Below are 144179 nucleotides of genomic sequence, written 5' to 3' on the forward strand. Positions count from 1 at the left end.
GCTTTTTTTAATGAAATTATAGAAAGTATTTAAGATGTGTAGCAGTGTTATGTAGCAGTTCATCCACAGGTAGACAAAAAAAAGGTTTGAAAATAATGTGCCCCTTGTTGAAGTTTGTGTACATAACCTTTCTAAGATATCTGGCATTGCTGTTAGAATGGCATCATTTGGATTTGCCCCTGAGGAGATCTGGGTAGAAGGAAAGCTTTGTGTGTGCGTACATGTGTGCAACTACTGTGCTTATTGTCCATTCTCCCAAATTTTACATGCTAAGAAATAAACACTGGGATTAAGGAAATTCAAAACGTTTGGTTTTTGTTCCAGGTGCTGGTATAAAAGATGAGGCTGAATGAGAGCCAGACAAGATCCTTCCAGGCTCCTGTCACCATCCATAACTACCCGGGCAGGCAGGTGTATGTGTTTCCCAGTGGCCAGTCTGAGTCAGAAGAGTCAGAGGAGGAGGAACTCAATGTTATGGAATTGCGACCGAGGGGCAAGGAGCAGCAGCGATGCAGCGCTTCTCGGGACAGAGTTGGAGATGTGGTACTGCTGGAACGAGAGATTACAGAGGATGATAATCTTAACAAGCTAGCCCTGCAGTATGGTTGTAAAGTAAGAGCTATCTCTGTTTGTTTGAATTTAATTACTTTAGAGGTATTTTACGTGTACCTTAGTTTCCAGAATTACAGGAAGGCATCCTGTTGTCTAATAGTTTTCACACTGAAAAGTGTTTGCCCTCTGTATTTCATGAATAGTAAACATCTGGGTAAAACTGAGCTGGAGAAAGGCAAAAGCAAACAAGCAGTTCTTCAGCTAACAGCCTAGGAAGATGTTGTCAACTCCACACCCTGTGTGACCTGCTTTCCTGTTTAATTTGGGTGACTAAGTAAGTGCAGTGTAGCAGTCATATTTTGTACTTAGTTATTTAAGTGAGGGTGAAAAGTAGGAAGCTGAGTACAGAAATGAGGGTGAGAGCTCTGCTTTCAAGGAGCAAACTGACCAGTGCAAAGAAATGCTACTCCGATGGGCTCTGGTTTGTTTTGGGGTTTTTTTTCCATTTTATTTTTCGAAAGGTAAGAGCTTACCTATTGCAGGGGAGGTCTAACAGGGGTGGACTTGGAGAAGGAGAGATGCCAAAGTCCAGGTCACAGTCCAGGTGCTGTCTGTGCCTGTGGGTTTTGACTGTTTGCTGTCATACCCTAAAGCGTGTGCAGTTCAGCTGCCTGCAGGCAGAAGGGAGTGCATGTGCACAGTGAGTTCTCTCTGGAGTTGGAATATACTACAAAATAACATTTTCTTTGTTCCAAAGCAGAGAGCTTTATAGAAAGACTGTTGAAAAGTTTTAATTACCTGATCAGAACGTTAGAAGTACCCTGTTGTTTAGCCATTAAAGCTGTATTTTTAGAGCCCCCTTTATCTGCAAGCTAGACCGGGATTAAAAAGTTCCATGATGCAAACAATTGAACAGTGACCTGGATGGGGATAATGATACGGTACTGGCTCAGCTGCTGCAGTCCTATTGCAGTCTGTCTTGTTTAACAGCACAACAGCTGCGTGTTGCAGCTGAAGCAAGAGGCCTTAGAGGAATTGCGACAATTCCTCCCCTCCCATTCCCTTAGAAACAAAAACAAAACAAAAAAGAAACCCTTCTAGGTTCTGCTGACAAGCCTGATGCGTGTGAAGAAGTGAGTCTGGCAGGACTTGAATAGGCCTTGATTGGCACTGGTAAAGCGCGAGAACTCGGAGCTGCAGCAGTTGACTCTGTTGTTGTGACTATGTGCTGGTCTCTAAGGAGCAGCAATTGCGAAGTTACTGCCACTTATGCAGAATCACAGCGGTTCGGTGAACTCAAAGGAGGAAGATTCTGAACAGCTCTTGGTTTATGGCATGAAAAATCCTGCTGTGCCCCTGTGCCATAACTCACGAGGGCTCAGTCCTGTCCCTGCCATGACTGTCCACCCCGCTCCCGCAGCCTTTCAGCCCCCACAGGCGTGGGCAACCTGCCCTACCGAAGGCTGCTGGGCTCATCCGCTGGGGAAAGCAAGCTGGTGGGGAGGGACCAGTAGTCAGTGTTCTCCTCCCACAGGGAAAAACTGTCCTACTGCCTTCCTCCCTTACAGAAAGCGCACTTCTGACTTGTTCCAGTTAAATTGAAGAGGTACAGAAATCCTTATTATTGGAGATTTGTGTATTTGTCTGTTTACAGCCTGGCACTGACTGATTTTCAGGTATTTTGTTTTACTTGCAATATCAAGCAGTTCCTGAAAGGCTACCAGGACATGAGAGAGGAGGATTTATATGCGACTGTGTGTGAAAAAAATCCAGGATGAGGTTCTAGATTCTCCTTGAAATCAGTGAGAACTTGTCATTGGTTTCAGAATGACCAGGGCCTGTGTGGGGTGGCGGCATTAAGACAGCGCAACAAATAGCTTTGTGTGCTGCTACGGATAACTTGGCAGAGATGCGAAGCACTTTAAAATTCTCATTTTTACTCTTGACCATTTATAGTCCTGGCCTGCTTTTGGCATTGTTCTTAGCTGGGACAAGAGGAGCTTGCTGCAGCCAAAAAAATTAGTACAGAAAATAAGCCTAAATGGCTTGTGCAGCTGAGTGCTCTTGCATTCTTCCCTTCAGCTTTGTTATTTCTGCATGAGTGCTGCTCCACTTTCTGTTTCTAGAGCCTTAGCACAACATTGCAGTGTTTGATTGCAGGCACTGCAGGGGATATTTACTGTCCCAATAATTTGTTTTCATTGGAACAAAACCAAAAATTGAAGCACCACCTCAGTTAGGAGGCTTTGGGAGAGACTGTTATTTTACAAATAAATAATTTTACAGGGTTTAAGTCCTGATCTTCCTTGTTGGGCAAGCTGTGAGGAGTCTGAACCACCAGCTGAGAATTCCCTTTGCCTCAGGGGCACTAGATTAGGATCTAGATTAAAAGTCCCATTTTCAGATTTCTCAAGCTTTGCGGAGTAAACATGAGGTTCAGGCATTCATCTCATCTTTACCTTGCATCAGAGTCTTGCTTTCTGGCTGTGACATAGCAGACTTGCCACCTTTCAGGGACTGCACAGCAGGTGAGCTGGATGTGTGGTTCCCCGACAGCCTGCAGGGGAGATCAATGGAGGGAGGCAGCTCTGCAGGCAGAGCCGCTGCAGCTCCTCTCTCCTGTGGCCCAGGAGAGCTCCCAGCCTTCCCCTCGGCACCTCCTGTGCTGCTGGGGGTGGTCCCTGCCCGCTCCTGCCAGCAGTGCAGGTAGCCCTGAACATTTGTTGCAATGGCAAAGGAGATGTTCAAACTCCCTTCTGGTGCATTTGTGTATTGTCTTTTAGAAGGAGATCTTTGCCCTGAACTATCAATGATTTTGGCACTGATAGGTTTGCTGCAGAAGTAAAGTGCTTTCTTGTTTTTAGTTCCCCAGTTTCATTGGTAGCCTCAAGCTTGTGAGTGTGCAGTGAATGCAGTTCTCGGAAAGCGCGGTCCTCGTACTGTGTGCCTCCTGTATGATATATTGCAGGGGGTTAACCCGTTCATGTTGCCTTTCTCTTTGGTTTGGGGTCCCGCTGTTGTCTTTGTTTTGCATCCTCCAGCCTTTCCCTCGAGGTTCTTTCATGTCTCCTCAACTCCTTTGGGAAGCTCCTTGCACGTGTCGAGAGTCCTGTTTGTTTTCTTTGACAGAGGGTTCAGGGCTACTGAGAAGTTCATGTACTTATTAGGTGGTTGTCAATGCACACTGTATTAAGCTGTCTTCTCTTTATTGAACATTAAATAAAGAAACACTGCCTTGCCTTTGTCTTCTCTTTGATGCCGGCTGTCCCTGTGACTTAGGCTGTACGTATGGTTTGTTCTTTCTTGCTTTTCTTACTGCTGTTTGCATCACCGAGCTGGGTGGGAATACCGGTCACAGAGGGAGAGCCTACACAACGAACCGCTGAAGATGGTCACAGATGCACCGAGATTGTTGCTGTAAGCCTGTCTTCAGCAGGAGGATTTACCGGCTGGAGAAACGAGCTGTATGGAGCTGTGGTCGTGCAGAAGAGGGGCGGTGCTTGGGAACATGAGCAAAGGGTGCTTGTGTCTGCATGGGAGAGATGCTCGCCGACTCTCTTCCAGGTTGTGATCTTGCTTTCAAAACTGTAGTATGCTCCAGAGATGGAGCTCTGTTCACTCTGAAATGGCTTTCCGAGCGGGGGGGGGGGTTTTGCCTGCCTGCCTGTACTGACATTGTCCTCTCACCTTAAACACTTATGCATTGTTTAAGGTATGAAAACTATTTTTTAAAATGGTCTGTTATAAAAACTCTTCTTGCCTTAATTTGGATTAGAAAGTAAGTGAGAGAAGGATAAAGAAAGCAAAAGGAAGGAGAAACAGTATTAAGCAAAACACAACATGTGAGAGATAGAGGAGCACTAGAGGAGGCTACAGACTGGTTTGATGGGGACCATCTCTATCCTGCAGGACCTGGAGCATCCCTGAACAGCTGGGAAATCTCTGCAAAACACAAAGCTGCTTGCAGCCAGGGCTTGCTTTTATTTTCTGGCTGCTGCTTTCACACCAGTTTTGTAGCTACTTCCTCCTCAGTACTGGTAAGAGGCTGCATTGTCCTGCACTAACATCCATGTCCTTTTTGGATTCTGTAGGTTGCGGATATCAAGCGCGTCAACAACTTCATCCGGGAGCAGGACTTGTATGCGCTGAAGTCCATCAAGATCCCTGTGAAGACTCATGGGCTGTTAACGGAGAACGGCCGAGAACTAAGGCCGCTCCTGACGGCGCCCTCCCAGACTGGCCTGACGCTCGTGGACTTACCGGAGCCTGATGAGGCTGCGGGTAGCTCTGCTGACAGCAGACACTTGAGCAACTACTTCAAGGGGATTGACAAGAGCATTCAGGACGCGGTGCAGGCAGAGGTCCAGCTAAACGCAGAGTATTGCATGGACACACTGGAGAGGCCGCTGCCCGAGTCAGGGAAGCAGGAGACCAGCAATGGTGCGGACTGTGGAATCCAGTGGTGGAATGCAGTTTTTATTATGCTCCTGATAGGAATTGTCCTGCCAGTATTTTATATCATCTATTTTAAAACACAAGGCCTGGTGGCCCATACCTCCAACACAACACTAACCTCAAATATTTCAACAGATGGATTGGAAGGGAAATTACCACAAAGCTCAGTTATAGGAAAAAAATCCTGAAGAGAGGCAGCCAAATACAGCCTCTCCTCCCAGTGCTGCAGCCTGTACACCAGTGACTCTGACTCGAATGCCTTCAGGGGGATAACAATGCAGATTATTTTTATTTTTTTAAGCATCTGATGTTGTAGTGCTGAACTTGACTGAAAGTGTGGTGTTTATGGAAGAATAAGGAGGCTTTGTCGCTTGTAAGGATCATCAGGCAGCTGGCTTAACATTTGTGAACTCTGCTGAGGCAAAGTATGTTGTAGCAACTTGCGCATCGTGGTTGCTTAATTAAGGTATTTCTTAATGCCTTGCCTAAGCAGCAACTCCTTTGCTGCTGAAATAGAGTGCAGTATTAACGTCATGGGAAAGTTGGGGGTTGTCTACCTTTTAAGAAAACACTTTTTGCTTAGAGTAGAAGCGGGGACTCTTCTTTTTCTCTGAATTGTCATTTTTATCTCTTGCAGACCTTGGCACACTTAACCCTAAAATGATGATTTCTAGTGTGTTAAGCTAGGTGTGCCACAGCACGAGGATGCTGGCGGCACCTTGCTTTTCCATCCCTTTGAGCAAACGTTGCAGCTGTGTTTATTAGGATGCTTCAGGCACACGCCTGGAAAGGTGAGCCCAGACCTCTTCTCCTTGATGACATCCTTCAGGTATTTCTCTTGAAATCCAGTGTCTCTGCAGGCGGAGCTCATCACAGCCTCTGTGCTTCGGCCAGGGTACTGCTTGTCCAGAGCCAGCGCTTCAGTAAAGTCTTGGAGGAGGACTGAGGGTAGCATTAGGCCTGTGGTATGTAGTACGTGCTTCTCAAAGGCTCATTTGGTGGGAGGAGGTCCAGCCAGTGTTATTTTACTTTAAAAAAAAAAAAAAAAATCCATCATGGTGCATCTCAAACACCCATTTCAGTCATGGATGTGGGTTTCCTCATTTGTAGTCTTCATGTGAGAGTATCGTCACATTGCATTTAAGTTGCAAGGTCCAGGAATGTAGGCAGCCAAGGAGAGAAGGGTGAACCCTCTGCAGGGTGGGCACTGAGAGGCTGCTGCGTGTTAAACCTTTCTGTGAGCTGCTGAGGTTTGCATTGAAAACCTTCTGAGTACATAGGAAAGAGCAGTGAAGTGCTGGAGGCTGGTGGTGTCCTGAGATGCTGGAATGGCTGAGGATGAGTCAGTAAACACTATGTGCTAGGAAGTGAGCAGAAGATGAGGCTTTGGGGAGCTTTGCCGCAGAAAAGAATTTGCCTCAGACATTTAATTCAGCAGATTTGGGGGCTAGGGGCAGAGGTAAACTCTCCTACAACCAAACACTAAGGTGTTTTGCAGCACAGTTGCACAAAAGCCCAGGGGGATTGAGGGGAAGCAGTAAACATGTATGATGTAAGGTCACTGGCCATTCTGTCAGCTTTCAGGAAGGGTCTGGGCCCTTTCCTGGGCTGCTTGCAGGGGCCTCGGCTCATACGCCCTGAGCTCGCAGCTGCCATCATTCGCTGCCCTCCCCTCCTCACTCTGCACTGGCGCCTCCAGCCCCCATTGCCGAATTTCCAGACAGAAAAAGCGCAGGATCGTTCTGCCAGTGCTGCCTTGCAGTGGGCGATGCTGACCCTGCCCACTGCAGCAGTGCATCACTGGAGGGGCTGGTTTGGTTTTTGTGGGGTTTTTGTTGCGTTTTTTTTTTTTAAGCCTTAGCAGACACTGCTGCTTACAGCTCCAGTGAAGCTGGGCAGGAGCGGCAGTGCAGGCTCCTGTTGTAGGGATGCAGCCTTGGCCTGGCCTGGGGAGGAGCAGGCTGACAGCATCTAGGGGGGGCACAGATGCGGCTGAGGCTTCCCAGCAACATGGGGAACCCCACACCAAGTGAGTGGAACCATGTGATGTTATAATGATGTTATAACAATAACCTTTGTTTCCTGCACCTGTCAAAAAAAGTGCCAGGAAAGCCTGAGGGAATCCCATTTTGTAAACAAGGACTCTACAGTATCCTATACTGGAAAAAAATTTGTATTTTTCTTCTGTGAAGGAAATGTCTCTCTCTTTGTTCTGGGGGGATTATTACGTTTTTAAATAAAGCAGAATGAGAACAGCACAAGGGGTACCACCCACCTTGGAGGGCTTGCGCATCTGGTTTTTGGTCACCACAATTCAGCTACGCTGCATCGCGCAGCCGAGTGCCTTCCCCAGCCTGGAGGGCCATGCCCCATCTCCACCTGACCCTGGAGAGCGCAAGAACTCAGAAACGCCCTTCTCCAACAGGGCTTTTCTCAATGCAAAAAAAACATCGCAGAGCCTGGTCCTGCTGCGTGAGCTTGGCAGTGGTGCCATTTCCTTGCTGCTGGTTTCCAGATGCAGAACTGCAGCGATGGGAAACGGGCAGAGCTGCCTGGTGCAGCCACCCCGGCTCCCCAGCCCCATCTGCCTGCCTGGCGCAGAGCGGAGAGGGGCAGAGGGAAGCCAGTCGCCAGTCTGAGCCTACCCAGGGCTTTTGGCTGGTTGCAACAAGGGTCTTGTCTTGCAGAGCATCAGTTCTATAATCTGAATGCAGTAACAGGTACACATAGCCCCAAAACCCCATAATCAGCACTGCAGTTCAAAACCAATACTTCAAAACCAAAGCTGAAGCCTATTCCAGAGAGCTGGAGAGGGGGCAAAGATGCAGAAAGCCAAACCACGGTCCGCAAACACGAGAGAGGCTGGAGTACACAGTAAAAGCCAGTATCTTTACTTTAGTGAATGCAGGATACAAATATTTTACAACAACCTCTAGCATTTTCTTAACCATTTGATAAAAAGTTCACTAGAATATTTATTGTATATTGAAGAAAAAACAACACATTCAGGGAAAAAATTGAGATTAACTTATTTTTTTTCTTAAAAGATTCGTCTCAAGGATGGCAACAAAGTCCAGCTTGTGCCGCCAAACGGCTTATCATCATTAAACCGTGAACAGCTTCTTTGTGAACTGTTGACTACAAACATTTACCAAATACATAAATCTCTTTTAAAAAAGCCATTTTAAATATAGCAAAGCAGTGTTCTCTTGCACAGCAAAGTGAAGAAAGTTTCTACTTTAAAGATTTAAACGTTTACATTTGTTAAGTCTTTCTTTCACATTCTAATTTAACTTCGTCCCATGATCAATTGTTAGGAGTTATTATGTTCCTTATTTACTATGTATTTCTTGTGCGCACAGTAATTCACAAGTTTCTGATGCATTAGTGTCCTTTAAGTGAAAGGAAAGGCTAAAGCATTTTTCTCTGACGAATCCCTGATAACGTGTACTTTAAATACTGGAGTGAGAGCTGGAAGATGGAGAGGTGATTTGTCACAATAGAGCTAAAAATCACAAATCACTCAGACTTGAACAGGGTCCGACTAGGGTTGGATCCACTTGCAATTTCATTCAGTACAGTTAATTTAAAAAAAGTCATTTTTACCTGTTGAAATATCTGTGCTATGCCTTTTTTTTTATATAAAATTTTTACAAGTCCTAAAAAAAGTATGTTCCAAAGTTCATTAGTTGTTATTAAAAATCAGGATTCCTGTTTATGCAACAGCAGGCGAGTCTCCCCCTGGGGCAGGGAACGACTTGTTCTGCGGAGTCTGGGGGAGGCTTTGGGGCAACACGTGAACAGTCCCCTTCCAGTTCTTAATGAACCGATTATTTATTGATTGATTTTTAATTCATTGGTGCAATTTCAATACAAACTCTAACCCTTACATAGCTTTTTTCATTAAGAAAACAGTAATAGCACTGTTTAAAAACCTGCATAGAAATAAAGACTATTGAGATACAGTCAGCAAAGCCATCTTATAAGGCACACAAGAAAATAGACAGTAAATGTGAATGCAGAACTCCCACTCGGATGTACAGCAAAGTTCATATATGTGCATAAATAATGAAAAAATCACATAACTTCTCAGAGCGTTAAAAGATTCTCTGAAGCGGTAAGTGAATTCGGTCACTTTGGAAAGAGAGTTGCCATTAGAAGTCTCATCTTCCTCTATGCACCTGTAAACCAGTAACTAACTCCAGTAAACAGGGAGCAATTCCCAAAGTGGCTGAAACAAATTGAAACCTGTACAGCTTTTTAAAGTTACCATGACAGCAAGAGAAGGGGTTTGGAAGCTGCATGCACCGACTGTTCTGCAGCCACACATTACACAAGCAGCCGAGGTGACAGCTGTCCCCCGCGGCTTTCATTGCCCACGCTCTGTACTTACAGTGTCAAGGAAGTGATTTCTTAAATTTAAAAAAAAAAAAAAAAGCCCAAGCCAAAACTTAATAAATATCGAGGTAACTTTAAAGGAGTTTGGCTAATCAAAACAGTGCTGTAGTTTCTCCCCCAGATGTAGAACTACCAGCAGTAAGATTTAGTTGGGTCTGCTTAGCCCTGTTCCCAGTGCCGCTAGATGCGTCTCACCTGCAGGACTGGGAGACACAAGGACCTGGCAAGAGGCCAGGTTTCAGGGCACAAACACTCCCTCCTGCACCACCGGCTCCACTGAGCCCGGCTGCTGTAAGCCAGCAGACCGAGCCTCTGGCTCCCAAGACTTTTTGCTGCTCAAACACGGCTTTGGCAGGTCCAAGCGGGGCCTAGAGGTCACCAGGAGAGAGGACACTGCCCCCGCTGTCCCCGACCTTCCCGCTACGGCACAGTCAGACCACACAGGTGAAGTGAAGGCACCCCGCCGAATCCAAGTGGGAGACAAAACCTGCTCCTATCCCGGGCATAGGACACAAAGGGCCTCTGGATTCCTCACTCTGTTTCATAGAAGCAGCAGATTTATTTCTGAGGCTTTATCCCAAACCACTTACCAACTTAAAAAACCTTTTGTGCTCATCTGATATGTGTCATTTCCCTACCATGAGAAATTAGGTCAAGTTTTTCCACTTTTTTTTTTTCCTTCCCCCTCCTCAGAAGAGGCAGCTTTAAAATGATGCCTTAAAATGTGTTGTAACAGATTTTTTATATTTATGCAGGATGAACTTAACACCAGATTTTTTTTTTGCCACTTTGCTATTTATATACATATATATAAAATGTATAATGAAGCTTAACCATACAGCACAGAGATTACAATTTAACGGCACACATTCACCACCAGTGAGGGGGACAACCCCTTTATACACCCTCTGAAAAATCTGGATAATAATATTAATAATAATTAAAATCCAAAGAAAGTACAGTATATTTAACAAAATAGTAAATATTAAACAGTGAATACTCTACTTAATAAGGACCTCGCCTTTTTTCAAGTTGGCGTCAATCCACAAAAATATACTTTTTAATCTGGTGAACGTACAATACATAGGTACTTACACCAAAGGTGATAATATATTTAGGATGCTATATACACAAAGAGTTTGGCTCAAATTTAAATTTACATATAAGTGTTCATGGCTTATTTTTCCCCCAAGGTTCCGCCTGCAAGTTTTTCCTTTTCATCTTTGAAAGCAAAAACTAGAAAGTCAAAATAAGATAAAACTATACTCTACAAAAAAGCTACAACATACAGCTTTGGCTTATATAAATAATTCATAGCAGAATGTGTTCAAAAGTACTGTATATAACTTTATATATAGTCTTCAATTCATTAGGGTACTGTTTTCTTTAATATAAAATATACATGAGCTAAAATCCGTTTCTATATTTTTCAAAGGTATGAACGTAAAAACAAATTTGTCAAACATATTCCAATTATAACTTAATATATTAATTTTATTTTGTTAATGTTCTATTTTCTAGGCTAATATTTTCTGAATATTTCATGCGAGTTCTCTATGTCTCTCACTCATTAAAAAAAAAATCACTTCTTTGACCCAATACACTTTTTTTTTTTTTGCACGTGCAAAACAGGGTTTTTGTTGTTTTTTGTTTTTTATTTCTTACAGCATCAGCCCTTCTCCATGCACCCTCTGCAATAGAGACCCATGCCAGGTTGGGTAATATAAAGGTCATTTTATGTACAGTATTGCTTTCTTCTTCCTGCTTTTCTACTGCTCTGCTGCTACAAAGCATTTTTTCTTAACTACAAGTAACCATACAGCTTGAATAAAACACACAGGGACGTTAACTACAGGCGAGCCCTCTCGGTTTCTGCAATCTAGTGTGGTACGATTATACTGCGGGTACAATGTTTCTTTGCAAAACAGGTTATATTATTAAAACAACAAGTCCAGGTAAGTGCCAGACTAGATCAATACCTACAGGATTGTTCTGTTACATTTTACCATGGGACATCTGCAGCTATACAAGAAGTTTGTCGTAAGTGCCTGATGATTTTGTGTATGCTACACACACTAGCACATATATATGCATGTGAAGATATATATATGCATGTATGTATATACATATAAATATACTTATTTCATGTCCTTATTTATAAATTTAGATATGTCAGGACAGTTCATTTTGAGAACACAAAACTGAAGCGGCAACACTGCACGTTTATGTCACCCATGTGTCCATCCTCATTCGTTTTACCGATGGACTCTCTCTATCTTCTGAATTCGGTGGCCTTCCCAGCACGACAGGTGAATGGAAATCGCTCCTCGGGTCCTCCCGATCACTGCCATCGTAGGAGCTGCTGGAGCTGCTGAGGCTGTCAACCGGAGAGCGGCCCATTTCCTGCCGCGACTGCTGCTGCTGCTGCTGCTGCGGTTGTGGTGGCTGCTGCTGCTGCGGGAACCCAGAGGGAGTTACACGGTCCCGGGGAGGTGAAATTGGTTCAGATTTTATGTTGATGTTTTGGTTGGTATTAATGGATAAATTTGAACCCTGAGATAGCTGGCTGCCAGTACTGGGAAAAAGAAAACCAAAAGGCAGAAATAAGAAAACACGAAAAAGGAAACAAAAGTGACAATTCATGTGTCCGTGTGATGGCATGGTCTTGTGGTTCAACACCCTCAAAATGAATCCCAGAATAGTTTGAGTGGGAAGGGACTTTTCAAGGTCATCTAGTCCAACCGCCCTGCCATGAGCAGGGACATTTTCCACTAGAGCAGGTTACTTCAGAGCCCCATCCAGCCTGACCTCAAACACTTCCAGGGACGGGGCATCCACCACTGCTCAGCAACCCGTGCCAGTGCTTCACCACCCCCAGAGTGAAGAATTTCATCCTTCAATCTAGTCTAAATCTACCCTCTTTTAGTTTAAAACTGTTACCCCTTGTCCTCTTGCAACAGACCCTGCTAAAAAGTTTGTCTCCATCTTTCTTATCAGCCGCCTTTAAGTCCTGGCAGGCTGCAATAAGGGCTCCCTGGAGTCTTCTCTTCTCTAGGCTGAACCCCCCCCAGCTCTCTCAGCCTGTCCTCACAGGAGAGGTGCTCCAGCCCTCTGATTATCCTGAGTATGTAAATAAATGCAACTTACTGAAGTGAAGAAACCAAGTTGAAAAAAGCATTAATTAAAGGTCTGAATGCATTTATAGAAGTTAAAAACAAACAAAAATATTTCCTATTTCCAAACATTTAAGTTCATCACACAGGTGACTCCTTTGTAAGGAGCTGGGCCTGCAGGGACACAGCTTGTCAGCCTGAGGACTGAACTGACAAAAGGGACAAACAACAAGAAACATGAATGCTTTTGCAGCCAAGGAGCAAACTTGAAAGGCAATGCACCATCACCAGCAACAAGAAATTTTCAAAAGGTCTTGTGCTAAATATTCCTCCTGTGCAGATGACTCAGCCTGCAGTGGCAGAAGTTCCCGACTGGGGGAACTGGTACTGTAATGTTACCAGATGTACTTACACAAGAGAGCTGAGGGCTGCTGGACCGAGGTGATGCTGCTGCCAGGCAGATACCTGCCCTAAGGACAGCATTCCTGGGGAGTTAAATCCCTGCAAGGCAGACAGGTCTGCACTAGTCAAGGAGTAATCTAAGAGGGAAAAATAAATAAACAAGAAAGTAGTTTATATGCATGTATATATGGAAAAAAAAAAGAGATGAGAATATGTGACACAAACACAAATATAAAGATTTTCTGCACAAAACAAATAAAGGCAAGTCCTTAGTCCTCCTAACTTCACAAGGAGCTTAACAGGACATAAGCCTCCAAATGACTTTTTTATTTTTTTGTTCTGCTTTCAATTCTTACATGTTGCTGTCTGATATAGATTCTTTAAACCCACAGGTACAACATTTATGCATTTTGAAAAACATATATATGTGCATCTTACAGTAAGACAAGTGTTTGCATTTTTGAAGATTTTCATCTGCATGGAAATTTCAAGATGAAACAAAAAGGGAAGAATTCATGCCAGTCATTAGAAAGGAATGGTGCTTCTTGCACTGAACTTCAAGACTTACTCCCAACCCTGGTGCAGTTCCCAGGCAGGAGGCAGCAGCCAGGAGACGCACATGCCGTTTGGCTGGCTCGTTACAACCCAGTTGATGATCCTACAACCCATACCCAAACCAAGCAGCGGAACAGCGCTGGCTGCCGCTGTCCCGGCTGTCAGGGCAGGCAAGGGGACCCAAAAGGCAGGAGCTGGTGCAGCTGCAGCCTGGGTGGGGAGGCACAGGGAGGGCTGGGTGCCGAAGGGATGCCATGACCACAGTCACCGCAACCTCTCCCTCTCCCCACAATAGCTTCACTTGTTACTTCAGGTCTGTCATCTCTGTATCACATAAACAAAAGAAACCTCTTTATTTAGAGCAAAAAGTATAATTACTTAGAAATACAACTTAAATGGATAATAGAAAATACAGTATTTTCTTAATCAACAGTCAGTGACTGGCTGTTAGTGTTGGCTAGGCTGTAATGCTTCGTTCTCACTTCATTCACACGGGAAGTTATCTTCACTTTACCATTATCGCTCATGCTTTTCTTTCAGGTTTTAAAATAAAGCCACAAACACTTCTCTGCCTTTGATTATTTTGTAATACAGCTTCCTTAAAATAATTTCTAGTCTCTTGAGAGTAGGACAAAATGCTAGCAGCCAAACTTATTTTCTACTGCCAGCACATGAACCAAAAATTCTGCTTAAGTAGGATGTTTTGGTTTTGTTTTAGTTCTTTTGCTCTTTGGGGGTTTTTTTTGGTCTTTATTTAGTATTGTCCTAAAACGACAACCCCATTATGATTTATCTCTCAAGATAAGCTTTCTTGAAAAATTTCCCTGTTCCCATGCACCAACTTGCTTCCTGTGGACTTCTCAGTTTCCCTTTTAGCAGCCTACAAAGGAAGGAGCCCAGTGCCAGCAGAGTGCTGTGCTTTCCAGAGGATGCATCGGCATCACTGCAAGAATCCTCCCAAAGGCCTTGGGAACCCAGCTGCATCCCAGCAGCTGAAGGTACTTAAGCTGCGTTTTTCTTTTTGTTTCATTTCTCCCCACTTGACATTTTTGTTGGAACTCCGAAAAACCCTCCCAAGTATTTCTGCAAAGATTCAGAAAGCTTTTTTCCCAAGCTGATCGATCCAAAGCCTTTTTTCAAGGCTAAAATAATACTACTAAAAAAAATACAGCCCTCCAATGACTAGGACATGTACTCAACCTTCAATGCAGCCAGACCTATGACAACCTGCAAGTGTAGTACATGTGAGCACTCAGGACAGATGTGCTACTATGTGCCCATGGGATTTCTGTAAGAGCAAACCTGAAGAAAATGTTTATAGGAATTCAGTTTCCATGTATTCTTTTCTTTGCATTTATAGCTTTTATGATAATGGACAATTAACTTCTGGTACTTTAGACAGAACATGTCTGATGACAGGGGTTTGAGGAGATACTTTTCCGAAGAACACATACGCCATTACACAATTAGCTGCATTATCATTTACCTAAATTAGCATGTATCTGCTAGCAGTAAAAGCAGGACACCGATTTCTATACATGAGTAGCTTGATGCAAGATGGAAAAGTTGTACAGACAGAAGAGCACCTTCTACATGATGGAAACCATGACCCTAACAACAAGATACCTTTGAAGTTTGTGCCTTTGCAAAGTAACAGACCTAAAGCCAGTCATACCTTGCCAGTGGCTAGATAGGCTCTGCTCCAGTGTAAGTTACTATTTAACTGGTTTTTGAGTATTTTTTTAAAAATGCCTAGGCTGTGTTAGAACAAGTAACTCGGGTTGTTCTAGCCCTTCCTCCAGTAATCTGCAGAAAGAACACTTCTCCAGCAAAACAAATCATATAACATAAGTATTTATGCAAAACTGATGTCCCACGTTTTAATTAAGGATCTAAGAGCTGAATCTATCACTTCAAGCCCTGAAAAAAACAACCCTATCAATCCAGAAAAACAATTTAGGTATCTAAATTTTATCTTGGTCCTTGAACTGCAAAACTGAAATTGCTACATAAGTGGCAACTACCCTGTGAATACCCCAATGACAATTTGGTTTCAACATCACATTTCTTTTTGCAAATCCTCTGAAAGGCTCAATCTAATAGAAACAATTTTGAAGTCTGAAAAACACTAAAGGCTGAAAGGTTTTCACAAATTATTGCATTATCTAAGGAAATGGGCTGGTTTTTAAAACCACATCCCAGTGATAACAGCAGTTGTCCATCGCGTAGGACCTCAGTTTCAACTGTCTTTGCTGCTTCCTGAGATTCAGACTACAGCCCCTCTCATCTTTTTGATGGTTTAGCCATCAGTTTATAGGTTATTCTGGATGAGGGACGCACATAACACTGCTTCCCAAAACGACGTCAGACTGCATGAGAGCATGATGGAATTTGTTAGGTGTCAGGTAAAAATCTACGTGTGTCTTCTAAGCAGGGACTAGAACCCTTTGTTTACTTTAAACAGCCATTAAATGCAATATATAAACAATGTTTGTGGTAAGCGTCAAACCAAGATCTGTATGTCCAGCAAGTTCATACTTCAGCTTATAATCCAAAACAAGTCACCAAGCACAATTCTCACTCTGCTCATCATACTGTTATTGCAACTTCATTTTCTCCTTCATTCATTTCTTTGGACTTTAACCCCCCTAAGGGTAGCAATTATTTGCATAAATCTTCAACAATTCAGTTGGATGCTACTGCAGTATAAATATTTACTATTGCTGATGACTAAACAGTCCCCTTCAAAGAATCACTAGGTTGGAAAAACACCTTTAAGATCACCAAGTGCAACCATTAACCTGGCACTGCCAAGTCCACCACTAAACCATGTCCCGAAGTGCCACATCTACACATCTTAAATACCTCCAGGGACGGCGACTCCACCACTTCCCTGGGCAGCCTGTCCCAATGCTTGACAACCCTTTCGGTGAAGAAAATTTTCCTAATATCCAATCTAAACCTCCCCTGGCGCAACTTGAGGCCGTTTCCTCTTGTCCTATCACTAGTTACTTGGGAGAAGAGACCAACACCCTCGTCGCCACAACCCCCTTTCAGGTAGTTGTAGAGAGCGATAAGGTCTCCTCTCAGCCTCCTCTTCTCCAGACTAAACAACCCCAGTTCCCTCAGCCACTCCTCATCAGACTTGTGCTCCAGACCCCTCACTAGCTTCACTGCCCTTCTCTGGACACGCTCCAGCACCTCAATGTTCTTCTTGTAGTGAGGGGCCCAACACTGAACACAGGATTCGAGGTGCAGCCTCACCAGTGCTGAGTACAGGGGCACGATCCCTGCCCTGCTCCTGCTGGCCACACTATTGCTGATACAGGCCAGGATGCTGTTGGCCACCTTGGCCACCTGGTCACACTGCTGGCTCCTGTTCAGCTGGCTGCTGACCAGCTCCCCCAGGTCCTTTTCCACTGGGCAGCTCTCCAGCCACTCCTGCCCAAGCCTGTAGCATTGCATGGGGTTGTTGTGACTGAAGTGCAGGACCCGGCACTCACATGTGTTGAACCTCGTACAGTTGACCTCTGCCCATCGATCCAGCCTGTCCAGATCCCTCTGCAGAGCCCTCCTACCCTCCAGCTGATCAACACTCCCACCCAACTTGGTGTCATCTGCAAACTTACTGAGGGCGCACTCAATCCCCTCATCCAGATCAATGACAAAGATATTAAACAGAACTAGCCCCAATACTGAGCCCTGGGGAACATCACTTGTGACCGGATTTTAAATCCGCCAACTGAATTTAACTCCACTCACCACAACTCTTTGGGCCTGGCCTTCCAGACAGTTTTTTACCCAGTGAGGAGTATGCCCATCCAAGCCATGCGCAGCCTGTTTCTCCAGAATAATTAATAATTCTCTGGGAAATGGTGTCAAAGGCTTTACTAAAGCCTAGGTAGACAGCATCCACAGCTTTCTCCTCATCCACTAAGCAGGTCACTTGTCACAGAAGGAAATCAGGTTGGTGAAGCAGGACCTGCCTTTCATAAAGCCATGCTGACAGGGCCTGATCACCTGGGTGTCCTGTACATGCTGTGTGATGGCACTCAAGATGATCTGCTGCATAACCTTCCCCAGCCAGACGACAGACTGACAGGCCTGTAGTTCCTCGGATCCTCCTTCTGGCCCTTCTTGTAGATGGGCATCACATTTGTTAACCTCCAGTCAACTGGGACCTCCCCATTTAGCCATGACTGCTGATAAATGACTGAAAGTGGCTTGGTGAGCATTTCTACCAACTCCCCCAGTACCCTTGGGTGGACCCCATCCAGCCCCATAGACTTGTTTGTGTCTCAGTGGTATAGCAGGTCACTAACCGTTTCCCCTTGGATCATGGGGGCTTCATTCTGCTCCCTGTCCTTGTCTTCCAGCTCAGGGGGCTGGGTACCCAGACAACAACCGGTCTTACTATTAAAGACTGAGGCAAAGAAGGCGTTAAGTACAATAGCCTTTTCCTCATTCTTTGTCACTATGTTTCCCCTCGCATCCAATAAAGGATGGAGATTCTCCTTAGCCCTCTTTTTGTTGCTAATGTATTTATAGAAACATTTTCTATTGTCTTTTATGACAGTAGCCAGATTAAGTTCTAGTTGGGTTTTGGCCCTTCTAATTTTCTCCCTGCATAACCTCAAGACATCCCTGTAGTCCTCCTGAGTTGTCTACCCCTGCTTCCAAAGGTCATAAACTCTCCTTTTTTTCCCCCCCCGAGTTCCAGCCAAAGCTCTCTGTTCAGCCAGGCCGGTCTTCTTCCCCACCAGCTTGTCTTTCGGCACATTGGGACAGCCTGATCCTGCACCTCTAAGATTTCCTTCTTGAAGGAAGTCCAGCCTTCGTCATGCATGCCAATAACTGCCTGGGGACACACCCCTGAGGCAAACCAATGCAGAAAGTGGCTGAAGGGCAGTAAATGTCAGTTAATAAGCACATTAATACAAAAAGATACAAATACAAAAAGATGCAAGTTGTTTGGCCAGAAGGTGGCTACAAGTCTAAATTAAAAACTGTAGTGAAGACTTTCAAAGCTAAAAAAAAAAAAAAAAAGGGAGAAAAATGTATAAAATGCCATCTTTTTGGGGAGCAAATATTATGAATGGATGGCTGCTCTATCTATTCCATCTTCATAGACTCCTGATGGCACCCCTCCTTGCAGAAAATGAAGAAAATTACAAAACCCCTACATCACTCAGGTTTTGGCCATTTTCTACAAACCTTGAAGGTTTTTTTTGGATTTGTCCTGACCTTTGCACAAGAGTCAGAACATCAGGTCACTGACAAGAGAGCAGAGCAGTATTTTTTACCCTTTCTTAAATACATTATCACAGAGGTGCCACCAGCACTGCTGAGGGGCTCTGCGTCAGGGCAGCAGCAGGTACGTTTTCGAGCCGGCTGAAACACGATGACATTGGGGCAGCTCCTGATCTATCCTTAGAGAAGCCGCCCCTGCAGCACTTGTGTGTCCCCGTTCCCCTTCCCCCCCACCACTACCAAAACCTTGCCACATAAACCCAACACAGCAGCACCTTAAGGAAAAGCAGTTTATTCCTTCCTAGCATGGCCTCCACTGCCTCCCAGGTTCCTGAGCATCTCATGCCTGCCAGCCACTTGTGGATAGCCAAAGACGATACAGGCCGAGGTAAGAGATGCTACTGGGGAATCTCCTCTACTGGAGACATGGATCTTCCTAGCTTCATGGAAAGGCGAATACTCCCAGGCCCTTCTGCCTAGCCAAAGAGCCAGAGTTGATCAGCTATAAATGGAAGCTCTCTAGTGTAGCTCTGTTCCTAAGAGCTACCACTGCAGAAGAGAGAAGGAAGATTTTTTATATTTTTTTTTTAGAATTCGAAAGCCTACCACATAAGATTTAAACATTGCCAATTGTCCCCAGTTCAGAAGTTCCTGTTTTAACAAGTTATAGCAATTACATTTGACTGTCTTAACTAGAATTCATCTAAAAAGAACAGCAAACTGGGGAATTATTTCCTTTGTTTTCCTTTCTAGTTTTAACCAGTAGGTATTTTAACTCTGACTTACAACATTTATTGACACTTATCTGCAATGTAGTTTCTCTGCAGATGCATTTGAAAATTAAACTTCGCATCACAGATCAATGGTAATCAACCTGATGCCATCAAGGCTGCAGCCTTTCAAGGAAATTATTACAAAAATTCCTTCACTGATTACATACAGGGTCTGTAACAAATAGAGCGCCTTAGGATTGAAGTCAAAATTATCTCTCTTGGTATGGAGACAAACTAGGAGACACCACATCACGAACTACTTTCCAAACCAGCAAACCATTTATCACTTGTGTTACCAAATTCCTTGCATCACACCGATCTTGGATAAAAAGCAGTTTTAAAGTCCTTCAGATAATAACAGACTCACAAAGGTGAAATGCTGACAACGCCTTCCCCGTGAGTCCCCACCTGTGAGTGGTTTTATCAACCACGGAAGAGAAGGCCCTATCTGGGTGTTGTACAGCTGGGCTTCTTTGTAAATCAAAAGCCGCCATAGAATCCGATTCCCTGCTGCTGTTGGAACGGAGCACAGCAGAATGAACGGGACAGTACGCTCTGAAATACCAACTATTGCCTAAATGTGAGGCAATTCAGTCCTCAGATGGATAGCTTTAGTACTACTACTATGAGCAATGCATTTTATTGTGTGTCTCTATTCAGCTGTGTGCAGTCTGACTGAAAGCTTCTTCCTGATGTAAGTCGCAACATTTACACGTTTCACAAGCTAAAGGCTCATTTTTGATGAATAAGAGCCTTCATTTGAACTGAATAGGAAAATAAAGTGAAGTGCCAGAGAAATGCAGATTTTCTGGGCTTATGAATCACAAAAGCCTGGTACATCTGACAAATCAAGCCACTTATTAAAAACAATGCTTACCAGTGTTGTAGGCAGTAGGCATGGCCGAATACACCAATCCCTGCGGAGGCAAGCTTGGAGTTGTCACAGACACCACAGGGGTAGCAAGAGGCTGTGTAGACTGAGAACTACTTATCCTTTGGGTATTCTATAAATGATTAAAAATAACAACATGTCTTGTGATATCAGTTAGAACAATGGAAAGATCAAGTGCTAATATAAAAATAGCATACAATTAGAATCTGTTTCTTCACTTTATTTTTTAGTTACGAATACATCCTTTTTGTCAGGATAGATTTTTCTAAACAAGCCAAAACATTTCTAGACTCAAACAAAATGATCTTGGCCAACTGAAGTGAAAAATTAATTAAGACTCACTTGTCTGCTTCCCATGCATGCAGATTTCAATAGTGTTAGAGTTGTAGGACAAAAATAAATGCGATTTCTTTGGGATATACACAACAATTCTCAGAAGTTCTTAAGTGATTTGAGAGTTTCTAGTCTTATTTTATGAAGGGGTTTTAGCACAGATGGTGAGGTGCAGTTCCACCAGAAGAGAGTCTCCCACTTCCCAGTTGTTTACCCAATTTTCAAAATTGTAGCTGCCAGTTTTGACACTGTCCTGACTACACCTGTCCTGAAAGGAACACAGAGATCTTCTAAATTTGTGTTGATAAGACCTCAGTGATAAAATAATTTTGCTGTTCCCATGGTTCCTGAGAAACTGAGAGTGTACTTGTTATAATAGAGCTATGTTTCAAAGCGAATGACATTTGAGTTCATGCAGAGCAACTGTGCTTTTTGACAGGAAAAATAGCTAAACTAGATTGTCTCAGATTATCTGTTCTAACTGTAGGCGCTCGTATCACTCAAATTGAGCCCTTCAACCAAATTTGCTGTTTGGAAAACCTTGTATTAAACACTGCGGTGAATACCACCAGACAGCAAAGCTGCTCTGTCACCAAACGTACTCCTCTTCATTGAGGCAACTTAAAGTCTTTTTTCAAAATATGTAGTTCAACACCATTTAGCCATGCCAGATACTGTCAAGAACAGGAAATGCTACATTTTTTTTTAACAACAAATACATAGTTTTACCTACAGAATTCTTAGAAATACTAAAAAGTCTCTACACCCTATATTTTTACATTCTTACAGAACCACTCCTCATTAAGGGAGCTGGATTTCAAATTGCTGAAAATTTGTTATTAAAGCAAGACTCCCTCTATCTCTGAAAAAATATTTGCTACAAAAGCAGCAGTTTTTCATCCCTTTGGTACAGTTCCATTACCTAGCTTTAAAAGATTGAAGCTACTACTACGTTTTCCTCATTTCGGACAGGCATACAAGTATTTCAGTATCTGAAGAACTTCTTTTTTTTCCTTCACTCTGACCTTGACAAAGCAAGCAGTATCAGAAATTCCCTTTACAATAACAGAACGAGCAGGTACAGAAACATGGCTCTGTTCAATTTTAAGCTTAAACTTGTGAAGATGAATTGAGGACTACCAATCCTTGGCTTCTATCTTTTTGAAGAAAAAAGTATACCACAGCAACCATATTAAAATTAGCTACAATCTTACACTGGCTACCAGTTTCTGATCTCTGTTTTATCTGGCTGCTGTTAAAAGTCAACCTTTGAGCCTTGTAAGAATATGGAGGCTCTCTGGCATTTGTTCTGCAGATGTACCCACTCTGCTTCAGAGCTCCCAGATTTCAAAGCTTTAAGTCACAGAGGAAGTCCCACTGATTTTCCGTGTATTTTATCCCTTTAAATCACTTACGTACTTCTGAAAGTCTCCACTAGACCAAGTTTTTCTGGCATAAAGATACGTTATTAGAGCAGATTTTTGTGTCTGTCAGGAATTGACCTTTTTCCAAAGCTTTCTTGGATGGCAGCCTATAAAGTTGGGATTACTGTATAATGGAAAAGTTAGAGGAGTACACTGGGAAACAATCCAGACCAAAGGATTTCCCCATGGGAATTTTTTTTTTTTTTTAAGTGGCTAATAAAGGTGGTTTTCTGAGATAACTTATTTCTGAATAATTCCTGAACACTCAGCCATACAAAGACACTAAGAAATATTGAATATGTCTAATATTTGTTGTACTTGGAGATTCAGCCAAAGACTCATGACAACTTTCAGGATTTGTTTTTATTATTTTTTAAGCTGGTGCAAATTATAGCAGTAACAAGAAGAATTCGGCACCTTTATTTCATGCTACGCTACCGTTTGTATCTGTTTCTCATACCCAGTGCTCAGCTCCAACTGTACAGAATCAACATTCACAGACATGATCTGGAACTGCTTTCTAGCACTGGAATTAGAACCAGAAATTAGCATAGTAAGAGACATAATATTGCAGGTGTACTTCGTATTTCTTCACCACGTTTGAGGAAGACACTACTACATTTTTCTTTGTGTAAGCTTTCTTCCCCTAGCAGATCAGCCCAGGTTTTAAAACCACTAGAGGGCCCACGCTCCATACAGTATCCCTAAACCAAACCGCCTTCAGCAAGTTGCACTATTTTGTGCTGCAAAGACCATAGCAATTTTTAGCAGGTAGGAATACCTGAATTCAAGGGCTTTTGCATTAATTCCAATTGCAGTGGTATTTTGATTAAGTATTTTTACGTTGAATTAGAGCTTTATTTCTTGCACTAGAAACCAGACACTCCTCTATAAAGGTGAGAGGAACATGCGTAACAGCTGTTTATAACCACAAGTCATTCCAATAAACCTTAAAAACTTCAATACCGACTTACAAAGATCATTTCCCCTTCCTTACTTTTGTAAATCTGTTGCTCATGTTTAACGTAAAAATCAACCAACAGCATGCATTCATCAAGAAATTTATCTAAATCACTACAGTTTCCATGCTTTCATGCAGTCAGAGCCTCATATTAGCAACAGGTCCATGTTCAAAAAGAAATCAAAGTAAGTAATAGGCAGAATTCTTTGTGTATCTTTACAATTGCACTGTGATGCAGCATCTTCTGCATGATTTGTGCTACAGCAGCTAAACAATTTGCAAATCGGTCTAAAAATAAGTTACGAATGATTTTAGCCTTACGTTATTTTCCAGACAAAATGCCAAACGTTAAAACCTTTTGGAAAAAAATAGAAAAAACACAAATCCCAAGAGTCTCCTTTCAAAAGCAAAATATCTTTCCACTGGAAAAAGGTAGAATTATTCATTTGCAATTCTCTATTCCTTTTAGTAAACAGGGAACACCCCTGTGGTTTGATAATCTCACGCAGGATGAAATAATTCTGAGCTCTAAGAAGGTGACCTCACCAGCAATGATGTAATCTCCTTGAAAATAAGAGAAGTAAGAAGGGCTTTTGTTACAATCTGAAGAATTTGATGAGTGAAGCCACTTACTAAAAATATTCCAATAATTTAGGAGATGATAAGTGGTTATTTATATTTGACATTAAAGACTGTAAATATCCTATACACATGGACAGTTACTCTGTAAGGCTCTTTTCCAATGTTCCCTCCAAGAAAAACAGAAATATTTCCAGTAAAAAAAATACAAGTTTACAAATGGAAAGCACTAGACTTTGGATGTGTTTTCAACTTGAATTGGTTGGGGTTTGAGTTTGATAAAATAAATTTATTTTTGTCTGCTACCAAGGGAACACTGGAATTACTTTAAATATGTAATGAAACTACAGTTAAAAAGCTGTAGTAAAATACATTTTCAGCATCTTGCTCTCTGATCAAACAGCAGCCCAAACTCACCAACTCCAATTCATCCTCCTCCGACTGTACTCAGCAAACAAGAGGGATAAGACAGTTACTAAAAATAGCATTGCTTTCAAAAGTTAAAGAAAAAGTCACATTTGTGCTTCAGGATTTTTATTTAATTAATAATGTGAATTTGCCAGCTGATTCTGTAAATAATACTACTATGAAGTATAATACTTTATGTAATTCCGTTCAATTAAAAAATATTGTACTGAAAGAACACATGCTTTGGCAAAATCAGTGCAGGGAAAGCTTAGTAAAAACAAGGACACAGCGACACATTGACAACACATGTAGATATGGAGCACAGCAGTTTCTGGCTGGACTGATCCAATAAACGTCCAGCTCAGTAACAAAATATTTTTCACATACAACCATCACACCATCCCAGCATCTCTACTCCAAAATCTCCTTCCAATTTCCTCAAAAAAGACAGACGAAACCTAGATTGAATATTACGTTGTTCCTAACAACACAGCAGTAAATAGGTGCTGTACACTAACATTAGAACAACTGCATTAACAAGATTCTCCTCTTGTATCTATTTCTGATTAATTTAAAAGTGTAATTTTCACTTTAATGATCAGCCAGTGTATTTCCTATGTCTTCTATATACTTCAGTATTCCTAGAAAAACCTAGAACTTCAAGAATCATTACTTGGAGGATAATTATAGCTTTTGTTACCTGCATTAATTTTGTATTATTCATCATGAATACCAGTAACAAATGTAAGCACTTGTGGTATCTTAAAAACAAGTAAGAATTATGCAGAGAGTACTTGTATTGTTTATGTCCTGTTCCTCTTGGTTATGGTTCATTCTTCCATACAAAGAAAACAGAAAATGTACACATAGATGTTTAAAATTTCTACATGACAGTGAAAGACTAAGACCAAAGGATCTGGCCAACCAAGTTAAAGAAAAAAATAGAGTAACTCTTCCTGAAATACCTGTTCTGGTCTCAATGCTGTGGTTGCCTCATGCCTGACACGAAACTTGTGTGCTATTCCAAATCTAGGCTGAACAAACATTACTACCAACATGCCAAACTGCACAATAGTATTGAAAAGTACACAAATAGAGACTGAGCCTGATCCTCATTACTCTTTTATGCCTTAATTGAAGACATGACATCCACCATAGGACACACAAGGTTGCATTCCGGCACACCACATCAAACAAATGTTTCTCTCAGAACATCATTACCACTGAAGCTACATTTTACATCCCACAGCCATTATGACCCAGGAAAAACAGGTACAAAGTGTGCTTTACGGCATGTTAATACAGTTCACATCACCCATCAGATCAGCCATTCCTCCACGGAATAATGCATAACCCCTTTTAAAACCCACATCCTCCAAACCAACAAAGTTCTCAGTACCAATTCAGTGAGATGTCAAATCAAAACAACAAAATCCCAGTCTACATCTCTAGGATTGCACTCTTACTGCATTTAGGTCAGACTTGCTATTTTACACTTTAAAAAAAAAATCCATACAAATTTAACTTCTCCCAAGCTAACAACTTATAACTTAGATTTTCATTATTGAGATTTCAGAATACAAAATCCCTTCTATTACTGTAGCCTATGGTAAGCAGATGAGATTGTTTCTCCCTGTGCATGTGGACAGAACACTTCATTTTTACAATGCCAGTCATAAAACAAACGTTTTAACTTACCAGTGGTGGCATCATACCCTTGCTGGAGGGTGGGATGACAACACGGAGGTCGGGTTTGCGGTTGTTCATTCCAAGATTACCTCCTCCAGGTGGAGGTGGAGACTTTGTAGGCATGACTTTGCCTAAGCCATTCCCACCACCAGTAGTTCCGAGTAGACTTGGTGAAGCTCGAGAATTCACAAACCCATTTCCTGAAGGAGGAAAAACAAATGTACCTTAAGACTGAAGTAGCAATACAAAATTTTGGTGCACATGTACAAATTACAAAGTGTTTCTTTACTGTAGAAGTTCCAATAACAAACTTCTCACAAGAGGCACAGTATTGAACAATCAAACAAAAACCACTTTCACCAGAAGATCAATATGTAAAGGTAATATCACCTCAAGTGCACACTGTGGTAGCTTAAATGCTTGGAAGAGCATATTGCCAACCAACTATTTCTAGTAACATTTGTTGTGTCTTTTTTTTATTTTTGCCCTTTGAGGTTCCTCCAGGCTGAGCCTGCAAAAAAAGTGTGTGCTTTTTGCACAACCCCACTTCATCCCCAACCCCACAGAACGTGAGCTATACTGAATTGTTGCCTGTCAAAATAAAAAAACCCAGCTCTTAAAAGTCTCTATTTCTAAAATTTATTCTTCAAATATTTTCAAGATCTGCAGAACTCCAGTATCTAATAAAATTATTTTTAGTCTCAAAAATATATACTGTCTGATTATTATATTTAGCAATTAAGGGAATAAATCTTTTCCCTTCAAATTCATGCCAAGCTCTGGACACAGATATACATGTCATTTATGTCCATTGATTTATTTTTACACAGGTCTTTCTCTACCTTACTCCTGACACTCATTCTAAGGAGAATTAGACAAGTCAAGGCCTACAGGTCCTGGCTTCAGCACTGAAATCTCCAAAAGCTGAATATGCTCAGGATACAGGCCTTAGCTTACACTCAAAACACATCAGAAAAAAGTTTAGTGCCTCGTACTCCATTTTCCTGTACTGACAAAAGCACTAATCATGTTAACCAAAACATAATTCTCAGAAAAAAATTTAAAGCCACATTCCAATCATTTTATCATATTTATAGCAACAATTCCCAAAATACACACACCTTATTCAGCTGCAAATGAAAAAAAGTTAAGCAAGGGGAATTTCACAACAGGCAACCCTACAGTTCACACTACAGAACTTGTGTATACGTGTGTATAAATAAATACACTTCATAGTAAGATTATGTTTATACAAACATTGCAGTTCTGAAAGCAGCCTTTATAGGCACAATTCAGGGAAAAGTCTATTACACAAAGTTCACTGTGTGGGAAGTTCTCTTCTGATAGCCTGTAGCGCCATACTGGCATGAATTTTGTATTATTATTATAATTTGAATAGGCCCCTATGCCCAATCCAATTTTATTACATTAAGTACATATTAATCTAAAAGCAATTAAAATAAGAAAGTTGTCAGTGTCACGTTCTACCCCTACCAGAATTTTTAATGCCTTTAAAAACTTAGCAAGAATAAAGAACAATAACATGCATCAGTAATAGCGTAACACTTCACGAAGCCGACTGGTACTGCTAAGATACCTAGCTAGTGTATGTTGAGAACCTAGGTGTGAACTCCCCAGGATGCTAATGCGGGAGCCTCATCCATTACTACTGATCCTTGTTACATGGTGGAAGAACTGTCAAATGCAGCCCTCACCTTTTCCCTCCCCTTCCATTCCATAAATGGAACCCTAGCTATTGTTTTATCATCTTAGAAACAGAAAAAGCAGATATTAATATAAGAATTAGAACAAAACCCTTGTGCTGATCTGAAGATATTCATTTTATAAAGGTCTTTTGGAAACAAAGTTATTGCCACATATTTTTAAAGGGAAAAAAAAAATGTAAGTAGGTAGAACTTAATGGAATTTGAAGCCACAGTATTCTTGTTCACATATGGATGAGCAGTAAATTCACAACTTTAAAGCCAGGATTTCAAATTCTGGATTTACCATCTTTGTGAATTTCCTACTGTGCCAAAAGCATGACCATACATGGATGATCCAGTATGGCCCTTGAGTTTTCCAAGGTTAACAGAGCAAGCATGAGTTATTCTAATTTAGTGCTTTCCTGAATCATTTGTATAAGAGGTATGGGAATATGTTTCCTGAGAATTCTACCATTTAACTCAGAAGTTATGAGGGAAAGAAGGAACACAGACAGCAGAAAGAAGAAAAAGCTTTTTATGTCAGCATTCTTCCTTCCGTATAAAAAAAAAAACCCACAGCAAAAACTCATTTTGTGATTAAAGCATCTACAAACCTCAGCAGAAAAGAGCAGAATTTATTGGGATGCTTCTAGGTTAGTGATAAAATGTAGTTAGAGTGGCTGAAAAGTTGGGCTGGAGCTGAGAATACATACTAGAGCTAAATATACTCTTGAATGCCAGGAGAAAAGTAGCCACAGCTAGGTCACACAGAAAAAACAGCCAGCCAAAAAAGGGAAATTAAGTTCTGTGCTACCCCTAAGGTTTCTGAAACTGTAAGATGGTTTTCATAGAATCACAGTTTTGTTAAAAACAGTTATGCATCAATATCTATCCTTAGTGGATAAAGGAAAAATTAAATGAGTTTGGGAACAGATGCGAGAGAAGAAAAATTATTAGAAAACAGCATAATTTTCACCAAATTATATCTAAAAATTTGTTACAGTATCTTCCATTTTCAGCAAAAACACCAGAACATTTAAAGAACCTAACTATTATTAAAAAAAAAGTCTGGGCTTCAATCTAATAATAAATAGCATTTTATTACTCACTAGGCTGTCAGTGTTACCTTTCATATGCCAAAGCGTTCTGAGTTGAATTTGAACTTCAGAACAATAACACTTTGTATATACAATGGAGTTCTGTATAGCATTTTAGTCTATCCTATGATACCATTTCCTGTCCTCTGTTTTCAAGTATTTTGGTAGCTCGTGTGTTAAATCTGGACAGTGTCTTTCTTCCACACCCAATACAGTCATTTCCTGCAGCCCTTATTACAAGGCTCTGCCAATCCTTCAGAAACATTTCATGCTTTTAGTGGTGCTGTCAAAAACAACAAACTCTGTGCCGTTGCCTCCTCTGCGCAGTATCATTCAGCAGCAGGGCAGAGTCAAAGCGTTTGTTCTGACAAAAGGCTGAGCATTTCTTAAAATAATTGTTTAGAAAAAATACGTTAAGAACAGGAGAAAAAAAAAATGTCACCAGTGTGCAAAACTATGGGTATTAATCCAATAGCAGCCCTTTGTTACAAACAGCAAGCATTGGACACTTAGCATACGCTGGAGTATCTATATTGATTATTTGAAGAATCATAAGCTTAGGCTGCAATAAGACTCTAGAATATTCATTTTTAATATGAAACTTAAAGCCTTTTTTCCTGTTAATAATCTAATAAGAAAATCAAATTACAAGTCAAGAGTGAAAGGATAACTAAAAGCATGCTATTTCTTAGAGCAAGGTCAGGAGCCAGAAAAAGATAATGATTAGAGGATGATGCAACTATCCGGCAGTTTGCCAAACTGAGCCTTTAATAACCCCATAAATTCTGCTTACTATTTTGTATAATACAGAAATTGTATCTACCCCACCCTCTGTAAGTCTTCCCCAAAGACAATTACTTTATATTTAAAAACACTATCAAACTGAAAAATGAAAACAGAATATAAAAACCTACGTAAGCGTAAAATAATACTGGTTCTTCTTCCATTGAAAGAGTTTTATTTAACTTTAATTCTTTAAAACCAACTAAGAAAGCATGTTCAAAACACTTCTTTGGAAAACAGACACCAATGCAAAGATGATAAGCTCTCAATTACATGAATCATAATTAGATTTTATGATAACAAACATTGCCAATGTACATTAGCCTGCTTTTGTTTAGTCAGGAAATGTTTACTTTTGAAGTAACTTCTTTTCTGAAACTAAATGTTAAAACCCACCTATTTTAATAACTGTATATTCTGCCTTCAGAAATGTAATACAGCTTAATCTCATTTATTGTCCTGCAGCCCAAGACGTAGCGTTCAGTTACGTGAGCCAGACTCTTATTTCACTATATAAATCACATCAGCTGAAACAATGAACACACGTGGCTGGAAAGTACTCCGTGTACTTATTATTACTCAAGGAATAAACTACAGTCATTGATGCCATTAATCTTTTTGTGTGGTTCACCTTTGGAGAAACTGAACAGTTATACAGAGTTTTGGAAAATAATTGCGGGCAAGCAACTAAGCAATGTAAGATTAAGCAAAAAATAAGCACAGTAGTAAATAATTATTTATGCCTCAAATGACATCATACAGCTCAACAAATGTCTCATAATTAGAAGTAAACCGAGTATTTTCCATCAATTCACTATGCATGTAGAAGACCAAATAAAAATCTATTGAAGAAAAACATTTACATGTAGGACCTTGCCACATGGGGTTGGGGGTGGTGGACATATTGCAAGTAAATACTACACTAGCATTTCTATAGCAGCTTTAAGTGGAAATTAAAAAAAGACAACATATGCCATTCATACCATTTTCAGCTTTGCACAGAGATCACTGCTGATTCTACCATCATTTCAAAAAGCCTAAGTTCTCTGCTAGCTTTGGAAAGAATTTACTGTAACATCTCAAGGAAGCTGAAATATATGTATCTCCACTGATCTTTACAAATCAATACTTCAGATAATTCTAGGCTTAGAATTTGCCAGTAATATCAGGTTTTGAAACATGTCTAACATGTAAGATTTATAATTCTGTACTTTACATATTAAAATGCAGCAAAAAGAAATACACATGACTAAGTATCAAGGGAATACTTACTCATGTTACAAAAACAAAAAACCCCTCATTCCCCAGGATGCTGCAAAATGTTTTTTGCATAAAGCTAGATAAAAGGAAAGACCATTTTCAAGGATATTCAGAATTTAAATGGGCCTTCTTCAAGACCAGGGTTACTATTCAGAATGCAGCAGCAAACCTAAAACAAAGACATACTGCTTTTCTATCTAAATGTTATTCAACCTTGTGTGAAACATTAGCAGTGGCAATTGGATGCCTCTTCGGTCTTCTGCCAACTAAACAGTTTACAGTAATGAAATCAGAGTTCTACTTCATGAACTTACTGATTTCTATTTTCTACAAAGCCAGTGTAAAGAACGGTAAAGAATGGACAACAGAATTGATATGTTCAGAACATCTGAGGATGTGTGGTGTTGCATTCTGGGCAAGGTGACACATGTAAGTGCTGAGACTTCACACAGATACGCTGCAGTACTTTAATCCCACTGCGAGATTTATAATTTGTTATACACGTGGCAAATTCTAACCAGAATTGTCTTGTACCTCTTTGTAAATCAGAAATTATGGTACGAAAATGAACACACATAACAATGTATGAAATTTCAACGAAAATTTAAGGGTAGTTCAGGGACTGAACTGACCACACGTGGATGGATGGTTTCCAAGGAGAGATTGCTACAATTTAAAAAAAAAAAAAAGACAATACCAAACTAAAAAAAAACCATCTTGAATGACGACTTCTACCAGCATGTTTTCCATGCTGATTTTGGCCAGTCATTTCTTGTGAGCTGATCTAATCAGAGGATACTGGATGGATCAAACTTTGCAATGTGCTGACAACATCTAGCAAAGGAAAAGTGTTCAGCTAGCACCCTGTGAAACAGCTAGTCTGCAGTCCACTTTCCATACACCTTTTCCTTGAGGAGAGCTTGGAAGCCGTAACAGTAAATATGCTGCTCTCAGGCTTCCCTAGGGATTCTTCAACTTCTTCCTTGGAGAAGGGTGAAACACTGACTGTTGTACTTACCTGCGTGACCTTAAAGCAAAGCAAAACATGATGCCACCACCATTGACATTACAGAACAAGGACTTTTGTTCACTGCAGTTAGCATCAGTTAAACAAACATTAAGTCAAACCCCTTTCAAATCAAACTAGAAAGTTAGGATCTCTGCAAAGTCAAAGACTACCTGTGACAGATACTACCTGTTACACTGAATAGAAAGTATAGCAGATTAGAAATACCACCAGTAACACACAACCTTAAGTAGGAATATGCTCAAGGTTTGCAGCAGTTTTCTTGAGGTGGCTGTCTACAACAAGAGTGCCAAGCTTTTTAGCTGACACAGATGATACAGGCTGGCTAGTTTGAAAGTTGTGGTGGGAGAAGAAAGTCTGTTTTCTTTCCTTCTGGATTTTCTGCTGATAGCATCAATCCAGTTTCAAGCAAAACTCCTGCAAGAGATATGTTTTTCCAGAGCTAGCTGGATACTTCTCATTGGGGTGTCTCTCATTTAATAAACAAAGCAACATTAATAGAAACGTATGCACACAAAGCTGTTTTGTTATTGAAGCCTTCTGGTGTACTCGGCATATTAGCCACTTGACTCAAACTTGTGAAAGACCAAGCTGAAAGATTCTTTTACCCTCAGACATGCAGAAAAAGCTCTCCCCATGAGCCAAGCCCTCAAGACAAAGGGAACCATGTACAGTTGTGGCCTTTCACAGTTCTCTGTTTTGATCTCTTTCTGGCAACATACAAGCAGAGGTGCATACAAGCTGTCAGCTGCACCTCTGCATAATCTTTCCTGAGGCCAGGATAAAAGATCACACATGATCCACATTGGCTTCTAACAGAGATCCAATAGCTCCCAAGACATACTTTTTCAAGCAGGTATACCCTTCAGCTCTATTCTGAAGAAATTAAATATTCCTAAAGTTAGTTCACGTTCTCAGAATCTGAAGATTAGTGAGGACATTAGAGAAGATACAGCTCTGGAAGAAAGAGGAGAAATTCAGTACTCAGGAAGACTAGATCTTTTTTATCCATTCTCCTGATGATATAATTGTAAGAGGAAAGATAATTTCCCAGAAGATTAACTGGGGCCATAATCTGCATTACTGACCAGAAGGGCTACTTCACTGACAAAGAAATATACAGACAGGTAATATTGCGTCCCTGCGAGATCATAAAGAGTCTCCACTTCCAACAACTCCTTCAAAATCACCTAGGACAGGGAAGAACTTTGGGAGCTCATCTTAGTTCAAAGGTCTCAGGGTTTATGGTTTTCATGCAGCCTTGGCAATGAAAACCAGCTCAGGTCCTTTGCATGGTTCTAGCTCAATCCCATAGATGAAAGGTATGGAAGAAAAAGTGAGGCTGTATGACAGCGGTACTTCTTTTGAGCCTTTCTGATGCTCAGAGTCCTCAAGGATGGGACAACTTCACTGGATGTGCAGTTCATTAGCAACCTCTGGATGATTCAAGGTATAATACAAAATCTACTGGAACATAGTGAAGCAGACCTCATGACAAATTTGAAGGTGATCTATCCATCAAGTTGTTTCAGTTCAAAGTCAGAGAAACTCTCCCCTGTACTTGGGTACTCAGAGCAAGTGAGGCTATACTTTGCCTAATTAGAATCCACAGCCTTTTGAAAGGAGTAATATAGACACACGGCATGTGTTCAAGCCATGATGATGTTGACAACAAATCGCAAGCTGTACACATCCTGGTGAATGAGATTCTTGAAGCATATTAGATGCCCATCACAAACTGAACAGGGTTTAACACTGACCATGGGCAACAGTATCGTGAAAATTCTAGCTCAAAAACATTTGATCTAATTAACAGAAAAAACAAATTAGCTCAAAAGCAAGCAGTTATAATGCCAGACGTTTTTCCCCTCAGAATTGATACACTTGCCAAGTAGAAGTTTTCAGCAAATGTTTTTTATGTGGTGGGTAAAATTTTAAGAATATTACAAAATAAAAATGCTTCTTCAGGTTTGTGACAGCTGCATATGAAATAAGCTCTCAGTATTATAAAATGATCACATAATTTTCTGTTCTACACATAAAAAAACCCACCTACCAATCTTTGCTACAACACGCGGATATTTTTACTCAAAGTTATTTTCCATGGAAAAACTGTTAAGTTGGCAGATTGACTGCTAAAGCAAATCATATCTATTCCAATCAAGTTACACAGGACTTGAGAAAAAGACTCATGAACTAAATATGAGCCATTTTATGCAACATCTTTCTTTGAACTGGGTCCCAACTATGCAAGATAACCTTTACTTGCTTTGTACTCAGAGATTAAGGTGTATATTTCAATGAAATGAGAACAAGATCTCAAATCCTGAAAACTTCACGATGTCTCAGGTAAGACTTGGGTTTCTCCTTTGTCTATAAGAGAATATCTGGGAATATGGGTATGCCGTACTCCATGTTTACCTTTGACACCTCTCTTATAAATTGAGAGCTGCAAATTTGGCACGTGACTTTTCACAACTACATCCATAGGAGAATTCTCTACTCCTAAGTAGTTTAAAAGAAAAGATTGAAAGCTAAAAGAAGCACAATATATATTTTTAAAGTGAATTCTACAATAAATGTAGCAAGAAACTAAAACCGTTGCTCTCCGCAGACATAATTAACTTGATATACACACTTCAATGGCAGCTGTCAAGCTCAAATTGACAAACTAGCAGATTTACTCAATCTGGCTATGTATTGTTCCCTGATTTTGGTTGCAATTGAGAAGGTTACTGTGCCCTGACAGTATTTAAAAGCAGCCACACCATATCCTAGTAGAAAGTGGAACTCTGACAACTTAGGGTACTCTGTGGCTTCACATTCTGGTGTTAACTACATATTTGAGTTTTGCTAAAGGTACTTCTTATAGATGTTCCACTGTTCTTGTGCAGCCACAACTCTTACTTGTAAGAAAAACCTTTCTAGAAATGAGTGGGTATATGTATAACATTTTGGGTGCGATGTTCTGGAAAGTAAGAGATAAGCGATGCAGTTTGACTTTTCACATAAACTATTAATAAATGCAAGGAGGAAAACATTTTACTGCATTAAATATGTTCACCAAGCTGCTATAACTGGGTATTCCTACAGTTTAATATTCCATAGCAAGTGCTGTAAACAACTGCTTTATTTGCTTATTGAAAGCAGTAGTCTTAATTCTGAGGCTGCTGTTACTAAAGCCTCATTTTGGATAAGAGGCCTGAAACAGCTTGGTAATAAACTTATTTAGCCTGACTTGAGAAATACCATCGAAATCAACATCTGACCTCCACAGTTTCTAAAAATAGTCATCTTTTTTCAACTGAGGAAGTTTCCTCCATTTAAAATTTTGCTTACTTGATAGAAACCACACTTTAATATTTCATAGCTTTGCTGCACATAGCCAAAGAATGGATGAAGAATGGAAAGTCAATCCTGCGCTTTCAGCCTTGTAGTTGCAGCGTTTTCTATTCATAAATTCAATTGCCTGACTTTATCTTCAAAGAACTTTTTCCCAGTTGCCACACTAAGTAGCCAGTGGGCAAATACTGAAAGGTCAACAGTTGCTTCTCTAATTCCTTGCTATGAACACATACCAAGGGGAGTTATGTGTATTTCCAAAATTGACCTTCAGTTACCAAGACATCTCAAGGAATGGAAGGAACATGAAGGAAGTGGGTGAACTGTCATTTATTTTCTCTTTCTGTGGAGTGATAAATTTCAGCGTCTGCCTGCCCTCTAACAGAGTACTACGTTTTGTTTAGGGGAGACAAAATATTATTCAAATGAAAAAGTGCTATCATATCTTTTTACTGAAGACCAAAAAATACTATGAATTTAATTTTTGGCAAGATCTCTTAATTTGTTTTTGAAAGCAACTCTGATCATCTTCCAAAATTAAGACAGAACCTAGCTATCAGCATCCAAGGTTTATTGCTTTCTTCATATAACCACTAGAAAATAATTAGCAAGATACACATGGCAACACAAACAATACAGTCTGTATTTTCTTCATTTTGATTGGCACCACAACCAGTGTCAAACATCCAGGCCTTGTGAATGCTGAAGTTCAGCTGGAGTTGTCTTTAGTGTAACAGTTTAGTAAGTGCAATGAATTTCATACAAAGTAAGAAGTCTGGTGAACATAAGATCTCTTTAGAGTGCTGTAATTACACCTGTAGAGAAACACAAAACCAAGAGCAACATGCTACTCCCAAAAGCCACTAAAATAAAAAAATGCAAATATTACTGAAGTGGAAAGGGCATGGCAGTAAAAAGTTAAATGCCTGATAAGAACTGACAAGACTTGACAATTACACGGCAACTAAGAAAATTACAACCTTTGTTCTTGTAGAACCACTTTTTCAAGAGTGTCAAAATAAAAAATTGCTTTTGAGTAACTGTGAAACTGAAACCACAATACTGTTTTTTCAACAAAGACATGATACCGCACTTACCAACTGGACTGGTACCAGCTCCATTTGGCACTGTGAGGTCAGTTGTCCCCAGCATTCCACCTAATAAAAATAAGACAGAGCATTAAACTAACTTGCTCTCATTACAGTATCGTATCATTTTGTACTGTAAAACTTAAGCCGTTAAAAAAAAAAAAGAAAATGCACCGATACCATTAGGAACTTGTCACTTGTTTGTTTGCGGGTTGTTTTTTTTTTTTTAATTAACCAAAAAAATAAAAAGAGGGTATAAAAGGAAAGCACGACAGTACCAAAATCTTACCTGCATTGCCAGTACTCGGTGGTCTCTGGGGGGCCCCAGGTGATACGTTCCGATGCAGGGTGGCCTGAGGTGGGGAGAGCATGGTCGTGTCCGTTAACGATGAACTGGCTGCCAGTGACGGGGATACAAGGGAACTCCCTGGGTTACTGTAGGTTAAAGTGTTGGGATTGGACACTGGAACTGTAACCGACATCGAGAAGTTCTGAGCAGGCAAGCCAGGCTGAAGGAAAGACAACAAGAAATACACACAAGACAATAACATTAACTATGTTTGCAGAAATAGCACATTATAAAAATACACACTAAAGTTTGCCAAGTATTACTTGGGTTAAGAAAAAAGTTAATTAAGTTAGTTTTTAAACTCTATTAAGCATACAATTTTAAAACATCCATTTGTTGTAGAGCATGGTGTTAAAATCTTATACATCAAATAAATAACATTCCAAAAGAATTGCTCATAAACTTCTAAAATACTGAAAGTTCAAATACAAAAAACCTGAAGAAATTCATATGAATTCACAAGCTTGGAAATACAACAAATTTATCAGTTAATTTGGATTATTACAAAGCAATGACAAGCTAAACATGTCTACAAATCAAAGAACTGTTGCACCTTCAAAATGTAAGCATAAACATGCACATTATAACATAGTTATTACACAAAAAAGAAAAAGTTAGTAATAACATTTTCTATTAACAACCCTCCCAAATTATTGCTAATCTCTAAAACTTTTTCAAGAGACTAAATGAAGTAAACAGATCTTTAGGAATTCACTAAATTCAGTAATCTGAATTTAAACTTTTCAATTACTATTCTGAGCTGTGTTCCATAAAATCCTGCTTGAATAACCACTCCATCTTGCTTTTTTGCAAAATTCATTTTTTAAAGTTCTAATTTTTACAGCATTATTTAAAAGGCAATACTTTTTCTGAAGTATATATGTTTGTTATTCAACAACTATTTGAATCAAAAGCTTAGATGCCTGCCCATCTATGGTACTCATTTGGTTATGACTAACTTCTTTGGCCTTTGTCTCATTCCTATCCTTTGACAGTAATGAGTTTCAGAAACAAAAGGGACTATTTTCTTTCACAACTCCTATAATTATTGGAAACAAAACCATCACAGGTACAATTGAAGGGTAAAAAAAATGGTATTTATTGACAGAATAGAGAGATAATAGTTTTGATTTACAGGTCAAATGCAGGTGACATATTCATGACCTAGCAAGTATACTTAGAAAGATGCAGTTTTGTCATGTGCAGCTTAAAATTGACTTAGCATGATACTTCTGTACAACAATTTTGAAAATATTAGAAATACAACAACTATACTAATTAAACCAGCATAACACATTTTCTACAAGAAGCAAAATCTCTTAGTAGTGAGAGCCAGTGACAGCATCCTTACTGAAGCAGTCCTAAGAATAATTATCAATTTTTGGCACAGTTGGAAGGAAAAAGTAATGAAGCATAGCAACGTAATGTTAGCAAATCTTTCACACTATCTAACTAATGACAAGCTGTACTGGTATTTGTTTTCACGGGAAACTACTTCAAGAAACTATTCAATATCTATCAAAAAAAAAAGGTTGTTTTTAAACAGCATGCTGTCAAGTAATTCAAACTAAACTTGAAATACCTGAAGTATGCTTAAAACCATGGTAGGAGCTAACAGTTGGAACATTTATTCTGTAGGTTTCTCAATACAGAAGTAATAAATGACAGCTTCTCCCCACACCTTACAATAAAGGCTGCCTCTGCCCATCTACGGTACTCATTTGGTTATGACTGAATTCTTCACGCTTTGCCTCATTCCTGTCCTTTGACAGTAATGAGAGCACTAGAACAAAAGAAACTATGTTCTTATACAGATCCGTAAGTACTGGAAATAGAACCAGAACAGGTCCAACTTAAGCTATAAATACAGAGCTATAGAACTTAAAAAATAATGCTGCCTTTTTTGTTTACGCTGATGTTCACACAGACAATTTAGGCTGTTCATGAAGACCACAGAAAATCAAGGGAGAGCAATTCAGTTGTACCATACTGAGAGGAGGAGGCCTGAAGATGTCTCAACACAGAAGCGTTGGATATCAAAAGCTTCAAAACAAAGCAGGAAAAAAAGATACTGGCTTCATTCAAGTATAAAGAACTTGCTAAAAGAAGAGATGTTGGGTGTCATGACTGTCAGTTTGCTGTTAACTCCCCAGAGATGGCCTTATTGCTCTGAACAATGAAATAATTTCTATAATCAGCAAGTCATTTGGGGACACACTACTCAATTACCCCAGGGTCTGTGCCGATTAACCTACCGAGTCCATTTTCTTTAATTGCTACAAGATTTGCAATGTTAAAAAATTCAAAGGCTGTGGCAGAGCCCTGTATTACTTTTCTTAGAAAATACTTCCCCTGGAATATTCAACACTAATTGGTTTTTGTAGATGGAAATTAAATGTCATGAAAAGCATGCAAAATTTACACTACTGTTATCCCCAAACTTCTAGAGTCCAATAATTTCTTTCCAAGAGTCCTTCTCCACTAAATCTTCTTTTTTGCCTTAGACACCAAAATTGAAGCAAGATATATGAAACCGAGAACAGGAACAATCTGTAAATATAAGGGGTTCAGACAGTGCCAATTTAATTTTTTAATTAGATAACACTAAAATGAAAAACGATCCTCTGATCACACAATGGGATAGAAGATCGTATCTTTCTAAAGCAATTAAGTGACTTATTGCTGCAAATGGATTAGGCACTTGGGACAAAGTTTTGAAAGTTCTTTCTGTGTTCAAGGAAGCATCTGTTGGAATTTCAATAGCAGTTAAGACACCAATCTTTTGAGGCTCCCATAGGGCACCCATCTTTATCTTTAAAGATCTAAATATCTTTCTCTATCCAATCTTCAGCAAAATAAAACTCCACTGATTTGATGAGAAAATTAATCCAATTCTATTTGCCTGTTTGTAACATACTGTAAAATCTTGATTAACAGACAGATAAAGAGCTACAAGATGTAAATAAACTATCCGACATCCCACGCCAATATCTATATTTATAAAAATATTTTAGGTAGGATTAGGCAATGCAGCTAGGCTCCTGAAATTTAGAAATGTTACCTCATGTTCACAAGGTATGAAAAACTGGGAGTGCAAGAGAGGAGCTAGAGATAAATCATCTCATTCTTTAAGATAAAATGTATTTTAGCAAGATCAAGTACCAGCATCTCATTTTTCCTCAAAAATATATATTCCCCTTTCAAACCATTACATCCTCTTGTCTTTGCAGTGGTAGTGGTTTTCCGTGGTAAGCAAACACTGTGAAAATTCTCATGCACGTAATAGAAGCACAAACCATACTTTAGTACTCACTGCGATTTTATGATTCCGCATCATATTATCAAACTCTTCATTAATTTTTTTATATTTTTCTTCTGTATGTGGCGTGAGCACATATGAAGTGTCAGGGTCCGGGCTGTCGCACCCTCTGTGTTCCTTCTTGTTCAGAGCCTAAATAATGAAGTTAATAAAAAGGATCAACAAATAAAAAGTAGAGATAAAATAAAAGTACTTACAGGGCCTCGCTTGAAAATAAAATCACTATCTTCATTTAGTTTGCTGAATCTGTCCTCCGATAGTGGACTGTGCTCAAAGTAATCGTCAGCATCAGGGCTCTCACAACCATTAAGGCCTTTCTTTCTTAAGGTCTGAAATACAATTGGAAAATTCACATACAAATCATACTAACTTGCCAAGAAGTTTTGTATACTACTGAATCATTCAGAGCCACTGAAACTACATGAAACTTTCACAGACAAAAATCACTGTTCAGACAGGCTTAGTCTTTCAAAATAGTAGCATAATACACAAAGAGAAAAGGTTCATTCAGAGGCACAAACTCTCCCAGGTGCCATCTCATGGGTTACTTTAACCTACACCCACTTCATCTCTCCAGTGTTCCATGCAAAACAGTTTTTAGATACTGGCTGATGAAGTAAAGTTGCCTGACAGACAGAATGTTCAAGCATATGGCAAAGGAGTTCATGTCATCACTGGTAATTAACAGCCAGTTTACTGGATCTTTAATAAAATTTATTTTAGCATCCCAATTTTAATATTCACATTTTAACGAGCGTACAGTTAAGCTGAGAAACACACTAGCTAAAATTTTCGATCAAATTCAACAACTGCAGTACATTAAGATATGTAACACTTGGTATAAAAGCAGGATTTTCCTGCACGTCTGTCATCCTGCATAACAACTGCAAAAAAGTATAAGAAGAAATTACATAATCCCTGTCTAAAATGACTTAGTTTGCTAAATATAAGTTTTTTTCAGACTCCTTTAGACGAACTCGATGCAACTGCTTTATTGGGCTACTTCCTCTTTTCTGATGGAGAACTCATATCAACATCCCCTGGAAAAAAAACACAAACTTGTCTACAATCTAGGCATCACAAATAATCTATTGAAAGAAAGGATGTGAAACTACAGGTCTTGTGACCAAATTTAAAAAAGTATTTGTATTCCTTGCTGTTTTTCTTTTTCACCCTACTACACAATCAGAAATCTTTCTTTGCAAGTTCTCGTTTATAACAAAACAAGATTTAAAATATTACTTATGGAAAAATCTTTAATGCTTTTAAAATGTTTCAAAAGGAAAACAACATAAATTTTTGAACAGGTACACATTAGCAGTACATAAGGCAGCAGTAGGACTATACAGGCATGAGGGTGGTTGTGTTTTCTTTTTGTGAGATATTATCCATATTCTATGAATTTTACACTAAAAACCTTTAAAGATTTTAAATTTGCAAGCTGACATTCTCAGCATCATACAGAAATTGCGCTTCGTTTCCTACAGAAGCTGTGTTTCCATAACCCAACTAATTTTTAATTTTAAAAAAAACCCCTATGTTTTAGTTTAGACTATTCATCAGCATTTTTTCTTAAAGTGCTATCTACAAAATTTTAGCATAATAAAAAGTACATAACACCTTCTCACTATTCATATAGACGCAAAATACTGCCTGTTTCTACTGCAGTTTCAAAGCAGTACTTGAAAATTCAATTACGCTGCCTGAAATTCTTTAATATCACAGGTCACCATAAGCTATAATTCCTTCTCAGGTTTCTTGGCCTGCTCCGTGTATCCCACACAGTGTCTGGAACTCCCACAAAAATGTAATCACTAAATCAGCATATGGGGAAAACAGGTGTAGCGTCCTCCAACACCTGTCACGGCGCTGATCCTGCGCCTCTAACCACCAATCAGCTGGACACGTATATGGACTTGGCCATACAAGGGCCGGCAGTTCGGCCTTTCAAGGTCGGAGCCTGTTATCCCTCTCCCAGCCCCTCCTAACAAGTCAGCCTGCCAGTCTCCTACACTTTGATATCTGTACGGAAAATGTTAACACTGTATAATCTGGATTGCACTTAACCCCTGCGACTCACTGAATTCTGTATATAGAATCCAAATATGTCTTTACACGGTGCTCAGCATCTACATGCATACGCAGTGCCCGAGACATGATTAGAAGCTGTATTTACATACTATAAAGAAAGATCTTGCAAGAAATACACATACCATCTATCTCACCGCCTTTGATAAAAAGGTTAGAGCAATTTTAAGTATTGCAGCATGCAAGTTTCACTACTGCTCCTTTCAATATTCTAAAATAATCAAGAGAAAGCTTTTAAGTGTAATGCTGTCCATTCATCCTCCCAGATCTGTCTGAAAATTATACTCAAAGTTCTAATGCAAAGGAAGAGATTTAGTTAAGTATAAAAGTGCATCCTTCCTCTTGGTGACCAGTTATTTTTATTTTTGATAACAATGGGGTTAACTCTGCTTTGACTCATGAGGAAGGAAAATGCCTCAGTATCTCCCATTTAAGATTCTGGAAACCTTCACTCCAGATGGGGTTCCTGTCATTGTGGAAGGATTTAAGCCACGGTTCACTTTTACAGATAATAAGTCTGGGTCTGATATCCAAAGCTCTGTCTCCTTATCACTAAAAGCACGAACTGCCACTTTGAGGACCTAACCATAAAAAGACTGGCAACTTTATCATTGCCCAGCAACATAATAGTAAAACATTTCTGCTCCGTGGCTGGTACTAACAAGTGGAATGCTGTAATCTGTTCACACGGCCAGGCGAAGCCTACGCGAGACAGCCCAGCCTCAGCTTTCTCACAGGCTACAGAGTGAGACATGATAACGGGCCCATGCTCAAGGGACAACAGGGCAAGCCATGACTACTGAGAATCGCTCTGTGGGCACGCAGGAAAGCCAAACTCCATAAACAAGTGCTGACTCCACCCTCGAGATTCTCTATAGCTGAAGTGTGTTATTTCTCCAATAACATAATGTAAATAACTCACTCCTCCCCCCCCCCCCAACTACTTCAAAGATATTATCATGGAGACTGAAATTTTATTAGCTCTGGAGATGAGGGGAGGGAGAGGAGGTGGAGCGGTGTAGAGAAAAAAATGACAGTTAGTGACATCAAGTAATATAACATGAAGGGAGTTATATTTCTCTGTTGTGATACACAGGCTTGTCTAGAATAAAACCAGAGTTCTTGCAGTTGAGACTAATAAATATAGAACACAAATCTTCTTACTACATACAACAAGAGGGGAAAAGAACATTAAATTTCAAGTTTTTTCTATTGGATGCCCACTGCAATTACCTTCTGGTGTTAAGTCTTATTTTCCAGATCATCTGAGGGAATGTGTAGCCTTTTGAGTTAATCTGTATTACTTTCCACTTCCTCTAAGACTTAGCCAAAATTACTGGAAATTGTTCCAACACGTTTGCCAACACACAGTGTTGTGCCTTCAGTAAGTGAGATTGTGCAGCTTTGATATTAGACTGGATTAATTAACTGATGAGAGAAAAGTACTGATTTTTGTCAGAAAATAGTGCAAAGTATTTATAAGGAACCAAGGCAGGTATGAAATGTTTTTTTAGAATAATCAAGCAAACACAACAATATAGTTGTGTGACATACAAAGTGTTCTAGACAGCTGTAGTCAACTTGATATTGCAGAATGACCCAGAAGTTTTAAACTATTTTTGTTCCACTGTGTAAATCTGAAATATGCAAATATTATGACTATTAGTTTAATATTGATTTTTTTGCATGACAGGGGTTAGAAAACATTGTATGAGAACGGCTGGACTAGCTATGACAGATTTAAATATTACATACAAGCACAAGAGCCCCAATATTTTCCTGAACTTCCACACACACACGCAAAGTACTTTTTAATTGCACTGCATTTTGCTCATTTAAGAAAAAAATCATGCCTTGCCAAGAAGCATCTAAGAAACAGAAGAAGGGCTTCTGGCAGAACAACAACAACAAAAAAATAATTAGCTTCTCTTTATAGTTCAATATAAATTTTACTGAAACTGATAATAGATACACCAAAGAGTACAAAAATACAATAAAGTTATTTATTGTATGATCCATGAGGAAGCAAAGATGATATTCAACCATCACAGTGTCATTATCTTAGCATTAGTTTCCTTCCACAAAATCCAACTGAGAAACATGAAATGCAGGAGCTTTAAGCCTGCTCAGTCTCCACAGCATGATATCAAGTCACCACCTTCTCCAAGCTTGTTCTAACCCAGCTGCACACAGCTTCTATCACACAAACTTACACTGGCTCAATATACTGGTCATCAGCAGTTCTGGAAACCAGAAACTCTGAACTAATAAACACAGATTCCCGCTACCAGTAATGAAGTTAAGCAACAACCCCCAACTGTGCTCCTCACCATGAAAGATCCTGGTTTTTATATTCCAGGCTGAAAGGACACATTGTTAATAGTTAGAATTAGAAGAGCACAAACACCATGTTTTGTGCTCCGATTCACCAAATGTGGTTTAAAAGCCAAGGCTTCTGATATTGGTGATCTGGGCTCCTTACCAGCTCTGCCAAAACTGTACAGAACTTGATTATGTTCATTGTCACCTCAGGAAATAATATTTTTCTGCCTTAAAGGACAAGAGTAGTATGACCTCATATGTAAAAAGTGTTATGAAGTGCAAAAAAGTGTCAGTTCATTCAAAACATTTTCAGCACTGGGTTTCTTGTAATATTACAAAAAAAGGAAACGTACTATGTATCATGTTAACAACTCTATTTTTGCACTTACTATTGGAGCTGGCCAAACAGGGTTTTTGTTGGTGTTTCATCCCAAATCACGAGGAAAAACGTTTCCAAAATTTGACTAAGACTTCCCTTGGAAAAGGCAAACCTTTCACTTAGAACCAGTGGCTAATACTGTTTCTGCTGTTGCAGTCAGAGCATGGAAAAAACTGTGAAGCAGCACAAATTTCGAGTAAATACTTTTTCAAACACTGTGATTTAAAAAAGTGTAAGTATTCCTCAGGCCTGAAGTAATGGAAAGGCTCCACTAGTACTGCCAAATATTGTTGTTCCAGTAGGCATGTGCACCATGGTTTTCAAAAGGATAATCAATTAAACAGTTTCCTGATGCTCTAGAGAGCTGCCATATAGTGGAGAAGGAGAGGACACTGCTGCCACTTGCATCAAATTCCAAACGCTCCTCATCCACGAATGCAGTCGCCAGGAGCTCACACAGCTCTGTGCAGGAAGGATGGCACTGAGCATCACTCTGTCATATAACTATACGGTCACTAAGGCAAAAATACTGTGAAGTTGCAACCTCACACTGGGAGAATGCAAAAGAAAGTACTGTTATCCCAGGCTGTAATACTGCCTTTCCTATCAATGTTCAGGAACAAAGAAAAATAATTCCCAAAACAGTGATCGAGGATAGCCAAGAGCTGTTCAGCCATACCATAACCTTCAGGATCAGTTTCACATTTGATTGCTGCAGCCAATTGTAGAGATACATGCTTTAAGGTTATTCCCCTGTGCTTTAAGGGAACTGCTGACATCTGTGGGAGCAGTTTGACAAGCTGACTGACAGGTAACAGCTTACTGCCACAGAAAGTGCAGGATCCTAGAGACCACCCCTACGCCAACTCTGATGTTTGCTTGAACTTGCAATAAGTCATTTTTTTATTCACAAAAATGACAGAGAATTCTCCTTGGCCATCCTTAACTTATTTTTGCTGCGTTTGTTTTCAGTTGTAGCAGGAATAAGCTGGTTTATCGATGTATGGGCGGAGCACCACAGGTACAAAGTAGGCAGAAGGAACGGCCTGTCCTTTCTGGCAGCAGCAAACCATTGCCTCAGCCACCACCGATAATCACATCCTACTTAAAAAGCCGCACCTTTTTTCTGAGATACTCACAAAATGAAGGACAAATACAGTGGTTGCAGCACCAGACTCCCACCCAGTTTTCATTCTTATTACGTGAAACATCAGTGAGAGGAAACAGGGCATATTCCTTGACTGCAGTTCAGCTCACTTCCCACAGCAGAGAGGGACTTCAGCTGGCAGGAGCTGCATGTATCACTGCAGACTTCATCTATAGCAAAAAGTCATGCTGAAAGCGTAACAGTTCCTTTATTTATTGTTACATACTATTGACAAGAAGTTGAGCCTAAAACAAGGCTGGATTATTTCTTCTTTTACAACACAAAATATTTCGCCTTCATCACCCTGAACAATCCTACAGTCTACCATCCTTTACATATAATCATTTCCCCCCTCATACATAAAACATACGCAAGCATCCATGGAGTATTCTTGGTCACTGAAAGCTATTTATAGTTTTTAAACTTCCTGCACATCAGTTTGGCTTCAGAAGCATCACAATTTGTTTCTTTTCTCTGGAGTAAGAACATGGTTCTGCAAACTCCAAGCTTGACCCTGCAGGGTTAGGTATACTAGTTTTACAACTGTCTAAAACACAAGCAGGAGTGAATGCTAAGTGCAGTATACACATCAAAAATGAACAGCCGGGGGGCGGGGGGGAGGTGGGGGCATGGAATATAATTCATCTCAGTAACAGTGTTTTGTCTTTGAAGCTCATCAACGTTATTTCTGTAGGCTTTATTTTTTCATAGTTAGGCATACTGAACTCTTCTATGTAATGTTTACAAATTTTGTAAATTTTCTCCAGGCTCTGTTAATATTCTCAACTTCAACCACTGAAGCATCTGCAAATTTCGTTATGAAGCTGTTTTCCTTTCCTTTGAATTAGAAGGCTACTGAAGTTTAGCCCCAATACTATTCCTTTCAGTACCCCCAACACAATTTTCAATTACATTTTGATATGCTGTCAGTTAGAATTTCACATTCTCATTATAGTCACAAATACATACATCCCAAAACAGCACAGTAAAGCAGAGTGGTGTTCAGCTTTCAAAACTTCAGTGAAATGCATAAGAGGTCAAATTAGATTATGACAGACATTTCCATGAGCTAAGCAACTTGGAGAGCTTAACTTCTTAACGAACAAGGCCTCGCCAATCTTTCTGGCAGGCTCCCTGACCAAATCTACGTATACTAAGTAAAATCTGAAAATTGACATACTCTACTTTTACCTTATGTAAATAATATTTTCCATACTTGTGCTCAATTAGTAGTGGTATTATAACAGTAAAAAAAATTCAAAAGTAAATAATGGATATTATGCAAAAACATCTAGACAGCAAAAATTCTGAGTACAGTACTTTTTAAAAAAGTTTGCTATAATGATTATATTTCTTGGCTAAATATTATAGTATGTTAGGAAAAAAGGAGATTTAGGATTAATTACTTATTCCAGGGTTTTACAAACAAAAAAATTACAAGCCTGCCTAGCAATAGGCCATAAAATACAAGGAATAGCCCTTTCAGCAATGCCCTATGGGCAGTTTTAGACGAAGGTATTCATCATTTACAGCTGAAAAATGTTCATGATTTGAAATTTTATCAGCGTCTCTGTTATATACCATTCTAAGAAAAGAGACAGTCTTGTTTCAAGTGCTGGAGCACTTCCAGTATCTGGCAAATTTTACCATGTATCCCTAGCTTGCCAAATATGAAAGCTAGCTGTCAAATTCCTCTAAGATATGATAAAGATGGCACTCAGGATTCAAACTCTCATTTATACAAAATAACACATACAAAAGGTTTTTAGAGCTTCATACCATATCGTGTCAAACTCTAGCTTGAGACATCTTTGCTGTGAAGCATTATTTTAAATAGATAAACCACAAGCCATTACTGAAGAAAAGCACTTTTATGGGCTATAAAGATTCACTTTTTACCCCTAGAATATTATACAATGCACTGGACTAGAAGGCATAGGAAAGGAAGCTCCTTACCTGTATTTGTGATTTTATAGAAACATTATCTGTGAACTGTGGACTTTATGATGCAGTTGCTGACCTACAAACAAGCTGGATTGCTCATTCCTAAGTGAACTTCTTCAGCCTTAAAACGATTAGTAATACATTAGCAGTGATAATACTGTTTCCACAGTGAAAGCTAAGCCAAGCTCCCAAAGTCTGATATTTAATGTGTTTGTTTCACTTTCTAGACAAGTTACTAGATTAAGTTTTATGTTGTTGTGCAGGTTCTCATTCTACCTGTTTTTATAGAAAGTACCATTAACTATATTTTTCCATTAAAGACTACTAAATTGCCAGTCTAATTTGATCTTATTCAATCTTTTTATTAAAAACAAGAAACAATGCAGATCTATGTTCATCTTTAGAAAGCAGAAGCTATTCCTTAACTTACAAATTAAATGTATTTTATAGTCCTTTGAGGGAACGCAGTCTGCAACAAACAAAATCAATGGCAAAACTAAGCAAAACACAATTCTATGTTAGAATGTTCAAAGATACATGTCATGGTACATCAATTCTCCCCCCCCCCCCCATCCTTACTCAAATGACAATATATATATATGTACACACCCATCCTCCGATTTATAGCTCTTCACATACTTGAAATGGTTAAAGTATAAATCAGCAGTAGCTCACTGAATGCCTCCTTTCAGCAACAGTATATTGCAGATAAGCCATATGGAACATGAAAAGTTTCCAAGTGCAGCAACCCATCTGCATAATACCCTTCATAATCTTTTAGAAGTTCTTTAGTAAAAATATTATCTCCTACTCATGGTTTGCCAAGAAAAAATTTCTAAACTCTGATTACAATACAATGATATAAAAAGAATGAGTTTCTTTTGGTCTACCTGCCTATGCATTAACATCAAACAACTTTTCTTGTCCTGAATTTCTCCTTACCTTGAAAATTGGAAAGGGTAACAGAAACTATTTCAAAGTCTTGGTACTCAAGATAACTTAGTGTTATCAAAACAGTAATTACAACACAAATAGCAACTATTCCCAAAGTTTAGTGAATTCTAAGGATTTACAAAATTACTAAAATATGTAATGACATGTAAAGGTTACAGGATCTGGCTACACTAATGTTTATCAGGACAAGCTTCAATTACCTTTAATATCTGTATGGAAATGCCATTTTGTTTCACCTAAAATGGTGACCAACTGTATAGACAAATAGCTAAAAGTATGTGCAGGAACACATGTGCACTCTAAACAGGTGAGGTGTGTGTGCACTATCCCAGTTCATAACGTTACTGCAGAATATTTACCAAAGAAACCCCAAAAATATCCAAGTGGAATAAAACTACTGAAAGCAGGTACTTGAAAATGCCAACTGAGGTAAGTATGTACAACAGGAAGCAATGAGCCTGTCCAGAAATACAGAAGTAGGGTATAAGCAGATACATATCTATTTTTACTGAATTAAAATAATTAGAATGTAGGACTTCAAGACACAAAGCTGTAATAACTATGTAATAACATAATAACTATGTCGCAACTCATGTTCTGAATATTTAACTTCTCAGCTATGTGTCAAACGAATATACTTAATATGTTTTTCCTTGCATAACCTTCACTTAGCGTGTACCTCTTTGAAGACTGTCCTTACCTAACCTGAAAAGGGGGTGGGCAATTAAAGTTGGGACCTACAGAGGTAGGGAAAAAAGGCTGTGTAAGAATATGGAACAGTGAAATCCGGGTATACTTTACTCTATGCCATACTGACATGAATTACACATGATAAAGACTGGCTCTGGCATGCTTGTTTTGTGTTTTATTTTTGGGTTTTTTGTGTTTTTTTTTTTAAACAAGTCACTATAGTCAGCAGGTACTAAATTATAAGTTAATGCAAAAAACAGCTTTGCTACAGTTAGAAGAGCTTTCAATGGGACAATTTGTTAAGACATTTGATCTAAAAAAAACTTCACAATATTCACAATGAATCTGGAAGTTTTTAATTAAAAATATATTATTCACTTCCTATTGGAAGTAATTGACAAATAATTCCAGTAGAACATCACTTAAATGTTAAAATTCACAGTACTGCCAATTTAACTAACATTCCATAGTCTATACTGTAAATTAGACATGTAAGTTCCCACATGAAATATTACATGACTGATGCGACATTAGCAAGATGTTAATAACTACCACTGTAAGTTACAAAAAGACATTAATACTGTATGTGTATTGATTTATAGTATTATGAAGAACAAGAATGAGATATGATATGGGTTGTTGGCTGGATCAATGGGCTGAGGTCAACTGTATGAGGTTTAATAAGACCAAGTGCCAGGTCCTGCACTTTGGTCACAACAACCCCCTGTGACGCTACCAGGCTTGGGGAGGAGTGGCTGGAGAGCTGCCTGGCAGAAAAGGACTTGGGGGTGCTGGTCAACAGCCAGCTGAACAGGAGCCAGCAGTGTGCTCAGGTGGCCAAGGCAGCCAACAGCATCCTGGCCTGTATCAGCACTGGTGAGGTCAGCAGGAGTAGGGCAGTAATCACACCCCTGTACTCAGCACTGGTGAGGTCACACCTCAAATACCGTGTTCGGTTTTGGGCCCCTCACTACAAGAAGGATGTTGAGGTGCTGGAGCGTGTTCAGAGAAGGGCAACGAAGCTGGGGAGGGGTCTGGAGCACAAGTCTGATGAGGAGCGGCTGAGGGAACTGGGGTTGTTCAGTCTGGAGAAGAGGAGGCTGAGGGGAGACCTCATCGCTCTCTACACCTACCTGAAAGGGGGTTGTGGTGAAGTGGGTGTTGGTCTCTTCTCCCAAGTAACTAGCGACAGAACAAGAGGAAATGGCCTCAAGTTCCAGCAGGGGAGGTTTAGACTAGATATTAGGAAAAATTTCTTTATTGAGAGAGTGGTCAAACATTGGAACAGTCTGCCCAGGGAGGTGGTGGAATCACCATCACTGGAGGTGTTCAAAAAAACATGTAGATGTGGCACTTCGGGACATGGTTTAGTGGGCATGGTGGTGTTGGGTTGATGGTTGGACTTGATGATCTTAGAGGTCTTTTCCAACCTTAGTGATTCTGTGATTCTGAGATCACAGGTCTGTACCACAAGAACTACCACCATAAATACTTCTTTTATTCAGGTGATAAAACAGCTACCATGCAAAACATACAGGGTGAAAGGATCAATATGAAGTTCTTTGCTCAGATGAATTCTCAGAATGTTACAGCCTAGATAGGCCACACTACTTGCAGTAAAACACTTGCAACCTCCATCATATGATCACAAGTATCTCATCACACCTACATGTCAGTTACATGACTGGGAGGTTTTATGACAGTATGAAGATCTAGGTCTTTTTTTCTTGGAGGCTGGAGACTCCCCCAGGCCTCTTCTGCAGGAGCACCGTCAGTTTAAGGCCCAAACATTAAGATTATTCAACAGCAAAGTATTAGTAACTTCTCAACAGAAACACAGCATGTAAACATACTGTGGTCCACACGGTCACTAGGATTGAAGCATCCTATAGCTGATGCTCTCTCTCCTTTTTGACAGTTTTTTAGCATAAACTGTTTCATGAACAGCAATTATCAAGAAGCCAGCACTGCTGCTGTCCCTTCTGCAAGTGGTTAATCCCATGCAAATTGGCAGGGTTGACAAAACCTATGAGCTTGAAAGTCAAAAGCTGGGGTTACATTAACTCTCCACTGAAATCAAGAGTATCATCAGAAAGAGCGGTTATTTGCCTTACTATTGTTCCAGGAAATGCATTGTTCTAGGACCTATTCTTTCCGTGCACAGCTTGCGTAAAGTCACTCACTCTTGATTAACACATGCCATGGTCCTTGCTTTGAGATTGCCAAGTAAAAATACATTCTTCTAATTGTCAATACAGAATTTCAAAAGCACCAAGGGCTGCAGAATACATGAGACCAGAACAGCTTGAGAAATTTTTTAATGCAAGTAATTATGTCTTTGTGTGACTGCCTGCATGAACTCCAACATTAATAAGCAGTAAGCTGTTACAGATTTTATTGGAGTTGGTTTTCAATCCTACTTAACACAATGTCTCCAGAACAGCTAAATCCAGAACGAGATCTTTGATATGCATTTCCAGAGCAGTGGGTGCGAGAACCAGACTTTGTGTGTCTGCCCTATAAATTTCAAAAATAAAAACATTCTTCAAACACACTGCAGAATCAGTTGGAAAAACATCACTTGCTCAACCAGAAAATAAAATACAGGAGTTCATAACAGAGGAGAATCGCTCCATTTTAGAACAGAATACTTGGTGCTTTATTACTCCTCATCTCTGGTAAAGAGGCATTCTCACTTGCAAAAGTTCTCTGCAACACAAGCCCTTCACCAGTCGATTATAGTTATCTACGAACTATCTGCTGCCTTAGCATGCTAATGACCTCATGCATACAAGGCTAGAAGTGGTCAGCTGACCCAAATGAACTTAGATGATACGTTTACAGGACACTATTTCTTAGAAGACGCTTCTGAACATACCTCTGTTTTTATGTAGCTGACCAGCAGCACCTATTTAAACAAATACTAAAAACAGCCTCCAAAGAAAATGAGAGGTATGAGCTCATTCACCAAGAATAGAAGCTAAATCCAATCTTAAAAGAAAAAGCTGCTTTCATCAAGTTTTGATTCTTTGGAACATGTTATCCAAGTCTGTACTGCAAACTGCTTCTAGAGGGGAATGGCAAGATACAGGTATAGGTATGAAGGATGAAGGAATCACTCCAACAAGCTCTCATGGACCAGAGAATCCCAGATGCAAGATAGATCCTTAAAGAATCTCTCAAAACATTCTTAGTTGCTCCACCTTAAAGTGCATCTTTATTTTACAATTGTCTAGAATATTTGACACATTTTAGCTTCTACATTGCAAAGTTTGTATTTTAATAAAGACTTGCAAGCAAGAGTGGAGTAAATAAAGTACTACTATCTGCCAATTTGCGATATAAACCAAAGTCAGGGGTAGTTTTCAAAAGAAACACCTAAGAAATACTTACAATAGCCATTACCATAAGCCCCGCCCCCCCAGATTCCACCTAATGGCAATTTTTATATCATAAGGCCTCATTCAAAAGCACAACAGCCTAAGTTTTCAATAGTAAAATGAGAAAAAGCAGAAGTTTTCTTCACTCAAACCTCATCCTAGCAAGTTACACAGGTACAGTGAAAACAAGTTTTGCTCATATTGCTTTAGGCTGTTAAATATTTTGCTTTATTCCAATTACATCTAGATAGTGCACACTGCAAAAGAAAGCATAAAAATCACACCAACTAAAATTAATGTTACATAATTAGAATAAAAAATATTCTTATATTCATTAGCATTGTTAGCTATTTCTATCTTTAATGGTTAATATGTTTAGAGATCAAATGAGACACTTAGAAAATTCTTACATTATCCAAACCGAAATATTAACAACTCAGGTTACCATTAGAAACTGAGCAAAGAACATTTAAGTAGTACTACTTTCTGTTTAGATATAGTCTACACTTTCATATTACAATGACAGGCTTATACCACTGACTGGCAGGACAGGACACTGAACAGTCATGCCCATAGTCATGTCTGTCACATTCAGAACTAAGAACTAGAGCCCATCTCTGGGAACTTTACTGATCATGAGTAACTTGTAGCTACATAGCCAGGTAGTGATCGGAACTGAATCAAGCCATGCTTTATATCGTTTTAAAGAAAACTTATCTGTGCTCAGAAAATTGCTGCCTAAGTGCCCCAAAAAGCGCTGCTACAGCTCTGCTTAGAACTTCCAGACCGTGATGTTATTCATTTACTATATCTATTAAGCTATGTCTTTTAATTGTTATTTTGGGTTTCATGTCAAATTTAAGAAAAAATAGCATTTGATGAAGGCAGAAACGAGAAGGGAGAAAGTTTAGTGTATTGGTCACGTTTTCTCACCAGATAACTGTAAGAAGGTGGTAGGAGACGGGAATAAATGATCTCTGGTCCACAAACAGGATTTAAAACACCGGCCACAGGGCAATTAACTGTTTCATTAAGACAACCAGGTCAAAACACTGATAGCTTGTGATGAGGAAACGAAAGATTTAGGTATTTTCTTTCTGCTAATGATATTTGGACCTATGACATCATCCATTCTTCTTTAAAGAGAGAATAACATAAATGGGGAAAAGACATTCTCAAAGAGAAAAAACATGCTGTTATGATCAACTCAAACTCTTGGTGTGTCTTCTAGATGAGATACAAAGTTATCTTAGTTCTTAAAATAAATCCAGATCACCTATTAGCAGGGCTGCTTCTACAGAGTTTTCGGTAGACAGGTACCACACAAAGGTCCTCTACTAGTATTTGACATAGATTTAAAAATCTGGTCCTCACAGCAGCACAGCTTCCTGAAGAGCTATCTGATCCAATTTGAGATTCTACCGATGTACAGCCAAGTAAGCTGTCATTAATCAATTAAGTGATTAGCTTCTTCTGTTAATTTATTAAAAAAATGAGAACATTACAGCGAATTTCATTTCACAGCTTTAAGAATCTCACTAGCATGACTGTCATAGGTCTGCTGTAGGAGAGCAATATGAACCGGAACTACATAAAATTACTAGTAGTAATACAACAGCTAAGCACAACCACCGTTAGCAAGAAACTTCAAGAACTATATGTATTCTAGACAAGCTTCATATATACACACACACACACACATATATCTGCTTTAATTAGCGACTAAAGCTGGAATTGATCAACATTCATTATACCAACACGGCATGGTAAGTTTAAAACGCCAGCATTGTTTTAAGAGGTAGAGGAAATCTAGTGTTCCTAACCCTAAAACGCTAAATTTAATCACTGGTTTAGACGTGAGGAAAGTATGATTTTAGATTATTTGCAGGCAAGCCAAAGCTGTTAAAAAACCCCTGTCTATCCTACTTCTGGCAATTCTTTAGAAATGAAGGAATGCAAAGTGACATTAACTAGGAACAAAAACTTTTTTTCTAGCACTGTCAGCTTTCTTAAAGTCACCAACAATCTGTCATGGGGGAGAAAGGCACGTCAACATTAGTCACCAGTATGCCCAAGGCAATTTCAGCATAGCCAAAGAATTAAAAGAATATTTTAAAATAGAACAACATTACCAAATGCAAGATATGGACAAGTTAACGATAACATTCAAAAACTCAAATGAAAAAACTTTGGGGATTAAGTGTAGAACTTAATCTCCCAAATTAAAAATAAAGGAGAAAAGGAGACAGAAGAGACAGACACCATTATGAGTGGCAACTGTTCTGCTCAGCACAAAATACACAGGTGTCTTCTGTCACTATATTCAAAATATGCATTTGCTACCTTGACCACATTTTAAAGCTTAAGGAAGCTGTTTCTTCCTGAACCCTGAGTGGGAAATAAAACCCCAAAGCATATCCTGTTTACAAGCCAGGTTTATAGTAAACGCTTCTACTAAAAAAAAAAAAAGATTCAAGCTACTATACAGATATATACACACACATACATTTTTATATATCTGTGTTTTTGATGAATCATATTTGAGACCACTTCAGTTTTTATGCATTTTCTCTTTTTAAGGGAAGCTAAAACTGAGATTTTAGTCCTTAACCGCACATAAATCCTCCTCAATCATCTCCTTAAAATGTCTCAACGGCATTTGTGTGCCGTCTCAAATTATTTTAAATGTTATATGCAGTATAATTACATTTACATAATCATTTAGCAAATCAAGTCCAATAATGCCTACATTTTCTCAGCATCATGAGCAGATTACAAAGTCATTTCATCACTTCACTGAAACCATTTTTAAGCTTCTTCCTTCTTCTAAGTGTATACCACTTATTTCCAAAGTGTGGTCCATGCTGTTTGGAGACAAAAGCAAGTGTTCCACACAAAAAAAAAAACCCCACATAATACTATTCATAATACTCATATATATTCTTCTACCAATGCAAAGCTTTTTGGTTTTTTCTTTCTCTCCCCGCCTGCCCACCCCCCAAGTCTAGTCCACTTCTAGCAAGTCTCTATCTATCAATTATGAAGGAATGCAAAACAATTAACTAATCAGCACTGTCAACCTCTACTGTGTATCTAACCATCAACATTTGTGGTATCACCTCTTAGCACTTTCTCAGTTCTATAAAGCTGTGTTGATATTTCATGTAAATTTAGAGATTTTATTCACCTATATTAAGCCTCAGTTTTCATTTTCAACTGAAGCGTTCTCTTCCTTTATAAAGATATGTTTAGAAACTTCTCATGTAACTTCTCTTATGAAACATTTCAAATAAATACACTTTTGAAGGATGTGATCCAATTTCCACCATCTTACTTTTTAGCTTTTAATAGCAAAATATGGAAGCCCAAATTGCTTGCCAAATGCGTATCTAAATTGGATATACCCAGCATCCACCAAGGAACAAAACAGGATCAATTAACTGAATGTCTTTCTCAGCTTATTTTGTATGTGTGCATCCATGTATATTGAGATACAATTCCCAGATCTTCAATTTCATACGAAGTTCACTCAAATTTATAAAAAGAAGCTATGAACCAATTCAAGTGCTACCGAAACACCATAACATCCCCACAGTTAACACAGTACTATACTGTATGACACACCAATAACAGTTCAAAATACACATTGGTAATCCATAGCCTGGAAAAGAAGCAATGCTGGGGCGGTGGAGAAAACTGGATAAAAAAAACAAAACAAAAAAGCTTTTCGTTTATAAACACAGTGTTTCAACACCAACTTTTCTGTTTATGCTCCCCACACTGTTACAGTTGTCTCTTGGCATATGCTCCATCTGGCTGTGGAGATGCATCTGCTTCTTTATGCTGCGGGCTCCACGTGTGCAGATGAGCTCTACATACTTACTCAAAGCTATGATCTGACAATCGCATCTCTGATACTATATATGTCTATGACTAAAGAACACGTATTGCTCCTATAACAGCTCCTCATTAAAATTTTGTGAAAAGGCAGAGAAGTAGAGTGCCTGCTTGGTATTTTAAGGTAAGATGATGCACTGAATACAGATCGTGTAAGATTAAACTGGCTTGCTTACACTACTGCAAGTAGTAGCAGGTGCGTTTACCTGCTTTCTGTCTTGTTTCTGTCAAAACTATGACATGACCACTATCACACCAGGCCATCACAAATGTTACTTCCTATTAGAGCCAGCATTTGCCATGTGAAGAGATTTAATACAAACATCCAAACTACCTGCTGTAACTTAAACCAAGGAACAACTACGATTATTCCAATACAGCAGTGTCTCCACAAGAATGAGTATGTTTACAGTAACTGCATGGTATCATTTAGGATAAACTTTTTTTTATTTTTAGTTACGGTTTTTATTACAGATTATTGCATATTTCAAGGACAGCTGTCAATATCTGGCGTATAACCTAAACCTTATACAGCAAATTATACTATACAGAAAACAGCATTAAACTATTCAGCACAGAAGTGGTTCATTAACCAAAAGCTATCTGAAATTCTCATGGGCACAGATGCCAACCAGCAAAAGCAGGTCACATTTTAGACAGGCTCCTAAAAATCAAATCACCTCAGTTTGATGGTGATACGACGGCATGTGCACAACCTACCCACAGCCAAGCATAGGTTAAATAAACCCTGTTTTGCTGTATCACTCAAGGAACATCAAAGCGTGGAAAAGAGATAAAAAGTCAAGCTGAACAGGCAAGAAGAGCCTGGCTTCAGTCCTTGACTCCCACGAAAAGCGAGGCTGGAAGAGAGGAAACAACTGAATGACTGCTGCTTTCTGAGGCCCTCTTGAGGGGCAGATGGACCCAACATGGAAGTGTTACCTTGTAGAGATTCTGTAATAATCTTAACACCCCCTACACTAAAGATTGAGTACGTGTGCCTGTTCATTTCCCTCCTTACCTTGGATCAAAAAAAGAATGGTCTCAATTTGTCAACCATATGGATACAGAATCCTGATAAACCTGAAATTCTTCCCATTTTATTCTGCAGAAGTACTCTACTTCTTTTTTCAGGAAAAATAAATTACTTGCCAAGAATAATGTGCTACAGAAAAACGTCCATGAACATTAAAGCATCAAATGCTATAACACCTACGGCAAGTCCTTCAAATCATAGACAGTACTTCAGTGTTAACAATCTTCAACTGTGCCATTACAGCTTTGTAAAATGAAATACATTTTCCTAATACTTCAAGAATTCAAAGCACACAACTGAAAATCTCACTTTTTTCAATCTCTATATGGTCCATTTAACCTGTGCAAGCCCTAGCTTTCACTCAAATAACTATGAAAAAATAAGATCAATGAAACATTTTACAACAGAACAAAACCTCTCTCATCTGATGTGAAAAGGACCATATTCTCCAAGAGCAAGAATTTTTCTGAATGGTAACTTCTATTTCTGAAATCGTACAAAAATTTTATTTTGCAATTTCAACATAGGATTTTTTTTTCCTTTCATGAGACTTAAAGGAAACATACACACACGACCTCTTGAGTAAATGCCTTTTAGTAAAAGGCCAGGAGATCAGCAACCATAAGCAAAGTTTCACTGTCGTCAACATCAGCTGTGTTCACCTTCCATCTCTCAGAGGAATGCAGAAATTAATCTAAAAAAACTATTAGATGAATTGTTCCTGATGCTGATAAGCAAGGAAGTCTTTTCATAGACTTGTGCGTGTTCTGAAGATTTTGAGTGTTTCAAACAATCCTGTTTTCCCGAATCACCACTTTTTCCTAATTCTGCAAAACAGATTCAAACAGCAAAAAAGTTGAAGATAACAGAGGTTGAGTCCCAGCCGAAAAATGCCACGCCAATTGTCCTTTAAAACTGGTTACAGGCCATCTGTTACAAGATCTTCTCCCTTAGTTTTAAAAGTACTAAATGGTAGGGAATGGACCATCCATCCCCAAGTATATGACATAGTTAGAAAACTAAGCGTACATTAAAACGGAATTCTGTAACTTCCCACTCCAGCTATTCAAGTGTCTGATTCTGCCAAGATGGCTGAAAAAGCCATTTCCTTACACCCATATCAGTTACTAGTTACCAAGTAGCTACAAAATAAAAAAGAAAATTATGACAACAAAAACACATGGTAAGAAACAGGTAAAGAAGCCAACAATCTATAGATAGGCAGACTGTTCAGAAACTGAATGGAAAACAAAGGGAGGGGGGGAGTGAGAGGGGAGGTGACCAGGAAACACTAAAAGAAATTAGAAAAATGGGACCAACAAAAACACACAAAAGGAACAAAAAAAACTTAGAAAAGAATAGGTACAGGACAACAACAGAGCATTCACATCTACAATAACATGTAGAGTGAAAGACGTAAGGGCATGTATCAAAAGAATTTCTAACATTCATTTAAGATGCCAGAGCTCTCCCTCCTACTATGTTTTCACACAAACGTTCCAGCAGCAACAGAGGATACCAAGCTCTGGGCATATAAAAGCAATTCCTATGCCAAAACTGAACAGGAGGCAGCTATAAGGGGAAGATGTCTCATCCATTTCACTTAATCATTTACAACATTACCATCCATCCAGTACTGAAAATAAGTTACAGTAGATTTGTTTCTTCCCTTATACAGCTTCTGAGCTGTGTAGAATTAGCTTTCCTTCTAGCACAGCAAAAAAAAAAAAACCCCTCCTGTCTTGCATATCAGGAACACAGTGGGTCAAGAATAGTGTCACGGTGAGCGTACATCACAACAAATACCATCTGTCATATTCAAGGAAGCAAGTGAATTACTTGTTAATGTTAACTAAGATATATACATCAGCTGTAACTCCATAAAATGGAATTACTTATTCTAAATTGGTTTAGCATATGTTTGAGAAATTTTTAGGTGGCGTTTTCTGTAATTTCAGTTTGTTAAAATTGTACTTCTACATAGACACAATAACAAGAAGCCATTTTATGTCGTTCTTTCTGAATATTTCCAAATTGCTGCTGCTGTAACTTCACCTCTATCATGCCATAAGCATGGTGAAATTACATGAAGCAGTGAGCTTTTGGCAACTTGCTACTGCTTAAATACAAGAGTCCTACTCTTCCCCCATTTCATCTCTTATCCCATGTTCTTCCCCACCTATGCTGTACCTGTCATTGCATCTGCTCCAAATCACATCATATTCTCCATTGAACCAATTCAGCTCTGTTGTAAAGCAAAAAAGTAGGTATTTTTCCACTGAAAAGGAATATTTTTCAAAATTAAACATTATTTACTTACAGTGGGAAGCAAACCATCCGAACCCAACCATTAATGATATTTCTTAATTGCCAAAAGAACAACAGCTAATAGACTACAAATTTACAATACTGGCAGAGCAAATCTGAAATGCAATCAGTTGCAAAAAATGAAATTGCATTGTATCTCTCTAAAATACTGTGCACATTAATTTTTTTTTTCTGGAATCCAGAGAGAAAACATCACTCCACTTTACTTATATTGAGCTTGTAAATATTTCATCCTACTGACTTAACTTTCCCATCCAGAACACAGCCATAAACTTAAAGAACATATTTTCCCTGCAAAAAGATACACACTCGCCTCTCTGGCTAAGTAACATTTTACTAAGGAAAAAAAAACCAAAACAAACCACCAACCACACATTTCAAGCAGACTAAACAGCACACAGGGCTAACCTGACAAGACTGGGAGATGCACTCCTAAATTATACTACGTTTGAAAAAAAGAGAGTAAAGTCCCAAATCCCACACTAGTATAATACAGAAAACTTAGAGAAGAAAATTAGAATCTGCAGATGAGTCCTTGCATGTTCCCCCAGAATAGAAGCCATACGTGAACTTGTGTACTGAGCGCACTTTTATATGTAGTTGCCAGGGGTCAAACGCTTGACAACAGTAAAAAAAACACCACCAAAAAAAACCCCTAAAAAAACTACAGGCAGTCTTGCATAGAAATTATTTTGGAAGAGGTTATTATATCTGATGATGTGAAGAAACATGGTTACCACAAGCCATAGCACAAAGAGGCGTTAGATGCAGAACAAAAATCAGCCTGGTAACTGAAGTGCTTGCATCCCTCTCTCAAATTCACATCTGTCACAGTCAAAAGCTCATCTTGAAAGAATTAGGTTTTCCCTTTCTCTACAGCGTCTATTCCTTATTTATACTAATCCAGTGACTAAGTAATGCTCCTCCAACTCTTCAAAGCTTGTGTTATCCCTCTCATTCATACTCAACACTGCAGACAGAAGTTGGGGAGGTTTTCTTTCTGATCATAAAAGGCAGTTGACAAATTAGCAGTGAATCTTCTCAAAACAAAATATAAGGCATTTGCTTATTTCTCAGTTTTGTCAATATGATTTTTGTTGAAAACTTATTTACAAGATCAGCTCATGTCCTCCCTGTACTCTGCGATCCCCTTGGCAATAGACTCTTTGGCTATAGAAGGCATGCCTAAATCATTCCTAAAAAGAAAAGCATTTTTTCAGAAGACAACTTCAGGATTTAAATTGAACACTTAAATCAGACACCTCTTTTTGCTATTTACAGGACTACTGGAGACATGACTCTTATCTGAAATGCAGTTACAGTGCACAAAGGCTCCAACTGCCAAGAAAATCCTTGATTTCTACTGCACCTAATTTAGAAATTATGTATTGGAAAGAGTTTCTATTTAAAGCACAAGCATAATAAAAGTAGATGAAACAAATACCTTTGAGTAAATACGCTTTTCTATTACTGCAGAAAGTACAGTTGTTCTACTGCTGTTTTTTAACTAACATACAGTGTGACTGGACAACAAATTTAAGTTCATTTGCTCCACAAATTCAGGATTTTTTTTTTTATGTTTTGATGAACAAGAGGCAGCACAGGCTGTGGCTGATTTGATCCATGGGCAACATTTGAGTGGTAGAGCAGCTACTTTCTCAAAAGAGAAAAGGGGCCAAATGCAATTGTCTTTTAGGCTGAGAGTACTCTTCGGACCATATTCTCCATCCAATTGATTTTTTTCCATTTAAACCTTAAACACTTTCACCCTCCCTCCCCCAGAAAAACAACCATCTTTCACACCTCTAGTTCCATTGCCAAACATGGTTGAAATCAAACACGTTTCCCAGAAACTAGCAGGAGGTGGAGGGCAGATGGGAAAACAACATGGCTGTAAAGACAACTTACTGCCTTAGAGAAAGCAGACTACAAGCAGTAGTTTACATTTTATGACAAAGTTTTGAAGTTGTTAAATACATTTGGTTAAAATATCTTAAAATACTCTACATTGCTCTGTATTTGTAGTATTAAGGAGATAGGAAAACTGATGTGTCTTTTTAAATTGTTACCTCAACGATATCTGAGTTGGTTCTGCTTTCATGGGGCTCGTTGTATTCTGTGTATTTAAGAAGAACTTTGTCCATATCAGTGCTGGCATACTGAAAGAGTTTGTTAGAGCTGTTAAAAATGATGAGTGCTATTTCACAGTCACAGAGTACACTCAACTCGTATGCTTTCTTCATTAATCCAAACTTCCTCTTTGTAAAGGTGACCTAGAGAAGAAAAAAAACCAAAACCCGTTATTCTTTAACACATGACAAGGGTTTGAAGGACTATAATCAAGGATTCAAGGAATATAACAATTGAGCCTACACTACTTATTCCTACTAACAAGCAACATAACTGAACATATGAACAAGCTTAAAAGAACTGCCTGTCATGTTTGGGTGTTACTTTTAGGGCCAATGCTCTATATTAGACTAAACTAAACAATTACACCCCCCCAACTCCTCCACTCCTCTATAACTACCAAGAAGAGTTAAAGTTTGCAGGATACTCTGACTGTATTTCCTTCTGTTCAACCAACATTGACTTTCCAGGTATCAATATTTTCTTCTGTGATGATCATTTACTCTGTAACCAGTTTACAAGTTACTCACAATCTTATTCTAGTAAAATCAAAGAAAAGAGTAATATCAACAGAAGCAACACTGTTACTATGATTCTATGATTCCTTATTATGCAAAGCTAAGAAATACAGTTATTTTGTTGCTATTAAACCATCTAATCAGATTCACTTATATTTTTAAGCTGTTTTCTGCCACTTGGGAATATCATGAAACAATCATTCTGTCCAATTAGAACTGCTGTTGGGAAATAAATCCATTACAGACCATCACAAAAGAACATTTGCCCATCAGGGAAGGGGGAAAGACTAGTTATAAAAACCACCATCAATTATGGAAAAAAGGTTTTAAAAAATTATTCCTTTCACAAGATTTCAGTTAATTAAGAATATAAGAGTATCAATGTATTTGACATCAAGTTGAATCAAACACAGGTCTGATGCCAAGGCCAGCTTTTCTTGGAGGATAATATTTTTACAAAACATTCTCTTAAGTGTCTCAAAAAGGCACTTCATCTACTACTATGAAGTTAATGTTCCAAAACCTTTTAAACAAGGATGCTGTTTTCAGATCTAGCCGTTCAATCTGAGCTTCAGTGTTGAAGGGGACACCTCTGTCCATGGCCACATTCACACCTCCATATTACAATTCAAAGTATATGCCACTGACAGGTGAGTGACCTACACACCTTACAAGTTTAACAGACAATAGTGAGAATACTTTTGCAAGATAGGAATGAAGTAAAACACAAGAAACAATCAAACCTGTTTTATGGGTTTCTACAGTTTAACATGTTAATTACCCAGATGTACATCAAGTTTTTGACAGATAGATAGGAAAATTCTGCGTATACACACCTCAAGGCATTTCTTTCAGACTTATCTCATGCATATTACTTTTTGAATCCTATCCATAATAAAAAATGCCTCCCACCATATAACTAGTCTCAGAGGGATGCAGACAGATGTACTAACAACATTACGTATACAGCATGTTGACAATAACTGTATTATTAAAACAGTATAGGCATGCTTTGCTCCTCCACCACAATTGTTTGCAAAGGTAGCATGGACCTGAGATTCCTCTCCAGCTATAGAACAGTCTCTATGTCCATCAAAAAAAAGTCTGTTTTAACATGTGCCCTTTCCCTTTCCCCCCCCAAACGAAATGTACTCATGATGTCTTAAAACCTGGATTGTTAACACTTAGCGACAGCACGAAAGGAGGTAATAAACAGAAGACCTAGAAAGACGAGAATATGGAATGTCAGGCATATTATGATAACCATAGTTCCACCTAAGTTCCTGTGCAGTGTTTCTAACTTGGAAACTTCTTAGGGTTTAAAGACCCAAGATCACAGAACCTCTTGTGAGGCTTGAATAATGTGTGTCAGTACTTACCATAACTTCTTTATTCAACCCTTTTAAAGCACGTTTGGTGAGAAGCTCCATTAAGATACAGCACTGCCTCTGAAACAATTTTATGTCAGAGTGCTGTAACACATTCAAGGTTCAACTAGGGTAAGCAGATCTTTTTATCTGCTCGTTGTTTAACAATTACGATACATTAGTGAGACAAGATGCCAAAATATCTGACAGACTTTACCTTAATGCATCTTCTGTTAGTATTTTATTTTCAGTTATCAATTCAACAAGTTGACCAAGTACGAATGTAGGTTTCACTGCATTGTAGTTTTCCAAAATGCAGGTGGAAATTTTACTATCCACATAAAATACACACAGCCGCTTTTTAAAAACAGATCCTGTGTAAGTCTCTTAGTGGTTCCGTCACTTTACACATGCCTTTCAGAACGCTTGGGATTTATTAATGCTATCTTGGAGGGGACATTAAGAATTACTTTGTCTGGATTCGTCTGGGGATTTGGGGAAACTGGGTTTTTTAAATAGCTGTTCTCTTCTGATACTTCAATTACAAGACACTTAGGAGATTATTACCAGAGTATGAGCAGGTATAGACAGGTACTACTGTTTAGTTTTTGTCAGGAAAAAGGCATCATAAACAAGATGTATGTGTGCTATGTCACTTTGAGAAGTCATTAAATAAAGACTGAAGGCTTAGTCCCCTTGAAGACCCATACGATCCTAGGCAAGGGATCTTAACTTCTCTACTGAAATGTCTTTCTCACCTCTTGTAAGGCTATTTTACTCGCCTGACTTTTTACCTGTGAGATTCTCAGCTACTGTCGATTTCTTACTTTGTGTTTGGACAGTACTTTGCACAAACCCCACTACCACTGGAGTCCAAGCCTTACTTTAATGCACATACATTATTATAAACTCAGTTTTCATTTAAAAACTCAGAAAGCAGAATATTAGTTCTGCAATTCTTTTTTCTTGCCATTTAGCGTGCCATTCAGGACCACACTAAAAACAAAAATATGTATCTATTGCAGGCCAACAGCTTCCTCAGCACTATTCTAATATTGCTTAGCAAGAAAGGGTGAGGAGGAAAGCAAAGGCAGCAAGATTGAGCTCCTTTGATATCTAATTTACTGTACTTTACTCTCTTCAGCTTAATGAAGATAAATGTCCTACAGCTCATTCAAGCAGATAAGACTGCTTAATTAATAATACAATGACAGTCTCATGACAATTATAATCCCCTAGGAGTAATGGTCTATATATTCTGTTTGCAGCTCACATACAATCCCATCAGAACTAAGATGCTTCTGATAAAACAATAGCTTTAATTCCCACATAAGTTATACGTACTCGCTTGGCAGGCAAAGCTCTATCCCATTCTACGCATATTTTCAAACAAGAAAACGTGAACATTGTATTAAACATCTAGCAGGACATTATATGCATGTTCATAAGTGACCTATTAACCAGCTATGTATGCCACAGCAAAACTGACAGAACGCAACTAAGCTATACTTTCCGTTCGGCAAAACAAATCCTAAATGCCCTCGTTATTGGGGTCGATGAAAAAAATTCTCGGAAGTAAAATAATACCTAAAATGCTGTAATGTGTGGGATATTTTAGTGTGTTAAAACTCTATGTACTATCTATGAAAACCACAGGACACCACTGGGGTTAGAGAACACCACCAATATTTCTACACAAAAAATTTGGCTCTACTAACAAGAGCTATTTAATCTCTTTAAAAGGTTTTAAAAACAAGATGCAGCATACTATCATCTCTGGGTTTCCACAGAAAAAGGATAAGGCAAGCCTAATTCCATTTTTAAGTTAGAGCTTAAAGCTTCTTCCTAGTCACTAAAAAGTCCCAAAAAAGTGGTAGCCAAAAAACAACCAAAACTTAAAATTTAATCCCCATGTTCTGCTTCAGTCACAGACATGGTATAAGTGCACTAAAAATGGATACAAATTCTCCTCCTTCCCATTGTTGCAATCAGACCAATAAGATGGAGATGATAAAAAAACTGCAACTCTCCCTGAAAAAAAAAAAATCACCACACTAAAGTCAGCATATAGCATAACAGTATTTTTGTTTCAAGCAGAACAAAACCAAGGTTATCCAACTTACTCCAAGTAAGTTAAAAAACGCGTGAGGGGGATCAAGCTCCACCTCTTCAATGTGCCCAAAGTTCTAGAGCAAGATCTGAAAGAACTGAAGTTATTAATTCATCTACTTTTACTATGTGTACTTAAGACATTTATCTACATCAAACATACCGTCACTGTGTGATTAAAGCTGTCCAAACACAATACCTGGCTTTCTCCCAAACTCCAGTAATACTTTTCTTGCTATATATAGTTTTCTCAGAGTTTACATTGCTTTAAAGTGATAGAGGGAGAAAAACAATCCCTGTTTCACAAACAAAACAATGGACTCTGAGTTGATATGTCAGCAGCAATACAGCCTCATGGAATTCTGCCACTACCCCAACATCAAATTGGTGCTCAGAAGTTAAAAAAGCACATCAAATACTAGGAAGAGAACAGAGACCAAGCATCAGTATACCACTATAGAAGTCCACGTCTTGCATGTATCTTGAACACTGTGCAGTTCCGGGTCCCTTTGCCACCAAAAATAAGCTAGCGATACTCAAGGAGGTTTAGGGAAAAGTAGTGGAAACGGTCAAAGCTGTGGAATAAATTTTGTATTAAAACAATTAAGTAAGCTAGGGTGCTTCAGCCTGAAAAAGTTATTTTAAGAGAAAAGAAAACACAGCAGAGGTCCACAGAATAATAAGCAGGATGGACAGACTAGACAGGGAGCAACTGCTGCCTCTTCCATACAAGAGCAAAGTAACTGGCAGAACCATGACTAAGCATAAACAAAAAGGTGTTTCTTGAAACAACAGGTAATAGAGGTATAGAAAAACCTAGCCAAAAGATGTTTTAAGTGCTGCAACTTTGTAAGGGCTCAAAGGATAACTGAACAATTCCCTGCCCCCTGCCAGCAAACAACAAAACAAAAAAATCCATTAATGGTTACTAAATATACGGAAACCATGTCCAGCTCAGGGATTTCCTGAGCTAAGAATAGCTAGAAGCTGGAAAAGCATTACAAAGTAGTGTAACATGTGCATCTCTGTCCTACACTTATTTGCCTGTGACCATCACTGGACAAAAGATAATGGCCTAGCAGCATCTTTGGTCTGACCCACTACATCTATTCTTAAAGACCCCACGTCCTTCCTACAATACTTTTCCTTAAAAAGTGGGTTATCTGGAAGCCACCATAACACACTTCAATATACATTTAGAATCTTATTTTGTAACTCATGTAGCAATTTAGAAGTTAAGAGGAAACAGTACTTCTGCAGAGTCATCAACTTCTGGTACTTTTCAAGTTCACAGGACATCTCTTTATTAGGGCAAGAGCAACCAAGTAAGCAGCTTTCCCTGAAACAGTGCCCTTTTGAGTAATCTGCCCTTTCAACAAATAATTTCTAAAGACTGTTGTAGTAGCAAATACTTTTACTACATCCTTTCTGAATTCCTCATCCTTTCTCTATCTTCACAGAATCACTAAGGTTGGAAAGGACCTTCAAGATCATCAAGTCCAACCATTAATCCAGCACCACCATGTCCCCTAAACCATGTCCTGAAGCGCCACATCCACACTTTTTTGAACACTTCCAGAGATGGCAACTCCACCACCTCCCTGGGCAGCCTGTTCCAATGCCTGACCACCCTCTCAGTGAAGAAATTTTTCCTAACATCCAATCTAAACCTCCCCTGGCACAACTTGAAGCCATTTCCTCTCGTCCTATCACTGGTTACTTGGGAGAAGTACTAATGAGTACACTCATTACTAAGTGTTTGTACTAGCTATCAGATCAAGTAAGGTGTCCGTTTCAACGCAATCCTCCAGTCCACTGGAAGTACAGGCTAGGGTACTATTTAAATCGGAATAGTAGTTTTACTACTTTAAATCAAATTCACTGTAACTGATATTACTCTTAAATAACTATTTTCCCTAAAACAGTAGTAAAGTCATTATGAGACATATTTCCTATTTGTATTCTGGTAATGCCATCTGTAGATATATGAAGACAAAGCTCGGCTTTATAAGAGTGAATTAAGATTAACGTATCCCAAATTTCCCAGAAATTTTAGAATTACTGCTGAACATGTTCATGCAGACTCCTTGTTTCTCACCTGTCTGTTCCGTTCATCCATTATTCTTGTGATCTGTATTTTCTTTCTCCCCATTTTCAGCCTCTTCTTTCTTTTGCTTTGCAATCCAGAAATACACTAATCCAAGAAATTTCACTCTTCAGTGTTCTAACACATGATACAGTTTTCTTTTACTTTGTCTTCAGCGTGAGAAAAGGTTTCTATTTCTTCTTATATACCCCTAAAAAATAAAATTTTGAAAAAACATAATTTACAAATTAATAAAGAGGAAGCATCATTAAACACCTGTATAGCCATAAAAGATGTGCAAGCATAAAATAATTGCAGTTAGGAACCAAGTATTTTCATTAATACTACACTCATATGTTTGTTCCAATTGAATAAACTCCCAACTAGTTTGCTAGATTCTACCTACAAAGTACAGATTTAAAATGACCAATAATTTCATACACTTTCAACAGGATGTCTTAAAAATTTACCGTTGTCAAAGGGGGTGCTGCTCATCACTAAGCTTTAGGCCTTGAGTTATCTGAGGTTTCAAAAATTTACCCACAAAGTTCTGGTAAACGCCATTCATTATTTTAGGAAACCTTATAGAGAAATCGCTTTGTGTTTCCTGTTTGTCTTGTAAAATATCATCACAATAACAAAACCATAAGAATATCCAGCTTCTGTTCCTAAACTAAATTACATCTCATTTCGTAGGACAATATTCGGAGCTTTATTTGGAACCACAAGGAAGGAGGAAAGAGGGAATATCTTTATTTAAAAAGGATAAAGACCACAGAAAATATTTTTGCAACAGAACTACTTCACAGCTACCAAACACCAATGAATAATTAAGATATTCACATAGTTACTCTTCCTATGATAACCTGCAAGTTATACATTTTCCATTAACAAGTTACCTGTTCAGCACTTGTTTCATTTGGTAAATTGTTTCAAAAGATAAAGGTGCATGCAACTTGAAAAGCCAGTGTGCTATCATAATATTTTAATCTTGTACTAATGAACCAAACTGACTTCTAAAACAAAAGTTAAATGCGTTTTCAGTAAAAGATTTCTAAGCCATATTCCAAACATAGTGCATCAACTGTAGGATAACATTAATTCAACAAAACTGGAGAACAATCGACAATAAATAGCCTCTAGAATGTCAACTATATACTAGAATGTATAAATATGAAATAGGTACAGCTTATTCTATTACCACCTAATATTCATTAAAATATAAGGGGTAAAACCAGGCACAACATTAGCTTATAACCTCTCTACCTTTCCAACCCAAAACGTCTTTTGAAATCAAGCCTTGCATATTTTATAATATGAGTGTCACAATGCCGTATCCTTGAGGCCATGTGTAGAAAGTGGTGCAACCACATCACCGTCAGACAGTTAATGAGCAGAGACAGCAAGAGGCGATTAGTCACAGGCTGCACTTCACAATCCATTTAATTTACACTGAGGAAACAACCATGACATTCTAATGCAGCTTGGGAGAAGAAAAAAATAAATAGGTGGAGGAACATCACAAACTGAAGGGATGTCATTTTGTATTTACCTGATATCAACAAAGGCCTGCTTTGGTAAAACATCATAAAATGCCCAACAGTATTTAGAAATACTACTCCATGGAATTTCAGATCAAATCAACACTAAGATTACACGATGTCCATTGGTCAACAGGATATGCACTAGACATTCTTTATACATCAAAACACTTCAGCATTGCATTCCTTTTATTTTCCTCAAGAAAAAAATTTTTTGCAAGGTGCTGCTATAAAGGTATTAATAGCTAGCTAAGGCCAGATGAACAAGCCTCCACACAACCAATAGCACACAGCAAATATTTTACATGGAAAGCAACAGCTGCCATATAAATTTACATCTTTTTTGTTAAAAAAGCATTCACCATCATAACTAGCACATATGCACAGCCACCACATGCGAGACCAAAGGTCCATCTGGTCCAGCATTTTATCCATGGCTATTAGCAAGTATCACTGAGATGGTAAAGAAGGGACATGGGAATAGAATAAGCATATACCACTAAAAAGGAATATTTATTAAGCATTTCTCCAGATATTCAGTGATTTTTGAATTAGGAACTTCTGGAGTCATATATGGAATCTCAAATTTAAAGTTGTTGTTCAGCAAATCTTCTTCCAGGAATATTACTTTTGAATCTGTGTAAATTCTTAGCACTCAGAAGCAAGGAGGTCTACATCTTAGTTATGCACCAGAATAGAAGGTATATTTAAGACACATTTAAGCCTGATCCTGCTAATTGTATTTGGTACCTACAGATTTTTAGTTATACGAGGCAGTAAACAGTCACCTTCACCTTTCATGTTAGTCCTGATTTTTATGCCTATATTGTATCTTCCTTCAGTTACTTTTACTCAAAACTAAAGAATCCTACTCCAATCAGCCACTTCTTACACAAAAGCCATTCTCTGCCCAGCCATCCTGTCCTCCTCTCTACTCTTTCCAGTTAACACATTGTTCTTTCTGAAACAGGAGGACAGGCAGTATGCACAGTATATAAGATATGAGGTAAACATAATTTTATGACAACCTACTATAAATTTATAGAGGCATAGCAAGGTTTTATGTTCTACTGCATTAGACATACACCTAGGCAAATTCACTCGTTATCAATTTTTTCCTAAGGAAATAGACCTATGCTCCAGAGCACAATTTTAAAACCCCTATGTGGGACACTTTCTTCATACAGACCTACCTCATTCATTCATCTCTTCAACCTTCTGCAACAAATATTCAAAAGCAAGTCTATGCAATGAGGAAAATAAGGAGCTCATGGGAGAACCGGGTAGAGAGGCAGAGAAATATGACATGAGATTATGCAATATATATATTTAAGTATACAAAATACGAGATGCACAAACATTTTCCATCAGCTAATGGAAGAAGCAATAGCAGGGAAACACTATTATGTGCTTCACATACCATCACACAAAGGGAAATGGGAAAACTGACAGTAATTTTCATCAACATTTTGTTAGAGTTTTGGGGTGTTATTTCAGGTCTTTTAAAATTAGTATGCTCTATTAGGCATAAATGCATCAACACATTTCCAATTTGCGACCTCTGTTTTACCCTCTTTAATCAGTCCACTGTTGCCTCTCATCTCAGGTCTGCTACTTTCTTCAATCTCAAGCACTTTTCTCACTTAGCAAATTCCAAATTCCCATCTGCATGTCTCTGCCCATCTGGGTCCATGCAGCAACAGCCTCTCCTTCCTCTCCACAGGTTGCTATGGACACCAGAAACCTGCCTTTGAAACACATTTGCCAAAGGCAACCCAGCTCTGAAATACAGCATCCCTTCCATTTTGAGGTCACATACAAGATGATTTTCAAAGTGAAGAACTGGAACAGAAGTTTGGCATGAGCTTAGGGTAGAAAGAATCTTGACACTAACCACAAAATCACAGTAAATTGTGCAGTAAAAAGCCACTTTTCATACATGTTCAGAACATCCAAATGGGAAGTTACCACCAATGGCAAACACACATTACATTTCTCATGGGAGCAATGACTTTTCCTTTTTCTAATCCTTGATCACGTCAGAGTTGCAGTTTTATTTTCTTTCCTGACTAGCAACAAAACTATGTAAGATACAATATAAGACTGTGCTCACTATATAGTTATATCAAAAATGTAATTAGCAAAGTTTTAACTTTGCTAATTCATAGCTGCATTGCAAATATACTTCTGTAAAATTCTAAAGTTAAAGCTGTTTCATCCAGATCAAAAAAAATCTTTTGCCCAAATAAAAGAAAATTAGCAGACTTATGAAGATCAACACACATTTATTTCTGAAAATAAATATGAAACTAATGTTAAGTAACCTTGCCAAAAGGTAAAGTTCTAATTCTTTAAGTGACAGAATCAAATTACAGCCACCAAAACTGCTTTATATTACATTCATGAGCAAACAGAAGCAAAAACTTTTTTCCTTTTCTTTTTTTTTTTTTTAAAGAATTCAGGCATCTGTTAAACAAAACAGTAAGAACAAGCAGAGAAAAAGAAGTAAGAAAACCATGTGCTTCATGATACGCTTCAAACAGAAAATAATGCCAGCTTGCAGTAATAGCAAGAAAAAACGTATTTGTATCTCTCCGCATAAAAGTCTCTATTACCGAATAAAAGAAAACTTTATTCCAAATTTTCTGGATTTATTCCCTTTCCCAACACATGTGAAAAGGCCACACTAAATACTGAAAGATAACAGAACAATACGCGAAAGTATACCCTCATGACTGCCTATTTTCAGCAACTCGGATCAGTCCGTTTGTTGTCAAGGTTGCTTACGGTTTCGTTAATAGCAAGGAAACTTTAAAAGCAAGGAAACTGTATTCAATCTATTTAAAAAGATTCTTTCAAATTATATCTCTGCAGAACTCCACAAGGTTTTGAAGCCTTCTGGCAGAACAGGTTAGGAAAAACTGTGTCAGAATTGTACTCCTTCCATTTGTTTTCCTTTTACTTCCCTCTGCCTCTCTTTGTTTTCTTGGAACTTCTGTTTCACCATCACAGTTACAGGTTACATTTGACAGTAACTATCTCATCACAGTTCATTTACTGCAATGCACACAAAGAAATGAGTGTCATGACGTCAGATAATTTGCATGACAACTCTCAAAAGCCACAGCTGCATGAAAACATTGCATAGATGCATCTTACACTGATAAGCCTTAGGTAAGGCTTACTAAATAGCAGACAATAATTTTGACTATATCAAGGTTAATAGGTCTTTTTCTTGTCTTAAGAGCCTGTGCAGATATTTTTGTAGATTCGGCCCCTAAACATAACCTGATGCACAACCAAATCAAGGCTGAAGTGCACACTCACGGGTAATTCTAACACTTTGCATGCTTACCAAGGATGTGACCAGAATATAAATAATCCCATACATATCAAGATGGAGATAAGGCCAATCACCACGTGTTGACTGTTTTACATTAACAAGGCAGATAACAGAGCATCTCATTCTTCCATTGTACCTGTAACCATGTAAGTGTCAGAATCACAGAATAGTTTGGGTTGGAAGGGACCTTTAAAGGTCACCTAGTCCAGCCCCCTGCAATGAGCAGGGACATCTTCAACTCCCTCCCTGCCCCATAACTCTAAGTGGAAATAGCTAGAAAAAATTAACAGTCACATCATGTCTTCAGCAAATTAATTAGTGGAAGTTTCATTCAAAGGTTCTCAGGCTCCATTTCACTGTCCAGAAGTAAGAGATAGGAACATTTTCTTCTTCATAACCTCAAAGAAAATGCAAACCCATATAAAGTAAGTATACAACTCCAGACACCTTTTTTCTAGCTCCCAAACTAATTCTACAAAATATGTTCACTCAGATTTGGATCTGCACTGAAACATGTTGAAAGCCACGGGATGTTATTACTGTGCTCTAGACATTCTACCAGCCCTGCTCCAAAAACTCAACGCTCCCACTTTGAAGCTAATTTTAAAATTAAGATATCAAGCAAAGGGACTCCATCTATCTGTGTGTTTTCACTTAACAAAGATCACACTCAAGATTCTTGCTGGGGTTTTTGCAGAGGTGTGTGCAAAAACAGCAAAAAAAAAATGTTTCCTACAGCCACATTTCTATAGCCCTGTCATCATATATTTTACATTACTTAGAGCAATGTAAGTGTAAAACAATAGCATGGCCTACTCCTTCAAAACAAGACTACATGTTGTCATTTATCTCACACTTCCTGCTGTACCGCAATATTAGGAAACAAATCTTTTTTCCATCCTCAGTTAGAAGCCATTCTTCTACATCCAAGTAGAGCCTTACAGTAAATGAGAATGGCTTCAGAGCTCCAAGGTCCTCAGCTAACAAGTGATACACAAGCATTGTTATAAAACAATAACACAACCCTTAGCCAAAATAACTTTTTTTTTTAAGAGTGGGACAACATAAAAAACAGGAAGCCATAAACAATCCTTTATTGATATTCTTTTTTATGTATCATAAAACACTTGTTTCTTTCAGCTGGGAAGAACAATGCACATCTTTGGTACTAGACCATTTAAGTAAACTGTACTTCTAAGAGTGAATTTGTGGAGTTTTGCAACTAAAGGTGGTCCTCAGTTTCCACATTAAAATCAAATCTATTTTTGAGCTTCTAATTTGTAAGTTACACAGCCTTTCAAATTAAGTTTTGAAGGCGTATTAGAAAAGATCTCAAAGTACTTTCAAAAAAATGTGGTCTTACTGAAGAACTGCAACTTCCAAACATTACTTATATATTGTTGCTCAAAATGGCTTTTTCTGCCATTCTTTTCCATGCAGTAAGTCCCATCTAAAATGAAGCTGAATAGCCATATTTTCTTGCAAACAGAACTACATAAATCTAAGCTGTATGAAAAAATAAACTAAGATTCAGACGCTTGTTTTTAAAACAAGGTTTATTAAAAAATAGAAAGTGCATTCTAGGAGTAAAGAAAGATTTTTCCCAAGCTGACAGACCAAACAGTTTTCGAGAACTATCAGCATCACTTATGACAGTACATGCACTTCTACATAATATGGCAGATGTGGCCTTGTCCAGGATCAAGGACAGTCACGAATTCTGCTCTAGTTAGTTATTTAAATGTGCTCACATTTCAATTAAATTCAATACCAAAATTTTTTTCACACTGTTACACTGCTATGAACTTTTTTTCTTGACCTGCTGATTAAGTCCAAAAAATATCTATCATGCTATTCTGAGCATTTAAACTCTCTAGAAAAAACAGCCATTATCAAGCTATCTGTAGAAGCATACATCTTTACCACATATTTTCAAGTGACATTACATACTATTTTATTATTCCCACACATAAATTTGGGTTGGTATTTTCTAAAATAATTTATCTTTGCATTCTCAATAACATATTAGAATGCACTTGGAAAACAGGATCTGGAAAGCGATGAGCTAACAGTGGCAAAAGAAGACCACAGAAAGAGAACTAAACTTTCAATACTGGATTAAAATCCAATTTTAGATAGAAGCAGAACTTACTATTTTAAGTAATCACAAGAATTCTGTTGCCAGACTTCTACAAACAGATTAAGATGATAACTGCATGACTGAATAGCAGTCTGAAAACATGGTCTGGAGAGTTTCTCAAGAAACTTGTTCCTAATTTATCATATAATTTGTCAAAAGATGTGACTTTTCCATGGTATACAAACATAGCCACAAGGAGGGTTCTGAACACTATCAACAAAACAAAACCCAATATTTAGAAGCTATGGCCAGAAAGACTAATTTCCTAGTGAATGAACTATACATTTTCGAACAACCATGTTTGATCATTTTGGTTAGTTTGATCACCATTTAAAATCTTTTGACCAGATAATCCTTCTTTCTTTTTTTTCCATTTATAGCTCTTGGAAAACTAATTAGCTAGATACAGAAATCTAAACTTAAGTTTAGATACGATTGCTCTGTAACAAAACAGAAAGGCATTGGCAGGTATTTAATCAGTTTAAAACTCATTACATGTTTCATAACTTTCACAACAACAAAATGCAACTAAAAGCATTTAAACACAGGTTTTAAACCCATAGATCTCTGTGCAACATAAGCTACATAAGGAAGGTTTCTTTCCTGAAGTAAAATATACATATAAAATATACTCAATGTTTTTCAAGATCAAAACCATCTGCCTCAAGTATATTATCAACCTGTAATGGCTTTGGAACTTAACTACCATGTAGCAAAAAAAAAAAAAAAGGCTGAGCCACATGTCATCTTAACTCCTTTCTGCCTCAAAAGAAGGGAACCAGCTGCATGCACCTTCCAAAACACTGGTAAGAATGTGTCTACTAGAGATAGCTTTAGATTACATACCATTTCACTCACAATAAAAAACTGCTACAGAAGAGCCCTCCTCAGCTACAGAAGTCAAAACAGAATCCTGTGAAATGAACTTTTTACATTCATCGGGGGGTGGAGGGCGGGCAGAAATCACTGAAACCATGTTGTTATTCTCAGCTGGAAAATAATTTCTGTTCGTTAAAACTGTTCTAATGATTCCAGTAAGAATCGGCTGAAAAGACACCTTCAGAAACACTGGTATAACTAAATAACAAACACTTAATAGTGTGGACAACTTAAAGGTTCATGTTAATGTTTTTCTTCATCTTGCAATGAGAGAATACGATACATACACAGGACTGTTCAGGTTCCAATTAATCTATTTGCCAAACAGAATGGAGCTTTCTACTGGTTTTGCAACATCTTAACACTTCATCAATCTTCCTCAGGCTCACTGATGCATCTTTAGATAACACTCAAAACGTGTTACATAAAGCCATGACTTAACTTAGCAGTAAGAAAAAGTATTATCATTGGGAAATCTGTTTCCAGAAGTCTTCATATTTCATCAGTTACCACAGTGACGCTCAAGCTTTAATTACTGCTATCTTGGCTCATTACTTTTCCCATCTCAATTTAAGTTTATCAATAGATTAGAAGAATACAGATAATCTTATCTGGTCTAAGAACATGCATTTGGCAAAGGTACAGCTCATTATCAAAGTTCTCACAATACCTCTGCCTCACTTGTCACATCTATATATATCTCTACGGAAAGGAGAAGATCAAATGGGAGTATGTAAAGTGAATGAGACTGGGGACCACAAGGGGACAGAAGATGTTTTCACAGTTACAACAGCTTGAATACTGTTCTAAAGTACTGAACTGATTTGGTCAGATTTCTATGAAATTCTAGACAAGCTGCATCACCTGTTTTTTTCATATATGTGATCACTCACCGCTTTCATCATTTTACAGATAATCAAATTGAAAGCTTTGCTCTGACTTTTTAAACACGGCCATGCCAGGCTGAATACAGTGGAAGCAGCACTTTAAACATAAGAAACAGCACGTCAAAGTAACCTTAAAAATTCAGGTTGCTGGCATTTCTATTTGGACATCTTTATCCATAAGGAGTATTGTCCTTCTTTTTGCCCCTTAAGAACTACATGATTTAAGAAGATCACCTTTTCCGAGCACTGATTTTTTGTGAGTTTTTTGGTTTGTCTTTTTTTTTTTTTGCTAATTTTACAACCATTTAGAACCTCAACAAATAACCTATATATGTATAACTGAACATAAATCAAAAACTAGACAAAAAATATCCCTCTGTGTAAGTTCTGATGTATCATAACCACATCTTACAGATAGATTACATGGCAAAAAAAAACACACCTGAAAGGAACATCACAAAAATAAAAATGCAACTTACTACTTTTACACATAGTTTAAAAATAAACAAGGTGCCAACTGAGCTAACTCAAACAGGATCCTGACATAAGATTTAAAATTTATAGATATGAAGCCAGGAAGAAAAAAAATATTCAGAACACAGGACACACTGTAGGGCAATGTTAAGAGATTTATTACTCTCATCCTTCAAATACTCTTTAAAATTGTATTCAAATTTTGCAGGCTGCAATTCAGTTTCCTTGTAGCATATGCCAAATAAGCAATTCTCCAGTTAAGTAAAACAGTGTCTGTTCTCAGTATATTAAAACTGACTGTTTCCCAAGGCAAGAGTAGAAACCATAGCAGATTTTTCCTTAGGAAGCATGTAAATAAAAGGCACTTGATTGCCTCCGTTTTTTAGTTTCTTCTACTGGAAAAAACAAAGCACATAAATTATGAGGTAATGTTATTTAGCACTCGTTTTACCTGGTGAAGAAAAGCGTACTAGCTTGGTACTTCATCAAACTGATTCTGTGATTGCAGCAAGACTCAGTGAAGTTCTGAACACGTGTAAGTGACTAAACCTCTAGCAATTCATATTTACTTTTTACAAAGAGGAAAACTGTCCACTCTGCCTACAAAGTACAAACTGTTGAGGTAATGCAACAAACAGTCGCATGACAGCAACTTCAACACATGTTACTGAACAAATATTACAGCCATCAAAAACATTTACAGCTGACTTCAGGAATGTAATGGGATACAAAGGCAGCCATGGCTTTCACATGGCTCTGCTTATACCTTCTCCTACAGAGAGCTTCCTCAAACCAGAGTTCAAACTAAAAAATGCTAGATTTTATTAAAGTTATTAACACAGGACAAATGTGAGTAGATGACAGAATGGGGATATAGAAAGATTATAAACAAGAGTCCTACTTGCAAGACAGGTCTTTGCTTCTGAGTCTGGCTTCAGTCAACAGTGGCTTTGTGACACAGAGCACTGTATGCTCCCATTTTGTACTTGGGAAATTTCTTCCCAAGGTTTAGCTCATTCTTAATGACCTGCTTCTTCCTGATCCTATAGATTAGCTTTTCTTCATGCTCCCTCTGCACAAGGTGCAGGCTCCAAGCTTCTTGCCCAACTCCCTTTTTCTCTCCCTTTTTTTCTTTTTAAACCTGCTATGACAGGTAGTCTCCACAAGCATTTCCCTCCTGAAGCATACTCTCTGTCATACCAAATACACACTCCAGTCTTCCAGAGGATTCCACATGATCCAAGCATCCCCCCTTTTAAAGTCAACAGGACGGGAAAACAGAGAACAAATAGAAGATATCTCACACATCAAAGAATCTATCAGAAGCTTTAAATCACTGAGCAATTATCCAGGAAGCTTTTTTGATAATTTATTCGATGTCTGTTTAAATGACAGCATGCAGTCATATTGTTGAAGTGCAACAGTTATAAACCAGACAGACACGACAATATAATGCTGAAAACTGCCTGCATACCTCAGTAAGACATTCAGCAAACCATAAAGACGCCTACACATTTCTAACAAAGATTAGTGGTAAGACTCTTTTTCTGTGGCTGCCATAGCTTTTGTTCAAAACTCAGTCTCTTCTTTTAAAATTCAGACACACCACCAGCTCAAGCCTCTAAACAAAAAAGTAAGAAAAGTTACACTGTACTTCAGAGAGATTAAAAACATATTTTAGTGCATTATTCCCTTCCCTGCATCCTTTTAAGCAAATAGGTATTTTATATTTAAGTAAAATAAAACACCATTACTGTTGGTGGGGGTGCTACAGCAGATTGTACGGCAGGTCCTTTCCAAACACGTATGGAGGCTGTTTCTTTACAATGTAAAGGCATCAGAATCTGAGGCAGACAGGCGGCAAATAATAAAAGCACATATAAGTGAGATTTCTCAGCTACCTCCCAGAAGTGATATATTGGAAAAAGATTAACTGCAGGCAGAACATACGCAACATCAATGAACTCAGGAAGACGGTGCTAGGCACCCACAATCAAGCAGCAGTCCGATTCCCACGAATTCTCTAATTTCAGCAGCCACTTTTAAAAGCAGTCTAGAATGAAACTCCTTACAACCTAAAACATTTTATTTATCCAAGTACCTCATAACACTCTCCTTCCCCCTGCCATGGCTGGTGTTACTGCCCTCCATTTGAATGTCTATAGTCTTGAAAGCAATCACAAGCTAAGACTGTCCAAATTAAGTACAGGGCAGGTCATTAAAAACAAAAGTTAACTACATTAAGGTACATACCCCAACACCTAAACATACTGTAGTAAACTCAGTTTCTACTGAGAAAAGAAGTAAGAGTATTATTCAGAATATTTTCTGCTCCTGCATATAAAACTCTTCCTTTATTGGCAGGTAGTAGCTGGTAGTCTGGGCATTCCTATGTCATTAATAGAACATTAACCTAGCCACATTGATTCACTTGCACAAATGTTATCTAAGCTACACTCACAGTACACTGAATCTTCAGATAAGAACTGTTCTCTGAATAGAAACGTAATTCTAAAACTAACTTTGCAACTGTTTTTTTCCTTAGCAATGCCAACAAGCCAGCTTACATAGTCAGCTAATATGGCTTAGCTGATGAGTGGAAGTTCATGATGCTACAGTAACTCCATTACTTGCTATACCTGAAAGGCAGAGAAAATTATAACATTAATTATTTCACCTTTCTTGCAGATTGCTGCAAACAGAAAACTTAAGTCATTTGACCTTTACTAACATTACTGCTTCACAGCAATGTTACATGATTCAAGTGGTGGATAGCAAGATGCATTAAAATATCTGCTTCAATAGCTTCTGGAATGAAATATTCAATGACTAAAAGACAGCAGTCTGACCAATTTGTTCCCATGATTGTATTAAAAACAGAAATCCTCAAAAGCTAAAAAATATTTCAATCTCTCTTCCTGTCAACAAACCCTGACATATCTTACATGAGTAGAGCCACTAAAAAAGTCTGAATAAGAAGATACAGCCGACAGGCATTTAAGTGAAGGCCCAGTAAAATTTAATTGAGGTCCCAAGCAAGAATCAATTAAGTGATCCAAACATAAATATAAAAAGCCCTTCTGATAAACTACTACATCACTGAAGAGTTAAACAAGAGCAAGGAGTATTGAGAAAAGCAAGATATCACAAAAGCTGGACCTTAATGTATTTGAAAGGCAGCTGGCATATTTTCAATTGCATTAAGCAGCCAGGAATCTGAAGCAGAAGCCCAGGCAGGCTCAGAACATTGTAGACTTCCCTCACTGAGAACCTCTTCCATTTAAACAAGTATATTCACTTAACTTTGACAAGGAACATTAGATGTAAATGCAAGCTTTTTGAACCTGTAAGGGAGACATCTCTATCTTTACTACTTAGTCAGCCAAGTACTATCTGATGCAATGACAGAATAGACCTGACAATAACCAGGATTGGTCAGGAATCAGAAAGTATAAGTATAGCTGACCATCCAGACCTGCAATAATGCATTAAACTTTTTGAAAAAAATAGTTAAAAAATACAGTTACACACAGCATACTATCCTGATTTTGAAAAGGAAAAAATAATCCTCACTATCAAAGAAACTGCCAGAAATGCCAAGAAGCAGCCCTGAAACCACTTCGGAAAGGAAGACTGCATTATGAGCCTCAGTCTCTTGCACTATTAGATGGTCAAAGTGGTCATCTCAGCATATAATTACGGCATCAGTGATCTAAACCTGCTAGGAAAATTACACAAAATAGTGCCCATTTCACACACACCACTGGATCCCTTCCATCCATGCTGTCATCTTGTTCATCTCTGACAAAAGCCTAAGAGACCCAGGGAACATATTTGAGTTACAAAGCAAATACATAGCAGTCAGACGTGAGTGACTTCTCCTTGAAGGTATTAGTTCTAATTGCTGCATTTAATGTTAACAACAGTATGTTATTCTGGTAAGAGCAGTTCCATCCCACTATAAAACCAATACTGCCTGTAGCCCTGGTAGATGAAAGTGTGCAATGTGCAAGTTCAGACACCTCAGCCAATCTTTGAGCTTGGAGAAATGAGTGGTTAAAGCTAGCGTTAAATTCTCCACATGTGAAGTGATAGACTTATTTAGACATAGAAATGATTTTTTTATTCTAACAGTATCACTAAAGTACACGAGGAAGAATCTGTAATCTTTTCCATTCCTTTCTGGTACGGCAATAAAGCATTCTGTCTTCATGAAAAACCCTATATACTTCTTTCCCTAATCAAAAATAAACAAACCCACACACGTCACATATTAAATGTATTCATGAAAGTGGATTCTGTATACTAGAATCAGATGCTAGCTTAATTACTTTACAGCATCTCATTTTATTCATTCTAAATAAATAATCTGTGAATAGGATTATACAGAGTTACATGAACAAAAAAATGAACCACAGCTAACTGGCATGCAGTTTATACACAATTTTCAAGAACCTGTTAGAAGCATTCTTGTACCTGCAAGAAATCAAACTCCCCTTTAAAAAGTTATTGTTGAGTACTCTGGGCCTTCAGGACATTAAAACCATCTCTCTCTCACATGCTGACTGGAAGCTTTGCAGCAGCTGAAGCAATAAATATTGACAGCTAGCTGGCAAACAGCAGAGATACCAGTGCTCATAGTCTCCAATTTCACCTGCATCAGCAAAGACAGAGCCTAGAAGGGACAGCATAACTAAGGCCTAATATGTTCATCTGTGTTACTGCTGCTTTTGCCTGTATTAAAAGCATATTTTCCCCTCAGTAAGAGAGGAGTACCTTAAAACGCGCCTGCTTTCGTACATCACCCTGAAAAATCTTCAATTATCTATTAAATCTCATTGCAACATACAGAAATATAGTAACAAAACTCCAACTTTTGCTACAAATTGTACTGCAAGAAACTTCCAGCATCCAGTTCCATCCTTTCATGATCTTACATAGCTCAGCTCCCTCTCCCCTAACTGGTGCTTTCCAAGTTTTGCTTATGAGGCCACACATGGCTTAACAAAAACTAAACACTCAATTTACAGCAAACACAGGAAAAGGCATATGCCAAAATACCAGATACTCCTGACAGCAAAAAACAAATGGAAGAAAGAATTAGTGAAGTGCGTATTAATTAAAAAATTGTATTGATGATGAAGTTCTACTTTTCTCTCAGTTCTCATCTCATGTCCTCTACTTTGAGGCAGATTTACAAAACCTGGAAGGAAATGCATTCAAACTTGCTTAAAGGAAAGAAAATCAAAACCAAAACAAAAGCCAAAGACTACAAAATTGTATCTGTCTTCCCACTAGAAGAAAGGTATATCTCCAGCAATTCACTCTGCAGTTCAGACAAACTGCAGATTGATAGTTGCTTTTTAGTGGATTTCATCCTGCTGCCAAGCTAAACACATTTTTAAACGGAGATTTGAAACAAAGACCTCTTAGTATAAACCAAAATGTTGACCACTGAGTCAGACCTAGCTCTCAAAACTTCAGCTTATGATTTCATCTGAAGCGAACAGATTTCTACCCCTGCAGAGACACACCTATGATTATGGTCTATGTTTAGATTTGCAAGAATTCACCAACATACAGTGTCATAATTTTCTCCAGCATACAGCTTCACAGGGGGTAGGGGTGGAGACATCCTCTACACTATAAACATTTGCCTGCTTTCAAAAGGAAAATATGAATCAAAACAAGCTTACCCTGTACTTCTAGCAGACACTACTCTTAACATGTTACATCAACCGATACTTGTGGAGATTCTTCCTTCTAGCTTCTTGTAACTTTTCCTTCCTGTCTACTACTGAATAGATTTAATTTTGATGGTAATATCCAATCAACAACATTAGCCAGCCTTCATAGATAGCAGGCACTCCCCTTTGTATGCATCACTTAATCAAAACTCAAACCCTTTAGGGCTCTGCATCAGAGAAAGTACCACATGAAGTCTTAAGACTACCATAAATGCACAATTCGGTAACAGATAAGCATGCATGTGCTAGGTCTATTGCAGAGGTGTACTGCATCTAGAAAGCAGCAATGCACTGAGCTTTGGTTTAAACAGAGTAAACTAAGATTTCTGCTCTTACATTTTAATGCTGCCAAGTCAGTCCATTTGCATTATTTGCAAGACATCAGTTTGGGCACGGAAAGGAAGTAGTATGTAGTCTATCTAGGGAATCCTCAGGCTCAAAAATCTCATTTTATTCAAATGGGTGCCCTTGCCTAATTCTTTCAGTAGGTGGAACTGAAGCCAAGATATTCCTGAACAGGATGGTAATATTCCCTATAGTCTTCCTATGTGGAGGTGAGATAGAACAGTGAGGCTTGAAAGCTTTTTTTGGTATGAGTCCAAGTTTGCTTCAGTGAAGATGCTCACCCCATACAGTTGGAAGAAAGGTATTAGAGAGGCAGAAGTCCCCAAAAGCAGAGAAAAAAGCATGACTGAGGACAGCAGCAGAAAGAGTTAACAGTAAGTTTATCTGCTGAGAGTTTTATCTGTCGCATTTTATCCAATTTGCTGCCACAAAGTACAGAACAAAGACACAGACATGGCTTTTTACATTTAGTAGATTCAAACAGACATTAAAAAGATACTGGTTCTCATTCACTTTTAAGGATTTCACCTTAAGGGAAGGTCTTACAAGGATGCATATGGTATTCTTTGGCATTCCAAAAGCAAACTCAATTAAGCACAAGACTCAGTTCTTTTAAAAAAATTTATTTAGAAGAGCAATGAGAAAAAGCAAGCTAAATGATGAAACTGAAATGAATAAATATTTGTTAATAGCACTGACAAACCCACTACAAACAAGTGGCAGCTTTTGCTAGAGATCTGAGTTTTCACTGGTGGTTCTGCAGTGTTTCAGATCCAGGCTGCTAAGGAAAAACAAAATGGGAACTCTAAAGGGACTTTGTTGTTTTCCTATACTATTAGTTCAGGTGCTTGGCTTGAGAGGATTATTGATAGTTTGAAACACTTAAAAAGACCCACTGTAGCTTCCAACACAATTATATTCTGCAGGGCTAGGAAATAGTGTGTATGCTGTTCAGGTATGTAACTGAGCACACAATACTGTCATGCTTTATGGAATAATTTCATTTCTCTATTGTATTTAAGGCAATGTAATGCTGCTTTGCTATGTGCGTCCTTAAAGCACTCAAAAGAAAATCCACTGGGCTTCCTTGTAATTTTTTCTGCAAATGCAGTATCTACCAAAACTAGATTATTCAATGGAAAATAATAAGCTCCTTCAGTCTTTGAAGGAGCTTACTAGTCCATAATGACAGTACATCTAGAGAAATATTATCAAAAACCAAAATCCAACAACCCATTACTTGGAAAAAAGTGCCTACACAGTTGTTCTCAACAGGAGGAGGTAGAAAAAGTTACCAGCTGGAAGATGTCCAAGTTACATCACAGCTGGGGGAGGTAGAAGTGTTCATGCCTCCACTTTTAGCCAAGCCTCACCAACATGACATGCGACCACTGGACCTGAAGAATAAAGGAACTCCCAAAGCATTCAGAACACACTTGAATCCTCAAGCTTAAGGAATGCAATCATGCAAGTCTGAGACTAAATCCCGTAGAAATGGGTTGTTAGAATAAGTGGTCCCAGTATTAAAGCTGCACTCTGGCACTTAGATCCAACCTAGGACATTTTTATTCATCTGGGCCCGTAGCCGCAGTACAAGAAGAATGCTGCTACTGCACGCTAAATGGCATCATGCAACAAACAGACTGAGATGGCTTGCTCATTGTCTCCTTTCTGGTAGGCGCAAGACGTCAAAAATCCTTAAACACTAAACCAGTATCAACACCACACTTTCAGCAACAAACCAGCAGAGAAAATTGTATTAAACTTCATTAGGATTTTGCATAAAAGGGATTATATTCCATTAAAGAGATTATTCACTTTGTAATGTTGCCTTGATAGAGGATTTACTATGCCACCCTTCCCCGTATATCATGTCCCAAGTGGTGACCTGTTAAATCTGCAGAAGGCATGTGACTGACACATTAGCTTTCAAGCACAGATGAGACCAAGAAATTCTGACAATATTACAACATCGCCAAGATTTACTTTTGTAGCTTTTCTTAAAGATTAAGTACCTCACGATCAGATTGTTATTTTCAGGTTTCATTTAAAAATTGATCTTTAGTCATCATGGCAGCAGAAAACTGAATGATAACAGCCTAAAAAACAAAATACTCAAAAAATTATGGTGGATTAAAAAAACAACTGCTTTGGAATTCTCAGTCCTCGTGGACACAATGCTGCAGCATTCCATATTCTGCAGTTGGTTACATCTCAGTTACAAGCTGAGCCTGCAAATAGTTTGCTAACATTTTATTTAATTAACAGAACTCTGAAAAATTCAAAGAAGTTATCAACTTTTGAGAATTTAACTGTTTCATTCACTTGCATAAATTCACATGGTTACTAGACACATGCATGCTAAATATACTGCATGCTATCACGGCAGGTCAGTTCTGTACAAGCTCCTTGTATTAAATTTCTCCTATAAGTGACATTAGGGTTTAGCTCTGCTACAGCAAAGATAGGAAGAGGCCTCGCATTCTAAACAACCATCTGAAGGGAAGAACTACGCCAACAGAGTACTAAGTACACCAGTGCTACTTTAACCTATTTACTATTTTAAAACACACATGTAAGCAAGCTTTGCATTTATGTTATCTTTACTACTAATTTTTAAGATTCAAAACTCCAGAGCTAATTGGTTTGTCTTACTATCTCACTATGAAAATATAAGGAAAAGGTCACAAGATTATAATCTGTAATGTGTTACGTGTAAGACAGAGAATTCAAAACAGCACATGTTACTAACTGGATAGGATATTCAACTATATTTGAAACATTTTACTGGTTTATTAAACCAACTGGGTGCACAGTAAGTATTAGAACACATTTTAAATAACTATCATTGCATACTGTTCTAACAATTTCATAGCAGATGTTCTCTACAAGATACAGACATGAAAAACCCACACACTACCTCTACATATACTGACACATATAGAAATACACACTAGCATATAAAAAGTACAAACAAAGCTGAGTTGTCAAAATTAATAGAGCACACACTAGAAATATTTTATAAACCTCTGTCACAATGCTTTCCTATGTCATACTACAAAAGAGGATACCACTACAGAGAACACCAGCCTAATGAGGAAAGGAAAGCAATCTCTTCTAAAAAGCTGCCTATAGGCTAACACAGGGGGACGCTTCAGATAATGTGTTTCATGGCTTCAGACTGCTGCCTTGAAGAATGCTAAAATAAAAGGAGAATAGACTTGATCACGGAGGTCAAGAAAGATTAGAAAAGCATTAGTATTCTGCTGGGAGAATACACATTAATCTTTTTCTTTTCATAAGCATAGAGGAAAGCCTAACTCAAATACTTATCACTAACAGCGTAATCACAGTAAGCTTCAGCACTGAAGTTGGAGACAGGGGACATCCTACAGACCTTTGGTAAATAGGCAGCTAGCCCACATAAAGATCTCAGACTGTTGCTACTCTAGTGAAACCATATCCACAGCAGCTAATTTAAAGTTATCTCATATACCTATTTAAGCTGTAATTGCATGTTTGCTGCATACTGTAAGCACAGCCTGACACTGTTCCTCTCAAGTAGAAACTTTGTGAGACTGCTCATACATCACTAGTCCTCCTTTTCCACTGGATGGGGGACACCTGGAAATCAGAGCAAGCTATCAACAGGTAGCTGAGTTATCCACAAGGAAGATATGCTACCAGCATGTCAAGAGAACAAAAGAGACACAAAGGTACAGGCATGCTGTAATGAATGGTTGCATTTTGAGTAGATAACACTTTAAACTGGCTCATTATTCAGATTAATTCCTTCATTAGTCTGCAGAGAACACTAGCATTTATTTAATAATAACTGACAGAAAGATACAGAATACCACATTTTTTCCCCGAAGTATTATAACACTTGCAATTGTGGTCACTCAAAGGTTAAGCACTAAACTATCTGAAGTCTACAGTACAGTCCTACTATATTGATCAGGTTTCATTTTGAAATTAGAACTACTGCACTAAGGGACCACGTTGAAAGCACCAAATCATCTCTAATATAGAAGATTTTTTTGAGTCAGCAGAAACACATTAGACAGACACAAAGTATGTATTACTGTAGTGTCACACATAAGCACACAATTGAGATATTTTATCTGGTCAAATAGCATCGTATTGACTTAAGTGCTAATACACAGCAGTACTCTGATAGCTTTAACTTCAAATCTGGGCCATCTTTGCACTTACAGGTTTCTATGCAGCTGCTGCTAGGAATTCCCTACCCCCCAACCCATGGGAGCACAGAAGCTGTCACTGCAAAGGAAAAAAAAAAAAACCACACCTCCTCAAGAGCCGTGCTTCATCTCTGCATAACTGTCAAAAACATGAGCCTAGCTGAACTGTAAATGTTCCAATTGTTTACTTCTGCTAAACTTTGCATTTGTCTTCTTACTGCTCAAATATTCAAGTCATCGCTTCCTTATCTGCGCCAGACTTGAACACATCTTTTCATTATATCTTATTTGAAATTGTTTTTCCATCTTGATGACTTAAGACATACATACCACTCCGACCTGCTATTAGCAAAGTCACAGCATTGAAGAACAACACACAGAAGTACCAGCACATTAGAAGCATACAACAGTTGACACAGAGCAGTCTTATACCAGATTCTTTCCACAAACACACAAAACTAAAAACAAGAGCTACACTGGTAAGAAAAACAAAGAAAAGTAATGAAATAACTGAACCAGTAAACTTCAATATGAAGACAAAAAAATAGGAAATGGCACAAATTAACAAATACATAATACATAAAACAATTACAACTTATGCATAAAACCCATGCTTTTCATCCTTCTAATTAACACGTTTCGTCTGCACCATTAAAAACTTAGCTTTCAAATTTCACCAATGTAGGGAAAACTAAAGAAACAGTGTTTCTACTGCGAGCAAATAGTATTAGGGTCCTACAGAGAGAAGTTAGGCTTACAGATCATATGAAACATGTTTTGACTAGGAACAATAAATGCTCAATATTATACAAAGCATTTAAAAAAACCCGCTGACCTTAGTGGAGAACTTGGAAGTAAATTATCTGCAACCATTTGATGCATTACAGGTTACTCTTATTTCAGAAGCAAACAAAAACCCAAGAGAAATCAAAACCTACCTCATATGATTATGAATAAAAGCGTAGCTTGCATAATTTAAAATTATGCAGATGTTCCATTTTTAAGATCAGATAGTAATTGTTTTGTTTCTCCAAAAGTGTTGGTACATAACTGGTCAGTTTTGGAGCATCTACTTTTCAAGACCCCAGGTGGAAAAAGGAACAAAAGTCTGTTCATGCGACATACCCAGCAGACTGATCTGGAACCTTATTCATTAAAGCGTTAGGAAACAAAACAAAAATGGAAGGAAAGATATTAAGATAAGTTAAAAAAGATACTTACTGAGAGTAGAATTCACAAGACTTTCTCTTTCTTTCTTAGGAGAAAAACACTAGCACTTTAGTAGATAAATCTGACAGAAAACTCATCATCCCACCCACCTGAAAGTTAAATGAATGAAAGCTCAAAAAAAAAAAAATAGCACAGAAAGAAGCAGGGAGTGGGGTGGAAATACTTCTGGTTTCCTCGCAACTACCTCTCTCCAAAAAAAAAAAAAAAAAACACACACACCACACCACACAAACCCACAACACCCCCCCGCCCCCCAACTCTCCCCCAACAGCTTAAGTTGACATATTCACTCTTCCAGGTCCTCACACCAAAAGTCATATGCAACACAGCTTCAATTGTTTACATCACTTAATTTTACCCAAGTCACACAGCATGCCACGCCTCCTCTTCAAAATACTCTTCTGCCCTTTCACACTGACAAAGAACAGGACAATATTGTTAAATTGCACCTAGGCAGGGAGACAAGGGTTAAGGTATTTGCATCAGGGTCAGAAAGCAATCAAACAACTTCAAAGACAAGGCAAGGCACCAACCTTAAACTTCCTCAATAGCAAAACACTCAAAACAAGGCAAGTTTTGCCAATAAAAGTAACATTTCCTGGTAAAGCAATGGATTAGCAGACAAGCTTTGAGGCACAGAAGTCCTCTACATCACAATTTAAACATTTAATTTAACCTACAGGTATCAGCTAGAAAACTGAAAACAAACACAGAACTGCAGCACCCGCACTAGAAAATTATTTCTAAATTTTTTACCTTCCATATTTGTAAATAGCAAGAGCTGATGGAAGTTATACTCATCAGAACTCCTTAGTTAAACCTAAGGCTTCTCAGAGTCAGGTATCCATTTGTTCAGGTCAAGTTACAGAGAGTAGAAACTACCACCATCATCATCCAACCATTATCAACACCACAAAATCTGTATGCTCGACAGTTCAGATGCCTCTGTCATACATTCAGATCAAACAAAATTGTTTACCACCCTGGTTTTCCCCATTTGTTAAAGGCCATCTGAGCCAAAACTTTCTTCTTAGAACAGAGGCATCAATGCAGACCACAGACAAGTTTTGGAACTGCAAGTTTTACTGAAAGCCACAAACTTCATTGTAGTCTAATCATCTAAATGAAATATGTAAACAGAAGTTGTTGGTTTTTTGTTTTTTTTTTTTTTTTTTTACGATAACTGATTTAAATTTGTCACACAATAATTATGAAGAATTTCAAGCCTACTTTTGAAGGCATTTCATGCAGCAAGGCTTGCTAAATAAATAAAAAAAATCTTAGCATGTTCTCACAATACATAAAAAAATTACCAAACCACTTTTAATAAAGAAACAAATGGAAAAAGAATCCAAGTTGGTCAGTGCTGACTGTCATTTGTTTTACTGGAACATACAAAATAGTTTTCAGTACTCTTCTGCTAAAGATACGAAGAAAAGCTGAAACAGGAATTCACAGCTACAAGCCACATGAGACCATGTGGTAAGGCATACCCACCTCAAAATGCAGGTGCATTGCCATCCACATCTCACTACTGAATAGTCATAACAACATACTAACTCAGTTTCTCAAAGACTTAATAGACTACAAATATGACCCTTAAGACGTGTTCTCCATTAAGAAACAGGTTTGTCCAATTTAGGTACTACAATTAAAGAGCATTTTGTGACACCATGGATTTTCAAGCAGTAGGGATAAGAAATAAATACCTTTGTGTGGGTATCCCAACATGCCAGTGACCTACACAGCTACACTGAACTAGTTTAAAGGTAGCCTACATACATCCATCCACACATATATATCACAATATAGCTTTACCTTTGATCTAAGGGGGAATCTGAGGAGTTCTAGCTAAACAGACTAAAAGACTATTTTCCTGAATTTGGTCTCTAATCTGGAAGACAGATCTAATTAGTAATACTTTTTCCATCATATGTTGTTCAGTATACTACTGTAGCGAGTCTTTCAAAATGACACTGTTATTAAGATAAAACATAGAAGCTGCTGTATCGGAAGTATAGGTAAGGCCTGTAAGCTTGTAACATGTCCAAGCATACTGTACAGACCTATTGGATGCACAGGTCTAAGGTCTGGGGGAAGAACCTTCTGGTTTTAGGAGATTTCATACACAAGCTGCCTGAGACTAGCAAAACTGCACTATCACTCAGAAACCCCTTTTAAAGAAAAATTATGAAAACAATACAGACGTTATCTTCCCTCATTATCCAAATGACTCTGAGCACCTCTAGATCCACTGCATTTTCCAGTGGGCAGCATATGAGTCCCAGGCAGTAAGAGGGCTGAAACCCTCTGTAGAGGCACAGGAGAGAGAAAGCAGTAGAGAAGCACTGGCCACATGCAGACCAGGTTGAGGGCAAATGGCATGTGCCCTTCTCCACCACTAAACTACAACCAGAAGTCCCTTTACCTTCACTGAAGTCCTGGAATTCCAGGACAGCATCTCAACCCACTGGTGCATTCTGGAAATTGAGAGTGTGAATGAAGGTGCAGATCTAGAGTTACATTCATTAGACTGAACAGTAAGACTTCGAGACTTCAATATTTATTGCAGCTCTCAAACAAAAATGTACAGTTTTTCCATGAATGATTGCAGTCATGTTCTCTAAACAATGATAATCCAACTAGGTATCACTCATTTACACTGATACATTACTTCAATTATGCTCAGATTGTCTCCTATTGCTAAAATAAAAGTTAAATAATTTAATTTAGTACGGGAATACAGCAGAGAAGGAAGAGACAAAGACTTCAATTTAAAAGCTTGTGCGAATGCCAAAAAGAAAAAAAAAAAAAACTGTTCCTTACACACTCAGGAACCATTAGAACCCTTTAGCATTTTTTGCCAAACATGGTTTTATGGATTTTTTTTTATAGTGTTATAGAAAGTTTTGCTAAGGCAACTTGTGTATTGACTATAATACAGCCAACATGCTTTATTATAAAGACAATAGCAAGATCTGACTAATGTGTATTAAAGAAAACACATTCACTACCATGGGAACCCCATTAGAATTCATCACAATTTCAAGTAGTCTACAGGAAGCTTTTCTCTGCTAGACTTCCTCTCCTAATCATCCCTCTACTAATACTTCTAAGACATAAACATTAATTGTATAACAGGGAACAAGGACAAAGGCAATGTCGTCAGCTTACAGCATTTTCATCTAAATAGGTCTAACAGACACAAGGAAACATGGTAAAAAGAATACCAGAATAAGATCTCCACCACTTATGCCATCACTACAGCCAAGGATTTAGCTGGAACATTGAAACTAATTCTCCGAAAATTCATTGTAAGCAGTTAATGAATGTGGGAGAAACAACGAAAAAAGAAAAAAAACAAAACCACACAACACAAAAAAACCAAGCATTACACGAAACGTACTAAATTCAGTTGAAAACTGCTTTTATCTAATCAGGTCTAGAAGTTTCAGCAGAATAATTTTGCTGTAACAAACTGAACCATACTAAAAGGATGCCTACAGCAAGCTTTTGGTATGCATAGCTCTAACAGCAAGAGAAACAAGTTCCACCTCCCAATCTTCAGTTATATTACAACTCTACCTGTATATTTAAGAGCACCAGCAATACCAGCAAAATAAAACTAGAGTTACTTTAAACATTAAACTACACATAGGATTTGCCAAGTTACTGCCCTTTACAGGAAAAGCTCAAGAAATCTTGCAGCACATGCAAGATTAACGTACAGTTAAAATTACTTTTCTCACTTCCTGTGTGGAGATAGTACATAAAATCCACCTGGAAGCAAAATTCAAACATTAGCAGAATTTGTTTTTAACTCTGTCTCAGAGCCTGTTAGTCTTGCAATGATGGTCTGCAAACTCAAACACCTCACAAGAAAAGCACTTCTTACAAGGCTTTTTTTGCAGGATTTGAAATGAAAAAACAGAACCTGAAAATGTCAGTGTAGAAGTTTTATTAGACTCTAGAATGAACAGTTATCAATCCAAAAATAGAACTTTCCCTAAAAAGCATTTTACACACTGAAATAATAAAACTACATTTTCTGCTTAAAAGTCAAGAGCAGTCAGTATTTGTATACCTAGCATTAGCTACTGAGGATCTAAACATTTCACCAAATGGCTAATGTAACACACTGAAGACTGAAATCCATTTTTAATCAACAAAAAGCATAAAAAGCTGGCATATAATTTTGATTTTTCGTTTTGGGTTGTTGTTTTTTGTTGTGTGAGTTTTTGTTTTGTTTTTTTCAATGAACTCCAGAAAAAGAGGTGCTCTTCCACAGAAATCCAAACAAAAAGATTTCTTCCAGAAAACGTGGAAAAAAAATCACGACAAGCAGCATCCTGAACATACTGTATATCAAGTTCCTTCTCCTGCATAGTAACAAGAAACAAAAAGTATTCTAATTCCTTGAATATTGTAGCAGCTACAATAACAACTGCAGCACAAGCTCTTCCAAAAATATGCATTTTAAATGCAGAGCTTATCCTTCAGAATTAACACACCTACAACAATCTTTTTCATTAATATATGCAATTGTTTCCTTGCCCAAATTTATATTTGTGTCTAAGGAGATGGAAATGGGAAAAAGACAAGACAATTACAGAAAGTAGTCAAACCCAGATACACAGTCTCAAGTAAGTAGATATATCAATGGTAGGACACTTCACAGTTTAAAGATCTGAGACCAGAAATAACTTCTAAGTTGGAAACAAGGAGCAGTTTGAGGTAGGATGAGGCTCATTCTCTCTCAAAGCATAAAAGTTGATAAACCAAGGCAGACACACTCAAGCTACAAATACAAAACACCAACCTAAGCAAAGGAACACTCGTGGAACTAAATTTTATATCTTCATTCCACTTTACTTGTATCTTGGTTGAAACAAAACAAAAAGCTGCTTTCTAGTTACTTTTAATTGGCTATTGTTAAAATCCTGAAGGAAAACATCTGTAAAGCCCAATGCAGGTGGGCTGAAGCATCCATATTCAAGATCCAGTTATATCTTAAAAAAATTCTCACCAACTCCTTCCTTCCTCCCCTGTGGCCCAAACACACATCTCTGAGTGCACTACATGAAACCCAATGATTGGGCTGGCTGTCCCTTCACTGTTCCAATATTGCTAACAGATAAGACTATTTTAAGATAAGCTAATTATGCCAATGAAGTATCTTATAAGCCAGTAAGATTACACAGAAGAGACCATGAAGAATTAAAAGCAGTGAAGTACAGATTAAGACAGAAGCAAGAATTGTGATCTCAACTTTCAAGCTAAGAAGCCTGCAGGATTCCTCGTCAGATTGAAACTCCCCATTTTAGTCTGTACTCACTTTCTCCTGCTTCTAACAGTTGTAACAAGCACAAAAGAAACTTCAGATGAAGAGCTGTTGTTCCTTACACCTTCAGAAAATTAGTCCTTCAAGCCTTAGAAGAACAACACACGACAATCTTTGTGGCTTGCTTCTAGGCATTATCTACCTGCATGCAAGACAGGCAGCTACAGAAACAAACATAGATGTCTTAAAAGAAATGGATCTGAAGAAAAATCCTCAGATTACAAGTGTGTTTGTTGCGCAGAAAGTTTTCAAGAAGTCTATCAGATCATCTTCTCATTAACGTTTCATTAAGGGAATGCATGATGGAAAAGCAGATTGAAAACTCTTTTGAGAACCAGTCAGCCAGTGTCTTCAGGAATACTGTGGTAGGTTGTATTACTAAACAATTCAGCCTTTAAAATACCACATTAAAAAAAAATAGGACCCAGAAAGTCCTCAATAAAACACAGATATGAGCCTCGCATGGTGGGGTGAGTAGAGAGATTGTAAAGAAATTTATTAATGTCTCATTAAAACAAAACAAGATATTCCCTCCACTTTTCCATTCCGGCGGGGGGGTGAGGGGGGGGGGGGGTGTTAGGAGTTAGATGATTATACACAAGGCATTAAATCAGAAAAGCCCAAATGATTTCTACACAAACAAGTCTTCTGACTTTGATGCAAACAAGCTCCTGCTCCCTGACCTCCAGAACATACGCATGAGAAGAAAACTGCTGTCCAAAACTGTATACAATTATGGCCCAAAGCTTGTCAAGGGAAAAGCAGAGAAGAGGCAGTTGCAATCACAACCTGTTGAGCTTCTATTCTACATCACAAGAATCAAATCTGGAGTACAAATGCTGCACAGTCAGTTCCCTGCACAAAAGCCCCAAACCATTATAGAATTTTGCAAACATCATCCTGACCCATCCCATCATCTCTGGGCAGGAAGAAATCACAAATGTTCCACACAGCTATCTTCCTATATATTAACAAACAGGCGACATCAAAATAAAGATCTATTTAAGATTTAACTTTATTCTGATGAATGAATGAATCGCAGCCTAATATGACATTTAGACCAAATCAAATATATTAAAAAGAAAGCAAATTAAGAAACTGAATGCAGAGTTTGAAATCATCCCACCTTTAAGTTTATTTTCATAAGATTAAATAAAAACACTTAAGAAAATAATGCTGTTTACTGATATAAGATTAGGGCATTATCAATGATAGCACTAAAATCTTGAAGATGGAGCTATTATCCACAGCTTTCTAAACCTGCTTTTCTAATAAAATGAGGTTTATGTTATCACAGTCTTTTCTCCCTCATTAACAGCTTCTAATTTAATCGACCAGTTTCAACCAAGTACAATAGTAAAAGTATCAATTGTTTTTAAGACTTCATAAAAAAAGTGCTGCAGCATTTTTGACCTGGCAGTTGCATGCAGCCCCTGGGCGAAGCACCTGACCTGCAGGGACCAAAGAGGCAGCAGGTTCTGCTGGATCACTCAGGCAGTTCGCAGGCACCTGTACTCAGACTAGCCACAGCTAACAGGCCATTTAAGATATCTAAAGAACTTAAGAGAAATACACTGTAGAGAGGGGATACTCTGAAAGAATAACAGAAGAGTTGAAAAATAAGGGAAATGGAAGTTCTGCAAGTTTTCTTACTTGCAAAACCACTACTTTACTGTGACTGTTCAGACTATTTTTAAATTACCTCCACTGTGTCTCCAAGCTATATTTTAATATCATAAATAAAATGGCCTTAAATACACAGAATAAAAATTTTCATATACACGTTGTCTTTGTTCTTCCCTCTTCCCCATACCATGCTTTGTTTGCTCCTCAGCCACCCAGCCATAAAGCTGGAATCCTTTTACCTCACACGATCACACTGGTTATACTTGCCTAGAGCCAATATTAACAAGCCAGTCTACAGATCCTTTAATGACTTCCATCTCCTCTTAGAAAAAAATGAAGATGAAAAGAAAAAAAATGGCAGCAAAACCCAATAGCACCCATTAGTACCCTAGGCTTGTTCTAAAGTATTTCTTCACTCCTGTAGCAAGACTTGATGGTTATGCTCATTCAGAAGCTCAACCAGGACCCCAACTGCTTGCTGCACAAGCACGTTTGGATCACCAGAGGGTGCTGCAGGGGCTCATAACATGACTACACAGTACATTTGGGCTTGGATCATAACCTTCTAACATGGGGCAAGTCCTCTTCTCAGCTTTTAAAACAGTAAGGAGGTTTTTACTTGGGTCTCTTAGTAGTCATAACATTTCAATCCCCTTTCCAATCACTTCAGAAGAAGTGAATGACTCCTTTATCTTCTGATATAATCTGGTGCAAGTTTTACATAAGCACCTTGTGCTAACACGCTTTTCATTGTAAATACATGTGCACTTGACAACAGCAGCGTTCATGGACTAATTCTAGGGCATCCTGAAAACATAACTGTAAGAACAAACATGTCACCACTAGGCTTAACTTGACAGTATGGGAGTCCATCTCCTCAGCAAAAACATATGGAAAATCTACAAATAGATGAAAAAAAAAAAAAAGACTGCAACCCACTGAACTAGAGAAGTCTCCTATGTAGGGCATGCTAAAAGTAACTGCAGGAAGACTTACTGAAAAGCAGCTAGTGGGATAACCGTGGGCTAGCAGGTTTCATTTCATCTTACTGTGCATCCAAGTCTCCTGTGTAGATAAACCTGTAAAAAACCCATTCCACTAGGAGTCACTAGGAGCATCCTTCAGAATGCTAAGTCAACTCTCCCGTAACCCTCTTTAATCTCCTGAACAAATCATTAGTCTTTTAAAGTACTTACCTCCTACTTTTCAGGAAGTATCTAAATGACTCCAGGATTCAGGAACACTAATCACATATGTTTTAAAATCCAGAACTTTCAATCACTTGGACATTACATTTTAATAGTTCCTTGAGGCTCCTGAATTAACTCTGATAAATAGAAACACTGACCAGTAATTTTTTTTTTTTTAAGAGAAAAAAATCATTTGACAATTTTCTTATGATAATTCTGTTGTTTCCCCCCACCCCTTAAATTTCAACTCATATTAAACCCATGACAAAGTCTGGGACACTTTTTGAATTTCTCTGTGTCCTTCACTGAGAACAAGTGCTCTGTATTTCTATCCAATTTTGCAATATAGATTTGGTAAGATAACATTTTTTAAATTTCAGTTAATTCAATTGGTAAGCTTCCTATTACATTTGATGACTACACAGGTTAGCACTTTTCATATTTGTGGCAAAGAAAACAACAAGTAGCTACTTAAACCTGAAAATTATTCTTTGATATTCAACAATGTTATTAAATGCTCTACGTACGCTTTGTGAATTTTTAGAGTATTTGTGTTAATAACTAGAACTTCTGCAAATACACGCATATTCCACATTTCCAATATGCAGTGAATACCTGCCTCCACCTACTGATCACATCTCTCTTCAGCCATGCAGGATTTTGTCTCCTTCTTTTCTTCTTCTAAATTAGTGCTTCCTAATGTTAACCATTAATATTTTTACTGCTGGCACTTTCTTCATAGTCGACCCCAACATCTCTTAAAGCAAAGCTCTTCATATATGTTTCAGTGACAAAGAGTTAAGACACCACTATTTGGAATGCTATGAACAAAGATAAGGGGAACAACAAGAGGACAAAACAAAAACACACCACCACACAAACCACAAAAAGTGTAACACTCCAAAAGAAACACAGGAGGATATTAAGGAAGTCTCTCAGAGGAAATCCTTCTGCACTTGAAAGCTTCAAATCCCACTAGCCAAGCTAATATATGTATTATCAAACCCAGACTAACAAACATAATTTGACAGTTTATAGGTTCAGAAATTTTAGCAGAAAGCACTTTTCACTTGATGTGTACAGAAAGGGAACAGCATATCTCTTGCCAAACCTTTTACTTTGCCCTCTTTTACCCTGAAACCAACGCTCTTCTGACCATAAATTTAAGAAACCTAAATTGCACTTAAAACCTTATATCATTACACAATAATTTTAACCGTCTCAAGGAAAAATAAGAATATTTTAGTTACTGAAAAATTTAGTTTATTATCCTCACTGCATAACAACATAATGCAAGCACAGTAATGATGGAATATCCAATTTTCTCAAATATTCTCAGAAGATTCAGTGCTTTGAAAGCTTACACTGGAAAAGGCAACATTTTTCAACTGCTATACACACCAACTTATTAGCAGTCATTCTTGTCAGCTTACAGTTTTTAAAACAGGATGCATGCAGTCATATCAGGAAGAGGGCAGTTGCTGTGAAAGAATGATACCAAAACCAAGATGTCCCTAATGTTGATAACCTCACACAAAGTTTCTGAGCTCTACTGCACAAGTTTTCCACTACAGCAAGGTGGTCAATTAAATACAATTCAAAACATCTGGAGAAAGATTGCCCACTTAATATCACTGTCACTTTTTTTTGGTATCTGAGGAAAAAAAATTTGCAACTTCTTCCTCAGCCTACTGAACTTAAACTACTGCAGATTTTGTGTGATAGCAGGAGGAAAAGTCACCTTATCCTGACACCTTTCAACGGTTTCTTTGATGGAAACTGCCAAATCAGTTCTGTTCTGCCCTTTATGACCCCTTATCTTTTTGTATGTTTGTGAGCCTCTCAACATTCAACTACTTGCTTACTCTCTTCTCTTACAACTGTAATTCTTCCATATCCCATCTTTTCACACTTACAATGCCTTCCTACGCATTGTAAGGGATACCAAAATGATCTCTGAATTCTTTCCCTCAACCCTCTGTGCCAGTATCTTCAAGAAAGAAATGTTTAACAACATAGCCATGGCACAGCTCAGTAATAAATGTGCTTACGTAATTATATAGCTAAAAGTTTAATAATTTATCCCCTTTGACCTTCCAAACTTTGTAAGTTATCACAGAAAATCGCAAGATCAGGCCTGTGTATATTGGTGCAGCACTCAATACTGATACTGACCACAGCTTGCAAGTATTACTGCAGGTATCAAGATGACATACCCACTTTACGTATTCTCACAGGTCTATGGTTAATTTAAACAATAAAAATAACATTAGTCCAATCCATGCCATCCTAAATTACAATGTGGGAAGCAATCTGGTTTTCAACTGTAGCTGTGTTTCAAAAACACTTGAAGGGATTTGAAGTAAATGGAAAAATCCTTCTTCCCCTCTATTATCATCAATAAAAGTATCAGGAGCACAGACATATCCATTCGACAAGCCATCCTTTTAAGTCATCTCCAACCACTACAGTGAAAGCAAACACATTTTTCTCCTAGTTATTTAGCTATTAAAAAAAAAAGCTACTTTGTCATTGATGCCTGGTACACAGATACTTAAAGCAAGCACCTTTCCACAACTATGCTCGGCTGATGATTTCTAACATTTACTTTTTACCTCAGGAAATTTAAAATAGGCATGCAACAATACTTAGTAACTACTAGTGAAACCCAGCTGAGCACAAAGCCAATACAGAATGCACTTTTAAGTCTCTAGGTCAGCCCACATAGACTTTGGCAGAAATCAAAACCTCTTCATGGACAGAGGCAAATATAACTGGGACACCTACTTTATTAAGCATCACTAACATCTTGAATATAAAGTAGTTAATTTCCTGAAAAAGAATTCAATTAATCACACTCTTAAGAAGGATGTATTTTCTTCTCATCATATAGACATGCTTGTACTGTTACAACACATGGGGAACAAAAAGCATACTGCTTTCTGTAGAAAAGGTTCTATATTCCCCTGCAGCAAAATTTTGAAAAAAGACCAGACACAAAATTTATCTGTCTTTACTTAACAGTCATTCCTGCCTAATTCGTTACTTCAGCCTCAGACTAAGGAGAAAAGCAGAAAGGAAGATTACTATATATACCATTTAAATATTTCAACTCAGTGACTGCTTTGGCGGGGGGGGTGTGTGTGTGTGTGTGTGAAATCTCAGGAACAGAGTTGTCTTGCCAAATATTAATTCCTCTTTAGTGTCAAATGGAAATGAGAGTATACAGTACAAGGGTTTACGCTCCTAAAGAAAAACATTATTTAAGGATAAAGAAATCTAGAAAAATTCTCACAGAACCGTTAAACATAAGTCTAAACAATACAGTTGTTAAAACAAAAATGAGGAGTCCCTGAATATGAAAGGAAAAAATCCCTTCCTTTCAACACCATAAGCAATAACTTGAAAGATCAAGTGTTCAAATAAGAACGCACCATATGAGGGGGGTGGTAAGAGGTAGAAATCTAGATCAGATGCTTACTTTAAAATAAACAAAGCAAACTACTCTACAAACTTATCCCTCCATGGCATTATTTATTAGCTGGTACTCTACCACAGAACACATGCTGGGGGAGGGTAATTGTCATATTACACAGCTGAAGTCTGGTTTTAACTCTTTGTAATACTACTTTGTTCATTCCTTCCGTCATTGATACAGTACCTAGAATATATTTTGATTAGCTGCCCGAAAAAGTTCCAGAAGTCTTTTTACTTGAGGGTCAACAAAACTAACTTGGGGACAAAAAAAAAAAAAAAAAAAAGTCTTGCTGCAATCTTACAACCTTCATAAGACACCAAAACCACCTCGTAAACGGGGGGGGGGGGGGGGGGGGAAAGTCAGCTGTATTTAGTTATTTTAGGATTTGACTGCACCCTTGGAGATTTTATTCATTTCACACGATAGGAGAAAGAGTTAAACTAAACCCACATTCAGTACCCCTTCAGTAACACATTGGCAAGTCCACTGAAATAATTATTGCATTAGCCTTTCAGCACTAGCAGTAAAGCATACAAGAAAAAGAGGAATGCTGCATTTATTTTCCCTGCTTGCACTATCAGAGCTGAAGGAATCAAATCTGAACACAAGACAACAGGCACCAAATTCACCCATATTAATCATGGACAGAGATTTTGACTTTTGTTCCATTTGATCAACTAAATAACATATTATTACACATGTGAAATAATAACTTTCAAATACAAGACATGTGAGAACTTAAATAAAGCCACTTTGCACGTTAAAAAGTTACGCAGCATACACGTCACCACATGATGTTCAAATTAATTCAAAGTCAGTTTTGTTTCAAAGAGAAGTAGTATTTCCCAGTGTTTTGCACACATTACCAGGCTGCTGTCATAGGCCCAAAGCTTAAGTTTTACAGAGTATTGCATCAAAACTAAAAACTAAGAATTTGGTGAGGTGAATAAAATGTGCTAGTTTTTAGAAAACATGTATTTTAAAAATTGAGTTGAAACAGACCTCTCTCATGCAAAGCGTTACAAACTGCAGTTATTACAAACTCAAGATATTTCTTATTTAGGAAAAAAACTTAGTTCCCAAACTAGCACGGATTTGCACATTACATGGCATTATACTACACTCCTGTTCCTACTGTTAGAGAATTAATCATCTGTGTTTTGTTATGCACGGCATGACTGAGAGCATGGAAGGTAGCATGGCATTGTTCACAGATTTGCATGGTGCTTCCAGTCTCTCTGAAGCAGCACTTGGGCCCAGAATACACAGAATGACATCAACAAGTTATCTGAGAAACTTGGCTAACGTTCTAAAATAAACCCCATAAAAGCTTTGCTGCCCACATTGACCAGTTTAAGGTAAACCGCACGCACTCCAGCTCAAATAAGGTTTCTAAATAAGACAGGTCTTCTGCCATAATAAGCCATTTTATTCTCTAGAATTATTTCAAGTTTTAATTCAGCCAAGTCCTTCTCATCTTACTAGCCCAACATGACTCAATCCTGTACATCAGTTTACCCAGCTTCGTAAAATTCAGTGTTCACGTATTTCTTCATCCGTTATTTTGCAGAGAAAGAAACTAACGTTACATGAAATCATAGGAATCTACATCAATAGGTATAATCACATTGGTTTAAATACCACTTAAAAAATGAAGCAAAACAAGCAAACATACAAGCTAAAGGCTAATATATTTTCTACCATAGTTTACAATCGGTAAAAGCCTTCTCGAATAAATCATTAGAAATGGCAAAATATTAAGACTGGTTAAGATGAGTTGCACTGGCAGAAAGAGAGACTGCTATCTACACGAAAATTTCTCTGAAGCAGATCTTGTCCCTCTCATTAAAGGATTCTTCTCATTTACTGATGATACTCCTCTACTACTGCTGGTGGACTATGTCAACTACAGATATAGAAAAGAATTATGGAGGAGAAAAATAACTAACCGGGGCACTGGGTTATTTTCCTTCCTAAATTCCAAACTGAATGCCCTCAATCAAACAAGGCTCATCTCCAATTGGCCAGCACTATTATAATCACTTAATATCAGGACAAATTGTTCCATTCTCTCATTTTTGTATTGCTAGCTAAACAAGTATAGAATTTTAAAATATCATTTTATAATTATGCCGTTTAGTGGCTGAAAGTGTTGCCATTACATCCTTTATTACAATTCTTCTAAATTACGTAACTGAAAGATATGTCATTTTGCACATATTCTAGCACCTAAACGAAAAAAATAGTTTAAAAGAGGAAACTTACATTTCTCCCCCAAAAGCCAATTGCTTTTTAGAGAGGCAGAAAAAACAAAGATTACACTCTTACACGTAATAGGTAGAGATAAACATTTTAAGTAATTTTAAAAACAGAACAGATTAGAGGAATGTTGCTCTGACACCTTTTGCACAGGTTGTTTAAACATCAGCTAGCAATAACAAGACAACAAAAATATCTATCAAAATATAGATACTTAGTTCCTAAAAATTAAAAAGACTTGCAATAAAGAACAATTATGCATAGACAGCTACCATAATTAAGTTTGAAATATGTTACATAAAAATTTACGAGACTGTGAAAAAGGTTTAAAATAAACACTGTCTATATTACCGATTCCACACCAAACCACTTTTTCCCCTTACTACTATTTACAAATTATTCATTTTTGTTGCTCCTTTGTACTTCCCAGCACCCACTGCTCATAGTCATACAAGACAAAATTTATTATAGGACATAATGGTTTTACACTAAGCACCAAAAAAACCCCTCCTCTTAAATCATCTTTTTTCCCCTACAGAACCTCAGTTTCTCAACTCTGAAATCAATCGCTTGTCAAACAAGTCACTACGACTTAGTTTTTCTAAGAAATTCCATTCTCTTCACCACCTTGCATCTCAAAAGCAGGTAAAAATTTATTGGAAAACATAGCTCCACAAACTCAAAGAATTCAGTCTTTCCAGTCAGAAATAGAACAGTCTCATCTCTCATCCTGATGGCTTCTGCACGGAGCTGCCGGACACGCAATCCCACTTGCAATACAACACAGCTGAACCTTCAATCTGTTCCTCCTCTGGACAAAAACATCCTCTAGTTTACACATTACCGAACAGTTCCTCCTCCCATTCGCAACACACCTTTACGCGGTGCACATCTACTTCAACAATTTCTACCTTCGCCTCCTCCCTCCCCGACCCCCGACCGTTTTTGCTAGCGTATACCACAGACAGACTCCTAGGAGGGTTGGTTTTTTGTTTGTTTGTTTTCAAACGTGTTGTTGCTTACCCAACGTGGCTGCCGAGAAGCAGGACAAAAGGTGCTTCTCCCCCCGCCTTTCCAGAGGCGCACACACACCCCGAGCACAGCAGCTGCCCACCCCGGCGAAGGCGACCTTACCTCAGCGCTGCCCGAACGCCCGGGCCTCGCACCCCACCCTCTCTCCCTGGTGCACCAGCCCTCGGGCAGCCTCCGCCGGCCTGGTCCATAAATGTCCATCCTCTCCTCCAGCCGGCGGTGCAGGAAGTTCTGGAGAGGCCCCGGCCGCCGCGAACTCGCCCACCCGCGGGGCGCAGGGAACTTGCCCACCCGCGGGACCCCGCGCCCGCCGCCCCTCCCCCGCCCGCCCCCCGCACCAACTTCCCCGCCAGCGCCCCCCGCTCCGCTCCGCCGCGGCGGGGACGGGAAGAGGGTGGCGGGGAGACACGACCCCGCTTTTCTCTCCCTTCCCCCCTCGGCGACTGCCCCCGCCCGCTGCCCCTGCCTCCGACCCCGCTCCTCGCCTCCGACCCTCGCCACCGTTCGGAGCCGCCGCGCTCCGGGAACGCTCCCCCGCCCTCCCGCTCGCCCCCAAAAGCGGGGACCCCCCTCGCTCACTCACCCGCCCGCGTCCCCTCGCTCCCCGCCGCCACCGCTCCTGCCTCCTCCCCGCTGAGGCTCCTCAGGAGACACTGACACCAGCGCACGGATACCCGCTGGGCGCTATTTTTGGGAAACAAGGCCCAATAGGGGCCGGAACTACTTCCTCTGTCACACTCTCTCTCCTCGGGCGGAGCAGCTGTCGCCCAAGTATATCCTTCCGCTATACTCTCCTGGCAGCGCGGACGCCGCTGACGGCCCTCAGCCGAGCCGGGAAGGGACGGCACGAGGGGAAAAGCGTAGGGAAATAGGAGGTGAACCGACGCCCGGCGGCGGGGCTGGGAGCGCCCCAGTTTGAACATCCAGCATCGCCGGATTATTTTGTTTTACCATGGGGAGCGGCCGGGTCTACATTCTTCACCACCGACCCAATCCTGCGGCGCCACGAGCCGATAGGCCAGCGCGCCGGAGTGAAGGGGCGGCAGCGCCAATCACAGCGCCGGCAAGAAACTGAGGCGCCCGCCAACCAGAGAGCAGTTGGTGGGCGGGGCGCAATGAAACGTGGAGGCCTTGAGTGACAGGAGAGCGCTCAATCAGAAAGGCGGCAAAGGAAACGGCAGCCAATCAAAGCCGAACGTGTGCGGGCCTACTGCGAAGGAAGCCCTCGGCCGTTCCCCAACCTTGGCGGCAGCGCATGCGTACAAAGGCTCCGTTGCTCTCCGAGCTGCCCCGTCCCTCGCTTCTCCACCGGTGACGCACGTAGCCAGGCCCGCCCCACCAAGAAGAGGCGCATGCCCCGGTAGGGCAGGGCCGCGCGCGCCCTGGCTCGTCGGTGACGTGCTGAGGTGTTGCCGGGGGCAACGGCGGCGGCCTCCCGCCCCGCCCAGCGCCCTGCCAGCCGGTCGTGCCGCTCCTGCAGCCGCCCGCCATCGCGGGGCCGCAGCCCCCCTCCGCCGCAGCCCGCCTGCCTCCGCGGGAGGGGAAGGTCCCGCTTCTGCCGCGCAGGCGGCAGAATTGCTTTCCGCGCTCGCAGCTCGTCGTTCTTGGGGTCCAGACCCATGTCCGTGAAGTAAGGAACACAAGTCTCGCTAAGCGCTCCCTCGTCCTCTGGCGAGACCTGATCGCTGGAGGATGCGGCAGGCGACCAGCACCGCAAACAGCCCAGCTACCCCCGCGTCCGTCACAGAAACCACCACCACCTCCCCGCTAGATTTTTTTTCTTTTTTTTCTTTTTTTTTTTTCCCCTGACCGGCTTTCTGTGAAAATCGCTGCTCTATGAGGACATGAGCTCTTTGCTTTCAGGCTTAGGCGACAGTCCACCTTGGTTCCTCCGTCATCATCTCCACCTCACATTATCTTTGTCAGAGTTCCCATTAATTTTGCTTTAAGTAGAAAAGACTACTTGGGAACACATAATAAAAGACATTAAATGGGCGTCTTTCTCCTTCGCAGAAGGCAGCAGCTGAAGAATGACCCAAAAATGAAATTTTGATGATAGAAAGATGCTTGCCAAAAATCATCTGTGCTCTACAGCTTCCCTAGGTTTATCCTGCAAGATACTGGCAGCCGCAGAGTGAAACGATGGGAACCATTTCAAAGTGCTAAATCACCGACGGAGAGTGCACATCTCTGCTTTAGGACACCAGAATCAAAGGTGCTTTCTCTGGAAATCGGAAATCAGAGGATGTTCTTTGTATTTGGAAGGCTATGTCATTAATTGAGTACAAAAAAGCAGCTCCACAAATGGTTAGAAAACAGGATGCAAGAAATGATGACAAACACCCAACTCGCAGTGTGATAACCACACCATTGGAAGGACAAAGGTAGATCCAAGATCGTTCCCAAGAAATGACTGCAAATTCCTGTTGTCTGTTTCCAAACGTTTAGCTCAAACGGAGGCAGCAATTCACAGCTCACAGAAATTTTGAAGTTCAGGATTCATAACGTACCGCTTTTTACAGGGGATTTAAATACCCAGCCAGTAAATAAGTTGAACAACTTCTGAAACATCTACCTTGCAAAACAGAAGTGCAAGAGTAGGCACCTCTTACAGTGGATCTCAGAAAAAGCTACTAAGAGGTGTGAAAGGCAAAGAAATAACAAAACACAAATAATTGCCATCTACTATGGTATTTCCAAGCTGATAGTTACTGGCCTATAATAATCATGAAGAGATTTAAATACATACAGTTTCCTTAGTGTTCTCAACGTGAACGTCCAAATGTAATTGATTTTTAGATTAATATAGTTTATTCTCTTCTTCGACACTATACCTATCATCCATAATATCTGTAAGGTCTATTGCTAGAACCTAATGATTAATACCATGAAATCCTCTCATGACAGTAATATGCTGAAAAGATGTTATATAAAATCCTGAATTCTTTATTTAAGTTATAAGAGTCCATGGGAATCTGAGTAAGACACCGAGGAAGGCCTGAGAAAGGACCACTTGATATACCCGTTAATTATTTTCAGTATGTAATCATATTATTCTAAGCTGGCAAAAATAGAGCAGGAAGCCAAAGAGATAAATAATTGGTTCTAATCTGTCCTTTTCAGTGGTACTACAAGAATAAGCATAGCATGCGTTGCTCAAGGGATTTCTATACATGCCCTGCAAACAATAGTGAAGGGGTATAGAGCAGAGTCTCTCCCACTGAAATGCATTCCTCCCTCAGCTGAAACACTGCCCTATGTAACAATTGAGAAAAGGAAGTGCAAAATACGGCATCCAATGGAAATTACAGATGTTGTTTTCCATGCGCAATGATGTGCTGTGACATCTGCTTCTGCAGACCCCTCTTGGGTCTGCTCGTGAAAAAGAATGGGTGGCGCGGAGGTCACAGATGTTCTCACATGTCACAATAACAGAAACGAAAAATATCACCCCTTAGGGTGACACAAATAAAATCATAGAAGAATTTACATATCGTAATGAGTAAAAATCACTGATGACTGGATGGCCACATTCTGCATTAGGTTTCATTTCCAGGACAACTGCAAAGGCAGAATGCACCTGGATAATCCAAAGGAGGTAAAGCTGTAGGTGTTTAAGAAAAATTCACACTATGGAGAAAAAAATTACCATCTTTATAAGACCGCAGAAGCAGCAACATAACAAAGCCCCAGAGCACATCACACTTGAGTGTCAATATGACAAGTGAAAAATTATCACAAGCATCTGCTAGGATCACTCTGGAGATGTAGGAGATGAACCACTGAATGCATTTCTGCCCATGTTACATACAACCCGGAGACTGAAAAGAACCATCTGAAATCTCTTCCTTCAGTGAAATAGTAGGCCAGTGTAATCTCCATGATATCCAAGGAGAAATAAACCCAGAGAAATAGCAAATCTAAAGAAAACTATCTGGAAAAAAAAGACACCAGTATTTCTTGATTTTAACTAAATAGCCTCACAGTTGAGTATAGCCATCATCCAGCAGTTGTTATGGCAATAAAGCTTTCCCTTGCAACTCTATTCCAGGGCATTTCCACCCACCCATTCAAGGTATTTTGGAGGCACTACCACCAAAATCATATCTTCACTAACTTTTAACTTACATTTTAGGACCTTCTTACAAAACACTCGCGAGAGAGATGTGCCATGGCTGTTCCTCAGGCCTCCTTTCAAATGTTTCTTATGTTCCAGAAATCAGCTTTCTCATCTTGTGTTCTGGAGAAAAATTCTTAGTCTCACGCTTCTAAAGGTGAACTTTGTATAAAAACAAAATACAGGACTTTTAAAACTGTAGATAAGAGGAGTCGGGGATGTTATGTAGCTTTTGCAGATTTGCCAAACAATTAAGTTATCCTTCATATGGAAGGAGGGCCTAGGAGCAAGCTTTTAAGAACAAGCTTTCTTAAAATTGCAGGCCAGATTAATTCCTAACATTGTTTCACTTACAATGGTGGAAGTACTCTATGAATGACGATTTTGTAAAGGACCATTACTGCAACAAAACCAAATTGTACTCACAGCATTTCAGGATGGGAACTTGTATTAGAAACAAAGGATAGGAGAAGGGGGGACTCCCACCTAGGGAGCAGGAAATCAGAGAGGAGCAGATAATGGTTCCTTTCCATTAACACTTTGGGTAACCCTGTTAACCCCATAATGCCCACTTCAGTACAGACACAGGCTTTCCCTCTCGGGAAGCTGGCTTGGAACACACTCCCCTGACCTCCCTCTCTGTGGTTGGGAGCATTGCTGTTACACTACTATTTGGCTCTGGTGTTCCACCAAAGACAGATATAATCAAGTGAAGATTTCCTTATTTTAGTGAAGTCTAAATTGCCTGACAATGCATGAATTAAATTCACTCAATCCATTTCATAAACTGCCCTCTGTAAACCGCTAATATTTCCACATCGTTATATGGTACATTCGGTAATCTGATTGCCTTGGGAATATTTGTTTTTCCAGAACTTGTGGCCAAGGTACATAAGATTAGATCAGACACAGCTTGTCTAAGAATGCTGTAATGTGGGTGTACAGTGTATTTGCTAGTTTTGAGTTACAGGTAAAAGTTCCCTTTCAAACTTTTCCAGCCAGGGGTTCGAGCTCAGTTATCTGAAGTTGTCTGTGGCAGCATTTGGCACTTTTCGTTTTGCTTTGCTGTTGGCCTTCTAATACCGGAGGATCAACACGGGCAATATTTGTATTGCAAGCCTCACTGACTGCACGCCTGATCCATACCTCAGCAAAACTTGTGATATTTTATAGGTCCTCACAATGACAGAATACAAGTCTCTCTGGGATTCACGCTCTTCTGCCGGGATTTTCTCACCATTCTGCCTGTTAACATGAACCAACAGCTGGGTTTAAGAGTTCTGATATAAATAGTAACATCATGCTGTGAGCGAGCTTCTTGGAAAGTAAAGAAAAGATGTTATTTAATGCACTCTGACATTTGCCTTTCCTCCCCTTACTCCTAAGCTGCATTTCTGTAAACACCCATAATGACAAATGCAAAGAAGTCGACTTCTTCACACAGACATAAGAAGTGCTGCCTTGAGCCCAGGAGATGATATCCAGAACAGCTTACCTCTCGTTAGCCAGACAGCTGGCAAATTCTGCACAGTAGGAAAAGGACTCAGAGCGTGGATGGAAATTCCTGCTTCCAACAGCATTCAAGATTACAACCTTTGGTATTTTATTTGCATGGTTGCTCTATGTTGCTTCAGAAACTTCCTGCTTTTGCCGTATCTTTCCATTCATTAAAATTGCAGCTTGCAATTAAACATTCTGACATAACATAGCTGAGATTTTTTGGCAGCAGCCTTAACCAGAGGTTTTCAGAGTTTCCTGCAGACGGCTTTAAATTTTCATATCCTCATGAATGCTTGCCACCTTCTTTTAATAACTTGAAAAAATAAGCCTGTCTTAGGAACTTCATTGTTTCTGTATTTCTCCAGCACTCATTTACTGCTTTTAGAAATGTGTCATGCACATGTATATTTATAGAGAGAGCAAAGTGTACATATGCACAGTATAGTTTGACATCTTAGAGAGAACACACAGATTGCTTCACAGATTTGAAAAAAATAGTTACGTTCAACATTTTTGTTATTAAAATGTACCTTTCTCTTCTGATGGTATTGTATTATTTCAACCCTCTAAAAAAACGATCATATTTACTATAGTATTGAAAACTGCAGGCCTTCATCTGCTAATAATTTTGTAGCTTTATACATATTATGACCATCATATATTGCAACACTAAACTATTTTTATTATTTTTATGCAACAAAGTATTTTTTAGGATGGATCTTGCCCCTTTTCCAAAGAGCTAGAAACCATTTTAAAGGATTTTAAAGTTATTGGCATTGTTAGGGTGTAAAATATATTTGGAGACCTGTTCAAACACTGCTTGCCATTACCTCTAATATAGATTTGAAACCGATTTAAAAAGAGGTCTTTTTAATGTTCAAACTGACCTTAAAGTCTTTTTTCTTCTACCATTACCTGGCAAATAAACTCTTAAAGGGATATTATCAATTTAAGAACTATGGTTTAGTCTGGAAAATTTTCCAAGAGATTAAAGAGAAAATGTCTCCTTTTTTCTCTAAGTTTAATTTCTATATTTGACAGCAGTATGTGTGGTCAGTATCCCATGCTGTTAGGAAACAAAAGGGACAGAAATAGATATAGGACACTATAATACCTGAAAAGTCTTTGAACTACTTTTTAAAGTAGATTTGAAGTTGAATGGGCCTCTTCAAGTGACAAAAGACTCGTGGAACGCTTAAAAGCCAGATAAATTGCTCCTGACTTGCGCAGAGCACCCTCAGCTCCCACTGCAATCAGCTAGCACTGCTCTTAAAATGTAAGTTTAAGCATTATTTTCCCTGCATTTTATCTGCTTCAGTGTAAACGCCACTAACCAAATTACATGTACAAAAAGGCACATTTTATTACCCTGATCTTGTACGCTTCATATACAGAACCCACAATGCTTCTGCATGATCTACAATAATGTACAAGGCACAACAAAGAAACTTTTAAAGCTGTTAACTTATGAAATAAAGTTAAATCCTTAAACTTGGGCAGTTTACAAGGTGCATTTTGGGACTTTTATAATAGTGTCCAGACTCCTCAGCACCACTATGTCGTTGCTGTATTTCCCATTGATTTCTTTGGGGGTACACGTAGGACGATTGGTCTGTGTCCCACAGGATAAATACCAGGCATCAGCTTCCCTGCTCCCTCTGGCCCTTTCAGGTAAAGGCAAAAATGCCATTGTTCCTCTGTTGGAGGTTTGCTTTAGTTTGGAAAACAAACCTTAAAAATGTAACCGGAGTGTTAGTGAGGATCAACTGGTGCGCGTTTCTGAGTTCTGTATCTCTGTAACAGGCATTTGTTAAGGGGTTTATGGTTTTCTTGGCTGTGATTTAGGATTATTGCATACTTTCTCAGCCCTTTGCTAAAAATATGCTCAGTTCTAACCATGAAATGCAGCAGCACATTTGTTGCAAACTCTGAGGATGGTTTCTTATCTGCCAAACAGTTCAGAAGACAAACTGGCACAGAGACAGCTCACCTGTTTCCTATGGTTCCTTGATGATAAACTACTTCACAGACTCTGCTGTTGCATCTAGGACAAGTGTTTTGAGACAGAGCTGCAATGCACATGTAAACAGGTCACCTCGCACTAAAATGCCATTTCATTTCCAAGCCAAGCCAGCTGGCTTTGGACAGAAAGTTCTTTTCTACTTGCGTGGGCAAACTTTATTGCCTTCCCATCTTTTTTCTCTTGCTGTCACATTACTGCAGAGGTGGCGGTGGCTGATAGCAGTGAGAAGCAGTGTTCAAAATGTGTCCGTGTTAGCCAAGATAATGATGCCTGGTCCTGCAGCCATGAATCTCACATAACCTAATCAAATATCCTTCCTTCCATCATATGGAATTAGAGAAAGATTAACTGAGATTGAGTTCCAGTTATTGAATGAAAAGGAAAAGCATCCAAAGTTTTTGTGTTTGATCCTGTGTTTCCTTGGCCCCAGTCGTCGTTTGAAAGGGTCCAGACTCATCCTGGGTTTGGAACTTTTCTGTCTCTAGTTTCAGTTTAGCAAACCCTGTTGTGTTCCTCGTTGGAAAGAAGCAAATTTCTTCTTAGCTCTCCCACAGGGTGGAGTAAGAAAACTAGTGTTATCTGGGAAGAAAGCTGAAAGTTTGGGATTGCTTGGTTCCTTTTATTGCGGGTTTGGTTTTTTTATTTTTTTAAAGAAAGATGCAAGTTAATCTTTACATTAGACTCTGAAGGGTCTTCAGCCTTCTCCATAAAATACTGCTCTGTATAGTGAAGGGAAAGACTTTTATTAATTCAAAGATTTGACCTGCAAAACTGTACCACCTAAGCAAAGAGTAAAATACGCAATAGATACAGTTTAACTGGTGTAGAAGTCGTTTAAATCTGTTTTATTCCACTTTAGCTAAGCTGAACTGTTCTATACGAGTTTACAGCCATTACTGCAATGGAAGCCAGGCTCTGAATTTCCATGCCTTAGCTATACCTTCCTTTTTTTTTACCTTCCTGGGTAAAAGAGGACGAGGCTACCTCAAATCACCTAGCATTTCATGCAGGTATGCATACGGAAAAAGCTGACACATAAAGACTTGTTATCCCCACACTAATTTGTCCATGTGTCCATGTCCATAGTTACACTTGTTTATGTAACGCCAGTCTAAAATTATACTTTAAGGTCTGAATACATGAATGAGTGATCTCATTCACGTACCGACACGCTTGACAACTTACCAGGCATCAACTGAGCCGCGGTAATTGACCATGTGTGTTTGCTCTTAGCCTCTGGCGATCTCAGATGGAAGGAACCAGTTTAGACCTTTCTTTTTCTTGGGCCTGGGGTTAAGCTGACACATTGAACCTCACGTTTGCTGCAGGCTAAAGAAAGGCACGCTGCAGTTACCGTGCCTCAACTGATGTGCGGTAACTCCTTAAGCTGCTGGAACCGGACAGCATGCCTGAGCTGTTGGTTAAAATGGGATAATTGAGGGCATAAATCAGGTGTTAGTTCAGTTCAGTGCAAGTCAATTAGGAATGGATTTAAGGTAAATTGACACACATCACTCCTAGTCCAGAATAAAACTGGCTACCTACCACCAGCTTAACTAAATCAAATACAGCTTAATCAAACATAAATAGAAAAACTTTCAACTAGCCATAAAAAGCCAAAAATCTTATGTGCATTGCCTAGGGCATTCACTTCAAGCAACAAATACAATTGGACACATAAAGAAAGTGAGCCAAACTCACAGCTATCTCTGCAGGCAATGTGGAGAGAGGGACAGAAGTAGCTGTGAGAGCAGCAATACCTTCTCTCACTCTCCTAGCAGATTTGGTAAGACCCTATCAGTTTCCGTCGTAAGCTGCTGAAGGTAAGAATGGGATATGCTGGGTTGTCTCAGCAATGTGCACTCTGCCATCATTTATGAACAAGTATCTAACAATGCTAACATGATCCTGGTAAAAGTCGATGTGAACAAACATGAAACAGCTGAGTTTGTTTTCATTCCTTGAGTTTGATGAAAAGTATTAAGGATCAGAAGATGATACAGATACTGAAAAGTAGATCTAGGTTTCACAAATTTTAATACATGAAGTGTTATTAGCAATTCAATCTAGCGGAAAAATCCCTAATGAATAAAAAGCAAATAAAGCTTGTTTTTCTCAAATGGCTTCGCCCTTCATCTCTAGAAACTGTTACTGAAATTAGGGAAGCCTCGTTGGGATTAGGCGTATAGGGACAATTTTTAAAACCCTTTACCAATGGCTGATTGACTTGAATGAAGGCATTTGGCCCCTAGTTCTCATTTCCTGGCTGAGTTATCTCTTCTAAGAAATTCTTTTATAGAGAATGTCCGTGGGAAACTAGTCTGAATTCTTTGTGTTGTGTGAGATTTTAGAAAACTCCGTTATGGATCAGCATCCCACTAAGGAAGATACAAGATGCATACACATAACAAAGTGATGGTCTTGCCCCAACAACGTACGACGTAGTCCTCGCAGCAGGCTGTGGCTATGCTTCAGCGTTGTTGCTGTGTGGCTGCTGAGAACTAGTAAGGAGTCATCCTGCAGCCTGTGGGAAGAAATGCAGCCCTTTCTTCATGGTGGTTACTTGGATCATCCATACAAGGTAAAAATACATGGTCCTCCATGCTATCCCACTTGTGCTGTAAGCACCCTTTGCCGTGGCCTGAATTTTGTTCGCTGCTCTTTTTCCCCCCTCACTTCAAAGAGCACCGTACAGACACTGCACAGTTGCAGCAGACCACACATTTTGAACACAGGAAGAAAATAAGCATATTATTATCAGGATAATTGAGTGTTGGAAAGAAAGTTGCCTCCAGCACTTTGTCCAGATTAAAATCTCAATCAGTACCATTATCTGGGAAGTATCTGCAGTGACACGTGCATGCTATGCGTCTCAGTCAGCAGTCTGGCCTATAGCATTTGCAGAAGCTTTAGCAATTTCTTTAATGACCCTGACAAGTCCTCCACTTACTCAAAAGCTGAAATGCTAGTCTATGTGGGACAGAAACTTCGAAACCAGCAGATTGAAGTACTCCATGTAAATTGAGCAATTTCTGTTAACACATGTCGACTAGACCAGAGCTGCCAATCAGCCCCGCTGCTGCTCTGTGACAACAAACATCTGAGGTACCGAAGCTTGAAGTTAATCGAAGTTATTTATTTTATCATGCAGAACTAAGCCATCAGCCGTTGCTCTCACAGACATGGTTTTCACCTTCCCCCCCAACCAGAGTATACATGCTTTCTTCAGAAGAAAATAAATGTTATGTACTTAGCCTTAATATTAACCTTAAAAATTCAGCTATTACAGTTGATGTTTATTCTGCCTCTAGTACCAAATTATGCACACAAGCATAATTTGAGGATCACTGAAGGAAGAAAACTTAAACCACAGCTATTGTTAATTCAAGACTAAGCAGTTTTGTTTGTATCAACATGAAGTAACCAGGAGTATAAGAACTGTAGCTAATACTGTTGTCCTCTCATCATGCTAGTGATCTGAAAGGTTCCTTCAGAGGATTATTATTTAAGAAGTGGTTCAATGGAAGAGTAGCAAGTTTTAGAGTGTCTGCTACAAGATCAGAATGGAGGGAACCAGCAATAGCAAGTAAAGCAAAGCCATTTCCTCAGCACCATTTTGACACCCTACCACCAGTTACTTCTTTTTTTTCCTGGTGCACATTTCTGCTCCTCCATCATCAAGAGTGAAATTACCATCCAGCTACATTGCTGTAAATTTGGACCAGTTCCACTGACTGTTGATAGTCATTGCCTCCAAATGCCCTGGGGACGCATGTTATACTGCATGCTCTCCGTGGCTCCTTCTGAACAACGTATAGCTGATCCCTCTCTTCATGCCAGCTTGCTCGTGAGCCATGCGGCGGTGTAACGGTTCCAGCTTCCTTCTGTGTCCTGAAGATTTTGGCTCAAGTGTTGCTTGTTTGCCATGAGAAGGTTCCAAAATAAGAAACACATTCACTCCTGCTCCCTTCTCTTTGCATGGTGACATTTAGTCTTTCTTTTAGTGCTTTCCTCTCATCACAAGACTGGGAGTACATGCAGTCTTATTGCTTATTGAAAAATATAATTTATGTACTGCCCCAAAGATTTGCTCATATCTGAGCTTTTCCTGACTGATTTGACTTAAAGCCTATAGCTTTAGGTGCATCTGATGATTCTCTTTTTTCCCCTCATTGTTTTGGTTGGTTAGCTTTAGCACTGCTGACACAAACACTGCATTTCAAAAGGCATCTTTCCTGGAGGCTCTGTTTACTCGTTAATGTGGCTAAAGTGTCATCTGAAGTCCTGGGTGACAGCGAGCTTAGATTGTGGCATTCCCATCTACGATTTATTGTATCTGAAGGAAAGCACAGTTACATCTGTAGGAAAGTGAAGAAGAGTCATGGGAAAAGGGGAGTTGTCGGAGTTCTGGCTGCGAAGGGGACTGGGGAACTTGACATACAGGTTCCTGCACAAAATGTAATTTCCAGCTGAAAAGCTCAGGTACAGCTTCACTTTGGCCCCAGCTGTGCGCTAAGTGCAACCGACATCTCTTTTAAAAGCCGCTCACAGCAACCTGACTTGATGTGACTGTTTTGTTTTCAGTAAAAGGCAAGGGGAAAAGTTGCTTTAGTGAAGTAGCTGATAGCCCACGTGAACTATATTTCATCCAGGCCACTCAGAAGTGAACCAAAGTAGCTGGGAAAATGGCAGATGAATCTGACAGCTTGCAGAGTTTCACTGGAAACATTGCACACCGAGTCGATGTCTGTGTAGCTTCTGGTACTGAATTATTGGTACAATCTCAGTTCTTTCCGATGAATCACATTTTCCTCAGTTTAGGATTAATCAACATGTCGTTTAGATGTATTCCCAGACAATAAGCACTATGATATGGATGTCAAACTATTTTAGGTCAGACTGGTTTCTATTTTTAGCTTATCTATCCCATTATAGGACTAATGCCTCAAATCCAGAAAAGGCAAGCGTTACAAGATACAAGCAAAATCCTGACTCCACGGAGGGTCAGTGAGAGTTGTGCCCTTGACCCTAACAGGGCCAGGATTTCACCTGATGGGTCTGTTTTAATTAAAGCTTCTTCCTGTTCAAATTGTTGTTCTGTCCTCAGTAACTGAGACAGTTACTCAAATTCCTGCTTTTAAAATGCTTTAATGTTCCAGAAATGTTGCAGATGGGGGAGCATAAGAGCAGGAGAAGGGGCTACGTCTTTTAAGTGAAAGGTGAAAGAGGTTCTTGGTTCACTGCACCATGATACTGCCTAGTACACAGTATACTGCATTCGTAGTCTTTGCTGTGGATCCTTAATATCTTTATATGTCATTCTAAGACAAGCAAGACTGAATTTTGTGTATGTACCTACACATAAACATACCTGTTTTCTTGTATTATGCATAACGTGTACATATGCACATAGAGGTACATACACACAGCGCTTCCTTCATTAACGTTAAATGGTAATACATGGTGAAATTTCTTAAGCGAAGCAGTCTTCAAAATTTAAGACAATGAAAAATTTTAGGAGGAAAAAACCAGCAAAGATACCCATCCAAAATGGAGACAGCCTTTCTTCTTAGTTAAGAGTTGGACTGCGCAAGCACCTTGCGTGTGCACGTACACCTTCATGGCTCAGAATTCAATGTGGACAATCAGGTGTCACATATTTGGCTCCTGCAGAAACTCACAGAGCCCGTGAAGACTGAATTCAAACCCTCCCTGCCTGTAACGAGTCACTACCATCCAAAACATAAGAGAAACTCTGGGTATGCCTACAACGGGGATAGCCAACTGGAGGCCCACAAGATTTGGATCAAGCCCACAAAGAGGTTTTCTTTGGCCGCTGGGAAGCTGGCTGCCTCTCAGGCCAGCCGCCGGGTGTTGCTCTGCGTGCTGGGGCAGGATGCGCAGTTAAATTGCGTCTCCCTGATCTTCACGGGGTCAGCTCACCTGACCTAACTGATAACAAAAAAATGGCTTTCCAAATCCAATGCAAGTTGGCTACATGCATTGTGCTACATGCAGATAAAGACTTGCTTTACTCATGGTCTGAGCTGGCCAGAGCCCTAAGCCCAAGCTAACATCCTGCCGCTCAGCAGGCCACAGCAATTTGGGCATGTAGCACATTAGCTGCAGCTACATGGCTTCTGGTTCTCTTGGACAACGGCCAGAGTAAGCTCATATCTGCCTTCAAACGACCATGTAGACATCGCTCATGTAGCTGGTAGTCAGAAGACCTATGACAGGAGTGGAAAAATACTGCTCCTGCTCAGTGGAAAGCAGGAGCACAGCTTGTGCTTTACAATCTCTCAGTGTCTTTTCCAAGTCCTGGGGATCTTTAATTTTGACCAGCATTGCACAGTCTACTTAGTTTGGCCTAAAAGTCAGCAAGTTCTGGCTTTGCCAGTGTATGCCAAACATACAAATGCCCACGCAGCAAATCACAAAGTACCTGCCTACTTGAGATTCAGTCACTCTCAAAACCCTGCCTAATTTCTCGTATTAAGTTTCCTAATCTCCAGGCTATCATTCCTTTTTAAACTGCCCCATTGATTTAGTAGCGTCTTTAAAAAGAGCATTAAAATTATTCCCCCTCTGCAGCACTGCTCTGGTTCATTAATTACTTCACATTACCAACATAAAACTTGTAAAGCGAAAGAAAATGGCAGCACTGACTTGCAATTGCTATCCACTTTCCGATCCAGAGCCGGGGACTGGCTGTGCTCTGCCGTTACAGCCCCTGCCCTCAACGCTCGCTGCACAAACACACTCGGCGACGTTCGCTGCTTTGAAAATAATTACACCACCACATTGTGCATTAGGGCTCTTTACAATTTGCTCCTAAGAAATCTCTTTCAAGCTGCAACAATCTTGAGTGCAAATTAGCTTTTAGGGTCATTTTGGATTCTCTTTAGACACGTTCTTTCCTCCTTTCTCAGAGGAGGAAGAAACCACGTGGCCCTTTGGTCCCTCTCCTCAGCCACGTAACTTACTCTCCTGCGTACACAAATAATAAGAAGATACGTTTTCTTTTAGAAAGGGGCAGATACTGCAGATTAAGGGGTGTCTTTCCTCATCTGTCAAGACGTCCGGAGCCGGGCAGGAGATAACAAGCACCAGAACCACACTCCCGCTGATTGTGCTTAACTGGAATCCACGGCGGAGGCGGGTGGCAGCTCACCCGAGAGGCGGCATGCTGTGGAGCCTGGCTCCGGGGAGCTTCAGTGCCTCCTTGGGAGCAGCAGCGGAGAGCACCGGAGCCTTGAGCCTGCGGCGGGGGGAACACGGACAGGTACGGAAGGCTGCAGTGCACAGCCTGGCCGCAGGCGCTGAACCGCGGCTCCGCACCGGCCCGTGCCCCGGGGGGTCTCCCCTCCCGCCGCCCGGGCTGCGCTTGCCGCGCTTCACCTCTGCCTCTCACTTCAGTTTTCCACGGCCTCCAGCATCTTCCCTTCTACATCTCGCTCTCTAACGGGGACCTTGCTGGGTACGGTTGAGGATCAGCTGACTGCTCCCCAGCCTCAGCGGACAGGTATATGTCTCCTGGCCCCTCTGGCCACGCACACAAGCTGTGCGGCCACAAACCCGTCTGCAAAGTGACTTTCAAAGGAGAAAGTATTAGAAACAGTAACTCCCTGCTCGAATACATTCCGGGCCAGGGGTAAGATCCCAGTGTTCTTCAGCTTTCCCTCCACCCCGCTGTTACCATTTCTCAGGGGTGTTTCTGTTAAGAACCCACTCCACTAAGCAGTTATGAACCTGGATTAAGGAGAAGCAGTAACTGCTGATTGAACCAAGGAAGAATCAATGAGCCAGTGTCAGAAATCAAGGAGCGGAGTACTTTCCCCCCACCATCAGTTCCAGAGCAACGGTGTTCACTTTTTGCTTCCTGACTTTTACAGAGGCCTCGTCATTCTCATCTTACCCCACCGGGCTAATTTTCTTCCCAGAAGCAAAGTACTGGCTGCTTGGGATCACACTGGGAAGCAGTCAGGAAGCAAAAAAGCCCCTGCATTTTATGCCATAGGAAGGACAACCAGCTTTAATGCAGAAATGGTGACAGGAGAATCTAGTGGCCTTTACAAAAGGAAGAAAGTGGTTTTGGTTTTTTACCATTTGAGACCTACAGAAGATGAGAGGATGGATACAACTTTTTGGAAATACAAGCTCTTGGACTAGTGCTGGGTGCCAGACCTGCAACACAAACTTGCCAACCATGGACTCCAACCCAAGCAGGGCTACAGTTAGCGGCCACCAGCGGCAAGTGTCATTCACAGCTGCTGGGTTGAGTGGGATGAAGAGCCCTTGCCCCTTTGCAGCGGGGTCTTAAATGGATGTGCTTATCTGGAAGGAGGTCCAGCAAGAGTTCAAGCTCTGTTTGGGGCTCTAGGTGTGACTGCCATGCAGACAGTACCTGCAACATTTGCTCAGTAACAAAGGTGGTTCTTCCACACAGAGGGACTCGGACGGTGGTTGCAAGGAGAGGGCATGGCCAAGGGATCTGGTGGATGGAATAATTCAGAGAAAAATTCCTCAGTTTTTAAAACTGTCCCTGCCCAATGGAAGTGCCAAACTGGTAGCAATTCTGCTTGCTTCTGTCTTGCAGTGAAACCTTTTGCCTGGAGCTGGTTGGGATTAGCTAGTTACAGGGCAGCATGCATGACACATCTTTGCCGCAGCGTGAGCGAACAGAGCGCACTCCTTGGGGCAATCCCAGCCTCTCCCTCAGTCTTGTACACCACCACACACAGAGTAAGGCACAGTATAAATAACAGCTCTGTCTCCCTTCTGCTCTAAAATGCAAGCAATTTAAAACAGAAGCCTTTCTTACAGGGAAAAGCAGAAAGCCAGTGTTTTGAAGCCACTTTCTTCTCATTTGTTAACATTAAGCCCAGCCCTCTGCTCATAAATAATGCATATGGCCTCTTTTTCCTCAATTACACAGTAGTGTTGGATTCCACACTCTGCTTTCCCAGAGTCACTTTCTGTCTCTTCTGGAGACATCAAGGCCCTCTTGGACGTCTGCATCAGCCACAGACTCATTAGACTTGAAGAGGATCCTTTCCATACCCAGTTAAAAGATACACAACACCTTTGTCTTGGAGTTTTGGTAATTACCCCTCGCCGGACTGCAATGCTGAGTGGCAATGTGTTTACAGTAAATAGCTTTTGCCTTATCCCAGCATTCGTGGTGCAGGATCTAAACACACTCCACGACACAAAGATGAGCTGGGTGAGGAGGGATGCTGCATAGCTCCTCAGCTGGAGCGCATACAGAGCTGCGAAGAGAAGAATTGAGACGATGCTCCTGCGGGCCTAGCAGGGAGACAGAAAAATCATGGGGAATTCAGTTTGTCAGGTGAGTCAAAGATGTGAAAACAAAAGAAAACAACCCCTCTTCCTCTCAGGCCCACCACCTTTTCTGATTAATTTAACTTAACTTGTTGAGATGAGAAGCCAAAGATTTCTGCTTTGCTATCAACCGCTTGCTGTCTATACATACTGACCCATTACAGAGAGGCTGCCTGCTTTTATACCTTAAACTAGGCAGCCAGAAAACGTTAGACTGAAGTATTGCATGTTATAGATTGACAACATTTAAAACCTAGATGGCCAAGCTACTGATATAATTTCCATACTCATTAACCATGACATCTCCAGTTCTCCCCCACAGCATTCTGTCAAGATTCAGCCGGACCAAGAACCTGTCCTAGCTGCCAGAAATCATTTCCTTACTCCTCCGCGGGCTGGCATCGCCTGAACGTGCTCTTACCCCTCAGAGCAGAAGTTTATAGAAATCTCTTCGCCGCCTCCCAGCTGCGCATCTCGCCGGCCCCGCGCACACATGGTCCGTTAGCTGTCCGGAGCTCTGCCCCTCCAGCTGGCAAGCCGCCTGCTCAGGAGCCGCTCCCGCCGCCGCCCGGGAGCACCAGCCAGCGCCAAGTCCCCTCGCCGCCGTTCACGCTCTCTGCTAGCACTGACGCGATCGTACTGGACGGCTTCGCCCCGCGCGCTGCTGGCGACGACCTCTCACGGACCCCAGGTTTGCTGATGGCCACGAGCTCTGGCGTGTTTTCCAGGCTAATATTTGCCAGGCTGTATTGTCACAGCCGTCTCACAGACCAGCGCTCTGGCAACAGCAGAGTTAGGCTTACAAATGCGGTGTGACACCGGAATCTAGGACTCTTGTAGTTCTTGGTAGCAAAGAGCGTTTCACACATGATGTGACGCTGGAGAACAAGCACAGCCACAGAGGCAAAAGGAGGGGGCTGGGCTGGGCCAGGAAAGCTTAACGTGGGCATTTTGAAAGGGAAGAAGTTTAACTGGTGGACGTTAGAAGGGTGAGCGACAGCATTTCCAAATAACTTTTCTTACAAGGAGGGTAACTTTACCCACGGACAAATCCCGTCTGTGCACGGGAAGCAGCTGCCCAGGCTCCTGCAGGCGTGAAGCCAAAGCGTCAGGGGGTGGGTCGCCCTCGGTGCTTCACGGCTGAAGTACCGTTCGCTTTGTAAAAAAAAGAGCAAACCGTATCGACTGAGAAAGAAAAGAAAGGAAGAAAAAGAATTCTGTACCTTAAGCCTAGAGTATTCACCTGTAAAAGAGCTCGACTAAATTCTGGTCCTGACACTGCGAGCGAACGATGATTGCCGCCAAGTGCAACAGCGTCGACAGGGAAAAAATGTCCTCGCCCGCCTGTATCTCTCGGGAGGACAAATCGTGTCGGCCCGTACAGTCGGCATCGCCACAACAGATGCGCCGGGCTGTCAGGATGCCTGGGGTGAAGCCCTCGCTAGCGCTGTGCTGCCTCACGAGGCATGTTCCCTGGCGTGAGAGCAGCAGTGTATTAACGGCACGTCCCACGCACGGGCACAGCCTCAGGTCAAATGACTTCTGCCGGTGGCAACGTACTCTGCTCATGTTCAACAGGAAATAGCAAAAAGATGCTTTGCGATAGATTCTAAAGCTGGAAGAGTGAAAATACGTGCGCATCTTAAAACTTTTCCTTAAAATATGAAAACGGTCCACATGCTTCAGATTGAAGCTGCTCAAAGGAACAAAGAAGAAGTCTTTCTGACAGACTCAGAACCCAGTCAAGAACAATGGGGCTTAGATTTAAAACACAACCCAGAATGGAGTTCTTGCAGTTCCTGGAAAATGTGAGCAGCGGACTGGTGCATTTTTTTATTCACTATTATTATCTCCCATAGACATTCATCCTGATTTTAACATCTTTATTGTCCACATAGAGCAAGCTTCCTCTCAACCAGAAATGAATGTTCCAGTAAATTTCCTTAGACCAAACCATAAAAATCAAACAAAAAAAAAGACCCCTTTATAACTTTTTAAAAACCATACACTTTATGTTTTGATTCAAAGTGCTCTTTGTTTCAGTTAGTATAAATACTGAATTTTACAAAGAAGGAAAGCAAAAGTGAGAGAAAGAAAACTTCTGTCATACATGGGTTAAATAACAATTGCAGTCTTAGTTCCAGACTGATTACTCTGAGAGGCAAATACTAGGTAAAGTCACGGCTGTTATTTTGCCTCAAGGACAACAGATCTTTGTCCTGAACCCTGCAGTCAATACCTATAAATGTTCTGAATGTTGTCATAAAATTTTGAAAAACTTCTCTATCAGGGACACAAATATAAGACCTTGTGCTTTAAAATTATAGCAGACTTAAGTTAGAAGCTGCAATTCACTTCTTAGAAATGGAAAAGCCAATCGTTTTGCGTGCTCTTCATCTGATGTAAAAGCTCTTTTAGTCTGCATTAGTCTTAAATCCTTTTAGCTGAACTTGTTAGCGATGGGGACAGGGAGACCTGTGTTATCTTGACGCCCTCGGCATGCCACACTCTGTGAGGAAGGTTAGAGCTTCTCCCAGAAAGAGAGCAAGGGCCAGAGCGTGCATCCGGGTAAGGGCTGCTGCCCCTGGGCAGGGAGCTCGGGCACCGCCGAGCCCTCCGTGCCTCATCTTTAATTGGGGCTCAGTAAATCGGCCCCCCCTGCAAAAACGTTGTGTGACCTCTGGTGAGAGATGCAGTATAAATCCACATGAACATTTCCTTTTATTAGCAGTAAATACTCTTGGATTGGTTGAAATTGTTCCTGCCACTGATAGCACTGATCTCTGAAGAGATAAACATGAGCTGATTGATGACTTGTCGGCAGGATCTATTTCAACCACCCCCAGGCAGGATATTTTCCATGCGGGTAATAATAAATCTTACTATTGAATGTCATCAAATGAGAGCAAATTATGGTAAAAATAGGCACAGTTATGTATTTCTTATTATATAATATTAAGGAAGATTTTTTCCAAGATTGGGGGAGCTTTCATTTGCATGCACAATTTCTTTGTAATGTAATCTTTTTGCCTACTTTTAATACATATTTTTTAAAAGCCTTGTACAGTCAAGCAATGTAAAGGGACTATCTCCTCAAAATAGCCTGTTGTGTACTCAGCTCTGAAAGGTGAGTTTCTTATCACGACTGAGACTGAATGAGAACAAGATCCATTCTCAACAGATACCAGGGCTACCTTTTACTATCACTTTCAATGGAATATTTTCAGGTATCACTGGTACTATTTTATACAATTTATTTGCAAAGGAAGCAAATGGCATCTTTTCTCGTCAGTTAACAGAAAGGGGTTGAGGAGAGAGCTGTCACTCACTCTTATTGCTCCCAATTCTTTTCTAAAAATGATTGTAGAGTTCCAGGGAAAAGTTCTACCTTCATAATGAGAACAGCATTGAAAATGCTCATGCCACATTATTTGTGCCAAGCTCAGAAATGAAGATCTAAGCAACTTTCTAGGACCTGTTACATACAATAAAGCCAATGCTTTGTACCAGGGTGGCTGTGCTGCAGAGGAGGGAAAATGTGCAAATCCAAATCTCACATTCAAGATGTAAGCACAAGAAAAAGAGCTGTGAAGACAAGATTACAGGTGCTCCACTTACCAAATGTTGTATTTCACCACCGTATTATCTGCGCAGTATCAAAAAAATCTTTGTCCCCAAATGCAATAAACCAGACAGAGAATATGTGGAAATACAGGAAAAGGACTGGAGAGAAAAACTAATCTGAGGCCGCATTTTCCTGCTATCTCTGTCCTCAGTCTGTGGAGGCCAGGGAGAGTTTGGCCTACAGAGCTCGGGGAAAAAAGTGACAGTGAAAGAAGCAACTTCTGGGAGAAGCAACAGGTTGGTAGATATGCCCTGGGTGATGCCTCCTCTATGCAAAACCTACCGCTCAATTCTGGGTATATTTGTGCAGAGCAAAGATAGTGAGGAGGAGAAGAGAAGGAGGATATGAGAGACACATTATAACAGACATGGGAGAGCTGTGTAACTTGAAGGGAATGTATTGGCTCCCTTAGGGACCGGATGAGCTGTTGGGTATGGCCAGCAGGACAAGTGCATGATTTTATCAAGACTGGGGAAAGCCAGGCAGGAGTTCAGAGCCAACGGAAGAAGAGACTGGTACTGCCAAGATGCAACACAACCATGGATCTCATGAATAGAACAGCATAGGTTGTTCATAGTTTTCATTGCATAGTCAATCTGGCATTAATTTGGGGGTGTGGAGAACGTGATTAATACAATAAACAACAAAAAAAAATCAGCTTGGAGAAAAGGATAGTAATCCTTGTGATTTCATTTGCCTTCAGGCTGCCATGGAAAGTCTTCTTTTCCATAGTTGAATTGGTGCCTGTTTGATTTTGATATGAACCTAAATACCCAGATCAAATTTTCTAGTCTTTCTTGTTATAATTCAAGCACTGCTTTGGCATCCAGGTGATTTCTAGCACCATGAATACATGCTGAGCTCCCTCGGAAGGGGACATTTTACTCCTTAAACTGCTTTGAGCCTACAGACTGTCATCAGAAGGAGCGCAGACTACACTAAGTGAGCTTAGAGTCCTGTTACTAAAGAGCATCATGTGCCGTAGCTCAAAAGAAAGCACTAAATTAACCCCCTAAGGCCGATTCTCCTCTGCCATTTAGTCATTAGCTTTGTGCACCTGAATCATAAGAGAGAACGATTCATGTTTGTAATAGAGCTGAGAGAAGCTTCACAAAACCCTCCATGGACTGCAGAAAACCTCTTGGATGCAAAACTGTCAGCTCAGAACTGGCCACAGGAAAGATAAAAAGACACCATCTGAAAGAGCGGAGAACAGAGGTGCTAAGTTCTCTCAGACAGCAAGACCACCTTCTATTTTTATATATATATATTGAATCGACAAAGCCTTGCTGTTTTCCAGGACTGGGCTCACCGTGCACACTGCTGGTGGGACAGGATTGAGAAAAGCTCTTTCACCTTGAGCTCGCTGGGAAACTTGCAGTGTGAACAAGATCTGGCCGTGCTCACTTCTTTCTGGGCAGCACAGAGATGAAAGCAGCTTTCAGATCTCTCAGATTTTGCTTGGACTGCCACATCCTGGAAAGCAAACCCAGGTCCTCCAGACAAGCCTGCTCCCTCTCTGTCACCGTTCACTCAGCTCATACAAGTCCAGACAAAACCATGCAAGTGCAGCACCCATAGCCCGGTCACAGCTGCTCCCTATGGCCGCATGGGCATGGCAGTATCTCCGTGACGCTACATGGTGCCAAATACCCAGGGATGGCTACAGACCGGAAAGCCTTCACGAGACTGGAGAGCCTGAGTGGGGTAGTCAGGAGCATCCTGGTCTAGACAGTCCTAATCTAGACAAGAGAAAGCTACTGAAAAACTTTGGCCGGGCCCAGTTAGATTTAAACCTACCCCAGCTGTGAACTTCCAGGCAAACCCAGCAAATATTTCTTCTTCAGCACGTCTGACTAATGCGAGCTGCAAGGTCGTCTCTGCTGCTAGTTTGTGCCTGAGAGACAGAGGCACTTTTCAGAAGCCTTCAGCATGCGATCTACAAGAAGGGAAGAAATAAAAGACTTTGGTTTATTAGTTTGTTACTCTCCAACCCCAGCTATGACAGGACAGGCGCTTTGTTTATGATGGATTAATTCAGAGAACATTTTCTCCCTGCCCACGTAACTGTGCTTCAGACTGAAGCCAAAGCTGTATGGGGGTTATAAAAGCTGGAGACATTTTTCAGTACCATGTACAACTCAGGGCTTCAAAAGTGCATACAAGGAGATGAGCCAGCGATGAGGAGCTGGCTTGTCCTATAGGGAACTACATCCACTTAGTCATTGTACCACAATGTTCTCCTATAGCTTCGGCAAACCCCACATTGCAAGGTACAACTGCGAGAAGGGGGCAGAAAATTCAGAAGCATTCTCACAATCTGCCATTTACTCTTCCAACAAGCAACTTCTGTGTTCTTGGAAGGGTTTATTTTAGCCTCAGCCTGAATAAAATGTGGCATTACTCCCCGACCGTTTCTGAGCAGCTCTCCAGCATCACTGAGACATACCAGGTTTCCAGGTACCATTTCACCTGCAGTTCATAGCACATCGACCTCGTCTCTAACACACATGTATAGTCAAAATCACTGTGCCCACAGGGACCAATTTATTTTTCCATCACCTGTAGCTTCCTTCATTTTATGCAGGAAGAAGCTGGCAGCTTCTAACAAGGAGTGTTATGAATAGTGTGGTAACGCTTTTCTTCGTCCCTGTTAAATTTCTCATTTCATCTTGTGAAGTCAAACCCTGGTTTCTGCAAAGTCCCTAAAACAACCTACATTGATTATAATTGGATCTGCAGTTGGACTGCCTGTATTTTATCTCCAGTTTTGCAGATTCATTGCCTGCTACTGCTGTCTTCCTACATTTAGGTATTTATCCCGCTGTCCTAGAGGTTGTTCTGGCAGCTGGAGGTTGTGACAGTCCTGACAGAATACACAGGTACACAGGAGAGGTCCCTTCGGTACAAACGTTTCCTTTCATTCCTGTTTGTACATGAATTATGGCTTTTGCCTGGTCCCTATATGTATTATCATCCTCCCTCCCCCATTAGGAGCTGAGCTTTCAGACAGCTGCCAATGCTGGTGCACAGAATAGGATCAAGTATCCTTGGGTGGCTTCTGATTTGTATTCTGTATTATAGGAGACAGTAAAAACAAGCCAAAATACCAATTTATGACTTAGGTCAGACCATTTGCATATGATTTGAAAGGACAGTAATTCTGAATTCATGTCTGCCTCCTTATGCTGTTGGTGTGTAAGGAATAATGCCACAGAATAAAACTCAATGAAAAAAGGGGAGGCTTCACCTCGACAAAGCTGCAAATTCCACAAAGATGGATCAAATCACAGCTGTTGGGCATCTCAGAATCACAGAATCATTAAAGTTGGAAAAGACCTTTAAGATCATCAAGTCCAACCGTCAACCCAACACCACCATGCCCACTAAACCATGTCCCGAAGTGCCACATCTACACGTTTTTGGAACACTTCCAGTGATGGTGTCTCCACCACCTCCCTGGGCAGCCTGTTCCAGTGCTTGACCACTAACTATCTCTTAAGTATTCGGACACCTTTGAGAACCCTATGACAAATTTGGTCTGTTTTCTTCAACTAAACACAGGAGCCAAGTGAGTTTCATTGGTATGCATCCTTCTCACACTTCTGTTACTTACATTTATAATGACCAATGTGTGTTTCACACTGGGCTTCAGAAGGACAGATGCTACTGCCCAGCTTTGCACCCTTGGCACGAGGCTGTCAATAAGTAACTGAGGTCACTTCACGGATCAAACAATGCCGTTATGGACCAGGACGCTCTATACACGTAGCTGTATTGAAAATCACAGCTTTCTAGAAGACCACGTATTTGTTCCCATGTATTTGATATTGCTTTGTTGCAAATGTATCACAACAGCGCTTCACCCACGTTTCTTATTGCTCGTGCATCCCCTCGCGGGATTATCTAAGTGCTCTGGGTACAAACCCTCTGATAAGCCTTGGAAGCAGCCAGCAGCACATCGAGCGCTATCAGCAACGTGTTATGAAAGGAATGTCATGGCAAAGCGCTGCCGAGTCACAAGACAAAAACCACCCTGGTGTTTACAGCAGGGTAGGAAATACCACATTAAAATAAAAGCATGACAAGGGAAGAGTGCACACTTTGGGGCGGAAAAAAATCCAAACCACCTCTAAGCTCCTGGTTCCTTTGTCATCAAGTCAGTACATTACAGAGATCTGTTTGGAGTGAAAGGCTTTTTGTGAAGCTTTATCTTGGCCTTTAGCAGACGGAACTGACAACCCTGAAGTGGCAAAAACCACTTGCCAAGTGCCACTTTCATCGAACAAAGGAACCCAACACCATGCACTGAACAGCAAACTATCAGTCCCAGGGGGAAGTGTCATTTTCACATCCAGTTTGCTACAGCAGAGGGGGAGAGAAGCTCCAACTGTTTTGAATTCATGTGTCAAGTCAATCACAGGAACAGATAATATTGGAGTTATATAAAATTTCGGAAGGAACCCCACCCACCACCTGTAACACTCACTCGCCACAGTCAGAAGAGCTCGGTAACTGAAGACGGCACTGAAGAGAAGTCGTCCCCACAGCTTTCTGCAAAGCAGATGATGGGATCATTACAATTTCACTTTACATATGAACTGAGGCAGAGAATAAGTGTTTCTTTCTGTTCCTCTCAGAACAGTAGCCAACAGTCTCCACTGGACTCTGACTGCAAGTGCTAGTTGTTTGGTTTAAGTTTAAAAATATTTGCATCCGATCCTAGAAACTTGAATTTTCAACAGACTCAGCAGGATCTGCGTGGAAGGAAGGAAACGCTAGCCGTCTGCCCTACAGATTGCTTCAGCCGCTTCTGCTGCAAGGCCTTGCTGTGCCCCCGTAGGGAAGTCAAACCAGATCCTTCTCGTTTCCTCCAAGTACCTTAACCAAGACCCTCCAAATGGAGTGACTTTGGTTCAAGTAAACAGATGGTACCGGTGTCTGAGCTGCGAAGCCAGAAGTCAAAAGCTACGTTCAGGAGGAGCGTGGGTCCGAGGACCCGCAGCCTCCACACCAGCAGCCAGGGGTGGTCTCGGACTTTCTGCCGGGTGCTGTAACGTTACGAGCTTGTTCCTGCCCACACCTAATCCAGCCAAACGGCATTAACAAGAGAAGAATTAATTACCGAAGGGCAATGAAGCTGGTGAGGGGTCTGGAGCACAAGTGTAACAAGGAACGGCTGAGGGAACTGGGGTTGTTCAGCCTGGAGAAGAGGAGGCTGAGGGAAGACCTTATCGCTCTCTACAACTACCTGAAAGGGGGTTGTGGTGAGGTGGGAGTTGGTCTCTTCTCCCAAGTAACTAGTGATAGGACAAGAGGAAATGGCCTCAAGTTGCGCCAGGGGAGGTTTAGATTGGATATTAGGAAAAATTTCTTCATGGAGAGGGTGGTCAGGCATTGGAACAGGCTGCCCAGGGAGGTGGTGGAGTCACCGTCACTGGAAGTGTTCAAAAAAACGTGTGGAAGTGGCACTTCGGGACATGGTTTAGTGGGCATGGCAGTGTTGGGTTAACGGTTGGACTTGGTGATCTTAAAGGTCTTTTCTAGCCTTAGTGATTCTGTGAACAGGAGCTGGGGCATACGCTGGGGAGCTGAGCCTCTCCAGCTTTTCTCCCCAGAGAATTAGGAGCTTGCACTAGGGTGACTTCTGAGCCCAGGCAGGAGAGCTTAATGTGAATAGTACCGAAGAGCGCTGATAGCAGACTCAGACCCATGGTCCGTGCTGAGACTCCGGGCTTCCTGACGCTGTAGCCTCAGGCCTTGATCTTCCCAACAGCCCTCCTGTCTCCCTTCGTACGCAAGCAGTGCTAAAAACCACGGGCCCGGGTTTTTACACTCTGCGGTGTCGCAGGACGCCAAGGAGGAATCGCACCTGCCCCGATTTCCCCATCCACCATTACCCAAATTAAAGCTGCGCCAGCCCTGTCCTCCTTCGCTACCACCGTGTGAGAGCAAAGGGAGGGAACCACGAGGGAACAGATGCTGTGGTTTGAAGAAAAAGAGAGAGAGAGGAAGAAAAAGGTATCACTGCTCTCTGAAAGCATCCAGAAACGTTTCTATTCAATTCATTCAGACCTGCACAAGATCAGGGAGAGCACAGGACCCCTGTGAAGAAAATCTAGGTCACATATGATCACAGCAGCACAGCTGCCATCATCTCAATGCCATGTGAAGCGAGGACCGCAGCAAGGACCTCTCTTTGCTGAAGAGGGCCTTTTTTTGGTTGGGGTTTTTTTCAGTCCAGTTTTACAGTTTCCCCTCATTAAGGTGTGTTTTCCGGCAGGGTTGTGAGTACATTGGGTCTTCAATCGGGGTGAAGGATTTAGCTATAAATCCCAAAGATGATTCAGTAAGTGAAATTCCTGTAGGATCGTTTAAATAGTTTATAGGCTGCCAGGCAGGATTTTAACCTTCTAACAGCGACAGGAACAGTGTTACTTTCCTGCTCTTTTGAATGCCAGCACATTTCTTAGCTCTCTTTGTTTCATATCTGTTGTGGAAAGATACGCATTGCTCCCATTTTCATGAAGGAAACAGGAATCTTACACTGTTTTAATACACCTGTGAAAACTTCTTGAAATCCTCTGCTTCCGTGCTCTCTTTTTGTTAAATACACAGGTCAGACCTTGTGGTCCCTTCCCGCCCTTCAAACAGAAAAGTTAAAATAAATGCATGCGTGCATAAGAAAAAAAAAAAGAAAAAAAAGAAAAAGAATGAACGAACTAGGACAACGCAGCCCCAAACCATTATCTTTTTTCTTTGTATTTAAACAGACCCTCTGTCACCCTTCCACCTCCTCTTTTCCACACCTGAATAAAACCAGGAAGGATCTAAAGCCCAAATACCGACCACTCCTGCAATTCAGAGGATTAGAGGGAAAGGACAAATGTTCACGGGTGCCGTGAAGTTAAGCCAAGCATCTCGGAGCAGCGTTCGTCACGGAGCTCTGCCAAAACTCCGCGCAGGCAGCTGGGGCAGGAGCAGCTGGGGAGCGGGAGGAAGCCACACACAGCACCGGTCAGGAAAATAACGCAGAGGGATCCTTTCGGTGGGAGCAGGGACGGTATAGATAAAGCGTGAATAAGGATTTGTTCCCCAAAACAAGCCGCCCAGACAGCAGAGCAACAGGAAATCAAACCACCTCAGTGCAAAGCGACTGACTCACGCCTATTGTTCGCCCTGGCCGCTCGGCTCCCGAGGTTTTCTAAGCCTGGTGCTGGTGCAGCCCTTTCCAAGCCCTGGGACCAGTACGACTGCGTCCAAGCTTAGGGAAGGAGTGGTGACACTTGGGGCTCAGGGCAAGGACTCCCCTGAGTCGCGGCTGCGAATCATATACCTTCGTACGCGTTGAAAAGACAGACATTTTCACGCGTGGCAGTTGCAAGAGCGAGAGCTTATCTCGGTACCTTCGGTGACATGCCTGTCAGCAGGGGCTAGAAGTAGGAATGTCCTTGCTACGATATTAAAAAAGCCCGACATGAAGTCATTCCTGGCCAGAGATCTGGTGTGCTGGCTGGCCCCGGCAGCACGGCCCCTCTGCCCTCCCTCCGTGGAAATTCGGGGGGGACTCCCAGTCGTCCTTCGGAGGCAGCACTGGCCTCTCTGAGATTTGGGGGGACTGGATGAAACGGACTGTTCATCTGTTCCCGTGACTCTTACGCTCGGATTTTGCAAGTGGCTGAGGAGCGCGGTGCTGGTGCGGTAGCTGGTTTGGATTCAGAATTCTAATCAGATGAACTAAGTAACTTTCAATCTAATTAGGAGAACAGTAGGGTTTGTTCTTAAGCCACAACCATTTAATCTTTCGACTCATTAGTTGTGCACAGGCTTTATGAATATGTATATCTGAAAGGGAAAAAAATTCTTTGACCTTGGTGAGAATGATAACACCCATATAAAGTAGGTGTGCACTCACCTTTCATCACACTCGCTTTATTATGTAGATTCAACAATTCCTATTGCTCTGAATCATGCTATCGAGAGTTATAGGCAATTCCGTGGCCAATTAGGCATCAGAGTCCTGATGAACCATGGAACCTGTAATGATTAGCAGAGTATTTACAGGCAAGCTGCCTCCTACCAATTTGCATGCAAATAAAAATGTATGTGTTTCAGGAGGCTGTACCAGGCAATATAACTAGTGCACGAACAACTGGTGGGTTGAGAAAGAGAGGAAATAATACAAAGACAAAAGATTCAGAGCACTAAACAGGATTTTGTTTAGGACCTCGAATATAGTGTTTCAACACATCAGTGTCATTCCTGCAGTCACTTACAAAGAACTATTCATACTTTTTTTTTTTTTAATAATTTAATTTTACATACAAAAATATTCAGCCACGCTATTTCTAGTGTAGAATGAAGATCTCTACTATCAGGAATATTTCCTCAGTTTATGAAATTATTCCGTACCCCTGGGGAAAATAAACTCAGGCGCAAATTCTCTGATTTTCCTCTGGTTTCCCGATATACACTTTATTTCTCCTTTTACTGAAATTAATGGGGTGGGCTTCCTTTGACTGCAGTAGAAGTAGGATTGCAGAAACCACGTCTTCCTTAGGTCTGTTTTGCCCCTCTTGCACTCAATTACAAAATCTCCCAAAATTGACCTTAGCACCCATCCACTTTCTGCAATGATAGCTGCGTAACTCCTACTGAAGTCAATGGGAATTAGGTCCAAGTACCTGATGATTTTTGGGCACTACACCTGGAAAAATATTTCAATATGAAACATTTGTGAAGCACGAACATGGGCTTAGGCTAGAGACAACCCTAAAGGTCAGGGGCTAGGAAAAAAAAATCCAAATAGGACTGTTGTGTAGCTATTGCTGAAAATCTCCCTCTGGGAGCCGTTAACAAAGCTGGGGAGGGGATCAGAGAAAAGCCATCGCTTGCTCCCTTGCTTACTTGGGTTTTCATTCTTGAGGAGACCAAGCTGTCCCATCAGAGTAGTCCAGAGGCAGGAAATGTGGAAAACTAAAGAATACGGTGAGAGAAGGGTCCCTAAACTCCAGACAGACAAGAAAGATCCCAAGAAGGACCCCAGATCCCAGGAAGGATGATGTCAGGGACCTGCAACCTCCTGTTGCTTGCAACAGCTGGGAGGATGAGGAGAAAAATGTGGATCTCCGCTATGTCAATAACGAGGCAAAATCCAGCTATAAAATGGAGAGTGCAAGGCAAACAAGTCAGATGACACCGTAGACTGACTGGTAGAAGAAAAACAAGGGCTATGTTTACTTTTGTTTTCTCCTCCTGTTCAGCCATTCTGTTTCTAGCTGTTTGCTGGCTCCATTGTTGTTTATTTAAAAAGCCTCCATGGACCAAAAATTCAACACACATCCGCAGCTCGTGACACAAGACACTGCAGAAGCGACAGGAGAGCAAACGCCAGCAGAGAAGAGGGCTCTTTCACTGCAGAGGCAGCGTTGCCCTTAAGTGAACCGGCATCCACACGTGCAAAGCCTTCACCCCAAGCGGGGAAGACCTTTTAACTTGACTCTGCCAGATTCAAGGGGATTAAGGGTACCATTTAACTCAGTCCAGCTTCTCAGCTAACGGTATCCTTGCACGCACCTCCACTGCTCTTTTGCAGTACTGGGCAAGTTCCCTTGAGCCAGCTCTTAAGGCTTTTCTCTTTAAAGCCAATGTAGAGAAGAAGTTTAACAGGCCATGGAGATGCAACCTACAGCTGCCCCTCTAAAGTAACAGGCTCCAGCTGCACAAGGGAGCAGTAACAGCCAGTGCTACGCGCGGCCCCGCGCGTTCACTCAAGGATCACGGCCAGCGCTGGCCCTGCTGAGCCTGACCTGCCACATCCTCAGCAGAGCAGGGCTCATCCACCCAGCAGCATCCCACAACCCCAGCTTCTGCAGAGAAGTTGCTCACAACCATCATCTGTTTCCACAGGATGGTTTGTGCTGGGGTGAAAAGAAACAAGTCCAGTTGTTGCGTTTCGTTTTCCCCGTGGAGCAGGTTCAGGCCAAAGAAATTTAACCGCTACTCAGCTGTTTTCTGCTGACATCGCCTGCATTCCTCTCTCTTCTCAAATAACATTTGGAGCTCCGTGCCAGATAGTGCAATTTGATATATGCCCTGATGATAGAGGGTGGAGGGGAGGAAAGTACGTTGGCTAATATTTTTCCATTACCAATCTAAATGGCCCAGTTTAATCTGCAATAAACCCAGCAATTTCTGAAGGCTGGGTTACCGACTTGGGCCAACGCTTGTACCTGAAACCTTTATACGCAGATTACTTTTAAGAGGTTGTGATAAAATTACTATCAGTAATAATTCCGCTACAAAGCTACAGCTTTTGAAACCACCCAATGAATTTTAAGGCCTAGACTCTTGGATCTCAAGACAAAATTTGATTCTGCTCAGAGGCATTCAGCTGGCACCCAGTCATGGTACCAACATCCTTACTCAACCCCGATGAGATCTTCCTTGCCAGGAACCTCTGAGATCCTTCGGTATTGAAAAGGATGGTTTGCCTTTCATGAACCCAAGTCTCAGTGGCTGCCACCAACGGAGGAAAAAACCAGCATTTACCACACAAGGGTTTTCCTATATAAATGGCAGGAAATACCACAAATACCAGGATGAAATAAAAATCCACAGCCCCTCCAAATGCCACATGAATTAGCAAGGTAAGGGCTTAGAATTTCTGGTATTTAGAAGTCAATGCTCCTCTATGTGTTTGGAAATTCAGGGGCTTATTATTGCCTCTTATCCGCAAATATAAACTTGCTTATTTTTGCCTTCTGATCATGACAGCAGTGCTCTCAGGATTATTATATTTCAAACATAAGCAACAGGGATGATCACATCAGGAAAAGAAGAAAACACTGTTTTGGCTGTGCCCCTGCTCTTCAAAAGGGGGGGTTGGGGAGAAGAAAAAAGAGTCCTTTCCTTTCTGCTGGGACTGAACCATGCTGGGATACTCGGCTCCATTTACTTTATCATCTCCCTCTGCTTCTGCCCCAGGGCTGGGAGAACTGAAACACGATGAGAAATTTTACGCCGCTGTCAGCTGGCCCGAGGACAAGGAGGACAGATCTCTCTGAGGAAAGACGGGTCCCAAGGGGCTCACAACTAAGCAGCATTTCAGCCGCCCTGCTGCGAAAGCCGCGCTCGCCCCATAAGCGCAGCCGCGGCTACTGGACGCGCGCTGGAGCGCAGCCCCTGTGCGCAGGCAGGGCAGGGACAGAGCGGGGACGGGCTCCTGGAAGGACAGACAGCCCCCTTCCTTCCTCACACCCACGTATTAGCGACCATTTGTCTAGCTGTTTGTCCTAGGAGACGGAGTCTGAACCCTGGTGCAGGCACCAAAAGCATCAATGTCCTCAGGCTAAACAAGACCAAGTAAATCTTAGGCCAGAGCAAGTTTCCACTTTTTATACTACTTCAAGATTTATCACCTAATCTAAATTACACTACCACCAATCTAATTTATTCTGCGATCACCTCTCAGTCAGGGCATCCAGGGGCCAAATGGCACTGAAGCGTGACAGAATGTGCCAGCAAGGAGTCCTGGGTCCACCCTGTCCCTTTACAGGTCCCTCAGGGCTCCTATTCACACTGCCAGAGACTGCTGGGCTAACCTGATACAGACACCGCTTCATTCCAAGCAGTGGTTAAAACATCTCTTTGTAAGGGATTTCCAAAGCGTGTTTATCCTGAGGTGCTCTCCAGTCCTTCACCCCTGCGGGGACACTCTTCGGGACAGCCAACATCCAGTTCTCTCTATGCCTTACAGACAGGAGGAGAGTTAGCTGGCTCGGGGCTTCTGTGAATAAATCAGTTTTTAGAGAGGATGAAAGAAAAAACGTGACAGGATTTGGTCCTCCTCGTTGGAAAGACCTTATCTAGCAGCAGAGGGAGAGAGTAGGGCAGATTCACCTTCAACATGATAATCTCTCGCTAGCTCTCCTTACAGCGTTCCCAGCTTCTGCCCTTCACTGGATGCTGAGCATGAATGTGGGAATGAATCACTGCTGATCTTGGCAAAATACCAGTCTCCCTCCCTTTGCTCCAGCTTGGAATAATCCCAATTTTCCAAATGGCTTCAGTGAATCCAGGATTTAAGTTCAGCTATTAAAAAGTAGTGGGATCCCATAAATCACAGGCTTTATATCAGCAAGCTCTTAGATGTATGTGAAACAATTACTGGGAAATATATGATCTTCCTAAAAATAACTATTTCTGTGAACACCAGGAGAAGCTACTGTCAAAACATAATACATGGACAATCTAATCTCCACCCCTCAACCCCCAAAGGCAGGCACGAGGACTGTCATCTTTACTCTTTTTTGCTGCTCACAGCTGTATTAGAACTGAGAACATGCTGAAATGACACATGCTTACGCTGATGTTAGATCAGTATAGAAATTATGCAGTAAATTAATGTACGCAGTAAATTAATGTATGCCTGCCTTCAAGTCCAAGAGGGTGGAGATCACCAGCCCATAGGAGGTGATTTTTTCACACATCATTTTACTCACAAAATGGCTTGTGATTAGAAACTTTTACACCAGGCTTGTATCAATGGTGACACTTCATTCCTGACACTGCTATGGACACAGGAGTGCTAGGAACAGGCAGAAAGAGCTAATCTAGAAACAGCTCAGAGAAGAAAGGAGATGAATTCACTTTGCAGTCGGTGCCTTGCTAGAAATTTTCACCAGCAAAACTTTTCCAGTCTGCAGAGGCAAACTTTGCTCTGGCATGAGAATATACAGTTTTCAGCTTTTGCTGATGTTGTTTTCAGGCTTCCGCTATTGCTATTGGTATGTCAGCGGAGCACGACAGAGTTTGTGCAGCATACGGATGTGGTTCCCCAAACAGCATAAATGGGAGTTGCCGTCTGCTGCACATGTGGTGACAAACTAGGACTTGTATTAATTAAGTTTTAGAGGAGAGAACAGGCTTTAAACCAGTGTATCACAGATGCCCTACGGAATAGGTCAGAGCACACCTACCACCTGACCTGTGTCAACACCGAGCAGGGAACCGCGCACCAGAAGGACGTTACCTCCAGCTCACTGGAAGCGCCAGATGCCTCCTCAATAAAGTGTCCGCAATGGCATCAGACACACGTAACTCCTCTGCTGTCGCCAATTCTTTTGCAACAAGACAGGAGCAACACACAACTTCCACCGTCGAGGCGTTAAACCCAACAAACCTGCAACTCAGCCATGAACGCTCTGGAAACCAACCCTTTAGCGGCGGGGTATGATGCAGGGGAGCTGGTCTGGGGAACCTAGAGCAAATCCATGCTGTCCTGTGGATCCCCCAGTGTGCAAATCCATGCTGAAAGAAATGCTCTTGCCTCACGGATGCTGGGACCCTGAGACACTCCAGCCTGCAAGGAAGGCTTTTTCTGCAAGGGTTAGAGCAGGCTGAAACAGGAGGAGGGAGCTCTTCCACTGTCCCTGGCAGAAGCCCAAGGACAAGGACATTCCTGAGTTTTGTCCTCTCCTTCCCCATCTCTCGTCTTTGCTCTCACAGCCCCAGATCCCTTCATCTTCCTTTGTTGCTACTTCCATCACCCCTTCCCCAAGAAAAGGCACGTTGCTCATGAGCTCCCAGTGCTGGGATCCAGCAATTTGCGCTTTTGAGCCTCCCTTACCGCACCTTCCCCAGGCCACGCTTGTGCTACCATCCTGCTGGCAAGAAGCTCCCGGGGAAAACAAACACGGAGTTAGCCTGGTGGGGGGCATCCAGCTCCAAGGAAAGACAAGGCTGAGAAGTAGGATTTACTGCACAGAGCATTGAAAACCTTTGGTTTTGGCTTCCTTATGCATCTTAACTTTTGACTGTATGCTCTGTCTGCAGAAGATTAGCGTTATTGGTACAACCCACTTAAGAATTATCTCTGAAAAAGATTCAGCCACCGCAGCATGATGAGGGAAGATGTCTTCATTTAAGAACACAGGCATTACTAGAAAGGGAAAAAAAAAATAAAAGGGTCCCTTACTGTTCTGACATATCAAAAGGAGACTAATGAACCACCAGTTCATAGAGCGACCCTGCTCTTCATTTCAGAGCCAGGCTGGCCTTTTGTGTTAAGGACACGGAATAACAAGAGCAAGAACAAACAGAAAGAACCCTTTCCCCCTTCCCAAAGTAAATTTTGAAATGAAATAATTTAAAAACTACACCCTTCTGCCCTACTTCAAGGTCCGCATAAGAACAGATGAAAAGTTTTGTTCCATTGGCAAAACTGAATCAAGGCTTTTGATCCTCAAAGATCTCTTAATCGCTTTGCACATCAGTTCTTTTCATTATTTCAAACATACTTGAAGACAGCTACTTTTCTCTCTTTTTTTTTTTTTAACTATTTTTTTATTTTTGTGTTTGGGCCATTTCCCAGCCAACCCTGGCAGTATGGCAGACAGCTGTTTGTTCTTTCCTCACTGTAAATTTCAACATACAGACACGTTGATCTGCATTAGCAAAGTCTAAAAAAGCATGATCCTTGCCACCAATTGTGCTAGCTCACAGTATCCACCTCTTCGCCCTTCTGGTGCTTAAGAAAAGTTCCAAGGAAGATTATATGCTTCTGGTTAAAAAAAGAAAGTAGCTGTTGGTGGGTTGATTGTTGGGTTTTTTTAAAAGCTTGACTCAGAATTGGAATCTCCGTCGCATCAAACTGAACTTAAATCAAGGTTTCTCCAAAACTTCACGTTTCTGCAATTCCAGTAAGTCAAACCCAGCACCAAATCACCAATTCTTAAACAAAACAGGGATAGAATTTCCAATAAGCCTGACCATCTTGCCGTCCCTGTAAGACGAACGCTTAACTGTGCTCAGAGTTTTCCAACAAATATGTACAGTGTCCTTCGGTTTTTTATTAAAGCCTCGCTCCTGGTTTTTGGCTCACTGATGAACTGAAAGGGCAGAGGCGCTTTCTGAAGACTGTTCTTTGTCTGTGCAAGACTCTGCAACAAGCAGGCTCCCAAAAATTATAATACAAATTATAGACAGGAGAGATGGGAGGCGGAGGCAGTTAGCCGGCTCACAAGCCATCAAGGGGGATGGATAACATCAAAAACAAACCCCACCTGGAAAGCTGCATGTAGGCAGCAGAGCAGAGCAACAGCTGAATGCGCTCAGAGCCTGCGGCATTGTTTAGCAAGTGGGTGGATGCTTTTTGAGCCAGCTTCATCTACCCAAATGGTGTCAAAGTCATTGTAAAGTGCCTTGTTAAATTCCGGCCACAAAGCGACCCAGAGCCGAGGTGGCCAGCAACAGAAGGCTTCTGGCTGCACCAGAAGAACAGACGCCCGCCTCGCCGAGTCCCGAGACACAGGTAGCAGGTTGTCCGCAGAGCCGCGTAACGGTTCCGCATTCACCGCGCTCAATGCAACCAGCCCAAGACCCTCAGGCAGTCGGAGAGGACGCTGTCTCCATCGGGCCTGGGCTACCGGACTCCTCCACATCTCCTTGATGTTAACAAGAGGAAGGACAGGGTTTCTGGTAGGTGTCAAAAGATCTGAGCTGAACTCCTGCGCCCGCACGAGGCGGTCGGACCCCTCTGAGCCTCCTCCGCCTTGCCGACTCTCTTTTTCCTGCCTCTGTCCCCCAAAGGCTGTCTCTGTCTGTAAATAAATACGGTACCTAACACCACGCTGTTTGTGCCGATACGCGGGCTTTCAGATTCAGCCACAGTAAAACAACATTTACATCCCAGTCATTTATTCCACTGCACCAGATGAGTCAGACGAAACACAGCTGAGACCACGCCAGCCATCACTGCCCCGCACACTGCTTCATCGGCATCGAACGGAGATGAAAACCCCCCAGATCCCCATCTGACAACTGTCCTCCCTGCGGGCTGGTGGGTGACTCACAGGCAAAGAGCCGTCCCCAACCCCGAGCCCACGCAGACCTCACGGAGACCGTACACGTCCACACTGCAAGAGAAGGCAGACCTGGGAAGATGACCTTGCTCCTCATCAATTTTTAGGAGCAAACCGCTGCCCAACATAACAAGCATGTTTTCCAGCGTTCGCCAGAGCACAAAGCTTGACAAGAGAGTACTAAAAGGAAACCAGGGATTCCAGCCACCTCCCAACTCGCTTTCCGTACCGGGAATGCCAGGCGCAGGTTGGCAGCTCGCGGGTGGCAGCACAGGATTCCTCCTCAGAGCCTCCCCGAGGACACGGCTTCCCCACCCGGACGGCCACGGGGGTTACTCGGCTGCACTTTGCAAACCGTGCTGCAGCTCGGCCCCGTATCTGCCACACGCCACAGCCCAGGTCTGCGCTCCACGTGGGTTTCTATATATTGTACCTACTGGTGTCTTGCTGCTTGCAGAGTAATTACCAGCTCTGCCTTTCCCAGTACACGTTGTAACATTAAACCTTATTTTATTTGGCAGCTAGAGCTCACTTTTCAAGCATCTGTGAGAAAAAGACCCCTCAACTGATGCAAATAAGCATGGTTTTATTTTTAATTTGTAAATTAAAACAAACAACTTGTGTTCCAGGCTGTGCAATCCACATCCATCTCGATAAAACCCCACACAGAGCAAAGGAGACCTTGGGCCTCCCCAATGCTCTACGAGATGCCTGTTTTTACCCTTAGTGTTGCACGTTGACAATGATAGAAAACTTCAGAAGCGTCTCTGACTCCTTTTTGCTTCCCCCCCAAGGAAGTCTGGGGCCAGCTGTGCAGACTACCGTTTCCACTAAAATAGAAGTCTAGCTGGAGGTGGGAATTACACCTAGACCGTAGGTTTAGCCTACAGAGAACTAAACTATGGAATAGACCCGACTAGTTTTTGCCCTTGGTCTTATCCCTCATGGTGAGGGCAGGCTTGTAAAGAGCACATTTGGGAGCTAACACACAACAACAGCCGTTTGCTCTTTCCCCAGGAACAGGGGGTCTGAACGCCCAGGGAATTTTTATCCTAGCTAGCCTAATCACTGACAGCAGCGGTCTTATTCCTAACAAAACGTAAACCATTGAAGCCTAAAAAATGAAGCCTAAAAGCACTAAAATGCAAGTTTGCGATGACCTCACCTAGCATGGTTTATTGGAAACACACAAGCAATGACAGATAGACCGATGAAGTGTCGGCAAGCCCGGCGTCACTGCCTTGCCACTTCACACGCAGCTACAGTAATAGGAGCAGTAGCAGCAGATGGAGGAGGATTATTCAAACGGCAGAGCTGGTCCTTCCTTCAGAGACATACGGCTCTAGCAACAGATGAAAACAACCAGTGAGGAGGTTTGAGGAGAGCAGCCCTGGAACACGTGTGAGAAACAAATGCAAGGCTGAGCAGTGGCTCCGTATCTTTCGCTGCTCCTGGCATGGCGGTGCGTTGGATATACAGGCTCTTTTTCGCGTAGAACCAAGTTTAAATGAAACACCCGATGAGTGAATATTTCAAACTACATCCTCAAGATACAGGGGAGAGCCAAAAGCATGGGTCCTGCAGTCTCTAGCATGTTACAGGTCTCTGCCACAAAGTAAACCCCAAAAGGTGAAGAGTATGCACAAAGCTGCCAACCTAGATGTGCCCACACATGCTGCTGTACTACAGAAAGATGCCAAGAGCAGAGCTTTTTGAGTTAGAAAGGCATGCAGGCAGGCAATGCAACAACTTTAAATGTGTCCCTTTGCCTATAAACTATATATACACACTATACATTAGAAAAAAAAACCAAACCAAAACATGGAGTAGTAAAGGCACAAGGACTCTGGAGCACCTAGCTCAGTTTATGTCCCTCCCATACGCTTTCTGTAAAGGTTTAGGAAACCTACTGCCCATGTCTTCCTTTGGGCTGGGTTGTTACATTTATAAAACAAGAATGTTAATTCTTCACCTGTTTCTGGTTAAGATCCACTTGCATCAGCATCTGTATCAACGGAGCAGTTCAGACCACTGATTTCTCTGTAAGCTAAATATTGCCACTAGTGCCACCGGAGAACGGTGAGGGGTTGCTATTCTACAATTGCTTTTTGATATTGCATTGGATTACTGTCACTGGGGGAAAGAAAAGAAAATGACATTGCAAATTCACAAGCTCAGGATATGGTTGTATTCTGAAGCTGATGAATGCAACGGCATGGATTGGAAAGCTTTTCTGGGGAGTTTGGAGATATGAGGCCAGAGTTTTCATTAGCCCCTCCTGCGGATGCTTTAGCACAGCAGCAGATTGTTTCCAGTACCTCTACCCACCAGTTTTTCCCAATTCAGTCCATTGCTTGTGGGAGATTTGTGCAAGCAGCCAATCTGCTATGCTAATGCAACTCAAAGCCAACTCCTTCAGTGGACAGAATACAGTCGGACCAAATTTCGTATCTGCTTTCCCAAGGTCCCATCTCTCAAATAAATAAACAACAAAAAAAAGTTTATTTTTATAGAGCTTGGGTTAAAAAGCCAGTCTTGGAAATGTACTGAGTGGAGCAATCCTCCAGCACCACCCAAAACTAGCCAGCAAACGAAAGCTCGCCAAGGCTGTTAATTTGACAGCTGGGGGGGAAACGAAACCTATTGCTACCATCTGCACAAAGGAAACAGAGGCAAAGAAAAACCCTGCTGTGTGAGCAGAAAGAAAGGTTCAGCATAGCAGAGGCAACACAAACCATATGAGACACTTGTTAAACCCCCTCCCTGCTTTTTTCTCCACCACTAAATGCTGCAGGACAATGATCAATCTATTCAATGGAAGCTTAAAACAAGACCCTCAGGACCATCAGTGGTGCAGGTCTCTGTTTTCTTACAGATTCTGGCATGTTAAGGCCCTGCTCCCTGGTAAATCTTTAAGACAACATGAATAGTTTGCATACTCTGAGCCCCACAGATGGTTTGGATCTAAAAGACCTCGTGCAGACTGCAGTGGTCATGAAACCCATCCTCACAGCTAGAATTTGGGCTGCATCACATTCTTACTGCTGTTTGTACTGCTCAGTTTGTGAACCAGAATAAACAAATGAGCTTTCAAAAAAAGAAAGGCAGTCTGAGAAGAGCTTGATCTACTGTGAGCCCTTTATTCAGCTAATTTTACCCCAAAGGCAACAGTGGCTATAGTGTGTGCTATTCCACAGGTGAAGAAAACACCTCTCAGTAGCCCTCCGGCTACGGTGGGGGTTGATCTGCAACCAGCTCTATCTTCAGAGCTGGCCCCTTCAGCTGCACCAACATCTCGGGCTGGAAAGCTGGCAAGAACACCGTGGTAGTGCACCAGGAGGCTCTGGGAATTTCATTACATTTTCCACTCACCCAGCGTGCGTGTCTCCGGAAGGCCATCTACGGAAGAGAACTGAGCTGGCGTATTGCCGCCCAACCCTCTGGAATTTCTCCTTTCACACCCACTGCCAAAGCACAAACACCCTCACCCTAGGCCAGATTCTGATCTTCTTTGTACCAGCAAAAGGCAAAATCCAGTCGTATCGGCTACAGCCTCTCGCCGCAACATCTACCGACTAGCAATTCAGAGGGGGCAAGCCCTTCCTCCCACCTCCACCGACAATCCCTTGCCTCAAACTGAAGTTGTAAGAAAAAGACGGTCCCGGTGCCGTCGGCGGGGCGGCACGGCTGGCACCCCCCTCCCAGACCGGGCAGCGGCTCCGGTGCGTGTCGCGGCTGGTGCTTGCAACGCTGCTGCGGCAGCCCGGCCTCCGCGCTGTGCGCGGCAGCTTTGGGAGAAGCTGCGATTCGCGGAGCCGGGGGCCAGGGATAAGCATTTATCTGCAGTTCATTTGAGAGACGC

At 40.4% G+C, this 144179-nt stretch overlaps 2 protein-coding genes across 16 annotated transcripts; one reads left to right on the forward strand and one right to left on the reverse strand.

Moving 5' to 3' along the window:
• Positions 1 to 339: 339 nt before the first annotated feature.
• LYSMD4 (LysM domain containing 4) lies at positions 340 to 5195 on the forward strand (the record flags this gene model as incomplete). Its single annotated transcript, XM_082005272.1, has 2 exons — positions 340 to 612; positions 4644 to 5195. The coding sequence occupies 2 exons, from the start codon at positions 340 to 342 to the stop codon at positions 5193 to 5195; spliced, it is 825 nt and encodes a 274-aa protein (XP_081861398.1).
• A 6433-nt stretch (positions 5196 to 11628) lies between these two features.
• On the reverse strand, positions 11629 to 68196 carry MEF2A (myocyte enhancer factor 2A; the record flags this gene model as incomplete). Of its 15 annotated transcripts, none has more annotated exons than XM_082004966.1 (10): positions 11629 to 11980; positions 12931 to 13057; positions 20376 to 20502; positions 24105 to 24128; positions 25794 to 25984; positions 36097 to 36156; positions 36377 to 36596; positions 39750 to 39887; positions 61990 to 62193; positions 68143 to 68196. In XM_082004966.1, the coding sequence occupies 10 exons, from the start codon at positions 68194 to 68196 to the stop codon at positions 11629 to 11631; spliced, it is 1497 nt and encodes a 498-aa protein (XP_081861092.1). The 15 variants fall into 15 exon arrangements, with proteins under 15 accessions (XP_081861092.1, XP_081861090.1, XP_081861091.1 ...); XM_082004964.1 differs by having other exon boundaries at positions 24084 to 24128; XM_082004965.1 differs by having other exon boundaries at positions 39738 to 39887.
• Positions 68197 to 144179: the final 75983 nt, after the last annotated feature.

The sequence above is a fragment of the Phaethon aethereus genome (genome assembly GCF_964289735.1).
Source record: "Phaethon aethereus genome assembly, chromosome: 12".
In the NCBI taxonomy this organism is placed as follows: Eukaryota; Metazoa; Chordata; class Aves; order Phaethontiformes; family Phaethontidae; genus Phaethon; species Phaethon aethereus.